General features: G+C 33.6%; 15 protein-coding genes, 1 long non-coding RNA gene and 1 pseudogene across 21 annotated transcripts; 5 read left to right on the plus strand and 12 right to left on the minus strand.

Annotated features, from left to right (window-relative positions):
* Window positions 1-2,132: 2,132 nt before the first annotated feature.
* On the plus strand, window positions 2,133-5,595 carry LOC133696240 (fruit protein pKIWI502-like). Its single transcript, XM_062118362.1, has 5 exons — window positions 2,133-2,808; window positions 3,289-3,388; window positions 3,487-3,582; window positions 3,667-3,747; window positions 5,175-5,595. The coding sequence occupies exons 1-5, from the start codon at window positions 2,237-2,239 to the stop codon at window positions 5,235-5,237; spliced, it is 912 nt and encodes a 303-aa protein (XP_061974346.1). The 5' UTR covers window positions 2,133-2,236; the 3' UTR covers window positions 5,238-5,595.
* Window positions 5,596-6,430: 835 nt separating this feature from the next.
* LOC133696241 (uncharacterized) lies at window positions 6,431-7,686 on the minus strand. Its single transcript, XR_009842644.1, has 2 exons — window positions 7,488-7,686; window positions 6,431-6,623 (listed from the first exon to the last, which is right to left on the minus strand). It is a non-coding gene; the product is annotated as an uncharacterized LOC133696241 (long non-coding RNA).
* LOC133696238 (vacuolar-sorting protein BRO1-like) lies at window positions 6,506-14,636 on the plus strand (annotated as a pseudogene).
* Window positions 14,637-18,749: 4,113 nt separating this feature from the next.
* On the minus strand, window positions 18,750-19,920 carry LOC133695875 (cytochrome P450 714C2-like). The gene is made up of 2 exons (XM_062117842.1): window positions 19,454-19,920; window positions 18,750-19,376 (listed from the first exon to the last, which is right to left on the minus strand). The coding sequence occupies exons 1-2, from the start codon at window positions 19,748-19,750 to the stop codon at window positions 18,951-18,953; spliced, it is 723 nt and encodes a 240-aa protein (XP_061973826.1). The 5' UTR covers window positions 19,751-19,920; the 3' UTR covers window positions 18,750-18,950.
* Window positions 19,856-21,053, minus strand: LOC133696729 (cytochrome P450 714C2-like). Its single transcript, XM_062118999.1, has 3 exons — window positions 20,602-21,053; window positions 20,231-20,451; window positions 19,856-20,161 (listed from the first exon to the last, which is right to left on the minus strand). Exons 1-3 carry the CDS (start codon window positions 20,870-20,872, stop codon window positions 19,856-19,858), a joined length of 798 nt encoding a protein of 265 aa, XP_061974983.1. The 5' UTR covers window positions 20,873-21,053.
* A 20,949-nt stretch (window positions 21,054-42,002) lies between these two features.
* LOC133697859 (uncharacterized) lies at window positions 42,003-50,320 on the minus strand. 2 transcript variants are annotated; one of them, XM_062120669.1, is made up of 13 exons: window positions 49,858-50,320; window positions 49,248-49,357; window positions 49,058-49,168; window positions 48,890-48,947; window positions 47,599-47,688; window positions 47,181-47,275; window positions 46,564-46,617; window positions 45,862-45,999; window positions 45,417-45,474; window positions 45,179-45,293; window positions 44,980-45,049; window positions 43,984-44,055; window positions 42,003-42,156 (listed from the first exon to the last, which is right to left on the minus strand). In XM_062120669.1, the coding sequence occupies exons 1-13, from the start codon at window positions 50,069-50,071 to the stop codon at window positions 42,145-42,147; spliced, it is 1,197 nt and encodes a 398-aa protein (XP_061976653.1). In that variant the 5' UTR covers window positions 50,072-50,320; the 3' UTR covers window positions 42,003-42,144. The 2 variants fall into 2 exon arrangements, with proteins under 2 accessions (XP_061976653.1, XP_061976652.1); XM_062120668.1 differs by having other exon boundaries at window positions 42,003-42,366; window positions 49,858-50,317.
* A 6,443-nt stretch (window positions 50,321-56,763) lies between these two features.
* On the plus strand, window positions 56,764-57,703 carry LOC133696366 (uncharacterized). The gene has a single exon (XM_062118539.1). It carries the CDS (start codon window positions 57,006-57,008, stop codon window positions 57,540-57,542), a length of 537 nt encoding a protein of 178 aa, XP_061974523.1. The 5' UTR covers window positions 56,764-57,005; the 3' UTR covers window positions 57,543-57,703.
* A 3,579-nt stretch (window positions 57,704-61,282) lies between these two features.
* Window positions 61,283-62,133, minus strand: LOC133696023 (uncharacterized). The gene is made up of 2 exons (XM_062118034.1): window positions 62,008-62,133; window positions 61,283-61,777 (listed from the first exon to the last, which is right to left on the minus strand). Exons 1-2 carry the CDS (start codon window positions 62,120-62,122, stop codon window positions 61,509-61,511), a joined length of 384 nt encoding a protein of 127 aa, XP_061974018.1. The 5' UTR covers window positions 62,123-62,133; the 3' UTR covers window positions 61,283-61,508.
* Window positions 62,134-66,640: 4,507 nt separating this feature from the next.
* Window positions 66,641-69,488, minus strand: LOC133696135 (uncharacterized). The gene is made up of 11 exons (XM_062118195.1): window positions 69,310-69,488; window positions 69,128-69,170; window positions 68,959-69,029; window positions 68,814-68,863; window positions 68,347-68,420; window positions 68,192-68,254; window positions 67,607-67,694; window positions 67,436-67,498; window positions 67,275-67,354; window positions 67,104-67,175; window positions 66,641-66,995 (listed from the first exon to the last, which is right to left on the minus strand). Exons 2-11 carry the CDS (start codon window positions 69,157-69,159, stop codon window positions 66,914-66,916), a joined length of 675 nt encoding a protein of 224 aa, XP_061974179.1. The 5' UTR covers window positions 69,160-69,170; window positions 69,310-69,488; the 3' UTR covers window positions 66,641-66,913.
* A 4,798-nt stretch (window positions 69,489-74,286) lies between these two features.
* Window positions 74,287-81,905, plus strand: LOC133697800 (sulfhydryl oxidase 2-like). Its single transcript, XM_062120581.1, has 12 exons — window positions 74,287-74,745; window positions 76,740-76,764; window positions 76,836-76,928; window positions 77,755-77,936; window positions 78,528-78,597; window positions 78,696-78,764; window positions 78,859-78,932; window positions 79,017-79,170; window positions 80,000-80,040; window positions 80,866-81,012; window positions 81,089-81,532; window positions 81,677-81,905. The coding sequence occupies exons 1-12, from the start codon at window positions 74,519-74,521 to the stop codon at window positions 81,696-81,698; spliced, it is 1,548 nt and encodes a 515-aa protein (XP_061976565.1). The 5' UTR covers window positions 74,287-74,518; the 3' UTR covers window positions 81,699-81,905.
* A 1,187-nt stretch (window positions 81,906-83,092) lies between these two features.
* On the minus strand, window positions 83,093-86,805 carry LOC133696454 (uncharacterized). Of its 5 annotated transcripts, none has more exons than XM_062118640.1 (8): window positions 86,668-86,805; window positions 85,744-86,104; window positions 84,582-84,653; window positions 84,374-84,438; window positions 84,127-84,277; window positions 83,829-83,909; window positions 83,644-83,733; window positions 83,093-83,513 (listed from the first exon to the last, which is right to left on the minus strand). In XM_062118640.1, the coding sequence occupies exons 2-8, from the start codon at window positions 85,987-85,989 to the stop codon at window positions 83,424-83,426; spliced, it is 795 nt and encodes a 264-aa protein (XP_061974624.1). In that variant the 5' UTR covers window positions 85,990-86,104; window positions 86,668-86,805; the 3' UTR covers window positions 83,093-83,423. The 5 variants fall into 5 exon arrangements, with proteins under 5 accessions (XP_061974624.1, XP_061974623.1, XP_061974626.1 ...); XM_062118639.1 differs by having other exon boundaries at window positions 86,673-86,803; XM_062118642.1 differs by having other exon boundaries at window positions 86,562-86,757.
* Window positions 86,806-91,216: 4,411 nt separating this feature from the next.
* Window positions 91,217-96,813, minus strand: LOC133697569 (uncharacterized). The gene is made up of 9 exons (XM_062120209.1): window positions 96,296-96,813; window positions 95,660-95,847; window positions 94,839-95,017; window positions 93,922-94,206; window positions 93,773-93,831; window positions 93,635-93,671; window positions 93,452-93,523; window positions 92,639-92,960; window positions 91,217-91,810 (listed from the first exon to the last, which is right to left on the minus strand). The coding sequence occupies exons 1-9, from the start codon at window positions 96,411-96,413 to the stop codon at window positions 91,376-91,378; spliced, it is 1,695 nt and encodes a 564-aa protein (XP_061976193.1). The 5' UTR covers window positions 96,414-96,813; the 3' UTR covers window positions 91,217-91,375.
* Window positions 96,814-103,232: 6,419 nt separating this feature from the next.
* Window positions 103,233-104,608, minus strand: LOC133697630 (probable ribose-5-phosphate isomerase 2). The gene has a single exon (XM_062120320.1). It carries the CDS (start codon window positions 104,315-104,317, stop codon window positions 103,520-103,522), a length of 798 nt encoding a protein of 265 aa, XP_061976304.1. The 5' UTR covers window positions 104,318-104,608; the 3' UTR covers window positions 103,233-103,519.
* Window positions 104,609-112,471: 7,863 nt separating this feature from the next.
* Window positions 112,472-114,614, minus strand: LOC133697439 (protein PIN-LIKES 2). The gene is made up of 2 exons (XM_062119981.1): window positions 114,368-114,614; window positions 112,472-113,957 (listed from the first exon to the last, which is right to left on the minus strand). Exon 2 carries the CDS (start codon window positions 113,933-113,935, stop codon window positions 112,586-112,588), a length of 1,350 nt encoding a protein of 449 aa, XP_061975965.1. The 5' UTR covers window positions 113,936-113,957; window positions 114,368-114,614; the 3' UTR covers window positions 112,472-112,585.
* A 10,058-nt stretch (window positions 114,615-124,672) lies between these two features.
* On the minus strand, window positions 124,673-125,134 carry LOC133696732 (uncharacterized). The gene has a single exon (XM_062119003.1). It carries the CDS (start codon window positions 125,132-125,134, stop codon window positions 124,673-124,675), a length of 462 nt encoding a protein of 153 aa, XP_061974987.1.
* Window positions 125,135-126,844: 1,710 nt separating this feature from the next.
* On the minus strand, window positions 126,845-134,479 carry LOC133697202 (ABC transporter G family member 7). Its single transcript, XM_062119615.1, has 12 exons — window positions 133,875-134,479; window positions 133,438-133,628; window positions 133,203-133,353; window positions 132,774-132,906; window positions 131,973-132,174; window positions 130,824-131,097; window positions 130,299-130,430; window positions 129,070-129,290; window positions 128,523-128,735; window positions 128,324-128,408; window positions 127,300-127,597; window positions 126,845-127,197 (listed from the first exon to the last, which is right to left on the minus strand). The coding sequence occupies exons 1-12, from the start codon at window positions 134,139-134,141 to the stop codon at window positions 127,187-127,189; spliced, it is 2,178 nt and encodes a 725-aa protein (XP_061975599.1). The 5' UTR covers window positions 134,142-134,479; the 3' UTR covers window positions 126,845-127,186.
* Window positions 134,480-136,585: 2,106 nt separating this feature from the next.
* On the plus strand, window positions 136,586-139,542 carry LOC133697684 (uncharacterized). The gene is made up of 3 exons (XM_062120408.1): window positions 136,586-137,266; window positions 137,502-137,544; window positions 138,789-139,542. Exons 1-3 carry the CDS (start codon window positions 136,787-136,789, stop codon window positions 139,217-139,219), a joined length of 954 nt encoding a protein of 317 aa, XP_061976392.1. The 5' UTR covers window positions 136,586-136,786; the 3' UTR covers window positions 139,220-139,542.
* Window positions 139,543-143,150: the final 3,608 nt, after the last annotated feature.

Raw genomic sequence — 143,150 nt, forward strand, 5'->3', positions numbered from 1 at the left:
GTTATTTGCTTAATAAAGTGAAAAGGATCGATTTATGGCCGATCAATCTGACAACAATGAATGAGCAATGTGTAAAGACCATATTACCATTATTAGTTTATGTTTGGATGAAATTGTTATAAAAAATTGTTATATTTTTTTGGTTACAGAGGATACGAAATCACAAAAACTAACACCTCAAAAATTCTACTCCAGCTACATCTTCAAGAGTAATAAACTGGATAAGAGGAGTTAGCAGCTGCAAGAGCAGAAACCAACAGCACCATGAGTACCCCATCTTTGTCAAAAAAATCAGCCGCTGAGTTTCCTTCACGCAGCACCTGTTGAAACAGACACTGCCATTCTCGATTGACTAGGGATTGGATATCAAGTACCACAAAACAACGATGAGCACGGGAGCGCAAGCTTCACAGATGGCACGAATTAATGGCCTCCTTAGTTCTCAGGCTTTAAAGCCAGAACCCTGTTGCCTAAACCCCAAGCTAGAGAAAACCCGGCGCGAATGGCTTTAAGCTCAGCTACTGCAAATAGTTGTAACACCCAGAAAACCAGAAAATCATGAAGATCACGTAAAACACCACTCATACCAGCCTTACCTGGATTTTCCTTGGAGCTTCCATCTGTGTTGATCTTTACAGCACCAGGCGCCTGCCAAAACACCACACCAGGTTGTGGCTGATTGTTGAGATCAGGCATCAAAATAATATTTCAATATTTGCATTATACATGTTAAGCAATCTCCTTTATTTTTTTTTCTATTAATTTTCATTTCTAGGAAATTTTCTTCCAAGGCTACGTAAAATATTTTTCTCATTCTCTTATATTTAGTTTACTTGGAAAAACTTGATCAATGAAAATTATTCAAAAGAAAAAATTAAACCTTGAGAAACAAGCTGGGAAAACAACTAAAGAGATGAAAATATCTTTATAATTAATTCATGTCCTTTCTTTTTAACACTTCATTTTTTTATATATATAAACCAAACACCTAATAATTATTTTAAAATAATTTTTATTAACATAACCGAGCGATGAAACATGAAACATTTCTTAAAAACAAGTTATTATATATATATATATATATGAAACAAGCATAGCCTAAATTGCAATTGTGACCAGAAGAACACAATCCGATTAATTGAGTTCCTTACAAAGAAAGAGTTTTAATTTAACGCTGAACATATATATTATACTATTATTAATGAAATCTTAAATCTTTTGATTTATCAATTTTGTTTAAATATAGTCGATGTTAGAAAATGTAACTTCTCCATCTATCAATTATTAGAGATAGTTGAAATATTTGATTCAATATTAGTGTGTTTGTTTTTGAGGTAGCTTTTGTGGTTATGGATTAAAAAAATAAGTTTTTAAAAAATATGATTAGATATGATTAGTTAGAATTAGATATGTATTTGGTAAAAATTGTGGTTGAGGTTTAATGTGCAGCAAAAAAATATGTATAAAATATTTGATAATTATATTTGAAAGTGTGGTTGTGGTTGTTTTTCAAAGTATTTTTTTATTTGAAATTGCATCAAAATATTCTTTTTTAATTTTTAAAAATTATTTTTGATATCAGCGCATCAAAATGATTTAAAAATAAAAAAATATTAATTTGAAAAAAAATAAAAAAAATTCAAATATTTTCAAAAGCATTTTTGAAATATAAAAACAAATAGGGTATAACGAAACTCATATAAAAAAGCATATAAAATTCACTTTTTAAAAACTGTATTTCAAACTTAATTTTTTAGTGACTCCATAAAACCAAATACAATTTAATTTGTTATCAAATACATTACTATGTTTATTGCATCGCAAAAGCAAAAACATTTTCAAAACAAACTCAGCCTAATTAATCTACACCATCAGTGACTTTGGATGGATAGAGGGATGGGATTGCCTATTATTGATTCTATTTAAGCAATATTGATAAAGTTAAAAGGCTTTGGACTCAATTGATAATAGGGTAGTCCTTCAGGGACTAAATTGATACTTCCCCTTTCAGAAACAATACTGCAGTAAAAATAGATAACAAGTTCATGGGCCCGCTACTTATCCTACCTATTTACAGGATCACTCGAGGAAATGCCACGTGGCATATTACTAAAAAACAATTCATCGACTGCGCATTTTATCAAACGCCACCTCTGCCCACCTTTAGAGCCGCCAACCTCTAGAGATCCAACATACCGCTTCTCTCATATACCTCCGTCAACTAAAAAATCAAACCATGTCAGTTAAACTCTCTCCGTCTACTCTTCTCTCTTTATCACCGCCTCTCCTCCATGCGCACCATAGCCCTCCCCTCATTTCCATGTCTATCCTACGCCGCCTAGCTCCAAACCACCTAACCACACACCTCAGGCACCACCACAGGCGGCGTCTAGCCACAGTTGCAGCTGCAGTACGGCAAGACACAACGATCTGGACACAAGCGCCTCTGTCCGAGATCGAACCAGCAGCCGAGTCACTCTTCCACGTGAGCATCGACGTCTCTGACTATCCGGACCTCGCAGCTTCTCACACACGTGCTGGGCAATACTTACAGCTGCGCGTCCCCGACGTGGAGAAACCTTCGTTCCTGGCCATCGCCTCGCCGCCGTCTTACGCAGCGGAAAAAGGTGCGTTTGAATTTCTGGTGAAGAGCGTAGCGGGATCGACGGCAGAGCTGTTGTGCGGACTTAAAAAAGGGGACGTGGTGGAATTGAGCCAAGCTACGGGGAGAGGTTTCGAGATTGATCAAATTGAGCCTGCAGGGAAGTATCCTACGGTTCTGATTTTCGCCACTGGATCTGGCATCAGGTGCGATTTAATGGTCACTTGATAAGAAATGAACCTCTGAATCTTGCTAGTTTGGTATGCTATTCACTCATTTCTGCTAGAATTTATCAGAAACTCTTATGTTTAATATCAATCCGTTGAGAAAATGCAGCATGGGCACCAGTCTTATTCAGCTTCTTGAACATTTTTGCGTTCCCTTCGATGATTTCTAAGACCAGATGATGCAATTAGAACCTACCACTTGCACGCTAATGAATATAACATATTGCATTTTGATATGATTTACCATAAAAAAAGTTACTGGAACCTTGCTTATAGTAAACCTGAACTAGAGAGCATGCCATTTAGCCACCATTAGATGTTTCTTGTTTGGTATTTAGCAACCTCGCTTTAGAAAATGATCCTGGTTATTGCCATTGATTTCTGTGTACTTTATATATGCATTTAAATTGTGCACTTGTTTCCTGATTCGTACTATTTTCTATCCGTTTTCTCCTGCAGTCCAATTCGATCTCTTATAGAGTCTGGGTTTAGTGCCGATAAAAGATCTGATGTGAGGCTGTATTATGGGGCTAGAAACATTAAGAGAATGGCTTACCAGGTTTGCTTGCATCTTATTACTTTTTATGGTATATACTACCATGGAATTACCATTTCTTGTCTGTTTGGGTTTGAACCTGGTGCTTCTTCCTCTTATAGGATAGGTTTAAAGATTGGGAATCTTCTGGTGTTAAAATTGTGCCAGTGCTATCAAAACCAGATGGCAGGTGGACTGGTGAAACTGGCTATGTACAGGTGGAGCGTCCATACATGCTATCTAAGGTTTTTGATGTGTGAAACCCTTAAATTAACATCTCTTCATATCATTGTTTTTTTCAGGCTGCTTTTGCCAAGGCCAAGCAAATTTATAGCCCTACAGGCACTGGTGCTGTTCTCTGTGGGCAGAAACAGATGACTGAGGTTTGTTACTTCATTTATTTGTCAACAGTCATGTTTTCACATAATCTTTCTGAGCACATATTCTTCGTGCAGTTGTAATTCCTAAAAATAAGTTGCTCATTCATTGCCATTTTACTCGCAATCTGACATTTGGCATAATTTACAAATAATAAATTAGGAAAGTTGTCTTGATTATTAAGTGCATCCTTTACAATTGCATTGGCATGGATTTTTTCTCAGTTGCTCAAATCTTGAAAAATTAATGCAGACGATATGAATTTATGGAAAAAATCTTCAATATATGCCAGAACATACTGAAACTTCTTTTGTGTTTATTTCTTGATAGGATATCTCATACTATTAGCCATGTAATCCTGCATCTCACCCTCTTTCTCCAACCCCTTATTCTTTCTCCTGAAGCGTTCACACTTGACACTTGATACAATTGATGCCCCTAGCTAACCAATTACATGCATAATAAATTGTTGAGACCGAGGAAAAGAAAACTAAAGTGTAGATCTTAATAAGCAAATATGATGGTTGTTATTTTTAGGGGCTTGATTTCTTATCGGGGAGACTCTCTCTCCAAACTGAGAACCACCTTGCAAGAAACACTTTTAAGTTTGTTAAGTAGTAGTTCTCCATTCCTCATACAAAGGCTTTGGGGTCTTCCCCTTAACAAGCTGACATTTACTTAGAGCAGTGTGTCCCTTCTGCTAGAGAGCAGTTGCATAAAACAGCAATCATTTGGACAACATTTTGCAACGTTTTAGCTACTGGCTTGGCTGTGTCAGAGAGTAAAACAGGTGTTCATGGTGAGGATATTGGTTGAGTGGAATGGCCAGAAAGCATCTGTAGTTATGAACTGAAAGAGCAAGGTTACTAATATAATGGTGAGGATATTGATTGAGTGGAATGGCCAGAAAGCATCTGTAGTTATGAACTGAAAGAGCAAGGTTCTAATATAACACACGTTTTTGAAGGCAGCAAAAACATTGTTGATAAATGTAGTAATAGCTGTTGAAGAATGAGTGATAATTTGCAGGCCCAGCTTGGCCTAGTAGGATAGCAGGTACATCAGGGAGCTGCGTAGTTTACTTTTTTAAAGTTACTCTGTTACAATAGTAAGATATGGGGCATATCAATTTGCACAAATTACTATTGGTTGATGATGCCTTGGATAATTGCCACTGGAATACTACTCTTGCAAAACTTGTAATTGTTGGGGGTGAACAGGAAGATTTTACTACTATTATTCCAAGCAAACTGTTCTGTTGCGGACATATCCATGCCACAGTGATTCGAATGACATAGATAATGCTGTTGATTTGCATGATTTGATGTTATCTAGTGGTTTGTTAATCTGGTGAATGAATAGTAATCCCACTCTTACTGTCATTGTTGTCTACATTTATATGAGTAACATTAATGTTGATTGCACTTTGCAGGAAATAACGTCAATTCTTGTGTCAGATGGAGTCTCGAGTGAGAAAATACTAAAGAACTTCTGAGAATTAGAAACGAGGTTTATCCTGTTGTATTGTTTGTGGAGCAACAGTTAGTTGATAGTGATTCTTTATTCCCGCTGCTGAAGATGAAATGTGCCGCTCAGCAAATAAAACCACTTTTTGGATATTTGGGGATCTTCGTTGTATGTTGAAATTGACAGATCAGAACTGCAAGCAGATAAGTTATAGGATCCATAACTCAGTTTAAACCCTTAATTTATCACAGAATTCTGTGTGATCTAAGAGGAGGACATGTTGATGTGAATCAGTGTAAGCGACGCCTGTTAAGCTTTTCAAACGCCTAGGATGGATGATATAATTACCGAATATAATCCAGACAGGAGCCTGCAGAAATTCTCTCTTTCTGTTTGTATGTTTGTAATTTTTTTTTTTTAACTTTTGACTCAAATAAAAGTTACAAGCATGTTGAGTTATAAACAACTTTCGGTTTAAATAATAAAAAATTATAAAATTGAGTCAAGAATTTAGACTCTTTAACTATTAATTTATGGATTGTAATCTATATTATTATTTTTTAAAAAGTTGTTTTTTATCGAACATGTTTTAAACTTAGGCATTTTAACTTATTTTTGTCATATTTATAAAAATAACTTCTACATTATAATCTAAAATTAAAAGTGATAATTCAAAAACGAAATCAATGATATCATGGTTTTAATGCTAATTGCCAGTTACATGTTCCCGTATTTCACTATTATCTAATAGATTGGTTCCTAAGCATTGATCTTGGTTTTTCTCAGGTCTGGTCTATCTCAGGTCTATTTCTATGTCAAGCAAATGAACCTCATTTTTGTTTCGTGGCTGAAGGCATGTCATCAAGGACTAGGTTTTGGCATTCTTGTGTTGGTGATCACAAACCGTACAAATGCATCTTGCGCTGATTGCTGAACGGTTTTCCAAGCATGAACCCTTTCTAGGCTTCACCTTCTGGTTGTGTTCCATGATGTATTTGTAGGGTTTGTGCGATGCAGAAATGGATCTCAGGGAAAGGAAAGGGACCAAGTTATCTGGAACTAATTTTATAAGCAATTGGCAGTGTGTGATGTGGCTAGCGTGCCATCTTTCACAGCCTAAAAGATGGCATACAACTGCCTCGAGAACCATTAATCACAAGACCTGAAAAATGAAGCGACTAGTAGACAAGTGCAAAAGCAAAGATTTACGAACAGAAAGAATGAAGCAACAAAATAACAAGCTGGTGGTTTGATAGTATGAATTAAGTTCAGCACAAAATGGCAGTTCCAGGCGTCCAACAAATTTCAGTACAAATCACAGTAAGCATCATCCACTACTAAGTTTTGTGCAGAAAAGGAATGCCCCCTCAATGCCCACAGCTGCTAGCTTTCCACAAAAGTAACAGAAGCAAGTCTACACAGATACCAAAAAACAGGTAAATCAGATACTTCAATTGCTGAAAAGGAAAAAAGTGAATCTCAAATTTCAAAATATCCAAAGTAATCGCAAATAATAATGTTTAGCAATAGAGTTACTTCTTTTTTTAATGCACAGATATTTCCTCAGCACATGCACGCACAATTGAATATAGGGAGCTTTAGATACATTTCTGCCTAAATCCACAAAATCAAAGCAAAATAACCAGTTATTTTATATTGTAGGTATACGGCTCTTATTAGTTGAAGGGATCTCCTGATGTGCAGATCAAGAGTTCAAAAAGGATGTCTAAAACTGAAAATGCAATTGCTATAGTCATTACAAATGAAAGAAAAAAAGGCTATCATCATAACGTACTTAAACTAAATGCTGAAGCTGGAATGGTAAATTCCTAGGCCAACTTGAAACAGCCATCGATAGTTTCTTTCCCATATATCCAGTTTTTCCCGTTTTACATGCATTTAGTCACTTTTATAAATTAGAAATGACTGTTAAACAGAGGTCTAAAATAATTATAATTATAATTATTATTCATTGTTAACATACAGGGATCTTTAGAAACTAAAAGAATTTAAGCTTGAAAGCTCTAATCAGTTTAAAAAAAAAAAAAGAGCTAACATTTCATCAACGAAAAAAACCCTAGATCACAGAAATTCGACAAAATGAACAGATAATGCTATATTTCGATAAACAAACTCATGCAAAGACGAAAGATTGACGATAAGAGAAAATCATAACCTAAGCCCTGAACCCTAAATTACACAACCGATCAATATAAAGGGAAAAAAACAGAGAGTAAATCGCCGAATTGAAGAAGAAAAGAAACCTAGTGAAGATAACCTCGAAGATAGGTTGAAAAGAGAGAACAGATCACAGAGAAAAAGAAGAACTTTCTGTTTGGCAGTTGCCAACCTGCCTCTTCTCTCCTCCTCCCTCACCTGTGGCAGCTAGTTTAGGGGTTGTTTTGACCTTTTTTAGGCTTTGACATTTCGACTGAGGAGGCGTAACGATATACTAGCTTTTTGACCACGCTATGCTGTGAATCATTTTAAAAAAAATAAAAATTAGATATGATATTTTTTTCCGACGCTTTTTTACCCAATATGTTTCATTGTTTTGAAATATAAATAAAGACTTATAAAAGTATTTAATTTAATAAATTAATAATTATTTGTATAAATAAATAATTATTAATAAAAATTAAAAATGAAATTAAAAAAATTAAAAGATAGATCAATGTATTTGATGTTTCCGTAATATAATATATTTATCTGATAATATTTATTTAAATTATTTTTTATTTAAATAATAAAAAAAATAAAAATATACATAATTTAATAAATTTATATTTTTTATTATATAATAATAAAAAGTAACTCAATTTAGTGAAGTTTATATTTTAGATCACAAATTTAATGAATTGATTATGAATAACCTAATTTTTTTTCTTGAATTTATTCCATTGATAAGATTACTTCAAATTAATTTTTATATTATTTAATTTAAAATAATTAGGTTAAGTGTTTTTATATTTGAATTATTATATTAAATTTAATAATAATATAAAAAATTATTCAATCTTAATTTTTTCTTTTTTACATTACAAATTTGTTGGGTACAAACAACAGTAAGTAAAAGCACGGGAGACAAACCAGTAAAAACCAAAATAGAAAGTTTAATTCGAATACCAAAATCAATAAAAAAAAAATAACCGTAACTATAATAATTTATAATCCTACATATCCTAATATAATTTTAACGGAAACATGCTTGAAGAGGATTACCACGCTATCAAACTTTAACAATATATTTTACCTGGACATAACAGGAAGATGCTCAGACCAGTTATGAAGCACAACTGTTGAGTTCATCTACGCTTTCTGCTTTATTTTATTTACGAAGAAGAAGGCTGAAGATTTTACAAAGCGGTCCTAATTGCTATAATTTAGTTTGCTTGACTAAGAAGAAACAAAAAGAAAAGATCAGCAGACTCAATGGATTAGACTCCTCGCCTCTGTCTTGAACACTCTTTCTCCACTGTACCAAACAAAATCCCCAATTTTCCAATTCCGCCCAATCCCCCTCCACATCAACCCCCACAAACATCATGCTAGCAATTTACGAGAAAAAAACAACCTCCCTCGACCTCTACCGTCCTCTCCGCAACTACATTGCCATGCTCTACTCCGAACGCGAAGCCCAAAACCTCGAAGATGATCTCCAAACCGTCAAACAATACCGTTCCGATCTCGAGCGCCAACCCGACCCGTCACCTACTTCCCGTCGCGACCTCCTCCAAAAATACTTCAAAGCCCTCTGCTTGATCGAAACCCGATTCCCAATCTCCCCCGACAATGACCACATCAATTCGGTCACTTTTGTCTGGTACGACGCGTTTAAGCAAAAACAGAAAGCGTCGCAGCAGAATATTCATTTAGAGAAGGCTGCTGCCCTTTTTAATTTGGGTGCCGTTTATAGTCAGATTGGATTGTCGTTTGATCGGGCCACGGTGGAGGGGAGGAGACAGGCGATTCATGCCTTTATTGCTGCCGCCGGTGCGTTTGCTTATTTGAGAGATAATGCGGCCGTGAAAGCCTCTGTGGGTACCAGTACTACGGTTGATGTGTCGGTTGAGTGTGTTGGGATGTTAGAGAGATTGATGCTCGCACAAGCGCAAGAGTGTGTCTTCGAGAATACTATTTCTAAAGGGAGCACCCCGGGTGTTTGTGCCAAGATTTCTCGGCAGGTCAGTCTGTTTTTTTATAGGTTAGATCGAATGAATGTGTGATTACTGCAAGTAAGTTTCTGTGCTAAGATTTTTTTTTGTTTGTGTCTTGGCGATCAATTTATACGAAAAAAACTCCAAGAAGTAACTCATGATGTCTTGTGAGTTGTGATCACTGGAAAGTTCTTAAATTTAGCTGATTTCTTGTGAATTGATGATGAATGTGTATGTTTTTCATGGTTTGGGTTGTTGTACTTTGTCATGATTTGGAAATGTGGATGCCATTGAGTTGAAAAATGAACATTTATGGGATTTTGGCGGGTTGTTTGTATTGTCCTCACAAACGGTGTGGATTTTTGTTTAAGCTATTCCAGTTCTTTTTTGGTGATTGTATGAATTTGTTTTGATAATTAGTTTGATATAGGTTGGGTTGTACTATGAGGAAGCTTTAGCAGCACTGAATGTTGCACCTCTAAAAGATCATTTTGACAGGGGTTGGACTGCTCATGTCCAACTAAAAGCAGCTCTGTTCTACGCAGAAGCTTGTTATTGGTATAGTTTGGAGCTTCATGAGAAAGAAGAAATTGCAGAGGAAATTGCACGGTTGAAGAGTGGGGCTAGTACATTAGCAGAGGCAAAGAAAAGTTCAAAGGGGGCTGCAGTACAGCTTCTGGATGCAATTAGCAAGCTGGAAGCCAATATCAACCGCAACCTGGACAGGGCTGTCAAGGAAAATGATAGAGTTTACCTCATGAGGGTTCCTTCCCCAAGTTTCTTACCCCCTCTACCAGCATTTTCCATGGTAAAGACCATGCCAATGAATGAGGTACTTGATGCCAGCAAGGAGAAGATGTTTGCTAGTCTTGTTCCAGACAGCAGCGCAAAAGCTCTTTCAAGGTACACTGAAATGGTTGACAATATTATCCGGACACAGGCTGAAAAATTGCAACAAGGGAGTGAGCTAACTCGAGTGAGGCTCAAAGAAATGGACCTGCCAGATTCTATTCTTTCTTTGGAAGGAAATTTTTCACTTCCAACAGATCTTAAAGAAGATGTAGAAGCAGTGCAGATTAGTCAGGGCCCAGCTGGCCTTGAAGCTGAGTTACAGCAACTTATGGATTTGAGGAGGGTTAACCAAGAATTGCTGGTCCAGACTGAAGAGCTTTTGCAAAAGGAAGCAACAGAGGATTCCCAGTTTAGAAGCCAATTTGGGACACAGTGTACTAGGCCTCAATCCAGCACTTTGACAAAGAACTTGCAGGATAGATTTGCATAGGTTTGCAGCCAACTTAAAGCAAGCCACGGATAGCGATGCCAGAATTGAGCACTCAGTGAGGGATCATTCTGCACTCCTGTCAATTCTTGATTGCCAACCGGTATGTCTTTTGAACTGCATCTGTTATTTGTCTGTGTATCATAGAAAATTTAACATGTTATCTGTTTTGCCTTTGCTATATATCCTGGGGTTTCTTGGGCATCAATATTGTGCCCGTTGTTATTTATGCAAATAGTTGCATTCATGCACTTGATGTGATGGGAGATCAATCATTTGAATAATAGAGTCATATGCATCTAAAATCATCACTGCTTGTCATCTTTCTTGATTTTTCTTGTGTTGAAAAACTGGTCATGATCTTGGAAGATATACAAATACTCTATTCTGTGGAATAATAATTTTGTAGCAATCTCATTTCCATTTTACTCTTATCAGATAGAATCTGCACTTCCAAGTTTAGCTAGGCCAATAATGTCTTTGGATGCTAATGAAGATGCTATAGTAGGGGCCTTGAAGCAGAGCTTGGTATGTATCTTCTTTCTAAACTCTAATTTTCAACTGTGTTGTTGGGTGGTTGTATTACTTTTCCTTTTTCCTTATGAAATCAACCTTGTTCCTTTAACAGTGAAAAGAAAAAGGAAAAATGAACTGAATGTGTTTCTGTTGCTGCTTCTTCTTGCCCTAACTATTTTTCATTTATTCTCCTCAATGGAAGGTTTCCCTTGATATTTCATGGAGTAGGTCCTAGTAATCTGATATATATTTCATTTTTCTTGGGATGCTCTTTACAGTTAGTTTTGTAAGGACATGTTATTTTGTGTTGTCATCAACAGTATCAAGCTTTGACAGAATGGAATGCTTTAGGCATGGCTAGTTTATAGCTGGCATGGATAATTTACATTTATAACTCCATATAGTTAGCTTTACATACCCTTGCCCTTATGGATATATTATTGCTAGTATTAGAGTTTTGAAAGACCCTGACCAAATTTTGAGGTCATTGCTGACAATGTAATTCGGACCCTATATAAAGAAAGGCAGCTGGATGGGAATAACCTAATCATTGTCATTGGCAAGTGGAGCAAAAATTTCTTAGTATTTTGGCATGTGAAATCCTAGCCGTTGTATTTAAAAGAAATGTTAAATGTGATTTAAACCATAGATGGATGATGGTCAAAACTTTGGCATACAAGCAAAATATTGCAAGAAAGAGTTTTAGACCATGAATTATTGGTAAAGCAAGCTAAAGAATATTTTAATTTGGTCCTTGATGAATTTCATTTTTGTAGTTTCAACAGGTATTGCTTTCATCTAAAAAACTGTGAGCGTATTTTCTTCTCATCTATGCAGAGGCAATTGGAGACTCTTGGTGCTCAGCGAGCTGGTCTCGAGGACATGCTCAAAGAGATGAAATGGAAGGTGAGATTAAATATTTTCTGGTCCTTGACAACTTCTATACACATGCTAACCTTTTACTTTTTGTAAGAATTTGAGAAACCAGCATAAGTTTTGATGCATGAGGATGCATGGACCTCACTTTCTTGCACTCCATACTTCTTTTTTTGTATGTTTTTTTTTTCCTCTTCTTTTCGTGACTTGCTTTATTGGGCTATATTACATGTATGGTTTCAGGATGATGTACTACCAAAGTTGATGACATCTGCTGGGTCCTACAAAGATCTTTTCAGGAAAGAGATAGCAAAATATGATCCCATCTGTGAAGACATTGCTCAAAATATTGAGGGACAAGAACAGTTGCTGCTGCAAATTCAGGTATATTTCTTTTACTCATTGATCTTTGGAATTGATTTGCTATCCCTCGTTGAGAACCAGGATATCTGCTTTCATCTTTCTTCATGTTCTTAAGATGATAGTAGCCTACCTGCTTAAAAAAAATTACAATAACTAGAAGAATATGTATCCTCTGTCGAGACTGGTCTTGCCCAAGCTTTGTTGTGTAAGCTTGTAACTGGAGTTGTTGAAAGGTTTGCCAATTGTGGCCAATACAGATTGCAATTTGAGGGGCAACATATTTTGCTGTTAATTTGAACAAATGAGGTGGCTAAATTAGCTGGCAATGGCTGTGTCCCTTTTGCAGCCCAAAAATTGACAATAAAGAGGAGTCTCTACAATTACATTGGTAGGACTCCGTTTAAATCAGCATGGATAGATAAATTCATTTTGTTATTATTGAAGCTTAGTTGATGAGTTATTCTTTTTGTGCGTTAGATTTCAATGGTCGTAGAAAGCAATTCAGCAATCATTTACTAAGCTCGTTTCTGAATTGTTAGCTTGTTATGAAGTCAATTTCTTCTCCTAAAATTATAGGCTGTCCTTGTTTACAGGCTCGGAATGAAGAGTTTTCTGCTGTCTTTAACCTTCAAGATTACAAAGGTAGGTTTTTTCTTGTATAATTGTTGTTTCAATACTGTCTGAATGGGTTTCTTGAATGGAAATGTTAATTATGCATGTATTTGATCTACATGTTGCTGTCCCTTTTGTTTAAATACTGCAGAGTTTATAATTCCACTATGTTGCTTATTTTGCTCTCTCTAGAAATTGGAACACGATCATTCTATCAAACCATTGTTACAAATAAATAAAAAAATGTGTGTGTGTGTGTGTGTGTGTGTGTGTGTGTATTCTAGACTTCTATGAAAATGACATGAAGAATTTAATTTCTTTATAATACTTGATTAGTTTCCATCCCTAGGCTTTCTGATGACATGTTTTTCTTGAAGGTGGCTAGTTTATCTCAAAATGAGAGATCATATTCTTGTTTCAGTGCTGCGCTTGACCTTCACATTCATAGGGTAAATGAAACGCATGCACCTTTGACACAAATCTCCCTCACAATTTGTTTCAGTATCTCGTGAGAAGTGTTATAAGCAAATACAGGCTGCCATAGCCAAGTATCGAGAAATAAAGGAGAACATCAACGAGGGATTGAAGTTTTATGTTAGTCTTCAGGTAAACACTTCTCTGTTGCTTATATCTGTGCTGTTCAGGATGTGAACTCCTGAACTTATGATCAAGTAGAACATGCTCACTTCGTTAAAGTGCCTACTACAATTATTTTATTTTCTTCCTGTATGCTTTTAAATTTTACATCCCATGTCCATGCCTTTCCTTTGTCTCAGGCACTATGAATTCTTTTTTTATGGGTTTTAAATTAGTTTAGCTGGGTTACTTTCCGAAGGGTTGATATAAGAAATATATTTGTGAAACAGGATGCCATCACCAATATCAAACAGCAGTGCAGTGATTTTGTGATGACCAGAAATATCCAGTGTCAAGAAATGATTGAAGATGTACAAAGACAAATGGCTGGACTAAGTTTTCAAGACCATAAGAATACAGGCTCATACAGCTATCCTGCAGTAAACCAGCCCCATCAAACTCAAAGATCCAGTTCGCATCCTCCATCAGATCCTCAAAATGTTCCGCATCCGCATCCTCAGCCCCAGACACGGTACTTTCAGCCTCCTGGGCAGTCTACAATGCCTGGTTATGCTCACCCTCCCCCACCTTATACAACACCACAGCAGCCACCTCCTTATCATATGCGCCCTGCTCCTGGTGCTCCTTACCCACCTCGACAGGTTCAGCAACCACCAACAAACCAGGAGTATGGTCAACCTGCCTATCCAGGGTGGCGGGGCCCATACTACAATGCCCATGGACAACAATCTGGATCTCTTGCTCGGCCTACTTACACTATTCGAGGTCCATACCCTCGTCCTCACCAAGGCTATTATAAACAGTAGTTTTCTTTTGACTTAATAATTTGATCTATCGTGTGTTATTTTTGTTGCTTGATCTCATCCTTGGTGGGATAGATTGGATTTAGCTAGAGCATTTGGTTGCAAAGTGTAATTATCATGAATAACCATTGGCTTTGAATAATCTCTGTACATGTTATGCATGTGTATATCTTGTTAATTCAAACATAGAGAGGTGATGCAGTATAAAGATAAATTTCCATTAATTTATTTGTAATTTTATTACTTCATTGCTTTTATGCACCTGAGAACTTGATGTATTGTTTGGGTTTGGTTGGTGTGAACGTGCTTCTAAGCCATTCGATCAATATTCCACAACCAAGAGTTTAGATTGAAAATTACAAGGGGTTTGGGATATAGAAGTACAATCAATTGCTAAAACATTCCATCACATGTAAGAAATGTGATTACTGGCCTTCCCTCTATTGTTTAGTTAGTTACTAACCATTTAACCGCTATTCTGGTTATAATTTTTATTTTTTTAAATACTGGATATACAAATTGTTTTAATGTGGTTTTTTATATAAAAAAATTTAAAATTTAAATTAAAAAGTTTATACAAGCAAGATCAAGATATTGTATAAAATACAATGAGATATGTATTTGTTTATGTTTATTGAATTTATTTATTTAAATAAATAAAAAATAAATCTACACTCTAAAAAATAAATGACTTAAAAAGATAAACAAACTAATTGAATAAATTCACGCTATAAAAATTATTATGCAAAGCCAAACATATCAATAATATAATTTAAAAATAAATATTTTTTATTTTAAAAAATAAAATTTATTTGTATAAAAAAACATTATTGATGAATTAGAATAATAACTTGAAAAATAAAATATAAACAAAGATTATACTCTTTTTTTAAAAAAAGTAAAAATTGAAAAATATTTTATTAAATAAAATCCAAAAAACATTTTAATTAATTTCAAATAAAACTAAATATCTGCTAGGCCGTGCATCCCAAACATATTTTTAACCAATCTATTTTAATTAATTTAAATTTAAACTAAAAAAGTTAAGGTGAAAAATTGTCAGCACGCCTTGAGACGGCCAAAACACAAGGGCTTCTTATTTTATTTCGTTTTAACTTATTTAAGTCTTCCTATATTTTTGGTTCAAGGGGCGGACGTCGTTTGGCCCTTATTATCTTTTTTTTTTTTTTAAAATAATAATAATTCGTAGTTGCTTTTTCAAATCTTGACTATCAAATAGATAATAAAAAAATATTAAAATGAGGTTTTTTAATTTTAAAAATATTTTTAAACTTAATTTAGCTTAAAAATATTTAGAAAACACTTTTATAATCTCAATAAATTAATTTCTCAATCCAAAACACCTCTAAAGCCCTGTTTATTTAATGAAAAATGATTTTTTAAAAACTATTTTTTAAAAATTTTCTATATTTGTTTGTTATTAGAAAGTTGGTCAACAAAAAATACTTTTTAGTTAAAAGAAAATTTGATTTGGTTTTCAGAAAAATAATTTATTTTGAGTGGAAAACACCTTTCAGAAGCTGTGAAAAATTTAGAAATGTCATGTTATTTGTTGATTATATCAAATTTGGTCCTCAAACTTTTAATTGCTATATATTTTGTTTTGAATTTTTTTTCCTTCAATTTTATTTCTTAGAATTTGATTTAATTTGATTTTTATATCAATTTTAGTTCTTATTTTTATGATTGTTATTTGCTTTTCTCTTAACATTTTCATAATTGAATTTTTTTTATCTATCAGATTTGGTATTTATTCTTTTGATTGTTATTTATTTTATTTGAAATGATTTATGAAATTAGATTTTTTTTTAATTTTATTCTCATTCAACTTTTTAATTTGTAAGATTTGTTCCTCAATATTTTAATAAACTTGAAAAAAAATATTAACAATTTATTTTTCAGCTCATTTTCCATAACATAGTTAAACACTGGAAAATATTTTCCAACTTATTTTCTATGATATTATCAAATATCAAAAAATAATTTACATTTCAGGAACCTATTTTTCAAGTAAATTATTTTTTTTTAAAAAAAACTACTTTCTAGTAAACAAACGAAATCTAAATTGATCCAAAAATACAAATAAAATTGAAAGACTTTTCTTGCTTAACCTTAATTTACTTATTTTTTAGTCAGCAAAATAAAGGGAAAAACTCAATGGAACTTCTATTATAAAATAAAACTCATTAACATAAAGAATAATTTTTTTTTGTCGTGATGCAGATGAGAAATGAATTTATTTCTCCTCTTTTATTTTCTGACACCTTTAATTTTATCTCTCAAATTTAGAGAGGGAAACATAAATAAAATGGAATTTTGTACAAAAAAAAAAACCCAAAAACATGAGAACTAAATATAACTTTATCATGCGAATTTGAGATAGTCCATCATGGTATTTTTTTTTTCTCAGTTTAGTTCTTAGTATTTTAATTGTATCTTAATCCTACAAACTAAAACCATATCTTATTAAATAGACCCATAATTAAACTTTAAAATCTTATGAAAACTTTCATATCTTAAAAAACACAAATAGATATGTTCAGTACTGATAAAAAACAAATAATATAACATAAAAAGAATAATAATAAAAAAATCACAATTCTAAACTCACAATAAACTGTAAGATAATGAGCTGGCATTTTAGTTTTTAGTTTTTAATTATAATATAGTTATAACTTGTCGTAACCCAATAGCTTTGTATTATTAGGATTTTGTTTTCTTTCCCATTTCTTTTGGAATTCCTATTTTGTACGGCACACAGGGGCGCCCCATGTATGTATCTATGTAAGACCCATGATATACATGTTAGACATGAATTCTAGAGATTTTAATTTTTTTTAGACACATAATAATACTTTAATTTTATAAAAAATTATAGTCAGAAAAAAATAAAAAACTAGAACTTTTTGTTCATATGCCATATTTTTTTAATCCAAAAACCTGGAAAATATACTAAATTTGAAAAATATATTATAAAAGTTTTTCATAATTTGTTTTCTTTCCCATTTCTTTTGGAATTCCTATTTTGTACGGCACACAGAGGCGCCCCATGTATGTATCTATGTAAGACCCATGATATACATGTTAGACATGAATTCTAGAGATTTTAATTTTTTTTAGAAACATAATAATACTTTAATTTTATAAAAAATTATAGTCAGAAAAAAATAAAAAACTAGAACTTTTTGTTCATATGCCATATTTTTTTAATCCAAAAAACTGGAAAATATACTAAATTTGAAAAATATATTATAAAAGTTTTTCATAATTTTTCTTTACAAAGTTTCTCATTTTTTCTAAATAAAGAAAAGACAGACAATATTTTTTTTATATACAAGCATTTTTAAAAAAATTATAAAAGATTATTGTTTCTTACATTTTTATATTTAGTTAGTGTCATAAATTTAGTTTTTATTATAAATATAATATAAATATTTTTGAGCTAACAATATAATTTTTCATGGTAGTTCTTAATTTGAATGAAAAAAATATATAATTAGATTATTTCAATTACAAAATATTAAGGTGATTGTTATAAAATATGGTTTTGATTTTTTAAAAAAATAGTTGTAATCTTGATATATTTCTTATTTTTCTGGTGTAAAATTTATATTCATTTTTAATAAATATTGAATATATTTTTAAACTTTTTTATTGAAAAAGAAAAACCAGAAAAGAAAAGGAAAACTAAAACTAAAAATTGAAAAGAAAAAGGGTTTTAACGAACCTCTAGTTTTCTTGTGTACTCAAAGAACACCCCCTTCCCTGGATGAGTTAAGGGACTATCCCTTTCTATTGTTTCTGCTTGTTCTATACCTGATATTGAACACGTGCAATTTCAGACGCTAGCTCACTTCCTCGGAAGTTTTCATTGGTGTTTAGAGCCTCCCATCACGGGAAAGGCTGGTGTTCCAGCTACTATATGTGGGTTCTTGAACGGGATTATGCGGTCAGCGGCTATAAGCGTATTAATTTAAGAGAGCATGACACCCATATCCATCACGTAAGAGTGTTTAATATGTATCCTGCGGAACCAGTGGATTGATGATCAGACACCTGCACATCCTATGATAAGAAAACGGCAGGCTACCAAAATCAGAAGGGGGGGGGGGGGATCTTTAAGTACACAAAGAGGAAAAATCTGCCAGTTTAGTTCAAGTTCCCTGTTTTTTCAGGGGTTTTTACCGTTATTGCATTAGAGATTCGCAGAATTGCTCAAATTGCTTTCAAGAAAAAAGATGTTTGCAGTGCATGATCTCCAGTGCATTGGCGTTTGGTTTCACTAGTTTTGTTGTCTTGTACTTAGGTTACTCGAGTTTTCATTTTTATCTTATTATTAATTATAATATTATCATCTTGTACATTGGAGGACGATACACATTGAAGAAGTGGCTTTCATCTCTAGCTATTTGTCTGTTTGCCTTAGTTGGCAAAGCTTTACAAGTTCAGGCCACCAGTTTATTCATTTTAATTTACTATTTTATTCTAAGCATCCTTGAGCTGTCCACCCTCAGGACTCATATCTTCTGAATGACAAGATTAACACCGTGCTCGGGCTCCAAAAGCAAACCCAAGGTAGGGGAGTGACGATAGTTTGGGGAGATGCTAAGATTGAAACTGGATAAGATCATAGCAAGCAAGACTTTCAATTGTATCATCCCTAATTTATTGCCGGGACACAGCCGAGCCCCAACTCCGAAAGGTATATAGGCATGTGAAGACTTGCATGCACCTGAAACTCCGTCAATGAACCTTTCAGGATTGAACTTGTCCGCGTCAGGCCCCCAAAGGTCAGGGTCGCGGTGCAATGCTGGTGCCCATATCCAAATGTTTACACCTTTTGGAACCTGCATATTACAAAGCTTCACATCTTGCAGGGCTCGCCTTGATACCAACGCCACTGGCGGGTAAAGCCTGAGCACCTCTAATATCACCATCTTTAACTGCAGTTAATTAAGGGCATATTGAAGTTAAAATAACTAGTTATATGTGCTTTTTAATGGACCAATCAGCTACCTACCACTTTCATCTTGCCAAGCATATTGAAATTCGGGAGATGACCACCACAGACTTGCTTAACTTCGGACCGGGCACGAGCTTGCCATTCAGGATTTGAAGCTAATAGCATTAAACCCCACATTGCAGAAATAGCAGTCCCCTCAGAGGCAGCAAGCAACATATCCTTGCAGTTATCAACTATGAACTCATGAGCACTTGATGGACCAGGCCCACCATTTTCGGAACCTTCCAAGAGCACTTGCAATATGTCCTTAGTTGTGCTAGATCCACAGCGGTCCTTCGCTATGTCCAAAATCATCGAATGGATCTCCTTTGCCAATCTCCAAGCATTTCTATTTGCTTTAGTAGGAAGATATCTGATTCAAGGAAAAAAAATGGAGTGCAATTGACAACTCACCATTGCTTAATTACACATATATATGTATATACAAGGAGATCGAGGAGAGGAGAGGACTTGCCTCAAGAATGGAATCCCAATTGTCGTTGGTGTTCCCATTGCCCTAAAAAGAGTGTGACACCTTGCAGTTACGTTCATTCCTCTACAATGATCATGCCCGAACACAAGCTTTGAGATTATGCAGGAGGTGAAGCTTCTCATGTGGCTATCCACCATGATATCTGCATCTAATCCATCCTTGGATTCCATTAATATTCTTTCCCATGATTTAATCACAGTGCTACCAGATTCAACAATTATGTTCAAAGTATCCTGCATAACACAAGGTCCCCACATCATAAACTGAGAATTAATTAAGCTGTAAATTCAATTTAAGCCGACCTTGTCCACATAGAGCTGGGGGCTTAAAATCTTTCTCTGGTGAGACCAAGCCGGTCCATTTGATGTAATAACGCCTTTGCCTAACAGAACTCCCCTGTCCTTCTGTAGATAAGCAGGTTTTCCCAGGTCCAACGATCTAAAGAGTTTTATTTCCTTCACCATGAACGGATTAGTGGCATACAAGAAGTGCAACGCCCCAAGTTTAAACATGAACGTGTTACCTATCATTTTTTGAAAAGTAATTAACCACACCATAATGTTGAAATAATTAATATCCCTAAATAATTTTATGATAAAAGGAGCACCCATGCACACCAGATGAAAAGAAATGTGATACAGCAAAAGAATTGTATAATTATGCAAGAAAATACCATATTTCTTGCACCAATGCTTGAAACTTGGGAAACCTGAAAAACTGTCGCTTTCCATGCTTGGAGTACTTTCACTTCTATTCTGAACTATAGCTTGCTTAATTTCTGGAATGTTTCCCAGTAGAAAATTAGGCTGGGGACCTCTGATTCCTTGCTTTCTAAGCCTTGGCTCGGGCCTCCACCAGAAAGAGTAGTAGAGATAAACGATCAAGCTCCATGTCAGAAGCAAAACAAGACAAGTGAAATTGTAGGAGATGGGGAACCCTTCCATTGCTAGCTCTTACAGGTCGTATAAACCAAAGGAGCTTGGATGCAAGTTTAACGAAGAGCAAGGCTAATATTTATACTTGGCAGCCAGTTTATGAACACACGGAATGCTATTTTAAACACGAGATAAAGAATGCAAGAGCATATAAAAGCATCAAATCAATCAGAAAAAAGAAAGAAAAAGAAATAAATTGAAGGGAGACAAAAGAAAAAATAAAGGAATTTAGGGTTTTATTCTTCCCAGAGTAACAGCTCAATCCCCGATCTTCTTGATTTTGATAATAAACACCTTTACTCTTTCTTACTTCACAATTTTTGCTTGAATGAATTAGTTGATCATGAAGGTAAGTACTATTTTCTTATTATTATATAGTACGTATATATTATTATGATTGTCTGGTTTTTTTGGGTTGATTGATTGACACGTGTATCACGAAATAACCAAATTGATACATTTGATTTTGTAATGATTGAATTGTTATTGGGTTATTGAAGTGTTTTTATTTAGATTGTCATTTTGTTTTCTAGTATTATTATATATAGAAAGAATTATTTTACACACTTGCTCTAGTGTGCAAATAAAAATATCAACAAAAAATATCAAATAATTATCATTATATTTCATTTAATAACTAAAGAATCTTTATATTAAATATTACAATTTTACCATAAAACAATTAGCCACCTCCCCCGCCCCTTTCCTTTTATTCTAGCAGGTTGCAATTAATTAATGAAACCAAGTTTTTATGCAGAAAAGACCAATAAAGCTACTCTGTTTACACTATGCGTATAATAATCGCTAGTCCTGCGGTAGATATTGCATATTCCATCATACGACTTCTCCTCTCACTATCGACGTACGTGCTTGCTACGACCCCATATATATACACGGAAGAATCCTAAATTATTAAATAACGAATTTAATCTAAAAATTTAAATTTTTAAATAAAGTTATAGAATATAATTTATATAATTTTTAAATATACTCTCTTAAATGAAAATTCTTTGGACATGAAACTTACACAGACCTACATTATCTTGTACTTAATTTTTATCAAATAAATAAGGATGGTGAGATTCGAAATTTAGACCACTCAATCAGCAAAGTTCTGATACCATATCAAAGAATCAATTCAATCTAAAAATTTAAACTTTTAAATAAAATCTCGGAATATAATTTATATTATTCTCTAATATAAATAACTCAATCACTCAAAACTCTTACTTTTCCGACCATCAACACCGAAAAAACAATACCCAAAACACTGGAATGAAACTAAGAAAAAAAAACTTGATTATCTGTTAGACAAAATCTATTACAAAGAGATAATTCCAACCACTCTAATCCTTTCTCCATCAAAACCTGCCTTAACATGCAGTAACCCTCTTTCCCTTTCTACCACTTAGGTTTTTACTTTGATTTGGTTAGGTTTCAAAAAAAAATTTTAAAGAGAGAGAAAATGATGTCCGAAAAGAGAAGAATTATACCAGAGAGAATTTTCAATACATTTTTTGTTTGTGTTTCTGATGTATTATATATAAAAGTAATTTAATTTTTCAGTTCAATTTAAAAATTTGTGCTAACTCAATATCTAAAGTTGTAATTTTCAAAAGAATAGAGAGAAAAAAAATAAAAAATGATATAATTACAGAGTGGTTATGGTAATTTTTCCTTAAACATATTTCAATAAAAGATTTTTGCTTCTCGATCTATTGTCAATTTTTAATTTCCTATTTTAGAATAAAATTCAGTTTGTTTAGAATTAATTGTCAAATCTGATGATTTTAGTCCATGATCTACCAATATAAGGACATGGCATTGATAGATGATAGAAAATATTATGATGAATACTTAAAAAATCTACTACAAAGAATAATTGAAGTTAATTTGATAAGATTTGGAGAGTAGATTATAGATTTCACATGCATGCATCTGTTTATAAATTTTTCACACACACACGTATTAAATTTGTTTTCTGATTGCAAAGAAAACAAATGCATATTAAGTTTATTAATTTTGTAATTGGTTTCAAAATTACAACACACTGCACATATCAAATCTATATTCTGATATATAATATATTACGTACATTTATTTTATTGTTAATTTCAAAATTAAAATACTAATCCATACCCTGAAACAGATGATGTATTCATGAATGTCTATATATATTCTGACATTAATTAAAAAAAACAGCATTAATTCCTCTGGAAATCGCCCTAGAATTTACAAAACTGCACGTTATTTTCACAAGTCAGAACTGCACTTGTTATTCTCTTCTGGGTAGCTGATTGGTTCACACTGTATGTGGAACCCTAGAACCCTACGCAAAGTTAGACTTTGCCCAGCACAATTTATACGAGTCAATCGTACAAAAACTATGCTATATATAAGAGATAACGTAGCTCCCTGCAGATTTATTAAGCTGACCCACAATGTCATCCAGCCAACCGACCATGTCAACTTAGCTGCCCCGTTATTTTTCGTTGCTTTTCAGATATATCCTAGGGTTTCTTGGGCATCAATATTGTGCCTGTTGTTATTTATGCAAATAGTTGTATTCATGCACTTGATGTGATGGAAGATCAATCATTTGAATAATATTAGAGCCATTTGCATCTAAAATCATTCATTGCTTGTCATCTTTTCTGATTTTTCTTGTCTTGAAAACCTTGATCATGATCTCCTTTTCATTTTACTCTTATAAGATAGGATCGGCACTTCCAATTTTAGCTAGGACAATAATGTCTTTGGACACTAATGAAGATGCTATATAGGAGGGGCCTTGAAGCAGAGCTTGGTTTGTATCTTCTTTCTAAACTCTAATTTTCGACGGTATATATTGTTGTGCGGTAGTTGTGTTACCTTTTCTTGATTTTCCCTTATGAAAGCAACCTTGTTTTCTTTAACAGTGAAAAGAAAAAGGAAAAATGAAATGAATGTGTTTATGTAGAATTTATATTTTTATGTTTTTAACTAAATTTCTTTTATAAATGTTGCATATTGATAAATCCAAATAAAATGGACCCAAAAATTCCTTTAATATAGATCCAAAAAACCTTCTAAAAAAATCGAAAAAACACCCAAAAAACATGAGCTCGGGTGAGGATCTCGAGCTCACGTACCAGGAACATGGGCTCAAACAAGTATCAATATTGTGCCTGTTGTTATTTATGCAAATAGTTGCATTCATGCGCTCACTTGATGTGATGGAAGATCAATCATTTAAATAATATTAGGGCCATTTGCATCTAAAATCATTCATTGCTTGTCATCTTTCTTGATTTTTCTTGTCTTGAAAACCTTGGTCATGATCTCCTTTTCATTTTACTCTTATAAGATAGGATCGGCACTTCCAATTTTAGCTAGGCCAATAATGTCTTTGGACGCTAATGAAGATGCTATATAGGGGGGGCCTTGAAGCAGAGCTTGGTTTGTATCTTCTTTCTAAACTCTAATTTTCGACGGTATATATTGTTGGGTGGTGGTTGTGTTACCTTTCCTTATTTTTCCCTTATGAAATCAACTTTGTTTCCTTTAATAGTGAAAAGAAAAAGGAAAAATGAACTGAATGTGTTTCTGTAAAATTTATATTTTTATGTTTTTACCTAAATTTCTTTTATAAATGTTGCATATTGATAAATCCAAATAAAATGGATCCAAAAATTCCTTTAATATAGATCCAAAAAACCCTCTAAAAAAGAAAAAAAATAAAAAAAAACACCTAAAAAACATGAGCTCGGGTAAGGATCTCGAGCCCACGTACCAGGAACATGGGCTCAAGCAAGTATCCCGAGCCCATGCTCCCATGGGCACTGTGCAGTGCACTAGGCGTCCACTCAGTGCATATACGCCCAACTAGTGATGGGCATGCACACCGACACGCTTGTGAGCTCAGATTGTCCTAAGCCCAGCATGTTTGGGTCTATACAGTACACATGAACCCACTTTTCATCTTTAATGGGATCAGGTACCTTGCCCGAACCCAACACTCGTTATAAAAAGTTTTTTAGACCCTCTACGAGTCCCTTGGTATATATTTTGCACTAGTACAATACGTATTATTTTGAGTAGAATACAATTTAAAATATCATAAAAATAAAATTATATTTCAGCCTCCCCTCTCTATAAAAGAACAAGATTCATGGGATAAATATATCATGAATCTTTTAAGTCAAAGGTTCTTAATTTCTTCTTTCTCAACATTTTTAGCATACATATTTTCAGAGTTCATCTCTCTAAAATATCATTGCATCTTCTCTCTTTACAAAATTATTGACTTTACTATCAGAGAGTTATCATGTCTTTATTTTTTACAAGTATCAGCTACCAGTCACCTGATTTACCCACTTGTTATTACTACATTTACTAATTATCTGCTTTACCAGATATCACCTACTTCCACTTACAAACTCTCTGGACTTTTCATATCAAGTCACTAAATATTTTAATTATGGATAATGGATCAAATTGCTTGAACTAAAAAATTAGTTAATTATCCAACACATCAGTCTTATTCCTAGGTATCTTGGATTTAAGGACTCATCACACATGGTAAATTATATTCATTATTACAAAAGACATGTTGCATGAAATGAAATTAATGTAGATATTAAAACCATTTTTTTCATGAAAATATCAATATTTTGCATAATAGTAATAGTAATAGTAAGAAGAAAAAGAAGAAGAAATTACACAATCATATTTATTTTATTGAAAATATATACATGACATCAAAATATTAATAAAAAATTAAAGTGAGAAGAAGAAGAAAACAATATAATCAAATTTACCTTTCTACCTTCATTAATCCATTCTTATAAAGGTTATCGCACCCAATATCACGGCAGTCCTAAAAATAATCTTGATTATAGAAAAAGAACAGATTTTTAGCATCTTGTTCTTTTAGAAAAAATGTCTTGTTTAAGGAGTCGCCACCTAGTATTATGATCACTAGGAACCCTAACTGGTCAACAGAGATTCTATAGTTCGGGACTGGTTACGTAAAAGGAAAGATATTATCACCCCTTAAACATTCTGCCTGAGGCAGGCTGCATTGCTATTTTTGTCTTAAATTTCTAAATGTTTATTAGTTTATTCTATGATAGTTTGCTTATAATATTTCTGACTCTGGCGCCAGTGAATATTCAACTATGGATAATTCTAACTCTGGCGTTAGTAAATATTACGTAGCTATAAAATAAATTTAGATCAATTTTTTTATTCCCGACTCTAACGCTAGTGAATAAACAAATAAAATAAATTTATTTTATTACGCATTCACTTATTTTTTTTATTTTTTATGTAGCTAAATAAAAACAAAAAAAAATCAATTAAATCAGTATTTTTATTCCTGACTCTGGCGTCAGTGAATAAACTAACAAAATAAATTTTATTTTTCATGCATGCACACATTTTTTATTTTTTTCTACTTTTTTATTTTTTATTTTTTTTAGGTCGGGCCCAACTCAGCTCATGTGGGCTAGGTTAGACCTAACCAGCCCGGCCCGGCCTAAGCCAGTGATCTGTAGGTAATTATTTTACCTTTGCACAACAAATGAAGCTTAATTTACAAAGCGGGGAGAAGGAAGAACTTACCCGGTTTTGCAGAGACTTTGCTAGAATGGATGGGCGAAACTCCTCTCTTCAAGCTTCCTTTCTGCTCTTTGCTCTTTCTTTTTCTGTTGTTCTGTTTCTCTTCCCTTTGATGTGTTTTGTTCTCTCTGCTCTCTTGACTCTCTCATTGTCTCTCTCTGTCCGTTCTCTTCTCCCTCTGCTGGTCCTCTGTTTTTTTTCTTTGTATGTGTTTGTTCACCTTTCATTTTCTTTGTGTTCATCTGTTCGGAGGGTGAAGGGGGTGGCGTACCCGGGGACGAGGTTGGCGCTCATGCATTAGCTGGCCAATGCCTCTCACTGTTTTCGTGTCTCCCTTGCTCTCCACTCTGTTTTCTTCTTTTTTCACCAGCCAGTTCCTCTGTGTTTTCGTTCTTCTCTCTGTCTTCCCTCCCCTCGGTTCTGCTCCTCCTTTTCCTTCTCCTAGTTCTGTGATTCCTCTGTCTCTCCCCGGCATTTTTTTTCTTCTCTGGTTTTTTTCGTCCCTCTCTCTCTGTTTTCCTAGTTTTTTTTAGTTTTTTCTCCTTGGTTCTGTGATTCCTTTTCACCTTTCAGTCCCCTCAGTTCTGCCCTTTTTTCCTTTTTTCACGAGGTCGCCTTTGCCCAGCTTTTATAAAGCCAGCGACAACCTCGATGGTGGTAACAGTCGGCCTCCTAAATGTTCTGTAACCGACGCCTTCAATGAAGAAACGTAGGTGTTGGCTGCCAACGGACGAAACGTCTCTGCCTTTAATGGCAGAGCCGTTGCAAAGGAAGAAGATGGTGAACAGTTGCTGCAAAACGACTTCGTTTTCTAGTTCTAAAGGTTGCTTTCAATTTGGTCCTTGTAATTCTTATAATTTTGCAATCAAGCCCCTGGTTAAAATGTAATTGGATCCTTGCATTTCCGCGCTATTTTGAAGCTGATCCTTAGATTTTAATTTTTGCAATTTGAACCCCAATTAAACCCCAAAGTTTGATATTTCTTTAATTAAGTCCCTGATTTCATTAATTAAATTAATTCCAAGTTTAATTTAGTCTCAAAACTTATCAATTCTCCAATTAAACCCTTGATTGAATTAATTAAATTAATTTCAAGCTTAATTAAGTCTCAAAACTTATTAATTCTCCAATTAAAACCTTGATTGGATTAATTAAATTAATTCCAAGCTTAATTAAGTCTCAAAACTTATCAATTATCCAATTAAACCCTTGATTTGATTAATTAAACTAGTCAAAAGTTTAATGAAATCTTTAAACTTCTAATCATGTCGCCCTTAACCCAAATTTTAATTCATTCTTCATTTTATTTTTCACTTGTTTTTCATCATCATTTTTTTCAGTAAATAAAATAATTAAAATAAAAGGGTAAAAAATTGGGTTATGACAAAGGTTTAATGACATTTTGCTCCTAAACTAGGGTTGTGGCACAACAAGGAATATACTATCAATTTAAGCAATTTTATCATTAAACTATTATATTTTAAGCAAATATTGTCCCTATGCTTGATTTAATAATTTGTAGAAATAAAACGAAAACCCCCATTAATCTATATAAATTCATTTTAACTCAAAAACTCATATTGATCAAAAACAAAAAAAAGAGACTGAATAAGAAAAATTGAGCTTCATTCTATTTTTTCTAGGAAGATGAAAACTCCAAACTACTTCCATGAAGCTGCACTCTCGAAAGACGAACCCAATTGATCTTTTTTTACCAAATTAATATTGCCGACCAACCCCTTTCTCTCTTCTTTTATTCTTTCAATGACTTTCTCTCCTCTTAAACAACATTGTGGGGCTAAAACATGATAAAAATGAAATGTAGGATCAAAATATAAAATTAAGAAACAATATGGATAAAAAAATGCTTAAACTAAAACTTTATGGATCAAACTAAATTTTTCCACATAATTTAACAGTGGGATATGTGTTTTTTTTTAGGTTTATTTTGGTCCTTTTTTTTTTAACAATCATTTTAAATTTTGTCTTGTAAAATTATTCTTTAATTTGAATTCATAATTTTTAAATATACCATGTGTGTACATCAAATTATATAAAAGAAAGTATCATTTTAAATTATTTATCATAAAATTATTCTTTAATTTGATTTCATAATTTTTAAATATACCATGTGTGTACATCAAATTATATAAAAGAAAGTATCATTTTAAATTATTTATCATAAAATTATTCTTTAATTTGATTTCATAATTTTTAAAGACATTGTGTGTACGTCAAAGTGTGTAAAAAGAAGTATTTAAATTCTTTCTTATAAAATTATTTTTTAATGAGTTCATAATTTTTTAAGACATCGAGTGTACATCAAATTATATAAAAAGAAGTAGATGTCAACACATAAAATGGTCATGTAAGAAGATCGATGAAATTGAAAAAAAAAATAATGCTAAAAAAACTTTGTTTCTTGAACTGCACTTCTGTTTATATATAATAAACCATGATTATTATTGCTACAGTAGGCTACATGGGAAAAAAAAGAGAGAGTAAAAAGACATTGTGTTTTAGGTTTTAATTTACTTGTAATATGAGCTACTCAATGACCTGAAACAACAGGAGGTTTAATAACTAGTTACAGTATAAGATTGCATGCAGTGTGTCCATATTTTATACATTGATTGTAATAAAGTTAGTTTTGCTTTCCTCGAGTGTACAAAGTGTTAAATATTAAAAAAAGCATAAAGAACACACGTTTGGAAGCCATGTGTTTAATCACAATTTAATATTACTACTTTTATAGATGTTGAAACACGAAAACGTTTGTTTTTTTAATAAATAAAATACATGCAATAGCTAGATTAATTTAGCTATTGCATGTATTTTATTTATTAAAAAAACAAACGTTTTCGTGTTTCAACATCTATTAAAGTAGTAATATTAAATTGTTAGACGATAACAAAGATTGACATGCATACGTGTGAGTATATTAGTTTTGGAGTCCGTGCTTCACAACCAATATTAAATATTATTGTATATTAATGCAAATATGGTGTTTTATTAGTGTATTATATATGTTCTTTAATTTAATTGTATTATATATGAAAGTATGTTTGATGTTATTTGCAAGTGTAGATTGTAAATAATATTTATAATTAAGCTGATGCAAAAGAAAATGAATTGAAAGAAAAAAAAAATATACAAAAATATTTATAAACTTATACAAAAATATTAGATGTTAGCATATGATCGTGATAGGATCTGCCAAGCAAAAAGAGATGTTGCAGTTAAAAAAATAAAAGTTATGACAAGATTGTTAAAAATATATTTTTAATATGGCATGAAAAATACAAAATAAATTCGGATCGTGAAATCGTAAAAAGTTATTTTTGTATTTTAAAAATGTATTTTAAAAAAACTATAGATTGTTTTATTTTTTTCTTTAAATTATTTTTTGATGATTTGAGATCATTTTCATATGTTTATATGAAAAATAAATTTTTTTAAAAAAAATATTTCCACGTACATAGCAATATTTGATTAACAGTAACCTGACTTGTATTGTTTAAAAATTGAAGTTCATAATGAGCTTGTCCAATTATATACAGACAAAAGATGGAATGTTTTCTCATTCTCTTCAGTCGCAAAGAAATTTTACCCAATTCCATCAGCGAGGTTCAGCAGGGGTATCTGTTCCCGGACACGCACAAAGAGAGTGCAAAAAGATTAACAGTTGGCCTATTTATGCAAAATGGACCCAGGAACTCAAAAGGAGTAAAATGTCCAGAAAATCAAAGAAATCACTTACCAGATGTTGTGAAGGAATATCAGAAGTTCTTTAACATCTGCACACATTGTGTTCCTTAAACAACAATAAAATGAATTCAAAACTCATTCTCGTGTATTGTAAGAAAAGAAAAATTGAACGCAACATGTGGAAAAGGCAGAAATATTCAAAGGAAGCTGGTAGCTTCGTAGATTAATCATGCAGGGAAAAGAAACACCTTCGAGACAACAGCTAACAACAGCCTGCACTGCAACCCCACCTAACCTATGCATTCAACTAAAATCAGCCGAATCAGGTGATTAAATATTATAATTTTACCATAAAAAAAAAAAAGCCACCTCGATCCCTCGCCCCTTTCCTTTTATTCTAGCAGGTTGCAATTAATGAAACCAAGTTTTTATGCAGAAAAGACCAATAAAGCAACTCTGCTTACACTGTGCGTATATATATACAACTTATGATCGCTAGTCCTGCGGTAGATATTGCATATTCCATCATACGACTTCTCTTCTCACTATCGACGTGCTTGCTACAACCCGATATATATACACTGAACAATAAGAGAAATTAAGGTCCTGCCAAATATTGCACGAATCCTATTTATTTCAAGCCTTCTAGTTTCTTTTGTTCCCCTGGCCTCGGATCAACTTGTATAATTAGTAACAAATCAATCACTGCTCTAACGCCTAAGCACCATTGTGCTAAGAACTCAGCCACCCGAAACTCCTACTTTTCCAGCCATCAACACCGAAAAAACAATACCGAAAACACTGGACTGAAACTAAGAAAAAAAAAACTTGATTACCCGTTAGAAAAAAATCTATCACGAAGAGATAATTCCAACCACTCTAATCCTCTCTCCATCTACCAATATAAGGACATGACAATGATAGATGATAGAAAATATTATGATGAATACTTAAAAAATCTACTGCAAAGAATAATTGAAGTTTGATAAGATTTGGAGAGTAGATTATAGATTTCACAAGCATGCATCTGTTTATAATTATTCACACACACACGTAATTAAATTTGTTTTCTGATTGCAAAGAAAAAAAATGCATATTAAGTTTATTAATTTTGTAATTGGTTTCAAAATTACAACACACTGCACATATCAAATCTATATTCTGATATATAATATATTACGTACATTTATTTTATTGTTAATTTCAAAATTAAAATACTAATCCATACCCTGCAACAGATGATGTATTCGTGAATGTCTATATATATTCTGACGTTAATTAGAAAAAAACAGCATTAATTCCTCTGGAAATCGCCCTAGAATTTACAAAAGTACTGCACATTATTTTCACAAGTCAGAACTGCACTTGTTATTCTCTTCTGGGTAGCTGATTGGTTCACACTGCATGTGGAACCCTAAGCAAATTTAGACTTTGCCCAGCACAATTTATACGAGTCAATCGTACAAAAACTATGCTATATATAAGAGATAACGTAGCTCCCTGCAGATTTATTAAGCTGACCCACAATGTCATCCAGCCAACCGACCATGTCAACTTAGCTGCCCCGTGATTTTTCGTCGCTTTTCAGATATATCCTAGGGTTTCTTGGGCATCAATATTGTGCCTGTTGTTATTTATGCAAATAGTTGCATTCATGCGCGTACTTGATGTGATGAAAGATCCATCATTTGAATAATATAAGGGTCATTTTCATTTAAAATCATTCATTGCTTGTCATCTTTCGTGATTTTTCTTGTGTTGAAAATCTTTTTCATGATCTCATTTTCATTGTACTCTTATCAGATAGGATCTGCATTTCTAATTTTAGCTAGGCTAATAATGCCTTTGGACGCTAATGAAGATGCTATATAGGAGGGCCTTGAAGTAAAGCTTGGTATGTATCTTCTTTTTAAACTCTAATTTTTGACGGTATTGTTAATTAGACGATGATTCTGTTAACTTTCTTTAATTTTTTATTATGAAAGCAATCTTGTTTTCTTTAACGGTGAAAAAAAAAAGGAAAAATGAATTAAATGTGTTTTTGTAGAATTTATATTTTTATGTTTTTAACTAAATTTCTTTTATAAATGTTACTTTCACAAATAATCTTCAAATATTTTGAAGGTGGAAAATAATTTTTATTTTCTAGAAAATACAGATTTAAATCGAAATCATCTCAAAACAAAATTTTGAAATCCCTAAGAAGGTCAGTATAGTTATCAAAATCTTTGTATACGTGAATCTAAAATTAACATTTTTTAAGCTTGGTAATTAGGTGTTATGCATTTCAACCATGTAAATATTTTAAGAATCATATATACTAAGGTCAGGTAGATAAATTATATAATTTTTAGGGCCCCAAAAAAACTTGGGACAGTTCCAAGTTAGCTAGTTTTTATTTTTGTTAATATTCAATGTTTAAGAAAAATTTTAAAAATCCTTCTTGACTTCCAAAATTTTGATTTTAAATTAGATTCATTTTTTATCAGCACATATAAAAACTCACAGCTCAAAATACCAAAATTAAATATTTTTAAAGGGATTTTAGTCAATGATCGAGTTACGAATTTTACTTCTTTTTTTTTCTTATTGAACTTGCTTTTTAAATCGTGATAAGTTTCTTTTTAAAGAGCAATAATTATCATAAAAAAAACATATTTTTTTCAAAACAAAATAATAATAAATGAACAAGTTTCTTTTCTCTCCTTAATTCAAATGATTGAAATTTTTATTAATTTTTATAATAGCCTTTATTATTTTTATTCAAAACAAAATGTTACAAATAAAAAAGATAGGTTTTTATAAAAATGAGTAAAAATTAAATTAATAAAAAATATTAATTCTCCTAATAGAAGATATTTACTTTTAAGAATTTTAATTGTTTGTTTTTTTACAAATATATACATTTTAACTGCAATAGCACTAAATAAAAACTGATTTTGAAATTATCATGCGACATCGCATGAGAGAAAATTAATAAAATATATATAAAACCCCATATTTTCATGAGTTATTGAGTTTAATATTTCTAATGTCCCTTTGTAGTCATAATGTAGATTGTGGAGGGTAGTGCCACTAAAAATAGAGTTTAAGGTATGTTTATCAAAGATGACTAAGATTAGTACGAGTTAATTTTATAGTTAACAAAATAAAATCGAAATGGTTTTGCGTTGCATTTTATCATACACAATACATATGGTTGACTTATATATATATATATATATAAAGTTGCATATTGATAAATCTAAATAATTAAAATGGAACCAAAAATTCCTTTAATATAGATCTAAAAAACCCTTTAAAAAAAATAAAAAAAAACACTCAAGAAACATGAACTTGGATAAGGATCTCTAGCCCACACACCAGGAACATGGGCTCAAGCAAGTATCCCGAGCCCATGCTCCTATGGGCACTGTGCAGTGCACTGGGTGTCCACCCAGTGCATAAACACCCAACTAATGATGAGCATGCACACGGACACGCTTGTGAGCTCAGATTGTCACACCCAAGCCCAAAATGTTTGGGTCTATACAGCACACATGAACCCACTTTTCATCTCTAATGGGCTTGGCATCTTGCCCGAGCCCAACACTTGCTGTGAAATTTTTTTAGACCTCATGCAAGTCCTTCGGTATGTATTTTGTACCGATACAATACGTATTATTTTGAGTAGAATATAACTTAAAATATTATAAAAATAAAATTACATTTCAGCTTCTTCTCTCCATAAAAAAACAAGATTCATGAAATATAAATATATCATGAATTCTTAAATCAAAGATTCTTAATTTTTTCTTTCTTAATATTTTTAATATACATATTTTAAAAATTTATTTTTTTAAAATATCATTATATCTTTTCTCTCTATAAAATTATTTACTTTACTGTCGAAGAATTATAATGTACCCATCTTTTACAAGTATCAGCTGGTTATAGTGTCCCCGAGTTGAATTTTGTCGGTGAAGCAGAGATTCAAAGCAATATTTTTAATGTAGTTGTATGTCTAAATCAAAGGTCACGTGGAGTAAAAAAGAGCAAGTCATCTAGTTGAGAGTGAATAATAACGAAAAAAACGATGTGAAATTATTAGTAATGCCTCTGAATAAAAGTTGTCATGGTGGTTCAAGAGGGATAACAGAGCGGCAATTAAACATATGCATGCGATCATTTGATTAGTGACAGTGGTTAGAACATTTATGATCATCATTGTATATATTTAATCCCCTTTTCAATTTAGTGTCATGGGTACTGTAATTAATGGTGTTAAATTTGTCGGGGTACAAACAACACAGTGGGCAATGACAGTTTGTAGGACAGTATCGAAATCAACAGTGTAGAAAGAATCGACAGTAGAGGTTGATGATGAGCCTAGACAATGGATAGTCCAAGGCTCGGCGAAAACACTACTTGCACGCATGACAAGATGCATAGGCAATGACAGCGTGTATCGAGAATGACAAATTCAGCAATAATGCATGTCTAACAATTTAGCAGGATATAAGTTGATGTTAAACATAAATTTTGATTTAAACGACAAACAGTCCAAGGCATGCAAGCACGCCTATTCTGGCAGCAAGTAAGTTGGCAGAGTAGTTGGTTTGTTGAGTGATAGACCATGAAAGATGCGACAGTTGGGGCAGTTATTGGTAGTTTACTGTTTTGGACAAAACTAACCATATATGTTCCTAGTCTTTAGGGATAGTTTTTGTTGTAATCTTTCATGTATGTAGTTTTTACATAGGTTGTATACAAGTGTGTAGTATGCAAGTTATATGAGTAGGCAGAATCATTGTGTCATAACACACACAAACGAATTTATGTATTTTTTTTGTTGAGATTAATAAAAGATTAGGATTTCTTCATGTAATTCAATCAGTGTGTTAAACTGTGCGTATCTTTTGTACTTGTCTTGCAACATGGGATAGTGTAAGGGAAATCTCTTAAGGATAAATATTTAGTTGTTAGACAAATACAGGTGAGTTAACAGAGAGAAGGTTGAGTTTGGCAGGGCTGGACGACCGCATAAAGGCTGAAATTTTGACAAGAAAATCGGCCTTGTTTTCAATCTTGAATAGTGCATGTAAGCCAACAATAAAGGTATGAAGAAATTTCTTTATAACCATGAAGCTATTTTTGCATAAAAATACCTCATAGCGTAGGTCTGTTCAAAGAACAATACCAAACAAATGATAGGCTTGGAAGACAACCTGTGTGCTTACACACTTTTGTTTTAGGTTGATTATAATAGGTAATTAGAACTACTAGGGAATCACCTGGAAAAACCACTCCTTGATCCTCCACCAAGCAAGGAAGTGTCAACTAATTAACATTGCTTGTCATTAGAATTTGGATTTTATTAAAGTAAACTACAAAGAGAAGGAAGAACCCAAAACCCACTTGTCAACGCCTATATATAGTGCCATCAAAAAGGAAAAAAAAGTTCCATCACTATTGATCTGTCCTTCGGTGTGCCCAGATATGAAATTAAGGTATGTAACTCGTAGTGGATAGTCTTTGTAAATCTTGAATTAACCAACAAGCCTCAAAGTATTTATTCTTCCTTAATTTTGTAGAATCAAAAGGCAGAATTAAAGCATATAAGAAAATCTAGCTTGGCCTCTAAGTTGTTATAAAATATGCTCGTTGATCATAGAAAAAAAATGCATAAGATCCAAGAAGAGAATAAGATGTTTTAAAATTTGTCTTGGAAAAAAATGTCAAATAACATAACAAATCATATATATATATATGGTTTGATCCCATGTCTCCCTTTTAATTGATGTTATGATGCAATTTGCGTACATATATTAATTTAGAGAATTCTCATAATAAAAAAAAAGGTAAACAATATTTGATGCTATTTGTATGCCAACAAGAGACTATATAAGAGAAAATAAAAATTCTAATATACAGAAACTTACACGTCAAATAAGATCTATTGCTCGCTACAAAGTGCTCTACTCAAAATTCACACATATTTCCAAAATGCTATCTAATTTCATTTATTTATTTTTTGTTCTTTCATTTTGTAGACACTGAGCAAGGAAGAAAATGGACCTTTACTATGTCCAATAGCTGTATTTATCTCACGTTTCTCCCCATGAAAATGTTGAACCACAACACGTAAATCCTAAGCTTCTCTGTGGTAGTTACCATGCTGAAATAAGCCTTCACTTTCCCTGGGGTGTAGAGAACATAAACATCCATAGCAATATTTGATTAACAGTAACCTGACTTGTATTGTTTAAAAATTGAAGTTCATAATGAGCTTGTCCAATTATATAAAGACCAAAGATAGAATGTTTTCTCATTCTCTTCAGTCGCAAAGAAATTTTACCCATTTCCATCAGCGAGGTTCAGCAGGTGTGTATCTGTTCCCGGACACGCACAAAGAGAGTGCAAAAAGATTAACAGTTGGCCTATTTATGCAAAATGGACCCAGGAACTCAAAAAGAGTAAAATGTCCAGAAAATCAAAGAAATCACTTACCAGTTGTTGTGAAGGAATATCAGAAGTTCTTTAACATCTGCACACATTGTGTTCCTTAAACAACAATAAAATGAATTCAATCTCTTTCTCGTGTATTGGAAAAAGAGAAGGAAAAAAGAAAAATTGAATGCAACATATGGAAAAAACAAAATTCAAAGGAAGGTAACTTCGTGGATTAATCATGCAGGGAAAAGAAACACCTTCGAGACAACAGCTAACAGCACCCAACACTGCAACCCCACCAAACCCATGCGTCCAACTAATATCAGCAACAACGACACTTCTCACATCGACACATCACAGTCATGGCAGAGCTTTAAGATCAATGGTGAAACGAAAACCACCCATCAACCAGTGTTTTATTTGCCAACGTCGCCTCACAATTTATATGTAATCGCTTGTCCCTTCCACACCCGAACAGAGCTGGCTTAGAAACCTTCATGGCCGCCATAAAAATTGAAAGAACATCTGCAAACAAACTTCCCATTAATATCCAATTACAACTCTATCTTCATAAGCAGGCTTCCTGAAATGTGAGGGCTTCAGGCCATCCCTCGAATCCTAGCCCAACCCACCACCCTATACCATTGGAAGAGGCAGTTATTAGGCCACGTAAACAACAACAATACAGAGGGCGTCAGAAATTAACCTGAAAACCCCGTTCGCAACCCCACACCTAATCACCGACAAACTTCTCCATGAACCACGGAGCGGACAAACTGCAACAAGTCGAAGGGAAACAAGATAGCAACTTGGAAAGGAGTTGTTTGTTTGTACGATAGGGTATTTTTTAAAAAAATAATTTTGGTTTTGAAATATGTTAAAATAATATTTTTTTATTTTTAAAAATTTATTTTTAATATCATCATATTAAAATGATTTTAAAATATTAAATAAAAATTAATTTAAAATAAAAAATTAAAAAATATAATATTTTTTTAAATACTTTTCAAACATAAAAACAAATAATGATAGTTAAGCACGCTGCCAACTAGGGAAGGAGATTCATTGTTAGAATGAACCGACCCAATTGATTAGATTGAGATTTTTTTTGTAAAATTAACACAATAAACATAAAAATTTAATAAAATAATATTGATAGAAAAAGATATAATAAAACAACACAGTTTTATCATATTCCTAATTTTTAAACATAATAAAATAATTATAACACTTTAAAATAACAATATTTAATAAACATGTCACTTCGTAAACACAAAATAATCAAACGATGCGCTTTTTTTCCCCCTCAATCAATCCACCGTTTGAATACATGCATGAGCTGAAATGAACCATTGCAGGTCACAGTAAACGGTTGCGTCACCTGATTGGGCCGATTTTTTTTCCTGAGCGAGACATTAATTATTATAAATATTGACCTCGGAGCCTAAACGGAATGTTATCAGGATTTTCACATATATTAAATATGATGTCAACTCATTTATTTTTACTATGTTAGCTGTAGTCTTTTTATTTCAAAAAATGTAAAAACAATTTAAAAAGGATAAAGTAGTAAATTTTGATTCTAAATTATTTGACCTCTTAATAAAAAAATAACAACTTTCTTTGAGAGACTGGGGGGGTAATAAATAATAGTAAAACCTAGGTAGTAAATGTGGATTTCTCTTTTGCCTTAAGTGCATGACAGCATTGTTGGGTGATTAATGTTGCTAAATGCGAATTTGATGTTGAAAAAAGTGCTAAGGGCACATCCTGGTTGTCTATTTCACAGCTTTTTTTTATTTTATTTTTTATTTTTTTGCATGTGTTATATATCCTTAAATTCCAAAACCCTCAAAAGGTAAGGAAAACCCACATCACCAGCAACTTCTAACTCCCTCGGACACCTCATCTTCTTGATCTCCTCGCACCCCTAAATCCTTCCCTGTTGCTTACCAGTTACCAGCACCTGCTGCACATAGAACCAAACGACACAGTTTCAAAACCCACTCCTAAAAGCCTCTTTTTTCACTCAGACATGTATAATAACAGTACTCTGATAAGGTTTTTCACTTTTGGGATTGAAAAGCTAACACCAAGAAACCAGAAACTCAGGAGTCAGAATCAGCAAGCATGCCAATTGGGTCACATAGCAACAAGAATCCATAACCACCGCGCGTTGAATTATTAGCCTTGCAAGTTCCAACTCTACATCCACTTCATAAGAAGAAGAAAAGAAAACGACCCGACAAGATTCGAAACGATCCGTGGTGGCCCGGTATTATTGAATATTGATGGTGGGGCGGAGCTCCTTATTTTTCATCAGATTTCTTTTCGAACCGAGCTTTTAATCAGATGACTATGATGTTTGCTTGATGGTCAAAAGGTTGGGGGGGGATTCGAAATCCGTGGTGGCCCGTTATTATTGAATATTGATGGTGGGGCAGAGCTCCTTCCTTTTCATCAGATTTCTTTTCGAACCGAGCTTTTAATCAGATGACTATGATGTTTACTTGATGGTCAAAAGGTTTTTTTTTTTTTTTTTTTTTTTTTTTGGGGGGGGGGGGGCTCTTTTGTATTAAAAAACAATAGAAGGAGAGTAATATTCTGTTATTTAGAAAGGCGATGAAACCGTGTTTAAAGAAATTTTAAAATTTTTTTATTTAAAATAAAAAAAAATTATATTTTTAAATTGTTTTGATGTACTGATGTCAAAAATAATTTTTAAAAAATAAAAAAAATTATATTTTTAAATTGTTTTAATGTGCTGATGTCAAAAATAATTTTTAAAAAATAAAAACAATTTATTTTGATACATTTCAAAAGGAAAAGCACTTTGAACAACTACTAGTACCACAATTCCAAACATGTCCTAAGTTAAACACCGAGCTCATGGTAACATGCTAGGTTCTATTCTTGAGTTTAGCCAATCACTAAACTTAATCATAAATGAGTTTTTTTATTATTTTTTTCATTCTTTAATATATATTTATTGAGAGTCCTTTAAAATATAATTATTTTTTAAAAAAAAATATTTATTTAAACATTAGAAAGTTTTCAAATTCATCAAATGGAACCTTTTGTTAGTATCAAGCATCAATTATCAATCATATTGGCTAAAAAAATTAATCAGATCGCCGGAATCAAGAAATTAACCGATCAAATCACTAAAATAAAAAAATTAACTGATTATTCAAGAAATATATCTTGTGATGCCTCATCATTTTTGTTTGTCTGAAATTTGCTTTCTTGCCTTCTACAAGAAATGGATAGTTTTGATATTTCATATACAGGAAAAGAAAACGAAGGAGGAAAAAAAAGAGGGGGGGAAGCCGTGTCAATATCCCATGATATTATATGTTAGAGCCTTGATGACAGAGGAAGAAAAGGAAAAAAGAAAACACCAATCATTTCAAAAAAGAAGTGGTTGATTGAATCTCTTATTTATCAATACATTAAAATATTTAATTTTATACCTGGAATATATATCAAGGAACAGATTAGCACTTTGGAAGAAAAAAACAACTAGAAAATCAAACATACAAACACGCTGCATTCATTCGTACTTAACCTACAAATAAGACTTGGTACTACTGCAGACAAAACCCTCAAAAGAAACATGAAGGCTTGCAACCATACAAAATGCAAGTTCCAAAACAAAGTGATGATAAATGAGAGAGGTCGCAGAGGAGATTTCTTTACCGACGTAGACATTAAACCATTAGAGATTCATCTCCTCGATGGAATAATAATTTGTACGAATATCGATTGATTAAAGAAAGAAACCTGTGTTTGTGTTGCGGTAGATAGTCAAAGAATCCGAATGGAAGGCCGAAAGTGGAAACCCACCTGATCATATTCCATGATGATTAAGGCTGTTGTGAGAAGCTTTTGTTCGTGTGTTTTAAAAAAAATTAAAATTTTTTTATATTTTTTTATTTTAAATTAATATTATTTTATATTTTCATATCATTTTAATATATTAATCTCATAAAAAAATATTATTTTGATGTTATTTCATAATTCAATACTTATGTAACTTACGCCACACTTATCAATAACTCAGTTAATGGCCTGCACTATGCTTTACAGGAAAGAGGAAACACAAGGTTTCAGAGTTCCATTCATATCCCTTCCAGCTGGTCATCATAAGCTAAAATGGAGGTCAGGAGACTTGATAATGGAGCTGCCACGCATGAGGTTAAAGGCGAAGATGATGAATGTGGACGTCCTTCGTAGTCATGAGGACTATTTCACGTAAGATTTAAGAGCCATATACAAATATGACTCTTTTATGCATCGAATATTTGACAGTGAACAAATTGACTATGCCTACCAAGAGCAAGAAGATTAGAATGCTTCTTCCAAATAATAATCCAAACCCAGTTGAGAAAATTCATAGTTATGCAGCACTCCCAAACATCAAATATATCAACGATGGCCTCAGGCTTTGGCAATTTTACCCGTGTTTCAATTAAGCATTTAAGATATTTTTTTTAGATTTTTATTATTATTTTTTATATCAGCACATTAAAATTATTAAAAACACTAAAATAAAATTCATTTGATATTTTTCAAAAAAATATACTTTTAAAAAATACTTAAAAACAAAAATTACCTAAACGATACTCCCCTAATGTTCCAGGTGAGGAGAACGTTGAGGAGAAGAAACTGTACTCTCATCTGTCTTTGAGAGACTGACAGCCTGGGCTGATCATTCCTGCTATTCTTCTAACCCTTCCTTCCCTGCTTCCTTTATCGATTGTTGCAAGATGGCATTCACTCCACTAGCAGCCAATGGCATCTTCAGTCACAACTACTGTAGTTTTTTCCGCTTTTAACAGCATAGAAGATGATGTTCGTTCTACTTATCATGAGAGAAATCAGCTGCAACAGTTCTGCAATCGATCCCATTCTTGTTACTAACTTCAGCATTCCCACTATTTTCCAATTGATCAGGCAGTGAAAGAACCTCAAATGAATTAACCAGTTGAATTTCCCTACCCTTAAATTTGGCTTCTCAAGAATCACTTTCGAATTTTTCCCAGGAACCCACTCCTGCTTATGCTCCTTATGAGGGCCTCCTCTAATACAGTGTTGATCATTATTACCAGGGACCGAGATTAGAAATGTTTATAGAATCCCAAAAATAAAAATAAAAAGGTGTGGGTTTCTGCCTTCCAAACAGACCAATCAAGAAGTGAAAATATAAGCTTCCAAAGTGACCTGTTGGAGGTTTTGGATTCATGCAGACCAGGGTTTGACTTGTTCTTTTATAATTTAATGCACACAACAAGTAGCTAATTTGAACAACCTAGCACCTTTTAAAATTTCTATAATGTTCGCCCTTGCAACCTGATTGAGCAAGAAACAATCACTCGCAACCTCAATACAAAAGGGCAAGCAGAAAGATCCATCAATTATATCAAACACATGAAGATCCAATACAATGTAAATTGTACATTTTCTGTTTTAATTGGCCGGCATGGCTTTGACTTTTGACTTGACCAGGAATCCATGCTCATGTAATTCTCTTTCTTTCTCTAACACCTAATCTATTTACAGCCACACAGGAAACAAATCAATGAGAAAACAACAAAACCTCATCAAGTACACAACTCACAAAATCTACTACTTGAAACAACAGTTCATGGTTTATGTTGAGCATAAATTGATGAACGAACAGCATGATGAGAAGAGAGAACTTTTCCATTCACAAGAACTTGCTCTGTGAAATCCACACGAACTGATTTGAAATTGTAATGCTGTTTAAATAGACACAGAAGCAAAATCAGGAATCAGATCATCATTCATCATCATCAGTATTGTCATTAGAAGGAAAGAGCAAAATATTCCAAGGGATGGAAATGTGTCGTCAAAGTAGAGCAACTGGTTTCAAAATGACGTTTTACTACCAAAGGGTGATGTATGGTGTTGCACCCACCCAACACGTTCATGGTTTCACTATTCCAACCAAATGCCTATTTTTGTTCTACTTGATCCTTCGTCTCTTCCCTGACAAACTTCCCTTGCCTTGTTGTCAAACACCCATCTAAATGCTAACACTGCTACCATGATGTACCACATATTGGTCAATGCATGAATATCATCTAAATTCTTTAGGCTCGCATCAATTTTTTTAGCCAATTCAAAAGACTAGCTAATGTAAGCCACAACCTGTTACTTGTAAAAGATATTGTGAGGAGATGCCTTTTTCCCTAGAGCACAGTAAGATTTTGAGTAAGAGAAATAAATCTAATTTGATGGAAACTTCATCAGAGCTAATAACTGGAGAGGCTGGGTCAAATATATAACAGGGTGGCAGTAATGACAGGGCTTGCCTAGTGGACGTGGGATTTTGAGCAGCCAAAACAAGACTGAATCAGAACATCAGAGCAGTAAACAGAGAGGCTGAGTCTGATATCTAATAGGTCAGCAGACATGAATCAAGAGTAGCTATCAAACCTCAACCTCAAAGCTTGTGGTGACTGGGTTGATCCTGCATCCTTGTTATTCCCACGTGGATCATCTCAACTCTCCACAGGACTAAAGCCCCAAAATATACCCATTTTCGAGTCTAAATCAGAGTGTCAAAGCAGCATACAGTGAGGCTGGGTCTAGATCAGCTGAAATCAATCAAGAGTAGCTATCAAACCTCAATCTCAAAGCTTGTGGCGACAGGGTTCATCCTGTGTCCTTGTTAATTCCACTTGGATCATCTCAACTCTCCTCAGAACTAAAGCCTCCAAATATACCCATTTTCAAGTCTTTCACCATCACCACCACCTCGAGCAAAAACCTTAACCTTAAACCTTTGAAAGAACATAACAATCATATGCTTAACCATTTACACCTAGATTTGGTAAATTGTATTGCTGCAGTGTTTGTCTATTGGAGAATGAGACTGGGAGAGATTCATGCAATTGGTCATTGATGCCTGCATCATTTATTTGCTAAACCTGGTATTTAACATGCAAATACACCATGGAGTTTAAAAAAGGGGTTGAGAGAAATTTTAAGAAACTGGGTCAAGACAGAATACTAGAAAGAGGAGAGAGATTTGCGCCCTGATAATGATGGGAAGACCAGCTAGGGGACTAAGGCAAAATCAACGTAAGAAGGAAAGAAATTATGCAAGTGACTCTAAATTGTAAAATTATGATCATGAAAGTCATGGGTGCCAACATCTGCATCGAGTTAATAAAGGAAGATACAGAAGCGTTATTTTTTATGCTATAAAAATCTAACTTTTCTCTTTCCATATTCAGATGGTTATTAAAAAAACAGGCAGTGGAACAATATGCTTTCAAGGCATGCGCGATTCTGGATTGATGTCTGTACCAAAATGAAGAAAAATGCTCTAAATATGAGAGATAATATACCTTTCCCTTCCAAGAAAAATCAACATAATGGTAATAAGGCTCCAAAAGTGTTAGCTGATCTCCTTCTTTTATCTGTGAGCAGAAAGAATTATCATCAGCAGTAATATATTTCCGAACAGGTTCTAAAGACAACAGCAGAGTTTTTGTTTGCTTAGTGCAAGATTGAGCTCAATCGGCTTATCAAGTCTCATGATTTTGAGATTTACAGGAGTGTGAATTGTTACTGATGTAAGGGGGACCTCTAGAATACATTGGAGAATGCTTACCAGCCCAAACACCCCTTCCTTTTCTTTACTCATTCAACACATACACAGATGATCTGATGACAATAGCTACCTACTTTTCAGTTATGGCTTCCTCCAAAACTGAGTACAACTTGCTAGAGCAAGTTGTCACAAAGAAATGATGCTCTTCTAAGAAGAAGACGAGGAGATGGATTTGATCAAATTTTTGAAATTTTTCCAGAACAAGCAACAGCTTGAAAGCATTGATTAGATGTCAAATAATTAACTGAAAAAACAATTTCTTGGGAATGAACCATCAGGATGTGGATGGCCTGCTTAATACTAAACCAGGGAGAGACTTTGTCTCAGTGGGGGAAAGCAGTTCAGAGGATACTCTCAACTGTTAGAAATGGGGGGAAATGATCATCTAGAGAAGGGTATCATAATGGAATCATCCCTTAAAAAACATGTTGCCCCAGAAAAAAAAATCAGCTGCATTTCTTCTATTATTGGCATTTTCACAAGTAATGAAGAACAGATGATTTAAAGAGTGTTGCTATCTGTCTCATCCTCCATGCTTTGCCTGAAGTTTTGAAGGCAAGTTTGGTAGTTCCTGTTTTTCCGTGACTGTCCAACCAAAGAATATTCCTCATACTATACTGTATTCCACTATTCATATGAAACCTAAACTCTCTGAGGATTATTAAAACAGTAGAGAAGAAGACTAGAAAGATAAGATGGAAACACATCGAATGAAACAGGTAACTCTTACTGCATCATTGCGCATCCCATACACTGATAGAACAAAGCATATTTGATTAGAATCACACACCAAATAGTATCTGCAGAGAGAAAGAGAGAGAACTATGAAACACTGAAAAGCAAAACTAATAATGTTTCACTGATAAAATAACACAAGTTGAATCCAAGAGTAGCATGGATTTACATAGGTGGTTATGGAAGAGGCTTACAGGGGAGTGGCATTCTCTTGCTTGACAAAGAAAAGCACTTTTCCCACTATTGCTACTGCTCTGTTCAGGCCCTCTGACAACTGATCTACAGAGGCTCTTTTATACGAAGAATTCACTTACAGGTGAAAAGGCATGCAACAATGATTAGTACATTCCATTTGAGAAAGGAAAAAATGCATGATCACTCGGAACTGAAGTGTACCATCAAGAAAAAACACAAAAGAGTCAGGTAACTTACAATTAACAGCAGCTAGAGATGATGCCAAAGAAGGAAGTCGTTTAGTTCTAGCCTGGCCCTATAAATTCAAACCTCAAAAGAATCAGCTGAATCTCAGAAGAAAGGGAGAGAGCGCGCGCGCGCGCGCACACTTTAAGTGAGATCTGACATAAAGGAAAGGTTAACACAACTTGCAAAGTTAAACTATGATTTTTGAGATTAAATTGTTACATAAAATCTTCTTAGCTTCTTGGTTTAAGCAAAGCACTCACAAACGTAACTAACATTCATGGATTCCCTAATCCTCTTTCTGTTTCTTATCCCTTATCATTATTTTTACTAACACAAATACTTTAAAATGACAGGCGAAATCATGCTATTAAGAAAGAGCATATTAAAATTGCAATGAAGCGGCAACTAAGAGTGCCATGTTTCCATAACAACTAACATAAAAAAAATGCAATACCCTCAACAGATTCTCCAACTTATCAAGAAGATTAACCATCTTTTGAACCTCCTCAGTAGCATTGAGACTAGGATCCTTCAAGGCAGCAGCTTCAAACCCACTAAGGGCCCTTTCATAATTCTCTAGATAGTGGTTTACCTGCAAAGAGGAATTCCTTAGATGGTATTATGGTATAAATAGCTGAGCAGCACTTGTCACCTGAATAAAAATTTGGAAGCTCTACCTAAGCAATGGAATTGTTAAGTCAAATTCACCATTACGCAAGTGAATTTATTGCTCTTGTTAAGTCTTCATGAAGTGAATTTATTGTTCCCTTGAATTTTCAAGCAGAGCCTACAGTACTTGTACATTACCAAATATTCTAGGAGCATCCTCTTCAATCTCTCAGTTTCTTGCATACCAAAAGGAAAATGCTCATGGAGAGTTTTTGGTCACCAATTCAAAATAAGTTTCATTCCGCCTACTAAATTTATTAATTCATCTTTCTTATCCTTTCACCTAACCATTAGAAGCCTAAAATTAAAAGAGCTTTTGTTGCAGTTTATCACCAATGTTGATCAGTGATGCAGATGGAGATTGGTATATGCATTTCAAAGAAAGATTACACATTCATCCCATGAATTTCTAGAAACTTCAAGACAATTTCATCATTTGAGAAAGTTGTTTCTGATCAATCAATTAAGTGAGGAATTTTTAACTTACAGTGGCACAGTTGAAACATAGGTCTGGATTGGACTTCATCCTCTCATCTTTCTCCTGAGATATATTATTAACTGACTTAGTAGAGGACAAAATTCACAGTAGCTGATCTGAAACAAATTAAGAATCTACTCAACAGAGACTTGTAGAAAATACAAAATGCTTGTAAGCAATGCAGAACAAATCATGATTCACAAATAATCACTTCGTATAATCAACTCCTATTTAAAAAGGGGTTAATTGGTCCAAACATCCCTTCAACAGGAACTTAGTCATTAACTTCTAAATTTGATTTTGGTCACAATACTATTTATTTTTTTGGAATTAACAAACTAAAATCAACATGTGATAGCCATGTGATTTGTCCTTTTAAAGGACAAGGTACAAGATCATATGGAACAATGAGTAAGATTCTGTTTGTTAATGAATGGAAGCCTCATAGAGCATTCCAGAAAAAATAGTGCAAGGATCAAAATCAAGAATTTAAAGAGTTAGGGAACAAGTTCCTTCTGAAAAAAAGTTCAGCGGAGGTTTCAATCAACGTTCAATTAATCTTTAAGAGATCCATCATTGATCATCAAATGGTTTAAAAAAGGAGACTTCAGAGTCTCCACACTTACAGCATTTTGGTATGCTTTTAAAGACTGTAGGAGCTTGCTGTGATCCCATGCCCCAGTCACAAAAAAACTTGTCAAGCATGCATTTCCAAGGTTGTCTGTAAGAAGATGAAACGATGTCACAGGAAAATGGTACAGAGGCTAACATAATCACTAAAAAAGAATTAATTTACAAGCATGTGTGGCCAGGGGCAAGCAGCATAGTCATCATACAAGAAGAAATGCTCGAAATCAGTAACTACCCTTCAAGATTCAGCTAGTGATACAGATGGCAAGCAAACACCAGACATATACCTTCGATTTTCATGCCATTACAAAATGTTGAATATGTTGTAAGAACTGGTAGATTATAAACAAATATAAAAAATTTTGGAAAAAAAGCTAATGATATGAGTTGATTTGATTTGATGTAAAATCTTACACCAAGAGTTTCCATCCTTGACATCCAAAGTGATCGCATCCTTGGCATGTTGAATGCTTTCCTCAACAATTTGTGCCTGATTTTCAGAACCTACATCAGGGGAAGAAAACTATAGTAAATGTCTGTATTCAAGCACGCTAAAGTCAGATTACAAACCTTTTCCTTGCAAGTTTTCGGGCTCTGAATTTAATTCATTAATTTAGGGCTGTTGCTCAAGTCCTGAAGGCTGGCAATTAACAGAATTTCATGGTCTTTGACAAGAAAATACATGTTACACAAAGTGTTTTTAACTCAAAATTGTCTCAAAATACATCCACTGCAGGGACATTAATTTGTGAAAGGATTTGACTTTTCAGCCACATTAGCACTTCCAACCTATAACCAGCTGACAGTATGATGATAGAAAATGAAACTTCAAAATCATTGAAGACATTTTGATTGCCAAGAAATTTTGTCCACCGCTAAGGCTTAGATAAAGTGTTATAACTATTCGGCAGCTACATGTGTCAGATACACCTCATGATGTGTGGGTCAGAACTACCAGCTTAATGAATTAGGTTTTTGGAGGTTAATACAGTTAGAAGACACGAGGAAAAAAGTGAAATGCGGAATTAAACTAATTGCAATAGAATTTACCATTCAACTCATCTATTTGGGCCCAAAACTAAATATGCACGTATTATAAGTGGTTATAATGATGTACTATAATAATAATAATAATAATAGTGCAACTAAATCGTACAATAAACATTCATGTCTTTTACAGTTTACTTGTACCTAATGATGAAGATGCATTCTATCTTTCAAAATAGTTAAACAAGGTAACTTAAAGAGATACAAAATCATTATTCTAGCTTTGGACTACAAGAATAACTATGAAACATATCAATAAGACCCTTCAATTACTTTTGATCATGCTGTGATGATATTTTTTATGCAATTTTCTTTGTAACATAATCTTCAATAAGATCATTTAACTATGCAATCGCCATTAAAATAACTAGGAAAACAGGTATCACTTTAGCAGCCAACCCATCTCATTCTATCAAAAGTAAGGTAATTAGAATCATGATGTTATCATGAGTGCATTATATTTTTTATCAAAGCATACCAAAGATGCAGGGTTTGTCTTGATAAATTATGAAGATTGAAAAATTGCACCATCAAAGCTCTGGAACATATAAATGAGCAAACCAATAACAAATCCTATGTATGCTTTTACAAAACGCCAGAGAGGGTAAAGGTTTAAAGAGGGTAAAAAGAAGGAAATAAAAAAACTTGAAATCCTTGCCTTGGGCCATTCTTCTTTCAAGCATTGATAACAGACAAAGTATCTTCTTGTTTGCCCCCTGCACAGCAGCCAGCAAAAATATCCATCAGTATCCTAACATCAAGCATGATAAAAGGATTAAATGTTTGTTAAAACTTATAAAACCTAGCAATTGAAATCACAACTAACCTTACTTAGTGCAAGATTGAAGCAATTTTTTGCTGAAGGTAAATCTCCCTTCTTCCAGATGCAGTTTCCCAAACACAGCCAAGCATCTGCAAGTGATGGATTCAACTTAACCTGGGAAATGAATTAAGTCAGTTCCCAACAATGGACCTCAAACTAAGCATTATTACACTCAAAACTAAATGGAACTCACAGCTTTAGAGAGGTGGTCCTCAGCTTCTTTATTGTATTCAGGTACTACATCCAACAACTTGCCTCTCAGATATTCATATGTCGCTCGTTGCACAGGTGATTTCCTATATTCTATGAAAAAAACAGTTTTTTCGCCAAACATATCAATGAAAAAATTATGATACACTTTGCAGAATGAAGGCCAACAACAACTAATTAAACATGCATCAATTCCACAGGAACTGAAAAATTTAAGAGTCAGAAGGTCTTAAAAGAAGTGGAAACTGCAGGCACATTCATCAAACTAGGAGACATTATTTAAGCAAGCAAAAGAACAGTCTTTATCATCACTAACCAGTACTTGTTTCCTATTTGTTAGTTCATTAAATTGAGAAAGAAAAGGAACATTTTCCAACAAGCACTGTTCCATGAGAGGGGGGGAAGCCTCCTCAGTACCCATATCAAAAGATACGAAGAGATTTAATGATCAAGAACAAGAGGGTCATTGAAATTATCACAACCCTTTTCAAATTTCCGATCAACAAGCACAAAATCCCAAGTTCCCAACATTCGATTGAACAGGTATATTTTTTTTATTATCAAGATTAACGCGAGAGAGAAAGAGAACCCACCAAGAGGAATGGAATCGAGGAGGTTGAGAGAGAGATCGGATTGGGATTGTAATTTGGAGATTTTGTCAAGTGGGTTTGGTGGGAAATATGTGTCCCTCAGAATGTAGAGATCATCTGCTGCTTTTGTGGCTTTCGCCCATATATCTTCTCCTTCTCCTTCTCCTTCTCCTTCTCTCACTAGCCTGCTGCCGCTGCTCATCTTTCTCTCTCCCATGTCTACTACTACAACAGATCAGTGTAAGAAGGAAGAAACAGTGGGACAACACACCAAAGTGTCCTTGAATAATACTCTTGTATATCCACGACGTCGTATCCCTAAGCTCAAGAACTATTTTTCCTTTCACATCACAGCAAACCTATATCAAGGATCGAACATGAGACTCATTGATAGTATTAAAAATCCTAATCCAAACACTATAAATTGTTTTTAGTTGGGCACCGTACTATTTATTTAGATTGGATTCATAAATTGAACATGTTATTACTTATTTTCAATCTCTTAAAGTCCCGATGTTATCAATGAAACGTTATTCGTAAAATTAAGAAGATTTTTTAAATTCAGACGCGTGGATGGTTTGATTAAAATCCAATTGATGAAGAAAAGATTTATAATTTTGATTGGTAAAGATTAAAAGCTAATTTAAGAGTATTTTTATTTAAAATTGTACACACACGTATATGTGTTTGTATATATATAATAGTTTTTTTTTATCTGTTTATTTTAGTATCATAAAAATATTTTTAAAAAAAAATTATTATAAATTAATATTTTTTGATGTTTTTAAATTATTTTTATTTATTAATATCAAAAATTATTTTTAAAAACTAACAAAATATTATTTTAATATATTTAAAAAATATATTTAAAAAAACAACCTCTGAATTATAAAGAATGACTCGTTTTCTTGGTTTTTTCTTGCGTTATAATTGGTAATTTTATGTGGAAAAAAGTTTATATGGTACTGATTTTTTCCTGCCCTCTGCGTGATTTTAAATAACAAAATCTCCTAACACAAAAATAAAAAATGATGTCGAAGATCTCCGAGAGAAAGGCTTTTTATACTGTAATGGAACATGTTGAGTTAATTAAACAAAGAAAAACTATATAATGTTAGGCAAATGTTCTTTCATACATTAGTGGAATCTTAGGATTCAAACTAGCCCAACAACATGCAGAGCCCATATATACAATTATTTTACTGATCATCTGCAGGGATGATTTCTATCGATTTATTTCTTTTTCTTTAAATATATTTTTCATTACATGTTTCTTCCTTGAGGCCCAGCTTGCAGTTACGAGTGGTAGCAGGAAGGATTATCCATCTAATGGCATCGACATTGCAAGTGCTGGCAGAGGTGTTTAGCAGGAAACAAGCCCAGACTGGGTAAGAAATTTTATTTTAAATAAAAAACAGAAAAAAAACTACTCTAATGAATAGTATTAATGAATAATGTTTTACTAGAGAGTTAAAATTCCATCTTTTTAGTTTTTTTTTTTCCCTTATCAATGAACTGTAATGGTGACGCGACATGAAGCTCTGGAAATTTTTTTCATAGATTCAGTACCTCATTACCTTAGCCCACGGAAAAAAAAAAAAAAAAAAAAAAACAGGAATAAAACAATTAAATGACATAAGAAAATTGCATATAACCCCACGTTTCATGACTTGGAATCGACACGCGTATGTAGTCACGTGATTAGACCAAGTTCTTGTCATTTCACTTTTAGGTCTAAACACACATTTTCGAAAGCAATCTCTGTAACAAACATCAAACACCAAGTAAAGCAGAATCTCATCGACAAAAACCTGGTCCAAAAATGTTGGTTCTTTGTGGAATCAGGATGCAGTGACATTTTCAACTGCTTCCTGCATTATGGCACCCCAACACTTGATCCTGATGCCTAGGTGCAAGCCATGTTAGCACAAGCTGGGAATTTGATCGATCAAATTTACAAGCTTGGTGTCGCCGGATCGCTCTATTTTCACTAGGCCGGCCTGTTGGGTGTAATCCAGCAAGGGCCCTCTTGCCAGGTGCACCGGTTGACAAATGTTCCGGAAAGATGAATTTGATGGTCATAATATAGCAAGGGATTGGAAAGCTTGGTCAGTGATATGCCCATTAAATTGCCTGGTGCGGTTGGTGTCTTTGGTTGGTGGCTTGGTGCTGTTTATGACACTGTACAGAGATCTCGAGCTATTCCAGCACGCTATCGTAATTCACAGCTGTCTCTCAAAACCACAAACAAAAGATCAAAAATATAATTAACACGTTTTTGTTAACGGATTGCTGGAGTGTAGTATTAAAATATAATATAAATTATATTTTAAAATTTTAATTAATAATTTAAATTATTGGGTTGGATTGATTTTTTATATAGTATCAGAGTAAACATCCAGTTATAAGTTTGAATCTTATTATTTTTATTTATTTAATAAAAATTAAATATAAAATAATATAAATCCATACAAGTTTTAAATTTTAAATTTAAAATACGTTCATTTAAAAAAATATATTAAAAAATAATATAAATTATATTTTAAACCTTATTTAATCCATTACGTTACCGGATTGAATCATTACGTTACCGGATTGAATTAGTTTTTCCTCGTGGCAGGGAAGGCTACAAGATTTGTCCAAATCCTAACACGTTTTTGTTCCGGGATTATTTCCATCCGAGCGAACATACTTGCAAGCTCATCTCCAAGGCGTTCCGGGGTGGAAAGAAGTCGGTAATTAGGCCAGTCAATCTGAGGACTCTAGCCAGCACGGCTTGTTCGGTAATTTTTGAGAAAAAGCAGTGTAGAGAGATTCTGCGTCTGGTTTGTGTGATCTTTGAACACTATACAGCTTTTGCAATGCACGATTTAAATTTTGAAAGATCCCTATTATATTAATATTTTAATATAAAAAAATACTTAAAAAAAAATGAAGGCAATTGCCTCCTTTGCCCTCCACAACCGCTTAAAAAAGTTGTTTTTACGAAAAATATATTTTTAATTAAAATTGGTTTGGAAAAATATATGTTTGGTTGAAATTAAAATTAAATAAAAAATAATTTGATGTGTTTGGTTAAAAAAATACTTTTCAAATTGAGATTATAAAATAATTATAATATATATATATATATTAATGATTTTTAATTTAAATATTGTAAATTTAACTACTGTTATTACATCATAAAATAAATAATATCGATATCAAATATTTTTTATTATTCCATTAAACTATGTGCAATGTCATCACATGTGAAATCTATCCAACAAGAACTATATTTTTCATAGTTTCTTAAGTGCGCAACAACAAAAACTGAATTTTTTATTTCGTCATCAAGCGATCTCCTTTTAATTTTTTGAATAAAACACAATTAAAATAAAAATAAAAACTAAATTTCTTTTTAACTGGGTCAGCCCCGGCAAGAACATAATTGGAATTGCAATCAAATTCCACAAATGTTACGTCATCATGCGATGTTTTTTTAATTTATGTAGTGTTATTAAATAATATTAAATATTAGTTTTTTTAGTAAAACATAATTTTTTAAAAATAAAAAAAAATTACTGAGTCGGACGCGGTCTAATGAATTAGAATAGTGCAAAAAAAATTACAGTGTCAGGTGAATACTTCTCGCATTACAGGTGAATTTAATTCACCTGGCATCACCTGGTATGGACACTATTATGAATAGTATCCGGGTAAATAAAGAGAAGCAGCTGAAGAGAAGCAGCTATCAGTTGTTAAATTATGGGATCTATTAAATAAAAAACTATTTTTTTATATTATCAAACGCTTAATTTATATTATTTGTTTTAAAAGCTAAAGTTACTGTGTAAACAAGTAGTTTGCTTGGACTTGTCTGTATATTATCCCTGATTCCATGTACTATAATGGGTTTACAGAGGATTAAGAAATATTCATTTCTACCCTCGAATGCCACGAGGTTATCTTCCAGGGTGTCGTTGGATTTTTTAAATCAAAGAAATCGTTGTAGTTTGAATACATCGAATGTACGCATGTGCGCGTGACCTGCAGTCAGTTATAATTCAACAGCCGACCTGTGAAATTCAAAAATAACAGATCTGTTTTCCCCGAAAAGTACTTAAAAACTGTTTTGATAAGAAAGTGACAGTTTCCAAAGGCATGTTAAAAACTGACGTCCCACAATGATGACACCTGTTTCTGCTACAGTAACTCTTATCCCATGCGATAATATCGCAAAATATCAAAGCGGCTTCGACGGAAGGCTTGGATATTAATAATCTGTTAATTTTTTAATTCTGGTAATTTATCTATTATCTTTGGCTAATATAGGTGATAGCTTGAGCCTGGTGTTTAATAAATTAAAATATCAAGAAATTGATACAGGTAAAATATTTTTCTGTTTCCGAGAACTCTACCGTGTTTAAGTATTTAAAATATATATATATATAATATTCTTAAAAAACCTCTTAAAATATATATTAAGAGTAAACAAACGAAGTTACGTGGTCCAATGAGAGATCTAAAAAGATTATTAGCTATGTATTCGTTTGAAGTCGGCACATAACCGAGCCAGGACATGTTGGGTTGCCGACTGTTTTTGCCCTTTCAGTCATGGGTTTCTTGAGCAAATGGATATTTTAAAATACGATGATTCATCATTAAGTGACAACAAATCATATAATATCCTTTGAAAAGAGTTTTATAATATTATTATTAACAAAGAAACTAAAAGATTTAGGATGTGCACTTATTTGCGATTCATTATTCAAACATGGAGCTATAAATTACAACATGGTCCCTTGATTTGATAGTTTTATATTCATTTTCGGTCCCTGTGATTTTAGATATTCACATTTTAATCCTGCATTTTATTTTTATTACATTTGAGTTCTTATATAAGTTGAAGAATAGGAGAAAAACTTGCCAACAAAGAGAGAGGGAAGAGAAAGGTTACATTCGATTAAAAAAAACAATATTAATGTTAATGAGCTTGTTTTGAATAAAAAGGTTAAATGGATGTGATTTTGTTACTTAACCATGATGAAAAAAGTTTATTAGGGCTTCGAAAAAAAATTAATTGTTTTTATCTTAAGTTTTTAGACTGATTAAATAGTGTTTTGAGGTTTAATTTTTTTTTTAAGTTCTTATAATTTTTTTAGGTGAAAATGATTGATTTTTCGATCATAAAAAATGGTTGGAATTTTTGACAATGAATGACATGTTGGCTACTCACGTGGATGACTTGTCATCTTATCTGTTTTTTTCTATATAGTAATAGCTCAAGTGGACGGCATATCATTTGCGCGAGTTTAAAAACTTTGTTTTAAGACCTTTCACCTTTTTTTATTTAATTGTTTGATTCTTTTTTTTATTTAATGGTTATTTCATGAATGATTAATATGAATTAATGTGCAGATTTTTTAAAAAAATTACTCATGAATATTGAATGAGAATAAAATATTTGTTTTTATTTTTTATTGTGAATACTTTATATATATTTCTAATAAATTATTCTTTTGTTGCTTTTCACACAATCACATAAAAATAGTCGAAATATCATGCATTTGATAAAAAAAAATACATACTCCTACAAAAAATTTAATGTATAACGAGAGGGATTTTTTACTAAAAGAACATTGTTTCCATTGAATTTAAAATATTTAAATTTTTATAATTATTTATTCTACCTGCATTAAATTTTTACTCAAATAATAACGATGATAATTAAAAAACTATTTTTTCATTAAGATAAAATAAATTCCATGAATAAAAATTTTTAAATTTTGGATAAATAAATATATATTTTTACTTTATAAAATTTTGATTTAAGATTTCTAAAAGTATTTACTTTAATAACTATAAAAATAAAATCTTAAGATGGAATGGCCCGAGAAAAAACTAGCCGAAGACATTGTTATCAGGGATTCGGGCCACCACCTTCCTTGCGTGGCCTTCCAAGGAGGCCGAAGACATGCCACGTGTTTTGTTATTTCTCAGGGCAAACAATAAATTGTGGGGTTCGAAAAACTGGTTTGGTGGCGACGAATTTTCAGTAATAAGCCATAAAGAATGAAACATTAATTTGGTGGGTCTAATTTTGCTTTCCTTTTAATTAATTATTGATGATAGGTTACTTTCGAGTTTCGTGTGCATAAAATGTATATTGTCCCTTGTCATTGGGTGTGCCCTGTGTTCTTGCGTCCGTATATTTCTGTACCATTTCTGGCATGTATGCCTTGCATTCCTTCCGTGCCCGTGTCAGCATGTTTCTTGCACCGACGAGTTTCAAAACCTGATGCGGCGAAAATTAAATTAAATCCACTTATTTTAATTATTTTAAATTATTTTGATGTGTTGAGGTTAAAAATAAAAGTAAATAATTAATTAAAATCAATCTTATTAAAGTAACTTAAACTGAGCACGTACAATAGTTAAATAGCGCAGGCTTCGGAGATTTGAACCGTAACATCCACACGTCACGGGCAGTTCATGTGTCAATTATTTTCGCACAAAATTATGGAAGTGGAAAATCAACTAAACCTATTCAAAAGTCAGGGATTGGAATCAATATAGTAACAGAAATTCAATCCATAAAAGAAGTAAGTTACTCTGCAGAAAGGAAAAAAAATATATATTTCTTATAATGTGAACACAAGGCTATAAAAGAGAAAGGAAAGGCTCAGGACAGGGACAACCCGGTTCCCATAATAGACCGGCTTCACCATTGTTGATAAGGAAGGCAGCAAGCCACCAATGGAAAATATTTTTTGCTCTCTTGGATGCAAGATTCTGACCTTCTAGGACGTCGCGACAACACCACAACATCCTTAACAGCTTGCAAGTTTGATTGTATCTGGGACCCACGCGCACTTAACAGCCAAGCAGATAAAGCATAAGCATCTTCTATCCTTTTTCCTAACATTTTCTCCCATCAGAACCTAACGCGTTTTTCTCATACAAAACAATCACCCTTCCACACTTTATTTTTTTCCAGATTAGCCTGCCTTTGACTCTCTCATTCCCTGAAAAAAAACCTGGAATTTCACCCAACATCTTTTCTCATCAGACCCACAACCAGTTTCTTTTCTTTCTTCTCCTCTCTAAAACCAGAGGATAAGTCTGTTCTGTTCTCTATCTCGTATAACCTCGACCACCTCTCTCTCAATATGGGCAACTACATTTCGTGCACTTTAGCCACGCCTTTGATGAAGAAGTCCAAGGTTGCGAGGGTTGTCTTCCCAACAGGGGAGGTTAGGCAATTCAGGGAGCCCGTGAAAGCAGCAGAGCTCATGTTGGAGTGTCCAAACTTCTTCTTAGCGAACTCGCAATCTCTACGCATTGGCAGGAGGTTTTCTGCCCTGAGTGCTGATGAGGAGCTGGAATCTGGCAACGTTTACCTCATGTTCCCAATGAAAAGAGTTAGTTCTATTGTTACTGCCGCTGATATGGCTGTTTTCTTCATCGCTGCTAACTCAGCGGCCAAGAGAATTTCTGGAGGAAATAGCAACAGGGTCTTGCCGGAATCCGGTGGAGATCAGAATGTTCAAGAAAGTCTAGAGGGAAGGGACAATGGAGCAGCAAGATTGAGTCTGGAAGGAGTTGAGGACTTTCCAGCGCCAGAATACAAGTACAGGCTATCTTGTTGTAGATCAAGGAAGCCTATGTTGGAAACTATAAAAGAAGAACCTGTTCGCTTAAGATGAGTTATAGGCGGGTAAATAAATTAATTGTTTCAGTTTGCTTGGAGAGATTACTCTAATTCCTGTCTCTTTGTGTTTGCTCTCTGAGTTTTTAGCCAACTCAGAGGGACGATAATTAGCTTAATTTGGTGATTATAAAATAATATAATCTCTTTTTTTTTTAATTTCTTGTGAGGAGTGGTGGTGTAAAATCACTATTCCAATTCAAAAACTTAATCGTTGTTTAGATAATACTTCAAAAAATATTTATATAATTGTTCTTGGTTATATTATTTTATATTTAATTTTTATAAAATAATAAGATTCAAATCATAATCGTCTTTTTAATAAAATTTTAATTTAATTTTAATCTAAAAAATTGAGTTCTTTAATGAAATTTTAAAATATAATTTATATAATTCTAATAATAAAGAAGGAGAGTTTAATTTTTCTATCTTGGTGAGTAGTTTATATTATGTGAATAGAATCATTTATAGCTAGGTTATATTTTGATCTGATTAATGCAAAATCAGGTTGAAAAATTTGTTACATGCTTCTGTTTAATGAGCATAATAATTATATATTTGGTTTATACTGGCTGTTTATTTCGCTGTCCTCAAATGTATCAAATATATAATATATATTACTCATTAGGTAAAAGGCCAGGCTAATTATAATAAATTTATGTGCTGGTAAAAATTCTAATTGCAAGGAATTGGAATTCTTCTAGCTTGGATGGCAAGGAGTGTGGGGGTACGCAAGTTTAGTTCTCGATGTTATAAGCCATGAGTTCGGATATAAATCTTAATTAATTTTATAAATTTTAAAATTAATAATAATATAAATTTTTAGTAATTTTTTATTTAATTTTATGAGACTCAAATTGATAATTTTTAGAAAACAAACCTAAAACCTGAATAGTTGAGTTATACCCCATAAAATTTATGAATGTTTTTCTTTTTAATTTCATGGTAATGGTGTAAATAAAAATATTTATTTTAAAAAAATATTTTTAATAAATATAATTTTTCTTGTTTATTTTATTTTATTTTATTAATTTTATATTTATATTCATTTTTAATATTGTACTCGCGGCAAAGAGCGTATAAAATAGCTATTTCATGTCAAAGGGTGTGAGATAGTCTACCTATCTTTTTAGAAATGTCTCTGGTACTTCAGGAGTACCCACCAACCGTTACTTTATTTATTAATTTATCAATTGAGTATCCCATTAAATTTATATGTAATTTAAAGAAATGGAAATAAAAAATAAAAATAAAAATTACATCATTTTTAATTGTCAAATGGTGTGAGAGAGTCTACCTATCTTTTTAGAAATGTCTCTGGTACTTTAGGAGTACCCACCAACCGTTACTTCATTTATTAATTTATTAATTGAGTATCCCATTAAATTTATATGTTTTATGTAATTTAAAGAAATGGAAATAAAAAATAAAAATAAAAATTACAACAATTTTAATATGTGGTTGTTAATATCAATATTATGAGTGACTGGATATAAATAATGTAGATCAAAGTAGTCTGTTACATTCCCATCGTAATCTTTCATCGCTTCGTCAATAGGAGCGAGCAAATATTGATACCAAACTTTTCCTTGAATTTATTGGAGCTGCAGATAGGCCACAGCATGGCGCATCCTCTCGGCTCGAATAACAACTGGCCTTATCTAATCAGTAATAACCACTTACAACTTTGCCGGAAAACCCAGGTGACCACCAGCCCTTTGATTTGAGCCCAGAACTCAAAACCAAGTTAAAAAGAACCTGTCAAGTGTCAATCCTCAGGATCACCCAAGACCCTTCATCATATTCAGCAAGACTTTGATCTTAAGCTCGTCCAGTGAACGGGTGATTAATAATTGACTAAAAGAGTCCGTAACTTGATGCCTCGAGGGAAGGGATTTAGGGAATTAAGGGAGAGAAGTGAAATTGGAGGATAAAAGGAGAGCTTGGCCTAATTCATTAAGTGAAGCCCCAGTATGAATGTACACTATATTTATATCCCTGGATTCTCAATGGCAAAGAAAACAGAAACTTTGAAGAGTAGAAATTGCACGAGAGGACATCTCAAAATGCTCCGAATGACTTCATAAATCAGTACCATGTTACATTTACACGCGCAATAATCTGGTTTAGGTCCTCTGATTATCGGCAAGATCCAAAGATATTAAAGAGACTTTGGAGTGATTTGATATGGAATTTGGATTTGAAGAGAAAGAAGCGGTCTTCCGTAGGCTTGATGCTTGACTTGACTTGATCTGATTTGTAAATCGTCTGAAGAGAAAGAAGCGGTCTTCCATAGGAGGAGACATGGCTTGATTTATGGAGATTTAAAGATTAATTACTTTGCATGGATATGAAGTTAATTGGTTTGATTTGACTTTATCTATAAAGATTTGGGTATTTGAAGATTTTATTGCAGAATCGATTTGAAGTTACTTTTAGGAATTTGGAGTGCTTAGAAGATTATTGAACAACTTTAAAGCCTTCTGCTTTTTTCTCTCTTTGCAAAATAAATGACTTAATGCCTATTTATAACGATGCGAAGAACAATTCACACCCTTATATCTCCTACTCTCAAGTTTATGTCTCGAGTAGAATCAGATTCTGGCTTGGTAAGAGCTAAATATATTTATTCTCTGTCGAAAATCTCTGGATAAAAGACAACGTCTTTAGCTGGGATGAACACTCTTGGTGGCTTGATGCCACTGATTGAATGTTTTGACTGCCCCCTAACGTGATATGTGTCAGTTGATAGTTACGGCCAGTTACATTTCTACACTCTTCCAACCAGATAACTGTTCCTTTCCCTAATTGTTTATTATAATATTGCTGAATAAATATGTAAAGTACACTGTGTGAACAAAAGTTTTATTTAAGATCTTACTTTTAGTACTATAATATAGCCTTAGAATGAATCATTTAAAAGAGTTATTTTAGATTATTTTAAATTATATGTGGTGCGAGTAGAAGTTAGAACCAGTATAGAAATTAAATGAATAAAATTTTTATGAACCTTTATTTTAATAATTTTTTTATATAAATTAACATGATTTATCAAAAGGAAAAATACAAGTTTTGCTGTTATTTTTTTTTCAAATGAGCAAAAAGCAATGTAAGACAACATGCAAAAATTTCCCCAACCTAATAATTTGATAAATTTTGATGTAGTTTTATTATTTTTAGGTTTTAATATTATAATATGCAAAAAGTTAATTTCTATTTATTAGTTCAGTACTTTTGTTATTTTAATTATTCTAACCCTAAAAACCTTTAAAAATGTAGACATGATGCCTTCAGAAGAATTTAAACCTCTTTAACCATATTTAGATGAATCTCTTGAGATTGCTCTTTTATTGTCTAATACTAGTAGATAATTAATTAGTTATTTTATGTATTTAAAGATAGGAAAAGAAAGTATTTACAATCATATAAAATAGCAAATGTATTTCCAAAATCTTTATTTAAAAAAAAAACTAATTTATTTGTTGCCTTGTGAAAAATCAGTATCCAAAATTGAAAAAATCAGACAGATGGGAGGGTTAGCATTAAATAAAGTATTAGCATGAAGTGATTCAATCAACTATTAAATTAATAAAGAAACGATTAATTAAACAACTCATCATAGTACGAATGAGCTCATTTATGCCCTAATTAAGCCCTAATTGTAGAGAGGAGAACATTAATGTTATACTTATACATTAAAGGATGGGCATCTCTTGCGTCACATATTATATTCTTTTCATGAACTTGCGTCGTATCGTATATCACTAATAATAAATCTCTGGTGCTTTTTCTTTAATTTGTTTCTTTTTTTTTCCCCTTTCTTGTCCTCCTAAGGATAGAAAAAAGAAACACTCGGTGGAGCAAAGTCTTGCCTTATGGAGCTGAACAGATCTAAACAAAAGCTACATCGATCCACAATATATATGTCGATAAAAATATACTTACAAGATTTCTTCACTCCCTTTCATCGAGTGAAATGAACTAGAAGAGAAACAAGCCAGATGCAAAGAGAGCCGGAAAGAAAGACGAACCCAAGTGCACCGCTGGCAAACCCCATAATTTCTAAAGACTCGGATAACGTAGCATCTCTCTTGTATTTGTGATCATAACCAGAGTGATAATTCCAGCCATTTTTGAGTCTGCACCATGCGTCCAACTTCTCCTTCATCTTTACTTCTGCTATTCTGCCTCTTAGAATGCCCAGATTTGCATCCACGATATTTGCAGATGTTCCTGCCAACCACGGTTTCAAAACTGCATGAGGATTTCATACAAAAGCACCCAACATAAATTCTTTGGTAAAGCTAAAGTATTTAGCATCACTGATAAGAAAGGAGGCAACAGTCATTCTTGTGTGTATATATAACACACAGAAATGGGAGAGGTCTCATAAGTAGGAGGATAGGTATTCATTTTGTCTAAACCATCCCAATTTAGAAGGACAAAAGGAGGTAAATATATACCATCTTCTGGAAAGCTTTGGCATCTAATTACTCGGGGATGCTTGGAAGTGATCAGTTCTTTGTGCCTGCGAAAGGGAGGACTCGAGCAACTGGTTGGTGGGTGAGAGGAAGCCATGTAAAGGTGAAGTACTTCCTCCTCGAAACTATTGGTATATGAAGATGTGGAGCTCTGATGAATTTACGGCTAGTAAGGGAATCATGTAGCTTCTTCAACTTGCAGAGATGTGGACACCTGTGCTCTTTTACCCAATTAATTTTTCGGTGGTGTTTCTCGTATGTAGATTTTCAATTATAATAGAGCTATCACTTTTATTTCGGGAAAATGAGTTGCAATTAAATAAGTAATGTTAGGGCTTATCTTATCGTTTTGCTCTTTTTTTTTCTCAATTATAAAAACAATTGTTCAAATGGAATATTTTGTGTTATTATTTCGTTAGATAAAACCCTATATTTGTAAAATTGAATAAAAAAATTAATAGTTAATTGTTATCCAATTACTATATCATTTAAACAAACAATCTTCACGACATAAGATGCAAATTGTATCCAGATACATGTTATTACTTGATTAGCACATGATCAACAAAGAAAATCATCACCTGGGCCTTAATTAGTTTATGAGTTAATCACATGATCAGTCTTCTTTATTGAAGTGTAAGGCACGATCGATCATCTTAATTTATCCTAAAATCCAAACCTTTATTTCTCTCTTAAACCAATTACAAATCCTTCTAAACTTTTATCAAACTAGATACTGTTCATATTCATCTATATTTTGTGTTTATTTATTAAAAACACAAAATGTTAGTTAGCAAATTATAATTAATACAGGAGCAATTTTAAATAATTGAAATGGGCAGATTAAGCTATGGATCAAACTTGAAGAAAATAAACTTAATAACTATCGAATATTTATGAATTTTTTATATAATTTGTTTATTTGGAGATATGATGTGAATGTAACGTAAAAGAACCAGTTGAATCCAAAAAACTTAAGCTATTAGGTAAGGTCTCAAAACATGATTTATATTATTCTTCAATATACTCACACCCCCTCAAATGATAGCCTTTTAGTTTTGAAACTTGCACAGACTATCTTGTGCTTAATTTTTATCAAATAATAGGGATGGTGAGATTTGAACTCATGACTGCTTGATCATTAAGACTCTGATTCCAAGTTAAAGAATAATCACAACCTAATAGCTTAAACTGTTAGGTGAGGTTTCAGGATATAATTTATATTATTTTTCAATAATATACCTTCCTACTTTCTTTCTTTTTTTTCACGAGAAAAAGATGGTGTTAAACTTATCAAGGACGTCCATTAACTATATTTCTTACCCCGCATGTATCCTTTGAATAATTATCAGTTGGAAACACACTTCGTCTCCGTCTTGTTTATGACTTGGCACGCCTCCATCAATTTGGCCTTTAAATTAATAGCTAGTTCCACAGGTTTAGGTCTCCCGTCACTAGAGAAACCACTCAGCTTTTCTAGTTTCATTTTATTTTTTTAATTGCTAGCTAGTTTCAAATTTGAAGGCAAGCTAGCAGGCTTGTGAAGTGGAAATATTATCTCTAAATAATCCATGATAAATAAAGGGATGACTGCCAAATTATGCTAAGCATGAACCAAGAAAATAGAGGGCACGCAGCTCTAGCAATAACAGAGAAGCCCTTTGGTAAATTACCTTCTGTCTTAATTTATCATTTATTTTTCTTAGGTTATAATTCTTCAGGGATCAGGATCATGGTATCTCTCTCTCTTTTTTTTTCTTAGGTTTGTTAAAACATAATATATATCTCATCTTTTCAACTAATTCCGATGCCGATGAATATTTAACCACTGAAGATTACGAATAAAATGATATAGAAAATACATGCTATGCCACCTGTATATATTTCATATTGCTTTCATTAATTTAAAACTCCTTCAGTAATTACGTATGTCAACTGGGGAGTGGGAGATGCACCATTTCTTTTTAAGGGAGAGCTTTTGCATTTATTTTTAGGTTTTTTTAAAAAATATATTTTTGATTTTAAAAAACATCGAATTAATTTTTTAAAATATATTTTTGCTGATTTTAATATATTGATGTCAAAAATAAAAATAAAAACCTAAAAAAACTATTTAAAAAAATACATTACAACACAATCTCAAACACACAATTATTCTATAGCTGACTAGAAGAAAATAAGATTATCTGCATTTTTTCTGTGAGTATATTTATAAAAAGAAGGATAAATTTCTGCGATTATATTCATTACTTTGAAGTAAAATATATTTTGAAACCCACAAGTTTAACCATTACGTACTTAGCCATAACTCAGCAATTTTCAAGTAGTTGTTGCATGTATCGAAAGCAATTTATGAAATCCCTGCTTGTGTGTGTGTGTGTGTAAATTATAAAAACTACGAAAAAGATTGTAAAAGAGAAAGACACGGTATAAATACACTTAAAAAGAGCAGCATTAAAGAAGGAGCACAGTGAATAAGGTTTGGTTATATATAATTACTAGAAATCATGATCATAAACAAAGTGGTTAGGTCAGGTGCGATGATTTGAAGATCCGATCATGGTGCTCAAAATCAAACAGCTAAAAAAGAGGCCAGTGCAAGAAGACCCGTCGGGGCCTGCTTTGAACAAGTGTCACGTTTATGAATCCTGCCTTAATATTTTTATGTTCGGATTCTAGTTTCCCACCACGTAGCACTTTGACAAGAATCCCTTCCTCGTCTGCCTGTCACCGTGTCACGTATTACGATAAACATTGAAGTTCTTATATTAATTATTTCTAAGATTCTATTCAATCATGCAATTCAAGGAATTAAGACAGATTTTGTTTACTCATGGTTGTATGGATTCTCTGCACATTTGAGCTAAGCTGCTAACAGCTATCCTTCGATTACCTGTTAAAATTATTCAATATGGCCGATCAATCTGTACTTTGATTTTTTGTGATACAATTATTCTAAACACTTAATAAAATTAAAATATGTAGTTATAGTAGCACTTATTTAATTCATTGATATTTATTAAAATATTGGATTTTTATTATTTGCTCAACTGGGTTTAAAAAATAAAGTGGCATTTAGATACTGTGTAAGAGATGTTGTGAGACATTCATTAGCTTTTACTGTATTAAGCAGATCCAACTATAGTGGCAGGCATGGATACAAAAATGAAAATAAAATAAAATAAAAATAAATACAGGGAAAATCCAGTTCGCAATAGAAAATGTATTTACAATCTGATGGATTTTATTTACATAAACTCAGAGTGATTTAGTAGCACGTATATGTAGTGCAAACTCAGACCAAAATATAATTGCTAATGATTTCTAAAAATAGTTCACACACGTGAAAGCTTTGTATTTCAAGGCATATTAGCTGTAGGGGTGATTGCCACAACTTCTTTTTTTGTTTTTTTTTTAGTATTTTTTATTTTAAAAAATATTAAATTAGTTTTTTAATATTTTTTTATTGTTTTAATGTGTTGATATCAAAAATAAAATAAAAAACTATTTTAAAAAATACTATATCACAATCTCAAACAAAACACACCATAATTTTTCTTTATTCAGGTGCCTGGAAACATATATCATTAGCTTGCTTGCTTTTATATACCAGATATGATCTCACCATCCCAACATCAAAAATATTGAAAATTAAGGTTCGCAGACCTCATACATCTTGCCCACTTTTCTTTTCATTTGGCTGTGATGCGTAACGCTCTTCTCGTCTTATTCGTATGATTTAATCTCGAGAAAGACAAAACCCTACCAATAAGTGATTCAGTTGTGTTTTCTATTAGTACTGAAAATACAATCACCTAATTTCTTGGTAAAAGTGGTTACCTATAACCAACATGGTATTCTTACCGGAGGATAGAGCTGCCATAAAAATACCATGAGATGATGTATAATCATATATTTATGTTTGGTTGGAATGCAAGGGGACGAAAGCAATGGAGGTTTTTGTCAAAAGAAAGAAATGAAGAGCGATTGCAGCACACTTGTTATTTTGATGATGGAGAAGGTTGAAGGTAAATTATATATGCTGTTCCTTCTCATAATCACTGCCAAATGAACAAGTGTACATCCCCTATGCACTTTTAGTTAGGCCGAAAAAGAGTAAAGTGCATTGCGAAGACAAGATTGGTCGGTCGGTCGGTCGATCAGAGCAAGATACCTGTAAGCACTGATACGCCACTTAGTAGCCAAGACAGAAGAAGGGACGACGTTAGCTTTGTAAGAAGTGATACTCCACTTCATAGGGAGGCCAATAGTTTTGTCACAAGTGAAATCAAAAGATGACAATATCTCCACCTTCCCGGGATGGATGGACAAAATAAATAGTGTGACTCTTATTTACGCTCAAAGCTAGCTACTTTCATAGAACGCACATCCCTGGAAAGTGGAAGCTCAGGTTGCAAACAATGCCACGGCATATTTGACGGAGGCTTCAAAATTCCCATTGCAAACAGCTACGAGGTTGTAGATGGCTGTCACATTTTTTTTTTCCCTGTTTCTCACTCTTGGTGTCTGAAATGTTCATTTCTCCACACATAATTTCCTTTTCGAAAGAAAAAATACACATCCAGGACACCCATCCAATACTCAGTAGAGGATATTTATCATAAGTCCTTGGAATATGACAAGGAATTGAATATACTCCAGCAAGGTTTTACTCACATGCCTAGCATTAGATTTCAGTTACATTTATTTTACAGGTAGCATTTTCTCAAGTACAGAGAACAGCAACTATATGCATACACAAGTTGGAACACAAATCCTACCCACTTAAGTGCCATGAGTCTATGGCACTGTTTTTTACACAACTACAGACGGATGTCAAGGATCTTCACATATAAACATCAAACAGACAGTCCATGCCTATCTGCGCTTACATGTCCATGTCATCAAATATTTCTCCATCCTCCTCATAACTTGAGTCATCCATGAGAAATCCTTCAGCAACCAAGTTACTGCCACAAACAGAAATAGCAAAACCAAAAAAAAAAAAAAAGCCATTAGCTTTGATGTCCAAAAGCTTAAAAAGACAACATAAAATAAAGCAAAACGTATCAACCCACCTAAAACAGCAGAAACGGAAGCTAACAACCCTCTTTAGTTTTCTGTTGTAGAAAAAGAAATTGAAAGACCAGCTGTTGAAAAAAAAAGAATCCATCTCAAAACTCTTGCTTTAAGGGAATCCATAGCAGAACTAATTTTCATTTGAAAGCTAGAAGGTGACAGAAACTTACATGGCTCCTTTCTCTAATGATGGGTCTGCGTCAGAATCAGGATCATAACTGTAGATTTCACACTCTGATAGTTTTACAACCTGCACCACAATATTATCACAACACTGCCCATTATATACACTCTTGGTACAACATGCCTTTGGTTTTTTGAGTAAGCTCACCTCATCCAGAGCCTTGTATAATGTTTCCAGCAAGGAGCTGCCCTCATTTTCCTCAATCCATGCCTGCACAGATCATTGAATCAATGAAATAAGGCTCAGAGTATTTAGCACGATAAAGCTACTCATAATATCACAATAGCCATCCAAGAATCTGAAGCAGTTAGCTAGTACCCTTGATGCTTCAAACATGTAGCTATCAAAAATCTGCTTAAAAGAATCCCAGCTTTCCTCTGTGAAGAACTGGTGAGCATTCACAGCACTGAAAACCGCAATGGAGGGGAATATTGTAAATTAAAGAAACCAGAAGGAATAATACTAATGTGTCCAAGTAGAATCTGGCTATGAAACAAAACTGATATTAAACAGAAACCGGGGCAACCATACAAATGATCAGCATCAGATTTGGGAAATGGAGAGACTTGAACTCTCAGCTCCTACTAGAGCAACAGTATGTGAACTGTCTGTCAAACCTTTTGACAACACTCCCAATGTAGTTGAGAAAGGATTATATAGTGGGTTGCCATGTCGCCCGAAAAGCTGACAGTAGCATTACCCATAATCCTCCTTTGAGAAATAAATACATTATATAAACAAACCTTTTGACAACACTCCCAGTGTAGTTAAAGAAGGATTGTATAGTGGGTTGCCACGTCACAGGAAAAGCTGACAGTAGCATCACCCATAATCCCCCTTTGACCATCTGTGAAAAATACAAACACATAAAACAATGAGATACAATGAAAGGTACAGTGTTACCTGAAATCATAATCCGGATACATGCGATATAGCGTAAGAACCAGGTAAATCAACGTCTTTCGGCTGGAATGAGCATAAAGAAAAACCAGTCAAACAAACATAAGGGACTAACCAGTATTTCCAAAGCTACCTCGATAAGATATAAGATTCACCACCTGGATCTGCTCAATAAAAATTCAGCTGGTGACGATGAGTCTGTATCTGAAGACTTCCCAAGATAATCAAGCATCTAAAGTGGAAGCAGTTATGGAAACCACCACCACCCAAAAAGAAGGAACTAAAATTTAGATCTAAGGTGTACCAAAACTCCACCATCACAAACAATATTTTGCAATTTTGCACCTTCTACGGGACTGCATAACAATCTTAGGGGAAATATAATTAAAGCATCTAAAGTGGAAGCGGTTATGGAAACCACCACCACCCAAAAAGAAAGAACTAAAATCTAGATCTAAGGTACCAAAACTCCACCATCGCAAATAATATTTTGCAATTTTTCACCTTCTACGGGACTGCATAACAATCTTAGGGGAAATATAATTAGACAACTCGACCAAGAAATAAGAACAAAAATACAAAGGACGCATGCAATGCTTTATTAAATTAAATATTCCAGAATCACCTCATTCTCCAAACTGAGGGAGAGCTTTTTGTCCGTTCCAGTGTGTTTACCTTGAGAAAACACAACACGCATATACATATATTAAAAAAAAAACAGATTTCAAAATCAAATTCCAGTTAGTCACAGATTTCAATTTCGGACTTACAAGAGTAAGGTTCAAGATATCCCTTAATTGTTCGTTCTCCGAGATTTAAATGACTTAAGAATTCATTCATTCTGGACCCAAAAAAAAAGCACAAAATCAAATTCAAAATGACAGATTATGAAAAGGAAACTAAGGGGAAAAAACAAACAAAACTAGGAAAGATTTTTACCGTTCCAGCGGTGTATATTCTAAGAACTTCATGCTGACTGTTTCTGGAAAAAGAATAAACAAAAACAACAAGGACAGCATGGAGACAGATCAGTTAGGTTAAAGGAGATAGAAATTGGTCACAAACAACTCAATTCGGTGCTAATTGAGAAATAAACAAAGGGAGATGATTGATTAGTGTACCTGAATTGAAGTCGAGATCTGAAACAATTTACCGTGATATTTTGCTAGAATTTAGGCGGTTTGCTGTCGGAGAATCGATGAGGTCCGAACCCTGAATTCGATTGTAATTGGTTGTCGGTTTGGTCTTTATTTTTAGATAAGTTTCGTGCGTTGACTCGACATTGTTGGGCTGGATTAGACTCTGACCCAATAGCCCTCCAAGAACGACCTGTGAAAGTCCAGTTGGTTTGCTATGGCCTTGGGTTTCTTCGACGAAAACGTTTTTGATCATATGAGATAATTTTTCTATTTTTTAAGTGGGAGTAATTTTCAAGACAAGGAAAAAAAAAGGAAGATAAAAGGTGTAATCATTGTTGTTTTTTTATGATTATTCTTTTCTGGGTTATTTAAAAAGTTTTTGTTTATAATCTTGTGTGTTCTTTTGTCAAACACGTGACCCATTTTTCATAAAAGCTTTCACAAGGTCAGAAGAATTTCAATTGTTGAGCTCAAGTTTGCATCAAACTCTGACTTTAAATTTATCAAATATTATCAATAAATAATTTAGTATTTTAAAATATTAATTTATTGACTCGCATCCATGTGCTTTCAACAGATGAGTTCTGTATGTGCACACAGCGATCTACGTAGCTTAAATAAAGTTCGATATATTTTATTTTTTAAAACATAAAAAAATAGATTTTTAAAAAAAATCACACGTGTTCTAGATCATTTAAGATTTTTCAAACTCTTGGTGCGTACACAAATTGCCAGGAATTATTAGCTGTTAGGTGAACTGACTTTGCATGTTGAGTGAAGAACTGTTTTATATCATGTCCGGTCAAGATGAATGCATTTGTATTTTTAGTTTAAGGTTTTAAAAAATAATATTAATCATATCTTGAAATATTATCTAACAACTTAAGCTATTTGGTTGAAATAATTTTTTAATATGATATCAGAGTTTTAATGACCAAGTGGTCACGAGTTTGAATTTTATCATCCCCGTTTATTTGATAAAAATTAAGCACAAGATAACATGAACCTGTGCAAGTTTCAAGCCCGAAGAACTTTTACTTGATGGGGTGTATTAGAGAATAATATAAATCATATCATAAAATATCACCTAACAGCTTAAGCTATTGATTTGAAATGATTCTTTAACATAAAGTTCTAAGTTTATTGCCTGCGTTTTTGTTGCAATTAGATATAAATTTTTTTGAAACCTAAGAAAATAATATCTAGACTATCATAAATATTTTGTTATTATCATTGAACCCAATACAACATTATAACTTGAAAGATCTCGATCTAGTTCTTTAATTAACCGGTATTTTAGATCAACTCTTATGTGAATTATTTCAATGCGAGATTGTTATTGGGTAAATAAAATGAAATATTAAAAACAAAAACAAAAGGCTATATTCATCTTGTTAGCTTGTTAAATCTGTAATCCGAATTACGAACTTCACTCATTTTTGTTTTTTATTTTATTTTATTATATGATAAAAAATAACACAGATTTAGAATTAATTCAATACTAGATACTAAAATTAATAAAAACTAACAGGTAAACAAGAGAGATGAAAAAAACAAATGGCGCTATAAGAAAAGGATCACATACTTAGGCTTTTATTTATTTTTTATTTTATAAAAGGATGGACAACTTATTGTCAATTATTTAAAAAATAACTCTAATAATCTAAAGTCTAATCCTAGCGGGGTCAATGAAAAACTCGATTATTTTTAAAATAATATTGATAGATTAATTAGAGACAACTCATATGACCCATAACTTAAATCTTGAACCATATCAATCAATCAAGGTAACCAGATCAATACCTTGATCGAGTCTTGTAACCACGAAACCAGCAATAATTTGAAAATCTAAAAAAATACTTTAAATGCAAAGTGGCCATCACCAATGACAAGATAGCTGGTAATTCAACCCTGTGAGATTTGCAAAACTGGAGCTACGGGCATGACTTGTCCGTTACAACTACTCTCGAAGAGAATAACAGTCGTATCCTGTGACGATGCCACTGAGATAACGAACAATCAACTACCAAGTATCTCCGGGTTTTTTTAATGTAATAGTGATTATAATTTAAAATATTTTTTTATAATTATTTTAAAATTAAAAATTATTTTTTTATAAAATACGGTTTCAAAACATTACCTGTTAAAAATCATTTTCGACAAGCTCCCTTGATTATTACTGATTTATTTTTCATGTGTTTAGCTGTGTATTAAATCCAAGTTATATGAAATATAAAAAAAAATATTGGATCATCAAAAACTTTTTAGATCATTATTAAACTAGGTACAATGAATTAAATTCAAGAAATTTTGACTTGATTGTTTAATTAACCCGAGTTTTAAATCAACATCTGTGATAGTTATTCTAACATGATCTTATCGACTAAACAGATTTAAAAAAAGAAAAAATCAAAAGAAAAAAAATATATTTATTTTAATCAACTTGCTAAACATATGATTTAATTATGAATCCTATTTTATTGAATTAATTAATTAATTATTTATTATTATAATATAAAATATAAAAATTAATTTATAATCAGTTAAATATTAAATAATAAAATTTAATAAAAACTTAACAAAATAAAAAAAAAACCAAACAAATAAACAAATGACCACCAAACAAAGCCATGTGCCTGTATAAGAAAGTCCAGGGCTAGAGGCGGCCGACGAGTTCGAGCCTCTACTTTTATTTTCATTTCATGAAGGGGTTGTCCTCTCTCTTATTTATTTATTTTTTTAAAAAAAATAAGTTATTCATATAAATAGTTAAACGGGTCCCAGTTTACGTTGAAGTTGTATTGATAATTACCTTCTTGATCCATATAAAAGACTAACTTTTGTCTAGTTATCCGTGGCAAATATTTATCTTATCCCTTGTTTTCCAAATTTAATTGATTGGCGGGGAAAAAAAACATAAAATTCTGGTCATTGACAACCGGACTCGGATAAATCATTCAAAATTGATGAACTTACAACTTTTTAAATACAAGAACTTAAAATCAGACCCTTTGGAAACCCCCCCCCCCTCCCCTCCATGCATCAATATTGTTTACGATTAATCCAATTATTACTACTTAAATGACATGATGTTTAGAAACGCGGTTCAACCTGCGTTTTTAAAAATTTTAAATTTTTTTATTTTTATTAAAATGTAATATAATTTGTACTTTTTGATCGTTTTGATATGCTGATATCAAAAATAATTTTTAAAAAATAAAAAAACATCATTGACATGTATTTTGACACGAAAAATTATTTAAAAAACACCTGTAACCACACTGTCAAACAAGCTCTTACTATGATTATTGAATCCATTATTTTCGCTGTGAGATCTCCCGATGTTAATGCTTTTATGAATTTTTAGAAAAATAATATTTCATTCGTTATATTTAAAAAATGCAATTCATAACCTTTTTAATTTAATTCTGATAGTATAAACTATGGCAATCATTGATAAAGGTAAGCTAGGCAGGTATTTTATCACTTTTGAAGTCAACTGACCAAATATAAAACAAGGGCGAGCAAGAACTAGTTTAAAGGATCCGATATGTTGTTGGAGGGATTACTTTTTTTTTTACAACAATAATTTTTTTTTTAGAATATCAAACTTGTAGGGAAATTCTGGAATCTCTTTATTTAACTTTTTATTTAGCTTAAATTTAAAATTAAACCATTTAATAATTAATTTAGTTGACCAAGTTGTTATGGCTGATCTAAAAACAACCCAATCGGTTATTAAAAAAAATTTAAGGATAAAACTGATAGAAAAGCACCTTTTAACCTAACTCCTTGTCTGGTCTAAGTTTAAAATTAAATCATGTGATAGTTTTTTGATGCGACTCAATTGACTTGGCTAATCCAGAAGCAACCTTGCTAACAAGTAAAAAAAGTACAGAGGTAATCTAAATGGTCATTGAAAAAAAGTATGGGTAAAAAATTAAGAAAAAAAAATTACACTGTTTTTTTAGTGTAAAGTAGTTTTCTTATTGAAGTGGTATTTCTGAAAAGTTTATTATTTTTCAATATTTAGCAATGTCATAAAAAATGAGTTGAAAAATATTTTTCAGTGTTAATTCATGCCATAAAAAATAAGTTGGAAAATAACTTATTAATGTTTTAATTTTATTTTTCAAGTTTATTGACCAAATCTGACATGTAAAAAAATTAAAGCATGATGAAATTGAAGAAAATAATAATTCAATTTTTATATTTCAAATAAACAAATAGCAAATGAAAGAACGATAATCAAATTTAACAGATAAAAAAATTAAAAGATGATAAAAAAAGAGTTTTTAATCTCATAAATTATTTCAAATAAAACAAATAATAATTAAAATAATAAGAATCAAATCTAATAGATAAAAAAAATTAATTAAGAAAAGAACAATAAAAAGACAAATAATAATAAAAAGAATGAGAATGAGAATAAAAATTGATATAAAAATCAAATCAAATTAAATTATAATGGACGAAATAAAAAAATCACAAAAAAATTAAAAATAAAATATATATCAATAAAAATAAATAAAATTTGATATAATTAATAAATAATATGATATTTTTTTATGAAAAGAGAATAATAATCTTAGAAAATATTTTTCTTTCATAGGAAATATATATTTAGAGATTTATATGAAATAAATGCAGAAGTGAAATGAAAAAAAAACTGAATTGAAAATTAAAAAAATCTCTGTGGTTCATCAATTTCCAACTTTTGTAGTGATGTTTGGGAGTGTCGTGATAATTGTTTTTTAAAGTGTGTTTTGTTTGAAAATATATCAAAATAATTTTTTTAAAATATTTATTAAAGTAATTTGAAAATACTAAAAAAATATTAATTTTAAAAAATAATTTTTTTAATTTTTTTTAAATATTTTTGAAACATACAAATAATCAGCTTAGCATAGTAATGAAATTTTACACATGTAATTTGCATATCCAGCAAGCTGTTTGGCTTTTGGGTTTTGGCCGGAAATTGACCCGCGGTTCTCGAAATACGCCCACCACCCTGTTGCTGCCCACTTCGTGAATTCTTACATACATGACGCATACACAATAAAAACGAAAAACAGATCTCGAACTCCCTCTTCCTTCTCTAAACCCCAGGGGGGGAAATCACTGAAAGGGTTTCCATACATATCGAAACAACCAAAGCTTCTTCTTCCTGTTTTACAATAATAATTTTATCATGTCCATGTCAGAAGCATGCGTGATTCTTTTTGCGATCATGCTTTTGCTAATCAGCTCTAAAGAAGCGGCGTCGTTTCAGTCGGGATCCCGTTCGATCCTCCGAGCTGTAAGCGGCGAAAACAAAGCGGTGGCTGATTACGCTATCGATTTGAATAGCACGAATTTCGATTCTGTTCTTCGTGACACCCCCGCCACTCACGCCATCGTTGAGTTCTTCGCCAACTGGTCAGTTACTCTCCATCCCAAATCACCTAACTGTTACATTTATTTATTTATTAAATGAAGTGGTTTAATTTTCAAAATTTTTAGTTTTGAAATAGGAAATTGTTTATGTATTAATCAATAAAGCAGTGATTTTCAGCACAGAACTATAGATGAATTTCCTAGAGGGACAATCAAGAACTGAATTGTGATAAGCTTCTAGAGAGTAGTGCAAGGATTAAAATTTCTTTTAATACAAACTGTACCTTTTCTGCTCAACAATTTTTTAGGAGCAATGTGTTCGTTAGTTTGATCATACCACAAGATTCCATCATTTACTGAGTTATATCCCATCGAGGAAATAGAAAGACAGTTATAGCAGAAAAGGCTGTTACTTTGAGGTGTTGGTTATGTCTTCTTTGTTTTTTCATACTGGCTTCTACAATTCAGTTTGCAGAATTCAATGTACTGAATTCAGTGAAGATTTTGCAAAAAAAAAAAAAAAAAAAAGACACTGAATACTGCTAAAATAAAAAATTTGTAATGCCTTCCCTTTTATGGAAGCACTGTAGAATTTCCCCTATCTGAACCAATATAGTATTTAGTTTGGAATCCAGCTGTTTGACAAAACATGAAATGTGAGATTTTTCAATTGGATCTGTTTTAATCACATATTAATCAGTTCCTTGTGCCAATTCGTATTGTGTCTGTTAGACTTTCCATAAAACATCTTGGTTATATTTGATGGATTAACTGTTGAATATCATATATAGAGTAGCTTAAAGAAAGGTATCGAAACTGAGAAAATGATTGAAAGAATACAGCAGTGGTGCAATGAATATAATTAACGTTTTATGTCTGTTACAATTATTAATTTTGATACTTGCTGCTGCATTGGAGTCAACTTACTATTCATCACTTTGTGTATTTAGCAACAGTTCCAAGAGAATCGAGTTCTCATAACCTCATATAAAATTTGATATCTTCTCTTGCGTCACTGTTTCAAAGCTCCCCCCTAAATATTTTCTCCGCATGATCCACAGTCTATCGTAAGGTATAATAGAGTAATGTTGCTTATGCTGGTTGCTAATGTAGCCTGTACCATGTCATCAATTCGTGTTGATTTTCCAGAACTGAAGAAGAACTTAACAATATTTAAGCTTTATTTGTTTTGGCTATCATTCCTAAGACTAGAACCACTTCTAGATTGTTTTTTTGAGCTAGTCAGCTCTCACAGGCCACCTTGGGCCCCTCTGTTATAAGCTTAAAGGGGATATAAAATTCCTTCTTCAGTTCATGGTTTAAAGTGGAGACAGCCATTTGGTGCACTGATGTTTTAAGCTGAGAGGGACAAAAGTATCTTCCTTTCAGTTTACTGTTACTTCCCTGATGATCACTACCCAGTGGTTCATGTGAGTCAATTTGGCTCTGTGTTGGTTTTTCCTGATTTCTCCTTCATGTCAATTTGGCTTTGTTGAAATTTTGATATTTCATGGGACGATTAAACAATTAAAGATTCTAATCGCTTAAACTATACTAATAACAAATTGGTAAGCTGATTAAGTAATCTTTGGCATAGTTATGAGATTTTCTTCATTTATCCAATTCATTTTACACACACACACATATAGAATCATGTATCTGCTGGCCAAATTTTCGTTTGTTCTCTTCTTTGTTGTCTACTACTGGATGTGTTGGATTCTCAAAACCAGGTTACTCTGTTTGTATGCGTAACAATAAATTGAATATCTACTTTACTCAACCAACAAAAAATTATTAAATTGTCAAATCATCAAATAATACAGCACCATATTCTCATGCAGATTATTTTTTAATCATATCTTGTTAATTGCAAAACCCCTTCTCTCTACATGAAAAGAAAGCATCTCTGCATGCGTGGTGAAATGCCAGTTATTACATTTTCTATATGATTGGTGTATTGCTCATGTCTTCATTTATACAATATCATTAAGTTATATGACTCTGTTTCCTCTATGTGCAATCACTGTCTTTTTCAGGTGCCCTGCTTGCAGAAATTATAAGGTATTGTATCTTACTTTTTTGAATTAGCAGTTTTTTTTTCCTTTCTTATTCTGTGAGCTTCAAATGTGCAGCCCCATTACGAGAAGGTTGCAAGGCTTTTTAATGGGCCTGATGCTGTGCATCCTGGCATTGTATTGATGACAAGGGTGGATTGTGCTTTGAAGGTATATATATACTGTCTTCTTGATTTTTTTTTTATACATGCTGTGGTCTTATTCTACTCCTTTCAAATTATTTTGCAGTGCACAGAAAATTACTTGTTTCCATAAATACTTAAATTGGGCTTTCTTTGGAAAACTTTACATCTGCACAAATTTAAAAGAGAAAAAGGACGAAGGCTGTATGTGTATTTTATTGTATGGAATAATTATAAGAGTGTCATTTGTTACAGCACGTCTGGATAATGTATTTGAAGGCAATACTTTAATTGGTTTTCCAATTCTTGTTTTCATGTCCTTGGGATGTCGTGTATCCCTTCTCACAGTGTCCTTTACCATAACCCTAGTTACATGTCGAAAGTTGGAATGCTGTGTACTAAGCTTTTTTTTTTACTTTTCTAAAGAAATTTTTTTTTCTAATCTTGAATGGACTATCGCTATGGTCTGGGAAGACCATTTCATCAAGTGTCTCTTGAAACTCCATGTTTTTCTAATTGACAAATATATGTTCATTTGTCTTCGAAAACTTTTATTGTTAGTCATTTGCAGTTTTATGGAATTTCTAAAGGTGGCGAAAGGATGAAATTAGTAAGGACCCAGGCTTGATAAAATAGTGTTTCAACTATATCAAATGATTGGTGATTTGCGCAAAAGATTGTAGTTGATCATATTGGCACAAATGTCTTCTGACCCCATCACACTATTGGTTTAGCTTTCTCCTATCAGTGATTCTGTTTGTAAAGTTTCTGATCTCTTAGCTCTATTGCAGTCTCAATTGATATACATGGGATACTTGGTGATTAGTCCTTCTTTAACTTGTTTGGCAGCACAGATAAACAATAAACTCTGTGATAAATTTTCTGTGAGTCATTATCCTATGTTATTTTGGGGTCCACCTTCTAAATTTGCATCTCACGGTGTGGAACCTAAAGAAGAGAAGAGTGAAATACGCATGATTGATGATGGACGGACAGCTGAACGTTTGGTTAGTTGGATCAATAAGCATCTGGGCAGGTATGGGATACTCCTAACTATCACTTGTTTAAGTGAAATCTTCATATTGTAATTTACATACCTTTACTTCAAATATGTGTGATGTTAAAATATATCAATATCGTGCCTATTAAACACGGTCATGTATCAAATTTCTCTGTAAGTAGAAAAAAAATTGGATAAAAATTGTATTTTCCATGTAGTCCCTTTAGTCAGTTGATTTTTTTTTTCTGTGGTATTGCTAGTAGGAAAATGTTTCTATGTCATATTTTTATTGCATTATGTTTGCTACATATGCACGTGATAAATTCTTTTGTTAATTTTGTGATATAAGTGCTTAACTACAGTTTAGGTTTATCTTGAATATGTAAAATCAGAAGATGCTGTATGTGCTAGAGTCACCCACAGCTTGTGCCTTGTGCCTTTTATTTTTTATTCAGAGAAATGGGCTGTTATAGTGCATTGACATATGTTTTCTTATCATCTTTTTGTTTTAATTGAAATCTGTTGTTAAAAGTTTCTGATTTTGGCAATGTATGCTTTATTGTTTCTGTAATACTGGATGTTGGCTTTATCCCTTTGCCCTGGTACGACCTTCATGATTGTTTGCAGCTCATATGGCTTGGACGATAAGAAATTTGAAAATGAGCATCTTCATTCAAACACATCAGACCCTGGACAGGTTTCTGTTTGCATAGTTCAGATTTGCTTTGTTATTTTTAATAACAATAATTTCATTAATTTAATATATTAACTTCTATGCTGCACAACTTGTGAAAGATTGCACGTGCTGTGTATGATGTTGAGGAGGCTACAGCCTTTGCCATGGAGATCATACTCGAACACAAGGTAGACATTTCCCCTCTGGTTATGTTTCATGGGGGCGCATGCTCGTTTGCACTGTCTCCTTTCTCCACTCATGATTTAAATGCTTGTTCTGCAGATGATCAAACAACACACTCGGGTTTCACTCATTAAATTTCTTCAACTTTTAGCGGTTCATCATCCTTCAAAGAGGTAAAGACCATCTTCTTTGAATGAAACTTTCCATGCTCAATCCAGTAATTACTTCGTTCATCTACTCTAGATTATTTGTATTAGGTGCCGGAAGGGAAGTGCAGAAGTGCTTGTGAACTTTGATGATTTGTGCCCACCAGATATGTGGTCACCTGACAAACAAGAAGTAGTCAGTAATGGCAAGGGCATGCTAGGGAATTTCCAGATTTGTGGGAAAGAAGTTCCTCGAGGATATTGGGTAGGTGCTTTTCTCTTTTGATAATATTAAGCATTAGCCTACCATAGCCAATTTAGGATTGAAGTGTAGTGTAATCGAATTGAACTATTTAGGCATGTTTTGACATGAACTGACAGTGGTAGCATGTATATAGTTTTGGCTGATGTATTTTGATATTTTGGATAGTGTTTAAATGTATGTAGTTTTTGCTGATGGATTATGATGTCAAATCTACAATTATGTTTCATGGGGGTGCATACTCATCTGCATAAATGAGTTTGGAAATGGTATCATTTCAGTTAATTTCAGTGAGATAGCTGACAATTTTTGAACTAGGACTTGCTCTGTTAAATCACCATATCTTTAAAAATTATTGTCTATGTTTGTGCTTTGTTTGGGCTGTTTTTTTTACCTCCCTCTAGCCATCGCTTCAAATAAGTGAAACTTGGTGGAACATAGTATCATTTTATTCATTGCTTTCAATATTGTGGACAGCATCATAACATTTCTGTAGCTTTTCAGTAATTTTAGTGTTTGCAAGGCACTCATTCATCTATACAATAAGAGCTAGTTCGTGAATCTTCAAAAAATCCATTCTAATGCAGCTTCCATCATTTAGTTTTTGTGTAGTCCTTGTAGTTTTAGATTTTTTTTTTTGAGAAACTGAAGATTTGTTTGTGAGATCAAACAATGATGTATGTCTAAATTTTGTTGAAGATATTTGTTACTGCCTTTTCTTTCTATGGTTAGCTTATACCGGTTTGTGCCATATGTTTAACCATGTCTTGTTTCTTGTTACTTCGCAAATTGCTAGATTGATTTTAAAATGGCCTTGTGTGTTCTTTCTCAGATGTTTTGCCGTGGCAGCAAGAATGATACCAGGGGCTTCAGGTAACAACCTATTCTCCTTCATTCAATTATTTACAGGACCAATACTTTGTTTAGTATGTTTTAAGTTTTGATATAGCAACTTATTCGGTTATGCATACACTTGAGACAGCGAGTTCATGTGTAATAGTGCTACATTACTTGATATGGCAAGGCGCATCCAACCTAAGCCTAACCTATTCTTTTGCTAGTCTTGTATCTGTTCTTGTTGGATTATTCCTCATAGCGAGTTCTTCAGCTTGCTTGGAAAGGCTATGTATAGTTCATAAATGTGAATCATATATTGTCATGTTCTGAGGCCAATCATCTCCATTGTACCATCACTTGTTAGTTGTTATGGCCGAAATGGAGGACTGATCCACTGCTTCAGTTTTCTGAACATTTTCCAAGATCATAGGCAAAAAAAAGCAGATTTGCCATCAGATGCAAGAATCATTCCCTTCTACTGATAAGCATTAGCTCGCTCTCACCTCTGAAATAGCAAATTTAAAGTGCATGGCAGTTTAATTTTTTGGATTGGAAAAGAGCATAAATTGCTTTAACTTTTTGTGTGCCATTAAATATGCGTATGAGTGTGGATTCTTATGATGGCTTCTATCAACATGTTTATGAGATGGTATTTAGTATTTGTTGCTGCTTGAGGCATATCTTCTCTTACAAAACAAGGCATATCTGTTGTCAGTAATATAAAACTTGGCATCTTAAGTAGTGTTTTCTCATACCATGGAAACCAAACCCCTGTTCTTTTGGAACAACTATAACCGTTATAAAATTCCTCTACAGTTGAATTGTTTAACAAATTATCTTCCTTGATTGCTTCATTTGCAGCTGTGGTTTATGGGTTCTACTGCATTCACTCTCTGTGAGGATTGAGGATGGAGAGAGCCAGTTTGCATTCAGAGCTGTATGTGATTTTATCCACAACTTCTTTATTTGCGAGGATTGTCGTCAACATTTTTATCAAATGTGTTCAAGGTAAAAACAACTCAGAATAAGTTAGCTTTAGGCTCTCAAGCTCCTTCCAACTTATATAGGCTGTTTCAATTTGCAGTGTCACCGTCCCTTTCAACACATCCCGTGACTTTGCCCTTTGGTTGTGGAGTACCCATAATAAAGTCAACAAGAGATTAATGAAAAAAGAAGCTTCTCTAGGAACCGGTGACCCCAAGTTCCCAAAGGTTATTTGGCCTCCAAAACAGCTCTGCTCTTTATGTTACCTCTCTCATAACCGGAGAGAAAATGGAACCATTCAAATAGATTGGGACATGAATGAAGTTTACAAGTTCTTGACTGGTTATTATGGCAAAACACTTGCATCTTTGTACAAGGAGAAGGGTCATCTTGGGGATGAAGTGACTGATGGGGCTATTGTAGATCTGGTGGCCTCAACAAATGCAGTTGTGGTTCCTGTGGGGGCTGCGTTGGCAATCGCTCTTGCTAGCTGTGCATTTGGAGCGCTTGCTTGCTGCTGGCGTTCACAGCAAAAAACCCGGAAGTATGACCACCAACTACACTCTTTAAAGAACATTTGATATTAATTGGGACGATAAGTTTTTTCAAATTTGATAAAAAGTATTAACCGCAAGTTTAAAATGTTCAGGTGATTTCTCTTATTTGTTTTCCTTCCCCAATATTTCAGGCCAAGGAGAAGCTGGAACTAAGATAGTTAAAAGGACAAAACTATACACGGTCATTAAGGTGCCCAGTCGGGTTCAATCAGGCTCTGAATAGGAATCCAGATTACAATCTCACTGACCTGCTTTGAGGTCCTGCTCTGTACCATATTTTGAAAATTTCCCTCTGAGCACGCTTTTGGATTGTACAGATTAATATTATAATTTCAGTCTTACAAGCGATCATTATCTCTCTCTCTCTTTTTTTTATTCTTTTTGTCTTACTTTAAAAAACTGCAATGATCCACGGTTTAGGATGGATTTTTTTTTTCTCCTGAGGAAAAGGATGGATCTTATTAAGAGATTGAATCTGCTGTTTTAAAAGGGTATGACCGTTCCCTATATCCGCAGGATTTTACATTTGGCATGAGAGATTAGTTCAGTGTCAAGTTTTTGAACACAAGTACGATGTGTTAGCTCAGAGTCTGCGTTTGCTGGTGTGAATCTTTTCTATCGAACTTATTTTTTCCCTGTGAATTATGTGGTTGAATTATATTTCTTTACAGTGGATTAGGCCTCTTCTATCCATGGGACTCTTGGACTGTTACTAGTTTAGCTGATGGACAACTTTGTCTCAAATCATGCGGTGTTATTGCGAAGAGATTGGATATCAAATTCTAGTTGCTACGTATAAAAAGAGAGGCTTGCCCTCGTTAGGTAAGCAAAAATTAATGGAAAAGAAAAAACTGATTTTGGAGTTTTAAGAGGAAGAGGAAAGCAAAAATAACAGATTAACAGAACAAACTAGTTTTTATTTCCAGCGGCAATTTAAGACGTGTAAGAATCTTTCCCATTCAATTTAAATCCTTGCATTATGCTTCGCGTGCCTGAAATAATCATATATTATCAGCATATTTATAGACATTCTTCACTGAAACTTGGGCTCCATCATCACAACTAAGGTCCCTTGTTATTATGATTATTTCAGGCACGCGAAGCATAATGCAAGGATTTAAGTTCTTTGCTTTCTCCTTTATTAAAAGTTTGGAAGAAACTACCCAAGATTGGTGATATGGGGGGTTTTTGTCCGGTTATGTGGGCTTCGCAATCCTCATCTTATAAAATCATCATGATTTTTAGTGATGAGCATAACCAACTGCAGAAGTTCTTTCCTAAAAGACAGAATTGTAGGAAAAAATGAGTGTCCATAATTCGGACTGCTCCCATTTGGGAAGCTTTCAAGTCCCCCAAGAACAACTAATTTGGTTTCCCCTGTTACAGATATGAATCCAGAGATTCCGCAATCAAACTGAACGAAAATAACAGAACCAATTTATATTTGAAGTAGAAGTGCTATGTCAGCTTCTTCTTTCTCTCGTTGATATGTATATGCTAAACTACTAGAAAACCAAACGGCAAGCCTTCAAACATGAGCAAGTATATTTTAGTTGTTGATAATTTGACTTCCAATTTCTTCATATATATGTTTGTATATACAGTGGAACTTATTTGGCTGTACAGGGTATTTAAATGATGGAGCAGCAAAGAAAATGCATATCTAAGAATCTAAATCACAGTTGTTTTCCAGGGAACCATTGTTTGTTTATCTCCCGGACAACAATAAGACGTTCTTTCAGAATCCAGAACCCATTGAACTTTTCCCAGTGAGAAAGCACCTTGGAAATTTGATCTTTCTTTCTTTTTTTTACAGTTGACAATGAAACTATCTCCATCTATCTTGAAACAAAATAGTAACTTGACAATTGGCGGAGTCTAATGAACATTTATTATATGTGGCCGAGGCTGCAGGGTTGAATGCTCAGCATCTTCATCATATGAATGAATTGATGAATTTGGAGGCGCCTAATGATCAACAACATAACCAAAAAATAGGAGAACCAAACTTGATGAGCATTGAGTCTATAGTCAGCTCAACATCTTATCTTAAATGTAGAAAAGAAGCAAGGGTTTGTATACTGTGGCCAGAACTCACCTGATGGAGGCGGCGACGCTGGAGAGCAGTTAGTGCTTTTAACATGACATAGATTGGAAGAATAATCCCAGCAATTCGTAGAAATAACAACTGTCAAACAGAGCAAGAAAGTGTAAGCCTATGCTTAGCACACATGATTTTCATCAACGTTTTTTCCAAATAAAATAGTAATCAACTTGTTTTACCATAAACACTGGGAATGAGAAATTGTTGGTTCCATTAAGAATGAGAGGAAGAGTGTGCCTTAGAATTAAAAGAACCATGAACTGCAAAAGAACAAGACGAGTAATCAGATTATAGAACAACACCATGACGCAACAAGATTTCTCTTAAAAAAATATTTAAGAACATTGTCTGATAAAATAGAAACATAAACTTCTGAGAAATGAATGTCCATAACATGTTGTTGTGTCTCTTTCATATGTCAAAGTTCGCCAGGAAAATATCCTCTATAATTTGATCAAAGAAAGCAGAGAGACTTACAATCACAGCAATCAAGCGACAGTAGATTGTGTTTCTTGTAGTTGAAGCTGAATACTCATAATAGTCAGTATTCAGGAAGTTATGTTCAGATGAGACCACTGCTATGAAGCGAGGACCATTTAACTCCCTTCTAGACGTCTCCCAATTTCCCCTGATAAAAATGTTGGAGCACATTGTTGAGGTTCTAGTGAAATGGAAAAACAATTAGACAAATGTCATACAAAAACCAAGAAGCACTCCAGATTACCTAAAGTTCATTGGAAACCCAATTTGGAACAGGGGTGGTGGTGCTGTATAACCAGGCTTGAACTCCTGAAACCAATCCAATTTATTATCATTAAAATTATGGTTCAATTTGTTGATGGCAAAGACTAGAGCCTCTTGTAAACTATGAAGATTCCCTACAACCAAAGAATAGTAACTAGATTGAAGCTATATGAAAGAACGGAACACACCTGGAGGCATATCTCACATATAGTGTTACCCTTCTCATTACACCACCTCTGTATACACCTGCGATGAGCATACTGCAATATGAAGAACCAGTCAGACATGGCAAGCTACAAGTGATCACTACTGAAGGCCAAGTCAAATGACTGTAAAAGAGACATGTTAAACTGGAACAGTTGGCAAAAATCATATATAGACCGATGCATACTCTATCTATATGACATTCTGATATTGCAAGCTGGTTTAATGACAAGACAAACATCAACTCAACTTTTTATATTTAGTATACTGATCTTTGTTTACTGGAAACAGGAAAATACCTTCAAGTTTTCTTGTCTGCTAAACAGTAAAGGGAAAAAAAAAAGCAATGTGACAACATAAGGGAGGAATACGATCAAAATACTAAATCAACACCTTCTAGAATACGCCAACAAACAAATCCCTGGGGGTAGATTATTTAGGTATACTTTTCAACTATAAACAAGAAAACTCAGGTCACCTGGCCCAAGTTAGGCACGTCTCAGTATGTTTTTCAACACCAAACATGCAAATTCAGATCAACCAACCCAACTTAAGAACTTTCAGCCTCAGCTATAAGCTATCTACCAAACTTTCCATTTTCCACCAGGAAAATAAGGAGCGTGTCAATGTTGATGGGATGGCATGTCTATAATGATCATGATATTGACTGTTTTTGTGGCTTGATGTTGCATCAAATAAGATGTGACCTGCTGTAAATGCCAGTTAAGCACGAACAATGATATGGGCTTTTCAGACACATCTCACCATTACCGGAAGCCTATATGAATCAAATTATCAGTAAACCAAATAATCAAACAGTCCACTTACACGAGGAAAGAAAATATTTGGTTTGGTCTTTTGGGATGAAAGAAGGTAAACCTTCTGGCGGATAATTATCTCCCCAAAAGGCGAAACAATTATCCAGAAAGGCCTAAGCATCAAGTTTCAAACTTAATGACTTCCACTCCGAACTAGTTGGAAACTTGCCTTCAATTCCAAAGTTGATAAAAAAAAAAGTATCAAAAATATATTTAGCAGTTAACTAACACTCGTTCTCATGTGCGTCAAAAGAACATATAATTCTCCAAAATCACTAATATGAATGATTTTTTTTTGGATTGATAAAAAAATAAAAGCTTAACCAACCTTCAAACTACCACAACAAGAACATGGTGTCTCCATATTAGAATCTTCATCCTCATCCTGGCATATCCTGCACTCCACCAATTTCCTCGGAGTTGATATATCCCCAAAATCCAGTTTCTGGAAAGATTTATCAATTTTTGTGTCAGACGCTGTGGCTTGCATCGACAGGTTTCTGCTCTCAATTGCAGCTTCTAAGGTGGATTCAGTTATCAAACGATTCACCAGCAATACAAAGTGATCCCCCATCCTCCAATTCTCAAAGACAGCCAACAATTGATGAAATCTCAATCAATGTTCAGGAACTCCAAGCCCAAAACCAAGCTGTTCTTCTCCACTATAGTCCCCTTAAAATAAAAAATCACTGTAGTTGGAATAAAACAAGGAAAATTTGAAGGTAAGTACTATAACAAAACAACCAAAAAATCGTTACAGAAAAAGAGGATGCAAACATAAAGAAGGAAGGAAAGGGGGCCGAGAGCGAGAAGTGAGAGACAACTTCGTGAAGTAAGGCTTTAACAAAACTGGCAAACAAATAGGATCACGCAAAGAGACCAATAATCACAAGAAATGGCAAAGACCCAGTTGAGGAAAACACAACTATAAGCATTAAAAACGCACAAAAAAAAAAGAGAGAGAACCCAGAAAGGAAAAGCGCAAAGACAAAAGAGCAAAAGAAAGAACCCTCTCAGATGCAACAAAAAGGACAGGACTTTACCAATTCAAGGACTAAAAGGAATAAGCATCAGCAGAAGAAAAGGTGATGGAACGAAAAAGATGACAGAAAAAGTAAGTGTTTAAGAAAGGAGAAACTTGCGTACAAGAAGGGGATCGTGATTTCTTGAAGCTAAGAATAGGTCTTACAATGAAGCAAGAGATTGAGTGAAGGGAGTAGAAAATTTAAAGAGAGAATCCATTCAATCTTACTGTACATTAAAAAAGCTCCTTCCTTTCAGCAGACAAGGAAGACCACCTCCCTCTTTTCTCGCAGTCCCAGACGGGTGAGTTTGTTTGTTTATAGTTTAACATGTTCATGACTCTGGTATTTATATACTACACCACCAAAGGTCCATTAAGTTCAGTGAATTACAATACATGCAGATGTAACTAGTTAAGTACTTTCTGACTAGCTGAAAGAGATTCCTCCCTTTTTTTTTTTTCTTTTTCTTTTTTTCCTTCAGTAATCGATAAAGCTTTCCAGACTTCGATTATTTTTAATGAGTATGCCTACATTTTAGATTTTGAATTGTACAGAACTGTTTTGTGGATGTTTTCATAAGTAATATCACATTAAAATATGAGTATTTGGGATGTAAATTTTCAATATTCATTTTCTGAAATTGTCATGAACTTTCCTGTTTTATTTCTAGCTATCTTTATTTATAATATCTTAATGATCTAAAATTAACTTAATTTGATGGAAAGAGTCCCTGTTTTATGTTGGGAAGAAAAGGGTTCGAGTCAAAAGGTAAATATATATATATACACACACTCATCTCTAAATCCCATTCCATCTCTAGATTTTATCTTTTTATATCTAACGTAAATGTAAAATAGGTAATATTATTATCAGCTAAATGATTAGCCTTTACATTTACTAATTTTTTTTACCAATAAAAATATCCTGATATTTCTTAAAATTATAAAATCTAGCTTCAATTCTAAGCATAGATAATAATTGGATAGATTAATCGAGTTAATTCAAAATAATATTATTTTAAATTTTTATTTAAAGCAAATCAACATTGTTTAAATATTATATTAATCAACTTTAATTTAATTTAATTTAAAATCTAACCTAAATCTAAAGTTTAATGAACAGATCACAAATTTAAATTACAACGTCCCGTTAAATAACACTAATATTTTTGAAGGTTTTAGTTTTTATATTTTAATGAAAGTAGGGAAATTAAAAAGTTGTTTGAAAACATGTTTAGAATGATGTTTTTTAAACATTTAAAAATATTTTTACTTAATTCTTAATTTTTTTAATATATTAATATCAAAAAATAATTTTCTTTTTAAATAAATTATTTTAATAAAATTATTTTAAAAAATAATCACTATAATATTCACACAGCATTTTTATTCTTAGTCATGGTCGAATAAGAAGAAAAGGAAAAGTATTATCGCGTTAAGACCACGTTGATGATTCTCTATTATATCTCCCTTTGACTTTTTAAACCGTTTTTGCCGTTAACATAACGACACGGCCCCACGAGATATTCAAATTCTCCTCCTCTTACCTCTTCCTCTCTTATGGGGTTATTTTGCTATGCTTATTTATTTATTTATTTTCTCGAGCTCGGTTTTTTTTTTTTTTTTTCATTTGTAGGTTTTTAACTGTAGATGGTATTTAATTAAAAAAAATAGAATGCCATGCAATCCTCCTGTGTTATTTTTGGCAGTGCCATTGAAAGGCATATTCATAAATTCAAGGTATGCATGCTGCCCCATGTCCAAAACGATAAAATTAATGCCGTATGAAACGAAACAAGACATATATAATACCTAATTCTTTGAATTTCTTTCAACCCAATATTCATTAATTACAAGCTATTCAATTTGGGTTTCTTAGGCCTGGTTATCCATATTAGACCATTGACTTGCTGCTGCTTTTTGACCCTCTAGCAGCTTCCCCTGTTGTGCGTTTAGATTGTATTCCATAATTTCTCGTGATATGTCGTGGATATATCAGATTAATTTTTTTATTGAAAGTTAAAAAAATATTCCATTATTGTTAACATATTTTTTTAAATAAAAAATAAAATTATATAGAGATTGATACGAGATAACATGGTTTAAATTTAACTTTTCAAGTTAAAAAATAATTTGAATGATTAATAAAAATATAATTTGATTTAAAAAATTAAAACATATCCTTCTTAAATATTGAGATGACAAAAAATCCTAGCTAATCTAGCTCATTAGCCAAATTTATTATCCGAATTATAAAACCATGATAAGTCCATGAAAATCATATAAAAAATATTAAATTAAAATCTTAATCAACTTAATATTAAAGGATAAAATTGGAAAAAAAAATCAATAAAAAAAAGATAAAAAATTGATTCAAACAAATTCCAATTAACTTATCAAAACCAGGTTTTAAAATTGAGATAAATTTTAAAAAAAATAAATCAAAATAAATTATAAAATTTAATAATTCTAAATTCTAAAGAATGAAATTAAAAAAAAAAGAAAAAAAAAGTTGATGACCAAATTCTAAAAGGACAAATAAAATACCAAGATGTGTTAACACGAGACACGGAGCTTGGGAGCCCGCAATTCATGACCATATGTATCTCTATTGGTTGGGTTGACAAATGACATTAGAACTTAGTTGGCAGCCGTTCCATCGAAAAACAAAAAGAAAAAGAAAGAAAGAGAGAGCAAAGAATCATCCAATACCCAAGCATGAGGTCAAGTCATGACCCACCCCCATTTTTCTTACAGGACTCTGTGACATAGTCTATTATCTTTCGTCCTTTAATTTCCAGGCTTGATTAGCATCCAAGTTGAACGGTATTGGTGCTCGTGTGCATAGTTTCTTCACGATACCTCTTTTTTTATAGCCTGGAGCAATAAACAATAGGAAAGTAATGCATGCATCGGTTGACAGTATAATCACTCATTTTTCGTCGGAAAACTTAAAATCAGTTATACCCAAAGTAGATGAGACTTGGTTGAACAACCCTGTTAAACCTCTACTGGGTATGACGAGCGCTTCAAGTATTTCTATCGTGATTATGGACTTCAGTTGACTTGTCCTGTTATGATTTTATTAGTTTCGTTAAGGATCGACACCAACAAGTTTTTAGATTAATGGGATATGATTCACATGCTTGACCGATGATACGGCAAGCTGACTCCATAAAGGCAGAGTGGGTGAGCTGATCATCCACCGTTTGCCTAAACTGGAGAAGTAGTTTGGCGTAAATAATATATCAGTATATTTAGTCGTTTGATGTCTTAATTACTGCAGATAGTGGGGCTCCAAAATCCATTTCAATCGTCATCTGTTCTTTCTCTTAAGCTAACGGTGCCGACATTCATAAGTTCAAACCCAGAAATCCACAGCCCGTTTTGCAGGAGATAGAATTGCTGAGATGAACTCCCAGAGGCCACTCCAAGCTGGATGATAATTACTGAAGAAATTAGTATAGAAGAAAAGAAAAAAGAGTACCTTAACAACTGGAAAATCCAAGTGGAGAGACTAGTGTTCTAATTGACTTGTGAAATGATCAATTTCAAGCCTATTGTTCTTAAATCACTACTTGAAGTTTGGATCTATATTTTTCACGGCCCTTCTGCCACTATTAAGCATGATCTTGCAAAATCGTGATGCAAAGGATGATATAATTGCAAGTGTAAACCCAGTTCACATGATATCACCGATTCATAAATCACGCTAATCATCATGGGCAATTCGTCGACAATATGATGATTTAAAGTTTAATAATTATTGCTCATTATATTGCTCCCGCTCCTCGTAAAATATAATTGTGCACACATTGAGGTTTAATATAAGCAATTCAGAATAAATAATTAGTATCAATTAAAAAACAAAATTTGGTTATTATTACGATAGTGTGAGGAATTCCCTTCAAAACAAGCGCCAAACCATAAAAACCATTAGGGGCATCCCGCCACTCTTCCTAACTTGTCATCCCGTGTTCTTACTGTAACTAACTTCAACACCTCAGCAAATCCCATTTCTCCACGTGTCAACTATTTCCCGCCAACTCCTTCCTTCCCAATCCATACGCGCTTCTCTCCCCCTCTCCCGGAACCATAACAAATTAAGACCATGAAAACACAAATCTCCAACACCTCTATCAATGGCAGTGACCAAATTCTCCTCCTCTCTCCCCACCGAAACTCTCCGTGAAGCCGCTGTAATCCTCTCAACTCCGGCAACCTATCAATGTCACTAATCCTCCCATTATTCTCCGATTCTTTAATTCTACACTCCTCTCTCCCTATGATACTGCGTTCGCTCTATCAGGCCGCCAAACCCTCTCTCTCTCTCCTCCAACTACATCTATCTTTCTTAAACACGTTGTTCCTTGCAAGATTAAGCTGGGTAAGTTTCCCAGACATGCATCACAATGACTAGCTTGTCATTCAAGGCCTCCAAGGGATTCTATTGGAACCAGAGAATGTATAGTTTCTTGGATGATGATGTTGAATTTTAAATGAGAACCATCCTTGGGGATTATGCTTCCACGATTGCCTATATGGTAGTTATAATAGAGTTAATTTGTATTAAAAAAATAGAAGGTAGCATACTATAAGCTATCACCTCGCAGAAACTACCTTGCACTTGAGAGCCCAAAGCATATTGGGACTCTGTTAGCCAAAGAAATTTAAGCAGCGCCCAAAGGATGGGAAGTGTCATACGGATCATGAGGAATGACCATCATGGAGGTTGATTTGGACTGTAACCTGCAGAACAAACCACTAAGTACAGAGATTAAACAAAAATATTTTTAGCACTATACAAGAGTAACAAAGTACATTTCAATGGCTATGATCTCCAACTCAAAATGGAACTTCGCCCCATCTTGGTTTCTTCCCCTAATAGGGGATACAACAAACTGGAAAAAAGAACCTAATCTTACACTGATTTCTACTACACTACACTTGTAATCGACAACGATGCATCATTCTTGCCACTACTTGTAGAACCTATCTTAACACCTGTACAGCCACTGCTGCATTTTATTGGCGAGGATATCTTCGCAAACACTTCCTCCCTTAGGGGGCAGTTTGCATATAGTATCCAGAGAACGAGACACAGCAAAACTCCTACTGAGATCAAGCCCAGCCCCGCATTTACAATCTTCAGATAATGCTCCAATGGAGGGCAATGACTCGAGGTGATTTCTAGGAATGTGTCCCTGACAAACTTGCAATCCTGGAGGCTGAGCAAAACCGGGGTGTAGTACTCAAGAGCATAGCTTTCGTTAACTGCTGCCACCAATTGTCTATAGATGTCAGGGATCACCCTACCAACAGTTGTGCACAGCCCAGATGATGAAACCATGCAGGTGTAGTTCTGCCAAACCTGAAAATTTAAACAAATAAATGGATTTCAAATTTGTTCCATGAATACACAATAGGCGATCAAGTAGTTTGCCATGAACTTAGTGTCTAGACTTATTCTTAAAATAATCAAGGCCAGAAAAGCATAAAAAACTCTACATGGCATCAAAAGGCAACAATCATTGTCCCACTTCTTTTCTCCTCCCAACATCCCGAGTGTCCAGTCTGACAATTATGTAAAGTTCATAATTTTCTAACTCTGAGTGAAGTAAAGGACTGTGACCAAGCATCAAATCAGTTAGAAGCTCATACTTCAGATAAACCAAGCAAAAGCCTTGAAGATATTGATGCAATGTTTTGTCAATTCATATGAGATTTCACCTGTTCATGTGATATTATAACAAAGAGGCTTGAAAAGTGATCCATAAGTTTAATCAAAATGTAAAAGCTCTGAGACACCCCCACGCCCTCTTCCACTTTTGTTCTCTCCTGATTTAATGGTTAGACTCACGTGTCCAGTTATAGATTGAAAGTAGCAAATTCTAACGAGGTACTGTACAAAGTTAAAACTAAATATCAGCTACTTCATTTTTTATGTGAAAACTCCTTACCCGATACTGATAAAATGAAGTGACTGAATTTAATTTTACTCATCAACCACGACCACATCTGGTACAAAAAGTATTAAGTGAAAATCTCATGAGCTATGATGACAAAATTCCAAGTCATCCCATTCTGTATGTTGAACTTATCCTCCAAGCAGAACTTATTGGTTAATAAGGATCAAGAAGCCACTACTTCAATTTTAGGCAAGTCCAAATTAAGATGTAGACAGAGATGATAGACATACCACAGATGCATTTGCCATAGACACCTCTCGGGGCTCGCATTGACGATCTTGATAAAGCGAGTCAAATGGGTAGCACAAAGGAGGCATGGAAGGTCCAGATTGGTTATAATAATTAAACTCAGTCTGGGATGGATTTGCATTTGCAAATGTGTATATATAGGTATTGACAACATTTACAATATCAGTGATGACTTCTTTACTCTGGACGAGTGTGTTGTTTGTTGTTCTTTGGTCAACACAAGGAAGAATGCTGCTAAGAGCAGATGCTGCATGGGGATTTTCCACCCATTCTTCCATGGCCAAACAGGTGTCAGAAATCGCACTGTTGCAAAAGCACAAAATACTATATTTTAGTAGTTGAAATAAGATTTGATTGTTCGATACACAATTCCTTTTTAACTGAATAAAAATTCCATATGCAAGTATTCAAAAGCAGCAGCAACAAAGCCTCAAGTAATCAAAATGCATTTCACAAAAATCAACATCATATTTATCGTGGCACAATATTGAAGGGTGCCTCAGGCATCATTCAACTAGAATAACTTCAGAAGACAAGCAAAAAGGAAAAGCAATCATAAAATCATACTGCACAAGAAAGAACTCGATCATCATTGTAAATATAGCAGACTACACAAGTAACAAATAATTTCATAAGCTATACAGCAGGTATTTGTTTATGATTACATGTGAAAGGGGTTTATAGTAAACATGATGCAAAGCATAGTAAATTTCAAATTATGCACACAAGCAAACACAGCATAACGTTATTGATGGACATCTCTCCATGTAAGATCCAGATTATCAGTATCTTACTTGTTGAGAAGAATAAAAACTCCACAAAGAATGAAGGTAACCGCCACTAACAACCACCCACTCACTACAAATCTGCAGCAATATGCTTGTGATCAGATACAAAAATGAAAAGCATCCAGTGAGTAGATGTTAATATTATTGCTAGAATACATTATGCATCCAACAAAGACAAAGGTAACTTACATATGAATTGCATGTTGATGTCCAAGGATAGACAACACTGAAATAAAAACATGTCCATCAGTTACAAGCAGGAAAGAACTGAACAGATGAGAAGTAAAATGAGTTGTCAGTCAACAAGGCTCCATTGGAAATACTTACAAAAACCAAGCAGAGCCAGGATAAGCATCACTGCAGCCACAGTAATCAATGCTGACCGCCTGCAACAATAAATTCAGAACCAGCCCATTAACATCATGAATATTAACAAAATACCTGGTTGGTAATTTATCAAGGATTCAGATACATACACAGCATTGAATACTTTCACTATTTTTCCAGCATTTTCACTAGTCTTCTCTGTCAGTGTATCAGCGGCAGCATTGAGATCCACATTCAACTTGTCAATATCATCCATGACGTTAGAAGGAAGGACAAGCTGGGCTATATTGATGGTCTTCGCAAGGGATAGATACTCCGTAACATTTTTCAGGGTTTGCACAGTGTAGTCTGACTGGTTTACAACATATTTCAGAGTATTCATAGCTTCACCGTGAAAGTCATCCTGCCCAACACAGAGAAGGATACATCCAATCCTGGAAAACATCAAAATAAGGCATCAGGAAGAGACACAGAGAAAAGGTCAATGCATTGGTTCAGAAATAGGAGAGACCTGATTTACTTTATGACATTGAAAATCAGTCATGAATGACATGGTAGATATTTTAGAAATAGAGTATTACAGATACACACACACATATCTGCTTGAAATATGGTTCAACTCTAATCATTTATGCAATTGCCCAAAAAAATTACAAACTCTAGAAACTACAGTTTAGAACAGACAATTAACCACCCAAGTTTCAGAAACACTTAAGTCTGCACATTAAACTTCACATATAAAATGGATTCATTTGAATGATGGATTAGAAACTTCAAATAATGATGGTAAAGCGTCAGATGGTGGAAATTTGACATTTCTCTCTCCCATAACAAGCCAATTAATTCACATCAAATGTGATTCTAAATCAACATAGTATCATAATTTTTCAAATATAATATTGACAAATGATGACAAAAATAAGCATACAATATACTTCTCCATACTTTTATATATGCAATAAAGCAAACATAAAAACCATCAAGTGGTAATATAACAAACAAAAGGCCAGAAAAAATTGAAGAAAGGCTATAACGGTAGAGGTAAGTTGGCAGTTAAGATTATTACGCTGCGGCACAAGTGAACAGTATAAGCATTATAAGAGAAATCCTTTGAGATCGGCTTGATCCTTTGTCTTTAATGTTAATTCTCCATTTGAAGCAATGATGTGCTACAAGGGCAAAGCCAAACAAAAAAAACCAAAGGAAAGCCAGAATAAAACCAGCAGCACCTGTGAAGCCAACAGACTGCAGAAAGTAGGGTCAGAACCGAGAACACTGAAGAATAAAGAACAACTTTTCCAAATTTAAGTACAGCACATAAATATGGACATTAAGAGATGAAAATAGTCAAGAAAAGGTGCTATACTAGCACTAGTAACCAAAGACATTAGGACTAAAGTGAAAGCACACAAGCACGCTGATAATTTTCATTCAACAATTCTAATTGTCACAGTTACTTATATCTGATCTTTAATATATGAGCAAATAACACAGCTTGCCTCCCACAAGAGCTGTACTGAAAACAAAGACAGGTACTAACACGCTAATAGCCTTGTTCCACGGATAAATTTTAACCATTCACTCTTAGAAAGTTGTAGAACCAACATTGCCAAGTTAATTCGACACTGTTGATAAACAATAGGTGAAGAAAAGTTCGAAGATTTTCTTCCCATGGATCTAAATAATATACTGATGCTTTCCGATTCAGAACACAACGGCAATTCTAACATGCCAATTAACAGATCAAGGTAACACCTTTTCGTTAATTCTCATGGTACTCATTTTCTTTTAACCACGATCTCAAAGGGTGACGTGATCGATCTTATCGTAGTTGTATATAAACTGCAACATTGATATAACGTAAAATAGAACAGAAACAAGACTTACAGCCCAGTAATGGGGATCGGTGATGTTCCAACCTCCTCGATAATGCTTAAATCCGTGAAGAATGTCCGGTCGATCTGTCCTCTTCGCCGCCAACACAAGTGTGTTATTAGACCCGTAATCAGAAGGCCCAGGTGCTTGTGCAGCAGTCTCCGAGATTCCATTTCTAAATGGCCCTAAATTATTCTGCCCTGCAAGCACGACAGCATAGCCGGGGAAAAAAAAACCATTACATGATAATTCATGCCAAAATGCTTAATCTAGTCTATTGCACATGCTCACGGTCATTTGCACAAGAAGTAAAATCTCGTCCCTTTCCTTATAAGTAAATAGCAAAGAGGGCTATTAAATTAGTAAAACAAAACCATTGATACCCCATTTGGCTGGCAAGAAAATTCGGCATCTTTAGAAAAGAGTGCACGCCTTGCACAGAAAGCTCAGTACTTACTGGCAAGCTCAAATTTCAGCCGAAAATGTGCATATCTGGTATGCAAATAACAACTTTGTTTTAGAGTAACAGGATCGTACACATTATTGAAAATCAACAAAACCCAGATAACAAATGTGGAGAAAGGACAGCAATATCGTTAATTTCCCAAATGAACCAAGACACCAGATTGCACATTACTGAAAACATACCTAAGATATACTTGAGAGGATCTTTAGCAGGCCCATTTTCAGGCAGAGCTAAAACAGAGCAGCTCAAAGAAACAACAAGAAACAACAAACCAAATCTTGGAACCAGGAACATCTTCATGCTTTGCAGCGAAACCAAACTCTCTCTAACACCAAAAGAAATCAAGAAAACCCATTCCCAAATATCTTGGCCTCTCTCTCACTCTCCAAGTCTAGAGAACTCAAGAAAAGAATCCAAGAAAATAGAGACAAAAAAAAAAGAGTGGCGTGTTTATTCTAGTATGTGACTTATCATTCATAAGAGGAAAACAAAATAGAGGGAGGGGGCGAGAGAGTAAAAAAGATGTTCCTGGTTTGCAGCTAAAAAAAGCTGATCCTCACATGGGTAGAGGAAACTGAAAAAGCGGGTGTGATTGATAACTTAACAGAGTCGTCCTTCTCAACCCCTCCATTATAAAGCTTACCTAAGCTTGCTTAGTGCATTAACTAAAAGCACAGTGCTGCTTCTTTTTTTATTATGCACATTAAGTTATTTATTAAACTACTTTCCATGATTTAGTATCAGTTGCTTATTTATAATATCTACTTTTTGGAGTTTTTGCATCCTTGACTCACCTCCTCAGATTATTATTAATGACATACACATCCTTGCTACAGCATCCAAAACATTTCTTTGAAAAAAAAAAACAGCGTTTACCAAACCACTTATAAGGGCTGCCATGTCTTAAACCACTTATAAGGGCTGCCATGTCTTGACAAGATTATTATTATTTATTAAAGGATATATATATATATATATATACATTTTAATTAGTTTTGCATACAAGTACATGAAGAGTGCACGTAGAGAGAGCCGATTTTAGGCAAGTAAAATCCAGTGTGTATTTGTTTAAGATGGTCCTTTTCTTTCGGTAGTTAATAATTAATGACAACGTTTAGTTGTCATGGAGATTTTATTGAGTGGGTTAGGTGTAGCGTAGCATCATGTTGCTCTCCATTTTGTTAAGACTAAAGACCAACTACTTCGTTGAGAGATGGGGCCCGTACAGAACCTTTGTTTTGATGGGATCTAATTGCAGATCAGATCAAATCACATGGCCTCTGTTTTGTCACGTGTAATTATATGTGATATATGTATCTGGAAAAGCATTTTATTATATCTTTGCCCTCTCTCTCTCTCTGTTTTTCCATTTTTTCTGCTTGTCTGAGAAGTGAAATCTTAGTTTTGGGACTTGAAGCGACGCGTGGCAAGAGACACGCTGGGCCCATCTAAACCCCAGAGTCTAATATCTACGCGCGGATTTGTGGGGCCAGCAATTCCTCTGCAATCAATCACATTGCATGAAAAGGAGCGCCCCTTTTGCGCATCACCGCCACCTGATTACGCGGTTCCTCCGCGCTTATTCAATCTGTCTTTTATAAGGTGCAGATTGCGCCACGTTTTCTGCTTTTTTCTCATCCCGTGGAAGAGATATTCTTTGAAATTATGGGGCAAGGAGAACATTGTCACGTACAAGACTCGAGGATTAATTTATAATTGCATTTAAAACTCAGGGACTAGATTTACCTTATTAGAGAATACCTTTCCAAGTTATTCCTATCTTCAGATGAAAATACTACGTGGTCCAAATATCCTGTTCCGTGACCATGTTGATATTCATAGCTTATAATCAAGAACATTACTGGTTAGTATATTATTAAAGGGCAAATCCAGATCCCGACGTACGTAGTCATCGGTGTCGGGTCTGGCTTTCGCCTTGCTTGGCCGTTTTAAATGGAATGGTTCAAGGTCCCCATCGGAAGGGATGGCTGGCAATTGCTAGTCCTGGTCTTGAATGGCGGTAAGAAATAAACCAAAATAACGCTAGAGAGATGTACGACTTCTGGCGGGGCACGGCGACAATAATGCATTATCTGATGCGGTAAAGAAAGCAAAACTAGCACGGAACGTCATTTTGATGTGATCCTACCTTTCGGCTGAGTGATTTTTAGAATTAATTGTTTTTTAAAATATTTTTTAAAAAATTATTAAAATATATTTTATATTTTAAAAAAATATTTTTAACATCATCATATCAAAACAATATAAAAATATTATTTTAACTAAAAATTAGTTTTTTTTTCAAAAATACGAAGTCACAATAAAAACAAATACTACTTACTAAGAGAAAATAGCTAGAAAAGAGATGTATTCCAAGAAAGTATTTATTTTTGTTATAAAAAATATATCTAGATGTGTTTTAAAAGTGTGTTTTATATGAAAAAATATTAGATTAATATTTTTATTTAGTGTTTATCAATATTTTTAATGTATTAATGTCAAAAAAATTAAAAAAATATATTTCAAACAAAATACATTTTTAAAATGTAACTTAAACTAGAATATCTAACACGCTTAAGGTCAAATCATGATCGAAGTCTTGTCATTTTAAGTCATATTGTATTTATCTAAGCATTATCACTCAGTCACATGTTAACAGAAATTTGGTGGTTTGATTTTCAAAATATTTTTTTATAACAAAATAATATTTTTATTTTATTTATTTTTTTAAAAAAGATATTTTTAACATTAACATATTAAAACAATAAAAAATATAAAAAAATAATTTAAGAAAAAAATTAAGTTTTAAAAACACCATTTCAACAACGTTTCTAAACTCAGCATTGTGAATTTACTATTCAATTTTTTTTTTATTTTGGTTTTTAAATTATTAATTTTTTGGGGTTTAATTAAAGGATAAATGATTTAAATTTATGGACAAAAAAGCAAGATTGAAAGAAGGTGAATCAACATGGAAAAGATGCTTCAAATGGATGGCGGGTTCAAATTTCTTGTGAAATGTTCAATTTGTTGACAAAGACGCTTTTATTTAGTGTTCTATTTGCGGGTTTAAATTACTGGTATTTTCATACTTGGCCTCCTATTCTTAAAATCCTAACTACGCCCAGAGTGAATTAAACAGATAATAAGAGAAAAAGGCTTCTAAAAATATTTCCCCCTCTATACTGAAAAGAATTATTTTTTTGTCTTCATTATCGTTCCTCAGATTACTCTAAAAACCACCCAAATATCCATGATATAGTACGGAAATAAAGCAATTTGCGCATTTTTGTTTGATCCTATAGATATAGTTAAGAAAATTGGTTTGATTTTTATTAGAGAATATAATGTAAAAAAAATGAAATAATTAGAACTAATCAATAATATTCAAATAAGATCATTAAAAGATACGAACTAACCAGAAGAGATTAAAAGATCAATTTAGTTTAATCTGTTACCATAATCTCTTATTATATTTACCATATAAACTGTGGTAATTCCATACCAATCAATCATGACGTTCTCCCATTTTAATTTTCTGCAATTTTGGTTGGGAGGTGAGATCATTTCGTGGGCACTTCGTAGCAGCGTGAATAACAGCCAATAATACCCAAGATACATGCTGGTCTAGAGGGAGGCCATCCTATTTATACGTCCACATCCCCAGCCTGAGAGGCTGAGCTGTGCGCATCTTTTGTCATCATTTCTGCCTCGTCTGAATCCGGGTCTCTTCTGGAGCCATGGACATGTGACTTGGTGCTGAGTGTGTTGATGACAAGTTAGCAGGTACACATGTAGCAAAACTGCAAAACAATTAACCACCGGTTCCTGTATACAAATCTTCATCATCAAAATAAATTAAGGAAAGTAACTAGCTAGTATATAGGATTATGTCTGTTCAGTCACTGTTCTTAATTTGGAGCGCCTCTTGTTGCTGTCAAAGGAAATTAACGTTTACCGACATGTAAGAACATGACCTAGTAGTCTAGTAGAAGCTAAAGTACAGGGAGAATACGCTGACTATATATATATATATATATATATATATATATATATATATATATATATTATGCTGTCTAAACCAAACTACGCAACGTATAAAGGTGCATGTCTACGGGGCATTGCAATTTGCAAACCTAACAAAGGGCCTTTCGGTGCTCCCTGAAGGAGCAAGAGAGGCAAGTTGTGTGTGAGAATGTACGTCGTCTTGCAGAGCTTGCATGACCTAAATATTACTTTCCGCCGAATATTGGTGTTTATTATTTTCCATTTTAACTTTTGGTCCACTAAGGATTGCATGGTGGAGGAAACCCCTCTTCCTCCTTTTTTTTCTTACCATTTGCAACGCCCTTTTCTTCTCTTATTTTACGAAAGTACCGAGTGACGAACCCATCAACACAGCACCGAGCGGAGTGATCATAAGATTTGAAGGTCTGGATGGATTTTGACTGCAACTTATAAATCATGCATGGAGGTTCAAGTTCCAACCTCAACTCCAAAATTAAATCCATGTTGTATTATTACCAAGAGATGAGGCTATCCTAAAGTCAATGCAAGGATAGAACGATCGATGATAAATAATGAAGGATGAAATCATATCTCCTTTTGCCTGTGCAGCAAGTGGGCTGAATTCCTGAATTCACATTTAAGGTGTTTATTAACAGTTCAAGGGGTCCTTAATGCATTTTTTTTTCTCCCTTCTTGTCCTTGCTTTTCTTTACCTTCACTGATTCCCATTAATTAACATGCATATATACATCGGACGTGGACCTAATGTAATAATAAATTTTCTATATGCATCCTTAAGCACACATTTTTGCTCTTTCTTCTGCCCAAAATACTGTCTTCAATGCTGCTTCCTTCATTTCTCTTTCGTGCCGCAAAGGACCAATAAGAGGCTTACTATCTGCGAAGTTCCTTTATTATCTTTTCTGCCAAAATTGAGAGAAGTTAAAAAGAAAAGGAAAGTTAAAAAGCATTTCCCTACCTTTATCAAACTCTACACTAAACTTTATCATTCCATCAATGTCATTATCAAGATTTGCTTTTGGCTCAACCTGTGTCTTTTTCAACAGATGAACAGTAAAATTATAAGCACTGATAATTGGAAGGTGGTCCTTTCTCTTTTCTTACGCACAAAGGAAGCGAGTTCAGTGATTGTTAGTAGAAATTTGCTTCCAGGACTTGAGGCTCATAAACGCGTCAGATCCTAATAATCAGTGAATCCCTTTCCCCCCACCTACCAACCCACCAGCATTGGTACGTCGACATGGTCATGAAACCACTATGTCTGGACCCTCAAACAGGCCTGAATATGACTTGGAAACAGAATGGCCATTAACTTTATGAACCCAAGCCCAGTTACTCCATAAGGTCATATCCACTCTCTTGTGGATGTTTTTGTGCGCACTGCTCTCTTCCATTAGTGGGCCCTTGAAAGTAACTACAGTACAATGACTAAGCTCGAGGACCTTTCAAAGTGATATAATCCCATGTATATAATCTCAGTAATCTTTCAGAGTGGCAGAAATTGTAGTGCAAGAGCATCCACATCCATACTATCAGGAGCCCAGGTATGTTAATACGAGCTCCATCACCAACTAGAGAATCACCGTTGATCATCCAATATGCAAAAAAACACAATATAGGCAAAATGTATCTCCAGTTTTGTATTGGTAAGCAGGGACGATGAACTGAAGCACTATCCTCACTTTTCATATCTAATACACAATTTGAGGTCCATCCATACCTGGGTAGTTCTGGAACAAATCAGAAAAAATCGACAAGGCCCGGGCTCTTTTCTCCACCAAAATTGCCTGTTTAGTCTAATGCCTGGTCTGCAGGAAGTTCTAGTCCCTTGAGCTATAAAGTTGGGAAGGAAAGCAATTCAAATTGCACCTGTTAGCCAATTAGTCTCCAAAATAGCCCCCTCTGATAGCCAATTAGTCTCAACAAACCAACCCGACATGTGTTTCCATTCAGAAATCTTTTACTTTTGGATTTCAAGTCTAGAACTCAATATACTGATGTTATGTTTTAATTAATCCACCCCCGCCATTATTTTGTAAGCCTGTGGGACAAACTGCTCTTTAATTATAAGCATCGGCCTTGCAACTCCTTTTTCGAACTGACATTAACAATTAACAAACACTACCGGAACATGAGAATATAGTTCAACTCGCAGAGTTCATGATGTTTCTCTATGAACACCACCAATCAAATAAGCATCTCAAGAAGGATGCATATCTTGCTAGAAATTATTGACACACTGATGATCCTCAACAGCATAGTGTAACCCCATCAAGTAGCAATGTATCAGAGCTATTGCATAAAGTAACGTCCATGAACATAACTCCATAACCAAAATCATTTTTCCGTGAGAACCAGACCAAAATCCAATCCAGAATACCAAATTCCTTCAAGTCCACAACTTACAAAGTGATAACCAGCACTTCTAAAGAAATATAACAAGAAGTTGGTTAACTTATAGACAGGATTTATGAGGCCAGGAACAGGGTCAGCGAACCTTACCTGAATTTACCATGTTTACTAAACCAGCCATTTATATTCATAACAGAAAAAAAAAAAAAAAACGGCCAACAGATTCAACTATGGAGGAACAAAGATGTGAGCTTATATCGGTTCGAGTAACATCGCAACATGCATGAAATCCATGTAACAAACTAGCTAACGAGAGTGAACAGCTTGCAACCTTAAAAAATGGGGCTTCTGCCTCTCAAGATATGCACTAAAATAGCTCTTTCAAACAGCTCAGCGCAACCATTAACTAGAAAAAGAAAAACACACAAAAAGCACTGCACTCCAACAGCAGAAGTATATACTCCTCATCCTTCAACCTATGCGGGCTTGACAAGAATTAGCCAAACAAATGCTTGCTGAATGAAAAAACAAGTACGTTTTGACCCTTCAATCACTACAGTAACGACACAGACTAGACATCCTGTATTACATATTGTTGCCAAGTTGCAATCACAGAGCAACAGTTATGCATATTCAACAGCACAGAGCAGAAACCCTTTGTTTTAACAACAAGCCTAATGACTCTAATCCAGTCAATTAAAACATATTAAAATACATAGAATATGAAAACTAAAACAATCAACAGGAAAGGAGGCCAATTTTATATTGAAAAGAACATGATATGACAGCTGACGTTCAATAAGCTTAGATTATTCAACTGCAAAAGTAATCCTAAAACCCTAAACCCTAAACCATCTCCCCTAGTAAAATTCTGACAAAAAATTACGGAGGGATCCCTCAACCTCCCCCCAAAGCACAATTTCTATTAATACTGTTACAATAACAAAGCAGTCAAATTTTCCAACTTGATTAGTACCCCATCAAAAATTTCAAATTTGTGAAACGCCCATCTTCTAAATCTCAATCTACTTATTCTTGATAGTGATTCCAAGCTCGCCTGCAACTATAACAGTAGTTGCCATATCAAGAAACATTCCATGCTCCACAACCCCAGCTAGCCTCAGAATAGCATCACTAGCAATCTTTAAATCCCCGACATCCTTCTTGAAAAACAAATCCACGATATAGTTCCCATTATCAGTAACAAAAATCTCACCATCTTCACCCCCATTATTAGACCTCAATTTCGCAACACACCCCGCGTAATCAAACAAACTTTGTAGCCTATCTTGAGTAAATTTCCAACAAAATGGCACAACTTCAACAGGCATGGCACCACTAGCACCAACATGAGGCACCAATTTAGACTCGTCAACAATAACAATAAACTTCTTGCAAGCACTCTCGATCATTTTCTCTCTAAGCAAAGACCCACCACGCCCTTTAACCAAATTGAGATTCGAGTCCACCTCATCAGCACCGTCGATTGCAAGATCAACGATGGGATGCGAATCGAGATCGGATAAAGGGATGCCAAGGGACACGGCTTGCTGGTGGGTTTTTTTAGAGGTGGGTATGCCTATAATGTTCTTCAATTTGCCTTGGTGTAAGAGATCGGCGATACGGTCGACGGCGTGTTTGGCAGTGGAGCCGGTGCCTAGGCCGAGGACCATACCGGATTGGACAAACTCGACGGCTTTGTAGGCGGCGATTTTTTTGAGCTCGTCTTGGGTTAGAATTAATGGGGAAGGAGGAGGAGACATGGCTCCTGACTCAACGGGTAGCATTTCTGATCCAAAAATAGATGGACAGGGGATAGCCATTTGGAAAGAAAAAAAAATAAAAACTGTTTATGCCAGAAGGAAAACAGAGATGATAAGGAGAGAGGATTATAAGATCATTGTTGAAGGAGGTGAGGAGAGGAGAAGTTGAGTTAAATGTGGCTGAGGGAGAGATAGGATGGGCTTGGAGATTGGTGTGTATGTGTTTGTGGAAAAGAAGGGTTGGCTTGTGGTGATTTTTATAGAGGGAGGAAAGAAGGGTGGTGGTGGTGGTGGTCCTATCCCTATCCTTTTCCTGGATGGAGGAGGAAAAGGAAGGGTTTGTTTAGATTTAGAATTAGGGTTTTTTAGTGGAATGGGAATTGTTTTAATTGCGCAGAGAAGGAAAAGAGCAGATTCTTCTTTATTTTACTTCCTTCCTCCAAGACTTGCCATGTTTGCAGTCCCACCCAAGGTTGTCAATTCCGTTCCGTTCCGCCCGGAATGGCCGAAACATTCCATACCAATTCAAAAAACGGAACAAAACGGAACAAATTTCATCTCATTTTAAATCTCGGTCCGTTCCGAATTTTTCGGCTAAATTCCGCCCGAAACGTTCCGGTTCCATTCCACATGTTCCGTTCCGCTCTTGAAAAGCCATTGAATCAAATTGAACCTTATTCAATTTAATTAATTAAATCACCCAATTATAAAAAGCTTTTTTTTATTACTATTTTCTATAACAATGATATTAATAATAACATTGAAAATTATTATTACTATTTTCATTAACAATGATATTAATTTTTTAAAATTAGATTTATCACTAATATATATGGTTTATATTCATGTTGTTTTTTTTCATGTTTATACTTTGTAGGAATTTGAGCAATACAAGGGATGCTTTAGATTTCATTAGCCTTAATAACATTGACCTAACTTTATATTTAAAATATTTGTGTTAAAACATTTTACTTTTATAATATTTTGATATTTTGTTTAAGTTGAATTACTTTAAGTTAAAGATCTATTTAATCTTGACTATTTAGAAATTTTTTAAATTTTGAAATTATATTTGTTTGGCATTGTGTTTGTATTGCATAATTTATAATTAATTTATCTTGAATTTGAATTATGTTTGTTATATATATATGAACAGTACAACCCCGAAACGGCACGCCGAAACACTCCGAAACTGAAACATTCCGTTCCAATTGAAAAAACGAAACACCTACCGAAACGGAATTGACAACCTTGGTCCCACCCCACCCCTACTTATTGCGTGTCGCGCCCTACCCCTGCCACCTGTGATGTAATGCGTGTTTTAAGGTTTTTTCTTAAAAAAAAAACCTGTGTCTGTCAAATTTCAATGAAAACATTTTTCAAATGAGGATACTTGGCGCTCCTCGAGAGATTATGTATTTAATTATTTTTCATTGTGCAATAATTAATTAGTTAAATATCTAGGTTATAATCAAAATTTATGATCAAATATATATATATATATAAAGTTATAATTTATTATCGATTAAAAATAAAATTAACATGCCTCAGTTATTTACTATGCACTAATACCCAGTTTACTAGAATTATAGTAAAATATATTATTTTACCCTTGTTTAAAAAACTTAAATAACATGGTATTGGGGTGTGAATGTATTCTCAATGAGATTTTTCATTATTATTTTAGTTGGGATTAAATAAGTCCATTTACATTTTAAATGAACAGTACAATGATTTATATATCCTTGAAAGTTAAAATTAAAAATAAAGCTGGGTATAAGAGATTTTTTATATTTTTAAGCTTCAAATACACTGCAAGATAACCATAAGACTCTTACATTTTTAAAAAATATAATTGATGTTAACACGAGTTGCTTGAGTTTTTATTTTTAATGTATTTTTTTTTAATTTTGTTATTTGAGATTAAGTTATCGTACTTTAAGCTTTGTAATTTTTTGTTGTTTTCTTTAAAGTGGGGCTATCATGAGTCGTGATTTCATTAAGCTAACTCGAGTTTTTTTCGCAATTTTTTTTTATTGATATATTTTTAGTTTTTTTTCAGGTTATTTTTAAACCGTTTAATTTTATATTTTTTAAATTATTATTTTTTAATTTTATTATTTTACATTAAATTATTGAATCTTGAATTTTATGATTTTTTAAGTTTTTTTATACGAAGTTATTTTAATGAGGTTATATATCAGTAAAGTTAACCTGAATTAAATAAGTTATTATTATTTAAATATTTGTTTACATTAAAAAAAAAACCGTCTCGCGCCACCGGGGTCATGAGAAATCACTCTTCTCGAGAACACATATGGTTCTCAGCATCCGTAATCGATGGCATACATAGCCAATGTACCAAAAAAGTTTAGTATAAGAATTCAATGAATGGCTGGTTGGTTCATTTTGTCCGCATCACTCTTCTCGGGAATACACACACGCTTTTTCGTTACCGTCTTCAGTTTTTTTTTTTCAAGTATTTTTTTATTTAAAGATATATTAAAATATATAATTTTTTAATATTAATATATCAAAAAAACATTAAAAATTAAATTTAATATTTTTTAATACTAATTTTAATATTTTTTAAACATTATATTTAATGTTTTTTCATAGTACCATTGAAATAGAGGCTACACCGCAAGATTTCTTTATCTTCTAGGATAAGGGCGGTAGGAAAAGAATCAATAAAACTATACTTATTTGAAGACAAAAGTGGCAAACAAGGCATGGCCCTAGCTCTTATTACGATTCTCCGCATATTCGCAACCACTGGATACAATTTGTATGCCAACCACGATTTCCTTCCTTTTAGAGCATATAATATTACCTTTTTATTTTTTTTAATTAACATGGATATCCGATTCAGTTTATACACATCTTAACTAATTTTATAAATTCTAAAATTAATAATCATATAAATCTCTAATAATTATTATATAATCAATCACAAAACTCAAATATAAAATTACTAAAAAATTAAATATTTTGACAGAAAGCTTGCTGCTTTTGTCATTCTCTTTTGGCTCAAAGGAGAAAAAGAAAGGTAGAGCTGGTCTTTTTATTATAATGACGTGTCATTGCTTGAGAATATTAAAAAGAAAAAGACGTTTTTGTTTCTGTTATTGATCTCATTGGGAAAGGATATTGCCTGGGTCCACAAATCTGGTCATATTCGAAGGTCAATCTTGCCTGAGATGCGGTCCGATTAGCTGAACCGTTTGGTTGGACTGAAAATATGGATGGACTTTTTTTTCCCCCTGTCTTCGTTCAGAAGACGATTGTGAAAGACAAACCAGTCACACGATCTCGATTAATTTGTGACGTGTTTTTTGGAACACGATTCTTTCAATGGAAAAAACGAAAAGAACAGTGATAAGAACAACAAATTAAACAGCTCAATATGTTTTTATACCTCATAAATACATGTTTAATTGTGATCATAATGTTCTTAGTTTCAAAGTCAATCTCCAACAAGTCCCTTTTCCTATAGGATTGCATCGAAAATCAACTGCATTTGTCCAGACGAATCCAACGTGACTCATAAGTTTATGTCTTTGGACTAGACTAGTCTATCTTCCAAAGTACCTGGTAAAACAAGTTTTGTTAGGACAGAGGGTAGCTTAGATTATTCAATCAAGCTCGTGGTTTTATTTTGGAGCTGCTAGTTAAATATCGAAGAGGTACAGGAGAATTCCGTGTCTGCCGACAGTTTCTCTTTCTATCTGGGATTCAGGTCCATCATATACGTAACAAAAGAAAACACAGGAAAAATTGAATAAATCACATGTTCATGCATTGTTCAATTGTACAGTTTATGCTAGCTGGAGTGGAATACTATGATAGAAGGATTTCTCAGGAAAATTATAAAGTAATAACACGATATATATATATATATATATATATATATATATATATAATTGCAATAAATGCACAAATATTTAGAGACAACCTTTAAGGTGTAACGATGAAACTTTGGACTCAAATTCACTTGTATTAAGTTACGTATATGTGCTTTATTTATATTAGTTTTAAGCATGGTAAACATATATCAATGGCTTTGTATTCATAAATTGTATTCAAGATATTAAAAAAAAATAACATTCATAATTTAAAATATTTTAAAAATAAAACACAAGCTTTAAAAAATATTAAATAAAACAAATAAATCCTAAATAAAACTCTTAAAGTTAGATTAATTTTTAAAATTTGCAACTCTTGAAATTCTAAATAAATTTAAAAAAAACAATGAAAAAAAAATTGATTTGAAAATTTAAAGGGCACGTGAAATGATAGAGAAAGAGAAAGGAAATAGAAAAGAAAATAAAAAAGAAATGGCCATCGACGACAAACCTGCAAACTTATCCATGCACGCACCATTTTTTCATGGAAAGCACGCCGAGATGCATATAAAGCAACCCTGAAACGATAATTTTAACCTTCTGAATTAGTTGCACACGCCATCTTAAGGGGACAGAGAGGCTGACAACATGTGTTGACGTATTTTTTTTAAAAAAATATTTTTTATTTATTAAAATACTTAAATGACTTCACCCCAACTCTTTAATTAAACAAAAATACAACAAAATAACACAAATACCCTTTAACCCAAGGGTTAGATTATTTGACATCAAGGGTGCCAAGGTCTTTTCACCATGTAACAAAAAGGCCCCTGTCAACAGTTTATTTTTTTTTATTTCAAAGGTAAATATGTTATTTTATGGTGTATTTTTCCTATAAAAATAAAAAAGTAACTCTCGGTAGAAGTCAAAAAATTTATTTATTTTAAGGGTAGTGATATAAATTTCATAGTTTTGAAACCCGACCCGGTGATCGACCCGGTCAAGAGATCGGGTCACGGGTCAGATGGGTTAACCCGGGTTGACCCGGGTCAACCACAAAAAAAAACACAATACAACACCTTATAAATTAAATGCATTACCTGTGCAATTGAGGCAGAACCAAGAGATTCCACATCAAATCTTTCAAAAATGTCCTCAATGCTTCGGCCAAACTCTGTCTCCAACACAAGCTTAATAGCTTCAAATGGAGTTGCTGGAGCTCTATCGTATAAAGTAACAAGCCTTCTCACCCATGCTGCTGGAGCCAGGTCAGGCTTCCCAATGATTTGAGCAACCTAATTTAAATCCAGTAAAATTAATTACAAAAAATATATAGTAAAATGTAACTCTCTCTCAAACCAAAACAGCATAAACATCATTACCAACCAATAATCAAAATGGACAGCAAAAGGCAAAAAAAAAAGAGGGGGGGGGGGCAAAGACAAAGCTTACTAACAAGAAAAAGATGAAGAAGAACATAACGGATTGAAAAGATGAGGAATCAAATAGTTCCTAATACAATTTCTAAAGCAGAAAAACGAACACCCTTCAGACCCCTAGGCAAAAAATAACCAAAATCTTTAAATTAATAAAAAAACAAGAAGAAACATGAAGATTAGACAATTGAAAAGATAATTGCATAGAAAGAAAGCAAAAAGATCAAAACTCAATGGAATTAGACTCCTTTCAGTACATAATTCAACTTCAAAAATCTCTCAAGATCAAAGGACCGTACACAGTAAAGATATAAGAATGAAAATTACCTTGAGAAAGAACCCACCAAGATCATAGCACATAGTATAAATCTTTTCGGCAGCCAACTCGTGCTGTCCTTCCTAGTCCCTACATTGCCTCCTGCTTTTCCTCATCCTTCACCAAACTCACTCTGAGTTGAAACACCTACACAAAACCCATTAGCCGAATCCTGTTAAACATGCAAATGAACATACTTATATTCACATGCATTAATACTCACGCATATCAAAACAAAGAAAAAAGAAAAGAAAAGATGCAAATTAACACACTTATATGATATAAACCCCATTAATAGAAATGAACATAAACCTCCTTTTGATGCCACTGTTTTGAAGAATGGAAGACTAATATTTTCTCATCTCTCTCCCTATATCTCCCTCTCCCTCACAGAGATTATGTCCAGAACCAAGAAAAGAAAGAGTGAAATAAGGAGATTTGTGAAGAGAAACAAAAGTCTAACCTTATTAAAATCACTTTTTCTTTATTGATGAAGAGTCTTCTGCTTATCTATTCTTCGCGATTGAAATCGTATTTTCTTTAATTAAGTTTTCTCTCTGTCTGCTCTGCATTTCTGTTCTTTGTCTTTGTTGTTTTGGCCTTTTAAAAGGCCAAAACAACGTCGTTCCATGTCTCTATATATATAAAAAAAACACGCCGGGTTTCAGCCGGGTTTACCCGGGTCGCCCGGGTTCCGGGTCGACCGGGTTTCACCGGGCCAACTCCCGAGCGGGTTTTTGCCTCCACCCGGACCGGTCCCAGGCCCGGGTCGGCCGGGTCCCGGGTTGACCCGCCGGGCCGGTCCGGGTTTTAAAACACTGATAAATTTACTATATAGCTAAAACACAAAATACCCATCTTGTCCCTGATAAATTTTAGAATACTAAAATTGTCCTCATGCAAAAACTAATTTACCTTTTATATATTTGGCTAAGAGTTTTTTTTAAAAAAGGTCAGGAATGAGAAAACACTATTCTCATTCATACTGAACCATGTTTAAATGAACAATGTTTTCTCCTTTTCTTTTAGTTTTTTTTTTTGTAATTTTATTCTTTCTTTAAAGATGTCTACAACTCATAAAGGATGAATGTCTAATTTTATTATTTTAACCTTCTTTTTTACGAGATGTGAACAAGTTTAACACTTATAGTTTTGTTAGGAATTGGATCCTTAAAATGAAACAAGAGACCACCGACAATTGAACTAAAAAGCCATCAAGATAAACAACTGAGAAACAAATATTACAGAATAAAAAATGTGTTCAGTAAATAACTTCAGCCATATTTATCTATGTAGGACCTTCCTAATCTTGGATCGAGGAATCATCATGCTTCATGGATCTCAAATCAATCTGACCAGATGTATAGCGAGGCAGGCACGGTTTAAATGCGAACCATGCTAAAGGCAAACAAGAGAAGAGACAGACCATCTCGGATTTGGATTGCATGGGATGGAAAGAAGCTTTTACATTATCCGCAAGACAGTAATTGCAAGTTCTAACAAAGCCATTTATATTCTTTTTAACAAGTATGAATTGTCCAATTTTGAAAGGTTCTTCACACCAGATTCAAGTACTTAGTTTGACCTGACATGCTGCGCAGAAGAGGGTGAGTTGATTTTCGAAATCATTTGGGCTATGGGGCAATACTTCAATCCTATCTACAGATAACAGCCCGCTTTCTAGAAAAGGTCGAGACCCATATTTGCATGTCATCATGGGTCTTTAGGCCCTTGTTTTCCCATATATCTTTGATATCTAGAAAACGCGACACTACATGAAGAGAAGAAAAAATCGATAGCGGTGAAGTAAGGCATCATATTTTCAGTTCAAGAAAGTCACGACTCATAACAAATGTAGAATGCTGCCGGATAAGGAATTCATTGAAAATCCGGCGCAGTTGTTCTTGCATGTGTGGAGGAACTCCCACTCCAAAGCTTAAGGAACGCACACATACCACCTTTTTAAAAACTAATGATGGAAGTTGAACCTGGGATCTCAATTTGATTGAGTCACCACCTAAACCCACCACGGGGGCAATCCTCTATCACTGTACAGTGGCATCCCATTCCCTTTGGGACTTTTAGAATAGCAAGACAGATGTATGATGCAAACGGTAATGTCAATATAACCTGAAAACTATCCGGTGCAAATGGAGAAATGGAACAGTTAGCCCTTCTCTTTTCTCAAAACATCATCACAGAAGTGAAAAGCTCATCATGTATGGGATAACAAATGAATCACCAGCAATGTATCCTATGAAAAAGCGTAGCATTTTTCCAGTGCTCCAATTCAATTTCAGTATCCATTCCCGTGCAACTTGAAGCGGAATGCTGGCCGTCTGGGTGAAACCGCTAGTTCTAACTTGTATTAGTTGGAAATTGGGACTGAAATTTTCTAATATCTAATGAAAAAAAAAAAAACTTCTGAATACAATCCATCATTTTGTCATTACACATGGCTGTCTGTATCTATCTACACCATACCTGACTGCTAAATATGCTCTCAGAAATATTTTACAGAATAAGAACCTTATTTAATCTTTCAACAAAACCAAATTTGAGGAAGCACGCACCTTTCATTACCACCACCAGTAACCAGCAAAGTAAAGAAAGCAAATGAACAGAATTCCATCTTATTAAAAGCAAAGCACTCCAATGAAATGGACAGCAGCAATCTGCAGAACTTGGATGAAAACAATACAATACTCCGAGGCTGTAAGATACCACAAACTCATATATAAGTGAGTAATTTGAAGTAGATAATGATGTACAATGAAAGGGAGAACAGGGCGAAGACATGCTGCCAGAAGAGAAGAGCAGAGGCCTCCTTAACTGCATAACCCCTCAGGCTGGCAATTGCTCCCAATAGAATGGCACTTGGTGTTGTGTACTGTAATAATAGCACAAATCTGTACATTGCATCACCCTGGACAAGAAGATGCAGTTTATCAGCCAATGCTACCACACCAATTCCCAACAGAGGAAGCACCAAAAGCCTTGCAACTGTTATGCCAATTGTAGTTCGAAGCCCAAGGGTAGAATCTTTTGGCCCCTCCGCAAGCATACCCCCAAGAATTAGCATCACAGAAGGCACCATAGCTCCAGCTAAAATTTCTAAGCTGTCTGTAACAAAAGATAGAGGAGCATCATATCCAAAGAAAAAAGCTTTTAGTTGAGGCACCATTCCAATGATGATAGCAAATAGAGAAGCAATTGTTGGAGGTTGAAGTATGTGCTGCACGGGAGTTTGTTCAACTACAATTCTGATCCTTCTCACAACTCTCGGCTCAGCCAAACACTGAATGGACCTGGGACTGCTCAAACTGCGTTCACCCAGGTCAATGTCCGGAAAAGTAGTTTGTGAAAGACTTGAGATGCTATGAAAGATCCTAGCAATAAAAGGCGTCTTTGAATGTTCAGTTTCTTTTTCCTCAATGCCTGGCCATTCAGCTTCTACCAGGAGAGGTCTACTGACATTACTAACTGGTTGTTCCTCAATCTCGGCTCCTTCCTCGACAATCTCATAGTACTGCATTGGAGGCTCCATCATGTGATAAACTAGGGTGTAAACAAGAATCACTGCAACCCATTGGGCAAAAGAGACATATGCCACTCCCTTCGAGTGGCAATGGGGTCCAAATGGGCTATCTTTAGTGTGACAGACAGATCCAACAATAGCGAGAGGGAGATTTCCAGTATTGCCAAAGGCAGTCATGATAATGGTGAATCTGTTAAACTGTGGAGGCGGACGACATATAAGCACCACTGCCACCCCGAGAAAGCAACCAATGACTGTGCTAACCAACACATTGACAGGGATAAACCACCAAAGGGCAATGTTCTGAAGCGTGATGCTTTCACCAAGCTCGGTGAAAATCAGGCAGGGCAAGAACAGAGCAAAAACTAGTTTGCTTAGGAGCCTAAATGTTTCTCTTGGGATCATTTGGGCTTTTGGGTGTGCAAGAACCAATCCTATAACAATAAGGGAGAGAAGTTTCATCAAAGGCACTATGGCAGTCAGCAGATTTTCGCCGCTTGACATCATCTTGTTTTCATATAACGCAGCCATATAACCAGACATCTTTCCTCAAAACACTTCCTTCCTGCAATAAGTAGCGAAACAATAGTTACAAAACATTCGTTCCAAACGAAACACAATTAACCTTAAGAACATATTTAGAAATTTGAAATTCTACAACATGGGTTAAATCAATCACCAGGAAATATATCAGAGTCGCGGAGATTACAACATGGATTTTATACAATAATTACAATCTAATTAACGACAAAAACAATTCGCCCAGCAGATTTCAAGGAAATGCAGCGCACTTGTCTAACAGATTACGAGCGATAATTGATAGCAGAAATCATGAAAAACATAATCAAGATGCAAAACCAATGAAGTGCCAACATGGGGTTTTGATAATTGACGAAATAAAGCAATCCATGAACCACAGTTACAGATCAGTTAATTAAGGGAAATCTAGAAAATTAAGGGAAAAGGAGCACTTACAGATTAGGCAATTGAGGGAAGTCTAGCATGTAAGATTAGGAGACTATAAAGAATTGCAGAGAGGAAGAAGTAGAAGATTGACTATATTCTTGACACTCTGCATCAGGGATAAGCACGGAAGCACCTCTATGTCTATGATTAGACCTCGATGATAAAAATCTGTTTAAGAAACGGTGGGTGGGGGCAATGGCTATCAGTCGCCTTGCCTTGTAAAAAAAGGTTTCTAAAATATTTCAGAGCTAGATTTATCCTCATTTGTTACTTTATTTTTTACTTTAATTGGTCAGGTATAATTGTATATTATGGAATATGGTCATGAATCTCTTGCTATTTTATTTATCACTAATCAACGAGACGCGGGATATGACTTAGGATCCGGGGATATTCAAGCAGGATTTTAAAAAAAAAAATTTGTATTTGTTTTAGAAAAAAAAGATTCGAATATAATTTAAAGAAGTAAAAGTTAAGCAAAAATAAATATTTAACTATGCATAGCCCTACTTCAATTTTTTAATTAGTTATTTATAAATTTTTAAAACCGTAGAAACTAATGTAGTATTATGATTGATGATGTGATTATGTGAGAGTTAATTGAAGGAAAAATATAAACACTGCAAATTATTTTATGTAAATATTATAACAAGAGATGACAGCGTTATCTTTAGATTAAAAAAAATTGGCTTTTCTCTTAAATTACTAGATAGAGAAAGGCGAGTAGAACTGATTAAATTTGAAAATAAAAAATAAAATATTATTATCCTATCTGTATTATGCACCATGTATATATTTTAGATTGTACTGTCTCGGGGATAAAAAAGAAGAAGTAGAAGATAGATCTGCTTAGATAAGACAATATAAAATAAAGATGAATGCATAATTATGTTTAATAATAATGTTTATGATATATAATTGTATTTGTATCCTATTTAATTATAGTAAATATGACAATAAAAAATATATATTTATGCGCTGCTCTTAACTTTCATGCTTTAATATATATATATATATATATATATATATATATATATATATATATATATATATATATATATATATATATATATATATATATATTACGTTAGTTTATCCTAGGTATTGAAAATAATAATATTATACTAATCTTAGTTATAAAATTAAAATAGACTTGATTGATTAACCCTTGATCCAGTTAATTTGGGGTCTGAATCAATTTAAATTTTTTAAAAAATAAAATAAAAATTAACTTGATCCAAATTAATAAAAAAAAACATGGGCTGACTCATAATCCGATCTACTTGAGATAAAATACTAGTTAAAACTCATTTGTTATTTTTTTAATAAAAAAATGGTTACAACAAGGTTGGGGTTTGATTCTTTAAAGAAAATTGTGTCAACTTAGAGTGATTCTCCTAGCCTGTAACTCAAGTTTTTTTTTTTATTGACTATTAAGTTAGATTTTAAAATTATAATAATAATTATTTTTTACATTGACTCGCAACCTCAACCTTACCCCTACCCCAAATCATTTCGACTCGCGACCTCAATCTTACCCCAAATCAAAACTAGAGTAAGGTTTTAAAGTATAATACTAACTATTTTTATTTTTACGTTGACTCGGGTTGACCCACAAATTAGGTTTTAAAACCACAACAATAACCACTCTATTTTTATATCGATCCTCTTAACTCATGACTAAAACCTTACCCCAATCAACTCACAAGTTAAATTTTAAAACTATAATAATAATATTTTCTATTCATATATGTTTTAGTTGGATAATCTTAAAATTAAGAGTTTTTATAAAGGTATTTCATGAATAAAAAATAAAAAATACTATTCATAATGACATGTTCTATCTAAAAATTAAAAAAAGTAATCTATAAATATATTTATTTTTATAATTATATTTCTATCTATTTAATCAAATATATTTTTATCTCACCGTAACTAAATGCTGCCTCCTTAATCTATCAAAATGACTAAAAATGCAATAAAAAATTCCTATGGCCGCTGGGCGCTAGTTCATTTGCGTGAGCTGGCTTGTTAAATAGTAATTTAAACAAGCTCGAGGCAAACAGGCAATCAGACATCACATGGCTCGTGCGTTCTTCTCCAACATGCATGTATTCGAATCCAAAGACAGCAGCGCTCATCAATCATCATCCTGCGATGACTTTTTTTGTTTGTTTTTTTATTAAACATGCATCGTATCTCCTCCTCCTCCTCCGTCCATGGACAATACACAGAAGAAAACGGAAGATTCATGCTTTGTGGAATGAAATTAGAATCAAATGATGACCTGTGTTTGTGGTTTAATGGAAAATCTTCTAAAATAGTTCTCAGGAGAAGTAGCATAAGTAATTTGCAGATAATTCTCCTTCTTTCAGACCCTCAAATCACAAAAGTATCAATCCATTGCTTATTATATTTTGATGACAAGTTCCCCGGCTTTCCCTTTTCCGATAAGGTTTTAACCTGTATCAAGTTTTTGTTCTTCTCGGCTTTCTACCGTTCTAAATTCCAAATACATGCATGGTTTCTTCTTGGATTTTGGCCCAATAGACTTGTTTCTCTTGGGCTTTTAATTAGCTGATGATCGAGCTATAAGTCTCTTCACGAACGGGTTTTGCCTGCCTTCTAAATCCAAAATTTACGTCAACAAGAAAATTTAATTCTTGCCATAAGATTTGAGATTTTCACTGACAAATCTTAAATTCAAATCCTGTGAGGGATGTGCATCGCCCCTGTTGTGTTAGCCAAAACCCGTCGACTATGCATATATCCTAGAGTCTGACAAAACTAAGTAGTCCGTTTGGTTTCATATATTATTATCATAACATTAAAATTAAAAGATTTGAGGTAGAATCACTATTTATATAAACAGTGAACCACCTTCACACGGACAAAGCTGGGATAACTTTTTAAGGGTGCCAATAAATGTGGTGTGTATGGAATTATTGTAATTTTTGTGGTTGTAATTTGAAAAAAATTATTTTTAATTAAGGTTAGTTTGGTAAAATATATATTTGGTTAAAACTGTGGTTAAAATTAAAGTTGAATAAAGAGTAGTTTAATGTGTTTGATTAAGAATGTTTTTTAAATTAAGAAAATAACTAAAAAAGACATATATTAATATTGATAATTTTTAATTGAAATATTGTAGATTTAACTACTGTTATTACATTATGAAATAAACAATACTTTATATAAAATATTTTTTATTGTTCTATTAAACTATCTGCAATTTCATCACGTGTGAAATCCATGTGACAATGACTACAGTTTCTATGACTTCCTAAGCGTGCAACAATATCAGGTAAAATATCATCAAGATTAAAATTGAGATTGCGATCAAGTTTTGCAAATGCTATGTCATCATGTGATTTTCTTCTAATGTAATTATGTAGTGTCATTGAATAATATTAAACACTAGTTTTTCGAATAAAACATAATATTTGAGAAAATTTGTCGGATTTTTTTTATTTTATTGGGTTGAACCTGGTTCAATGCATTTAGGTTTAGGCCGAACCCGGTTTAACACATCAACAATGGAGACGCTCTCCATTGTTCACGTTGCATGTGACTGTGTGAGATGAATAGTGGAGCGTGAATTAATTCACTCTCCACTGTTCACGTTGCATGTGACCATGTGAGATAAACAGTGGAGAGTCTCCACTGTTCACGTTGCATGGAGCATTGTTTTGAAACCCGGACTGGCCCGGCGAGTCGACCCGGGAACCGGCCGACCCGGGCATGGGACCAGTCCGGGTCTAAGCAAAAACCCGCCTGGCAGTTGGCCCGGCGAAACCCGGTCGACCCAGCGGGTCGACCCGGGACCCGGCTGACCCGAGCAAACCCGACTGCGACCCGACCTATTTTTTTTATATGCATAGAGGTTAAACAACGTCGTTTTGGCTGACGAAGATGAACAATGCACTGAAGATGCAAGCCTGCAATTGCAAACAGAGAAAACCTAATAAAGAAAAACAACTTCAATCCCGAATTGCAGAGGAGCAGAACACTCTTGATCCCTTTAATAAGGTTAGACTTTTGCTTCTCTTCACGAATCTCCTTCTTTCACTCTCTCTTTTCTTTGTTCTTTGCCTTTTTTGAAACCCGCAGTTCTTGATTGAGCATCGATTAGCAATTCTTGATTCAATCATCAAAATTCAAAACTCCCTTCATCTCCCACCGATCAGCTTAAATAGCGATTCACTATGAAATACCTGCTGATCTTTGGCTATTGTTGTGTCACCTCTGAGTTCACTCGTGAGCCACCATGAATCTCTGCCAGGGGATTCACAATCAAGCCACCACCACCCTGAAGCCGTAACCTTTGGTTCCCCAAATTAATTGTTTAAGAATGGCCATTCCTATCAGCTCTATGGCGCACAGCAGCCGATAATGGAGTACCCCTGGATGAATAAATCCTTGAGTTTGAATACCGGCCTTCTGTTTTCTTCAAAAACCTGGAGCTCAAAAGTTCGCACCAGGTAGTAAACAACATGTGGTTTTGTTGGAATCTGTGTTAGTCATCCTTCCACTAGATACAGCCAAATCATATGATATCTCATCCAGTGCCAACTGTAGGCCACGCACTAGATGAATAAATATTATAATTATATAAGAATGAATTAAAAATATTTTTTTAGGTTGACCCGGGTTAACCCGGGTCAACCCATCTGACCCGTGACCCGATCACTGGACCGGGTCAATGACCGGGTCGGGTTTCAAAACCATGGCATGGAGACTCTCCACTGTTCATCTCACACGGTCACATGCAACGTGAACAGTGGAGAGTGAATTAATTCACTCTCTACTGTTCACTTTGCAAAACAATGAAGACGAGAAAATGCAGCTAAAGAAGAAGAGGGAGAAAGAGAAGAAGAAGGGAAAGAGCAAGTTACCCTAAGTGATTTTCTCTCATTTGATGGTGGTGGTGCTGTTGTTGACAGTGACTCAAGGCGGTTCTTGTGGCAGCGACGAGGAAGGTAAGCGATGATGCCCTTTTTTCTTCTTGCGTTGATCTTTGTTAAACCTTTCTTTTTTGTTTCTGTTTCGCCTCCCCATGTTACTCTCTGTTATGGAAAAACTGAGGTAAGCTGCTATTTACAAAGCTTAATTTTTTTGCTTTTGTTAAACCTCAGGTGCAACCTCAATTTATGATGGGTCCCATCAAAACAAAATTATATTTTACCTTAACCAGATATATATTTTTGTGACTCTTACATGCAGCTGCATTATTAAATAGCCATTTATATATCATCTTCAAGCCCGAGCCCTCGCTTGAAATTTTTTTTTGTAAGGTATAAAATACATATACAAACCTAGGAAAATTGAACTTTTTTGTTGGAGCCCGAGCCCTCACTTGGGTCTCCCCCCTGCATCTCAAATATTTTTCTTTTTACACGGAGGTTTGTTTTTTTCATCATTTGCATCTTTTTTTAACTAGCTTTTTTTGCATCCCATTTAATCGATGCTCTATAAATTATAAAATAATATTTGGATTATGACAACTAAACCATCTTGATTTTTTTTTCATTCACATACTTTTTTATTATCAAGTCATTTTAATTTTCATTTAGTAATTGTAATTTGATGTCTCAAAATTGATGCTCAATGAATAATGAAAAAATATATTTGAAAGAAAACTTATAAAAAAATATTATTTTATATAAAATGATCGATTAATTTGGGATATTAATAAGACAATATTGATGATGATAGATGATCTAGTGATATGTTTAAAAGAACGAGAATGGGGTCTATTAAGAAGGGAAAATATAGTATTTTACTTGGCACTTCAATTGATTAGGATTTTTTTTGTTGCTGTAAATATTCTTCTTGATAGAATTTGTGGGTTTAAAAGGAAATTCAATTATCCAGATGGATTTTAAAACAAATCATCTATATTGAAAATAATATATCTATAAAAAAATGTTTTTCTTGTCAATTCTAGAATCCACACTCTTGATGATGAACCTGGAAAATATATATTAAGTTGCTAACCAACAAGTTAAGAGTCTATTTAAAATTATAACAATGGTTATTTTTTAAAATATTTCTTACTTAAAAATACATTAAAATAATAATTTATTTTTTTAAATTTATTTTTAATATCTAACATCAAGATGATTTAAAAAAATAATAAAAATTAAAGTATTTTTTTTCCTTTCAAAAAATCCTTCCAACCATGAGAACAAACATGATACAAGCCTCGAAGGTGGCTCCTCCTGTAATTGATCGTGGCAGAATTTGTTCTAGCGTTGATTAATCTCCCAGAGGAAGCTAATCTCTTACTAGAAATTCGAAATCAAGTGGGAAGCAGAGGGAACTTCATGGGAGCCGTGCGTTCTTAATTATTGAATGATAGATTAAGATACCATATAACAAAGGTTTGAACGACAATGAACTCCTAAGGTTTGTGCTCCACCTTCCTTGTGCTGCTATTCCGACATCAGGTCAGAGCACCAGCTCTTCGTCTTCATCTAATTATGAATCGAAAATCTCTCTCGTCTTTTGTGGTATTTGACACCGTTATTGATTCATTTCCTGAAAACCTTCTTGTAACAAGCTCCTTCTTGTAACAAGCTATTGTCTATTGGCTCCATCACACTTTTTCCCTGAATCTTCCTTGGAGTTTTGTTGAGCCAACCAAGATCGGACTCATCCGTCTGAAGCTAGACTAGCCTAAAAGAGCTGGTGCAATATGTTGTAGTAGAAAAACTTTGTCAAAAATAAAGTTTTAAAAAAAAACAATGTAATACCTCCGAAACTGAACTCGCTTGGGCTGCAAACTCTATTAGGCTCGGAACTAGACTGGTCTGGATGTTATTAAAAAACTGGTAGAACGTCTTAAATTATATAAGGTGGTCTGCTAATTAATTAGTTTTTTTTTTAAATTCCAAATTTAAATTTTGAGATTAACATCCAAGGAAACTATCACTTTATATACACCAGTGCGATACGAGGAATGCACCCAAGCCCCCTCGATGATCTTTTACTATCGAAAAAATAACTAATTATGATGCTTTAAGGAGTCGTAAATATTCCATATCACTCGTGAATATATATATATATATATAAACTCTTCAAAAAACAATGCTTCAGCTACTGGCGAGATTGACCTGCCAGACTCATATAGGCTACAGGCTACAGGTACAGCAATCAAATATGCAGTTGAGCATTTGATAGGCACACGAGTCATGAAAAGCATGGAGTTGAGGCGTCACGTTTGACTAAAAAACCAATGGGATGGCCCCGATAATCAATGCTAGACAGTATTTAAAAATAAAATATCGGCGGTTTTTATTTTAAGAATATTAAAATAATATATTTTTTTTAAAAAAATTATTTATAAGATCAAGATATTAAAATAATTTTAAAATATATAAAAAGTAATTTTAAATAATTCTTTTAAAAAAACATGGTTTCAACTATATTCCTAATATTATCTAATAATTAATAAGAACAAATTCGCTAATTATTGTTGAGAACCGAAATTTGAATATTGCAATGCTACTGCATTCAACGGAACCCCTTTTCTGTATGATTTATTAGCAGCATAACAGTATTATTCTCATAATAATGACAGAGAAAAATTCATAATCTTGTAGATGATCATGATATCAGAGTTGTTTTCACTCGTACGTCCAAGTTAAAATTGAACGGCTAAGATCTTAATTAGTAACCAATGTTTAGTTATCTAAACACTCAAAATTAGCTATTTTGAATTAACACTTACATTTCTTACAAGATATTGACTTTATGGTGAAAGCTTTATTAAAGGAAGGAGAAATTTAAAGAGATCTTATCAGGCAATAGGCTTAAAATTCTCCAAAAAAACAAAATTTCCCACTAATTTATGGCAATTTGGAACGTTTACTAAGACTTTCACTGACTAGGAGAAAGAATTCCCAACTCTTTTGTCTTGTTTTTCCTTTTATAAGACCAGAAATATATTAGCGTTGCGTTATGTCAGCACATGAACAAGACTGTAAGAATATTTCTAAACATTTTTTTAATTTGGATAGAAGGAAACGCATCTCCAGAAAGCATACTTTGTAAATCCAAGTAAGCGAGTAAAACCTCGACTGTCCCATATTCTTATAAAAAATACACGTCCTGACTCGAACTTGAGACCTGTTGGGCAGATCTCAAACCTTTTACCATTACACTATATTTATTGGGACAATATTTCTAAACAAGACAGTAAGAATATTTCTAAGCATTGCTCCTGACCTATCTAATAATTTATATTGCTGGCAACTTTTTTTAATTGATGCAACTTGTTCTTTTATATATATATATATATAAAATGTGTGCGTCTCCTCACATTCGTTGAATGTGGCAGTTTGCTGCTTAGTATATTATTATAGAGTTGGGTAGTAAATTGTTTTTTAAATTATTTTTTATTTAAAATTAAACTAGAATGATATTTTTTATTTATTTTTATATCGGTGCATATCCAAAACATTAAAAAAATAAAAAATAAAAATAAATTCTGACAGAAACACGAGAAAAACACTCGACATACAGTGATTTAGCTGGGTGTATTAAAATGTAATATCCAAGTTTGGATGCCATGTGGTGCCATCTACTATTAGTTTGCTTGTTTTTATCCGGAAAAGGGAAGAAAGTCAATAAACAGAAAAGTAGCATATTCTAGAAGCTACGAAATTCTTAAAATAATAAAGCGATAAATCTTCAGCAAGGCTTTCCATGCCCTTGTCCATCCTCCGCCTTTTAAAAATATTTATAAAAAAATTATTATTTTTTATTTTAAATTATTATTTTTTTTGCTAATATCAAAAATATTTTTCAAATAAAAAATACTTTTAAAAAATATTCACCAAACTTAAAAAAATAAAAAAATCACCCCGTAATCAGTGACATGATCAGGCTGAATTTCGTTTAGAAATTTGGCTTCTAACTTGTTGTTAAAGATTGAACTCGGAAGATGCCTTGCCAGCCATTTGAATAGGAATAGCAAGCAAAGCCACTTGAACTGATCAATAATGCCGTTTGAATTAGCATTAAATGCTTCCGTTGAGCGCCCAAGAAGCAGCTTTGGTCAAACTATCTTGTCATCGTCATCGTCATCGGCATCGCCCTCCTTCAACATCTTCCCAGACATTAAAACAACTTATTTTGGAGGGAGCGTAGAAAAAATTATTCACATATCAAATTCCGCCCATGTATTATTTTTATTCTATATCTACAGGAATAAAATAAAAAAATAAATTGATCTTTATATATATTTCTTGATTGAAGATGAAATATTTAAAATATCTCATTACAAATATAAAATTATATTAATAAAAATTAACTAATAAAATAATACCACGTGACATCATCGAAAAAAAACTTGAAAATCTCTACAAACCTTTATAAACTAAGAGTTCCCTCGTAGAAAAAAAAAATTAAAGATACAAAATCTTCTTCATGATAAGCATCACAAACGAGAAATATACATTAAAAGTTTTTAAGTATTTTTCATTTATATTTAAAATCTAAAAAGAACAAAACTCTGTTAAATTAAACTTAAATACTTCACAAGAATTCTTTAATAACACTTCAAAAATAAATTAAATGTACTTTTTAAAGCATCAAATGATCATCAAATCTCGCTTAGCAATATACATTTAAATTTATACTATAAATCACAAATTTTAACTTGAGTTAATAGATAAATCAAGTCACTAGATATTAATTTTTTTTAAAAAAATCATATGATTAATTAGTATTCACACAGATATTTTAAATAAAAATTACATACAATCATGATTTTAATAAAAACAAATATTTCGAGGGAGTCAAGAGTTTTTTCCCCTTGAATTTGACACATTGTTGGCTGCAATAGGAGACCTGGCTTTTAATTATTATTATTTTTTCAAAGATATGTAGTCCTGTACGTACTTTACACTCTTTGATTTTTTTTCAATCTCTTCTCCTTTGAATCATGGATCCATCTCTGGATTGTACTATTATTGTTACGATCATCTTTAGACGTAGTTCTCACAGCTTAATTTATAAAATGTTATTTAATCTTTATTGCTCGCAGTGATACCTGACAACCTAGTACAGTGCATCATCGCCGACAACGAGAGCACTGCGTATGTCGGAAATCACCACCATATTTTTACGAGGTTCCACCCTCGATCTTGAATCTAACCACAGAGGCACATCAAGTGAAAAAAACCATATGCACGTATAAAACAAGAGAAACCATCTCAAGATTTATTATAAAGAGGGGGAAAAAACCCATACACTTCTAAATCGAGCTAGCTAGACATTAATTTTACTATAGGAATCTAGCTAAATTAATCAGAGATGAATAATATTCCCAGCAACGAGCCATTCTACCAAATGGAACGTAGCCAACCCCATTGACGTTGGTATACTCAGAGCAACAAGACCAGCCATGCCCAACGCCAAGCTTGGCCTGGTTCTAATCAACACTGATTGCAAGTACCCAACTGCCTCGCAAATGTCTGAATTGTAACTGCCACGGTAATATCTCTTCTCCCATTCCATCCAGTCAGATGAGACCTCGTAAATCCTCTCGGCTATCTTCATCTCCTGAACGCGCATCCTAAGAACAATCATGTCTTCGTCGATCAATTTATCACTATAATCATCCCTTCTCAGTGCTGAGATCTTGGCAGAACGTCTCTTATTTGTGCCAAGACATGTTTTTGAAGGTGCTGCTTGGTGGAAGGATCTGTCACAAAATGGTTGTGAAGCTAGGAGAGGTGATGAAGGAGATTTTAGCATGGCTGTTATCATTGTTTTGGAAGTGAATACTTGATTTTCCAAGTTTTCTGAAAATGGGTTATATCAAAAAGGAAATTTTTGAAAAGAATGAATCTTGAAGCGTGATGCCCTGCATCGGCAGGGCACATATATATAGAAGTGTGCACGAAACGTGAAATTAATGAAAACGTGATTTTACTCAAATGGCAATTGGCCACTTGGACGGCCGATGTATGTGCACCTCCAAATTCCAGGAAAGAAGAAAGTCTCTCTCAAGATTTTGCGATGTCTGTATGCTACGTGGCGGCGGCCTATTACACTAGTTATTTTTTCTTTCTTTCCAGAGAATGAAGCAAAGCGTGTGCGTGTGTGTGTGTGTGTGTGTGTGATCCTCTAATAATAATAATAAAAATAATAATAGAAGGCTGCGACGATGACATCATCAAGTGGAATTTGCTTGCATGTTTCTAGAAATTTAACTTCATTTTTCTTTGAATTTATGTAAGCACGTGCAAAAAGCGAAAAAGATCGGATTAAATCAATTGACTGAGCTATGAATATTTATCAAGAGAAGAGAATTTTTTCAGAGGTAAGAATTAAGAAAACTGTGGGTGCAATTAATGTATTTGTTCCGGATTATAATGACAAATTGAAAAGGTATAAGGACTAAAGTAGAAAGAATGACAAATCAAGGAGGGAAATGAAATTATCTTCATAGTTAAGAAAGAGTCTTCTAACCCGCGTTGTGCCTCCATCATGTCTCCGACTTATTTTTTAAAGTGAAAAAAAGGTATTAGTTAGTGTTATGCATGTATTCTTGGACATCATATTTTTTTTAAGTGAGAAATAAATTGCTTTGTTAGATAAAATAATTTTTAATAAAATATACAAGCAGGTAAATAAAAAAAAGTTTGTAACGCTAATTAAATATTAAAGTGTAAAGCCAATCTTTCTGGCATATGCAAATATTTAACCCTCATTGTCCCTTTTATTTTATATATTTTTTCTTAGAATAAAATATTTTTATAAATTAATTAAAATGTCACATGAATATAATTTATTTATATAATCTATTTGAAGCACTATAAACTAAAAAAATATCAAAAATATCAATTAGTACTTTTAAAAAGGTGAACCAAATAATTTTAAAAAATAAATATAAAAGAGGGTATTGATTACCATTCAAATAAAAAATGAATATAATGTAAAAAACAATAAAAAAAGAGAGACGAATCTAATTATAAAAAACAATTATAATGGGAATTGTAAAATATAAAGACTAAAATGGAAATTATGACAAATGCCTCCCTTCCCTAACATGTAGCCTCGCCCCTGGCAGTTGAAACGGTCTAGTAACAAGCTACCGTCCACATGCATGAATGGTTCTGTCGAAATCACGAATCTAGTTCGGCGTCTGATTAGACTTGCTTTCTTCTAAACTTCATGCTTCTAGGTGCTTAATTACTTAATTAAATTTTCTGACACCCAAAATGCTCTAATCAGTATCTAGGCAGCAAAGTCAAATTCCAGTACTGGAAACATCATCATTTTTTTGTCCGAAGGGGAAGACTGCCGCAATTATTTAATTCAAAAATAGCCACCTCCACCTGTTCTGATACTCCCATTCACAGAAAATGACGTCGCATTGGAACGGGCCGAACGGCCACAAGGGCAGAGACAAGAGGGAGGGGTCGTTGCCATGTACCATCTGACATAAGACTCACCCGAGTAAACACCGCATAATTTTGCACGATCTACTACTAGGTTTTTCCAATTAATCACCAAAGCAACATTCAAATTTACAAGACAGTCTTGATCTCCTAAGGTTTTAGTCATCGGCATATGCACCGATCAAAGCAAATGCCAAACGCTCATTTTCCACCACTGGTCATTGAAAGAAGGGAGGAAGAAGAAGGCCTATTTGGATGCCATTGAAATAAAACCATTACATTTACTAATGACATTGCACGTGAGATTTTAGCCGTTTCAGTTTCAGACATGGACTTAATTGTTGTCAGGTTCTACGGAAGCAGCTTGTTAGCTCAGTGAAGGCATGGGACCCTCCTTATTGCACTGGCATCTTCTTTACTTGATACCTGTATCAGATAGATCAATAAATCGTGTTTTATAACATGCTATTATTATTAACCCCAAACAATTACAAATCCTTTTCTTTTACCATCCAAACAATTACAAACCTTCTAAGATAAATGGTCGGATTTCAACAGGTGGTGATTCAAGCTGCTGGTTTGATTCATCTTTTTTGGGTGGAGGAGGATCAAGTTGCTGGAGTTGTTTTACCTCGTCAGGGTCCACAGGTTCAAGTTGTACCTGTGACTGGATTTGTTCACGACACGGTGGCTCAAGCATTTGGTAACTGGGCTTGTTTTTCTCAAGGAGAAGGTACGTGGTGCAATACAAAAACAACAAAATTCTACTTTGAGCTACCACAGTATCCTTAATATGTCTTCCACCGAACGAGAGCCGCTCAAGTGCCTGAGAAACAAGAAGAGGAAGAAAGGGTAAATGCTGGGTGCACAAGACGGAAAAAAATGTCAGGCACAGGCACATCCAAATTAGCCATTTTGTCAATTTCATCACTATATTTCAAGTCATTGGCACAGAAAAATACAATTCATAGCAATCCTTAAAATTTGATTTAAAACAGCTAAAACACTCGAGAAAAGCACAACTTTGGTGGCTTAGTGGATCATTTAAGGTGACAAGTTATAGCTAATAAGGGCTATAGGCACATTTGCTCCAATGCATATCAATGCAGACCTTTCATCAAATTGTGGGCTGAAAGCATAAATGAAGAAAATATTATAAAATAACTACCAAATTCAAGAGAAGAGAAAGAATATAGATAAGAAGCTGATGCCAATTCAATTGGGTCCAACCTGTTTTCCTCGGGAGAACTTGTCAATATACACGACTTCTCATAGAACAAAATAAAGTTGTGATGAAGTTTAAGAGCTTAGATAATGTGCATTACATTAAAGAAGAAATGTATTATAGTGCAAAATATTATATCATTGCTGTATTACCTTCCACCATGACCTGAGCAGCTTAGCTTTTGTTGAAAATCAAGTTCATCTTAATATGTTTTAAGGTTCTAGATTAAACAGGTCATCCTTTTTCAAGATTTTTCTCTTTTCTCAACTACGATAGAGAACTCTCCTATGTTACAAGCAGGAAGACAGAATCAGGGCATCACATTACCTGTTCACCAGTTTCTACATCAATTGAACTTTGATGATCAAACTGAAGACCTCTAAATTCATTGATGCAAAGTCCTTGAAAGGCCCTGACACCATGTGCAGAAACAGTCATACAACAAGGCCAAAATCAACTCGTCCAGTATAAAGGGAGCTAATATAAGAGGACGACTTTCCGTATAAGCATGACATGATTGATTTACCATCTTATCAGGGAAACATTAGGAATCCATCGAAAGATGATTGGTGTATTATCTGCATTGACATAATAACCTCCGAATACTATAAAAACAGTCATAAGAGAGGGTCCGACAGCCATTGCTGCTTCAGTGGTTGGAACCATAGCTCCCACAGTCAGACCCATTGCAGATGCAGCAAATGACTCTGCTGTCACGATTCCACAGAATTTTCCAAACCTGGAATGCACCAGTCCAAATTCAGTAACTTCAAGCATTGTGACTGCAATAAATATAGCATTTCCAAACCTAAACAAGGTTTTCTCCGTGTTTTATTTCCACTGACTAGGGATTGTTCTTCTCCGAAGAACAGCTCATCTGGGTTCTTTTCTTTTCAGTTTTATATGCATGCATGTCAGCCAGTTACTTCAATACTACAAAAACTTTTACAAATTTCAGTTACTGATCCATGTACTTTCTGAATCTGTATAAATTTAATTGCATTCATTCAATATACAAATTGCAGAAACCCAGGTGGTGTCAGAAATCAAAATGGTAAAATATGGAAGCACACCTTGAAAAGGTAGGGTGAAGACGAGACATGGGATACAGTACAGCACCAAACATTAATGGAAATGCTGCTCCAACAGGAATCTCAGCTATCAATTTGGAAAGTAGATAGGGTCCTAATGCATAAGAGCCCTTAGCGCGCTCTCTATCTACAATTGCACGTTCTTTTGGAAACACACCCACTGTTTTTGTGAGAGCAGCCATTGCCGTGTTTATTGCTGCAACCTGGGAAAGACCAATTGTCATGCACAGAATTTTTTTAAAAAATATCTTAAAACAGTTGGGATTTTCATTGAATTTCAAAATTGCCACCACGCTGATCAGCTAATCTGGGAGCTTATTATTAATGATCATGTTGTGTCCGTGCATCAAAGGGCATCCAAGCTAAAACATCTGTTCTAAAATTTTGACCTATCTGAATTAACTAGTTGGGTGCCAATGGTATCTTTTACTGGTTGTGCCCGCCTAATACATGTTAAATGTAAGGTAGCTTCAGCTCCCTGCACTCCACGTGAACCATGTCTATCTCTTTTCTGTTTTATTTATTTATTATTATGTTTATGAATGGCAGTAATTTGGGACATAAGTGATCAGGAAATTCATATCTGAACTCATAACGAACATTAAAAGGTCTTCCATTACCTTAACTGGTCATAGTTAAGATGCAGTCTAGGATAGTGCATGACAGACTACAGCTATCACATAAGCTTACAAGAAAAGGAAAAAAAAGAACTCAGGTCATAGATTCATAGCTGGTGGATTAGAAGATTGCAAGCCAGGCCTTGAGTGTATGTCATCAATCAAGCTGGCAGTTTTTTAGTGACATAGGTTTGTATTCTTAGCAAGGAAACTGAACGTGAATGTGGCAGAAATCGTAAAAGTGGGAAACAATGCAGAAGATGCAGAATACAGGTCAGTAGCAGAAAGCATATATATTGGCACTAACAAATTAGGTTGGAGTCAAGATCATGACCCAGGTCCTTTGGTCAATCACTGGTGAAAATAATCAGCGCAGTTAATGAATAGCTGATACTTTCAAACTAGAATCTTGTGTCACATATTCAAGCAAATATAAAAAACACGTAGAAATTAAAACCACTATTTGACAACACGAAAGAACCAAAATCTGCACATTTTCAGTTATTTTATGATGTTTGAGATCTTCCAATTCTATTCTGTATTGATCCTTAAAAAGAGCATGGATTTGAAGGAGGAAAAAATAAGGTAACATACCTGAAGCAATCCCATCCTATCTTGTATTGATGTTTGAGATTTTCCCATTCTCCAAAAAACCGATCCAAATATTATAGCTGATGCAATTGACATTTTTGCCCGAACTTTATTTGTTGGCCCATCACGAGAAGCCTAGTCATAAAAGGTGCAATAAGGGAAAAGCAGGAGCTAGAATTACAATTATCTGAAATTTATTTTTCCGTGAATTTGTCAATTAATACAATGCATATCTCTATGCCAGTCATCCCCTTCCTAGGGGTTTATTTTGTCATCTAGAATTGAGTAGAGATGATTTGCTATGTTCCATTTCTTAGTTTAGTTAATTAAAATGAAGACGCTGGGATTGAAGACATAAAAAGCAAAATAAAGCAAAGTCATAATTCAAGTCCAAGTCAATGCAATCCAGCCCTTCCCTTTGAGAGGAACTTGTTTCAGGGGTTGGAGAATTGTCTGCACTAAACCAGGTCATGGTGAGAGACTAATGAAATGACTGTTTATTAATGGAGTGACAATTAAAAAACCAACCTGCATCCATGCACGTCTAAGGAGCAACCAGAATTCCCTCCACCAAGACCCTTTGCCTTTCCCCTTTACACCAGTTTTCCTGCTCAATTTCTTGGAGTCCTCCTTTCTGGTAAGTGGAGTTGCATAAAGAATTGTTGATGATTGTTGTGAAAACGATTCAACTAGACCATCTATCCTTTTCCGCGAAGAGTAGACACTTTCTGCAGAACTGTAGTCAATGGATATGAGATCAGCCAAAAATTCAGCAGGATTGACATGGTCTGGGCAAAGATACCTGTTGAAGGAATCAACAGACAATTCAGTAATTTTGGAAAACTGAGACAACAGCTCTACTTTTTTAATGATTAATCAAATGCACCGCCAACAACATATTTTCCTCAGAGAGAGAGAGAGAGAGAGAGATAGTCAAGACAGTAAGCCAGAGCACAGATTAATATTTGTATAGGAGAAAGGAAAATACAGACCCAAAAAAACAGGAAACACAAAAACCTAAATAAAAAGGAATTGCTCTAAATGAGAAAGAAAGAACTTAAAATCAAATGGACATTCTATCAAAAATCCAACTAACAGATAGTAGTTCCAGTTATTCAAAGTTGAAGCATATACATGACAAACATAAGCTCTCAATTATGAAATCACTAGTATTGCATTTAAAGAATAGTAAATGGCCATACACCATAGAAATGAGAGGCAAAATGTTCAACGTAAACAGTTATATATTTCTACTACCTTACCCAGTAAGTTGTCTTGTCATGCACAAATGTATTTAATTGAGTATGAAGTGCCATTACAATTCCGAAAGCATATTAGTTAACATAATATACACGGTCCCAGGTCAAAATGCAATTCACCATTGAAAATATTAGAAAAAAAGTCATTAAAAATCAAATCTGTCTATAGTCTAAAAATGTAAAACAGCATTGCCAGAGGGCAAAAATTAGTTCCACTGGCAACACAAAAACATCACCTACTCCCCCTTTTTTCCTTCCATCCAGCTATTATTCTACATGTACTTTGGACCTCTATATCCATCCCAAGATAATTGTTTAAAGAGAATATAAATTGTTGAAGTTGAGAATAATGAGCAAAATCAACAGTAAGCAGCAGATATAGAAATGAGAAAAAAGATAGGAAAGCTAGGCTAATAACCCGAATTTTGAGAAATATGTCAGTGGCACATCATGTGCTGAGCCAGCATAGACAAGTGCACCCCCTGCTAGTAACACAATGTCATCAAATTTACCATACACTGAGCCTCTAGGCTGGTGTATGGAACAAATTACAGTATGTCCATCCTGCGCCAGTTGTCGGAGAGTTTCCATTACTTTCTCTGCCTGAAAAGCATCAAGCCCTGGAAACAACATGCATGACCTTGTTAAAATTGGAAAGAAGACTTACTTCAGCAGTGAACCATATGGGTTACATGATCAATAGTTTATAGATTTTTATTTTCACTTCAAATTGATAGTCTTGCTAATACCTATCCAAGATTAAGGAGTCAAATAAAATCTATTCATTGATGTTAGCACGACACAGCCCAAAAGTTGAGAAACCTTAGTTTCAAATACTATTGAGTTCACTCTGCATTACAAAATGCTGGGAATCAATGCAAAGCCAAATTCAGCACATTCAGATTCAGTAGAGCAGGTATTTATCCATATCTACCAGGTCAACCCTCACATTTGAAGAAGAATTTACTCCATCAGTATCATAGCATTGTTAAACACTGGTCTTAACTCTTAAACATGCCTTGTGCACAATGAATTTTAGTAAAACACAAGGTCATTTTGCCTCCCTGAAATGCAGTAATAGCAAAGTCGATGCACATGTATCCTGTGCATGCTGCATTATGATCGTATACATTAATCATATCAAAGCTTAATGCCTCCACAATTCAGATCAAATCCAGACTAGCAAAAGTTCAGGATGCAAGCAAGCAAGCACGCATACCTGTTGTAGGTTCATCAGAAAATATTACAGATGGGCTAGCAATGAGTTCGCATGCTAGTGACAAACGTTTCTTTTCACCGCCACTTATCCCACGAACTTTTGCATCACCAACATTGGTATCAGCACAGCTGGCCTTTGGAGAAAGAGAATAAAAGCAAATCCCCAGAAAAGAAATCAAATCAGAGAAAAAATGCATAATATAAATGATAAGTAAAGAATTGAAAGACAGATGATAGTTACATGACTTCATTGTATAAACCATTAATTGTTTGCGAAGTAGAAGGGACATTAGCTTGAAGTGTGAAAGTAAAAGTGAGGGAAACCCCTCTTGGCATCTAATTTTAGAAGTTAATAATATTGTGTCTGCAAAGGGGATCAATCAGTTTAATTTATGCATTTAAATTAAACTTCAGAAGAAGTTTTCCTTACCAAACCGAGCTTGAACAACAAATTATTCACGTATTCATCTCTCTCTTCTACCGAAGCTATCTCTGGAAGTTGAAGTTCAGCAGCAAGAGACAGTGTTTCCCGCACCGTAAGCTGCGAGAAAAAAAGATCTTCCTGTCTCACATAAGCAAGCCTGTAACAACAATTGACCTCATAAACACAATCGAAAGCTTATACATTGAGCTCAGAATCACAGGTCTACAACAAAGCACCATACTTGTAAGCTCTATTTGAACTAGGCCTCCCATTGACTTCCAAAAGACCTGACAAATGCAGTCGCGGTGATGCCATCAGCTGTCCTGCCAAAACATTGAGCAATGTTGTCTTTCCTGAACCTGATGGTCCCATTATTGCAAGCAATCTTCCAGGCTTTGCTTCTCCACTCACATTATTAAGCAGAAATCTCACCTATAAGTTAAATTTCAGTCAAGCATACAAGTGACCCAAAATTCCACGCTATATTTGATAAAGCAGGGAAATTAAATTAAGCAAGGATGAACATCACGTAGTTACAGAAATAATAATAATAATCAGCACACGAGAGTGAATCATCTAGATTCGATCAATTTTCTTTTTCTTCATTTTCTCAACAACCAAACAGAACTTGAAAGAAACGTGAAACTCCCAGAGAGGGGAAATAAAATTCCCACTCACTGATTTGGAGGATTTATCAGAGAGCGAGCATGTGATGCTGCTCCACCGGATAGTAACCGGAAAAACTTTCCCGACATCTGGACTATCGTCGTCGGCTGCGTCGTTTTTTTCGTCGTCAGGAGACTCGTCCTCCGGCATCAGAGCGGGGCCGGGACCGGAAAACAGTCGGAGGAGGAGAGCGACTGCGGCAGCAGCCAGAAACTGGCCAGCACCGTTCCCACCCAAACTCACTAGCTGACCCGCCATTTTCCCGCCAAAACGCACCATCTCGCTCTCTTTGTGCTTCTCCTTGGAGCAGACTCCGTTGGAGCAGGGGACTAAAGATCAAGCTAAGCTACTGCTCTATTCTGTGACTATGATAGTGATCAAGGTCCGTAGATAGGATAAACGGCGACGTCTGGGGCAAAAAACTGCCGCTGCTGCTTTTGTAAGACTTGTCGTGGTAAAAAGGAAAACGGTGGTTCAGATTTGGCTGGGGTTCTAAGAACACGTGTCCAGTATGAGGATAAGGTAGATTGCTTCCTTCGGTGTGGACAAAGAGTTCACAGCAATGCGTAGGATTATCAGTTTATCATACTAAAAAAAAAAAAAAAGCGGGATGAGCTTAGGGGCATGGTTGGTTTTGTTATTATTAGCTGTTTATAGATGTGGTGATTATTTAAAGTGTTTTTTATTTTAATATGTGTTAAAATAAATTTTTTTATTTTTTAAAATTATTTTTAATATTAGCATATTAAAATAATTTATAAATATAAAAAAATAATTTTTTAAAAATATTATTTAAAATTATGTTCGCCTTGATGACATTAGACTCAATAAATATTATTAGTGTAAACTTTTTCAGAAAGTCTTTCATGTAAATATATAACTATAACACATGAAATAATTTTTTAATACACTTTTCAAAGTCCATGGAAATGAAAATTATAAAAATGAGATTTTATGAACAATGGGTTTGACAGTGATAAATATGCTGCGGGTCACCTGTTATGTCCAGGATAGACAATATATGTGTCTCCTATTATACCCAGCTCTGAATTTATTTATTATTGTGATGGTTGAAAATTAATGAGATGAGATTTTTAAGATTGAAAAATTATTTTTTAATTTATTTTCATCATAAAAAAAATAACAAATATAATATAATTTTTTTAAAATCACCTACTAACTTTAAAATATTTTAAAATTAGCCAAAAAAACCAGAATTATCCTAACTTAGAGAATCAAAACATAACTTGATCATCTTTTTGAAACATGTTTATAGGAAAAATCCATTAACATCATCAAACTTGATTTTTTAAAAATAATTGGACATCAATATTTTAAAATAAAAAAAAATTTATTTAAAATAAAAAATTCTAATTTAAAAAAAACATGATTTCCAATGCATTTTCAAAAGCAAGAAAACTGTTTCTCCAAACAAAAAAAATGGATAGAAAGAAAAGATGGACCTTGCGGTCGTTATTCTCCGTTTTTTAACATTATTATTTCCTAGAAAAAATAATCACAAAAGATCATCAAAATAAGGATTATTACTGGAAGATAAAAGAATCAAGGTGAAACAAATAAATTGTAGATCCTGTATAGGCTACATAATCTATTTATATATCAGATGATTATAAAATATACAAAGATTAATTATAGATAAAAATTTTAAATATTTTTAAGGCTTGTTTGCTGGAAAGTAATTTTTTTTTGGAAAGTAAATTCTAGAAAAGTGAATTACTTTCTTATATTTGGTAGTGTAATGAAAAATAAGTTAGAAAATACTTTTCAGTGTTTGGTTATGTCATGGAAAATGAGCTGGAAAATGACTTATTAATATTTTATTTTTCTAAAGTTTATTAAAACAATGAGGAATAAATCTTACAAATTAAAAGTTGAATGAGAATGAAATTGAAAAAAAAATATAATTTCATAAATTATCTCAAATAAAATAAATAATAATCAAATTAATAGAGATCAAATTTAAAAATTTTAAAAAATTAAAATAATAATAATCAACATTTCATAAATTATTTCAAATAAAATAAGTAACAATCAAAATAATAAGGATCAAATTTGATATATTAAAATTTTCAATAAAAAATGATAAGGAAAAAGCAAATTGCAATTATAAAAATAATGACCAAAATTAATATAAAAATTAAATTTTAAAAGATGAAATTGAAAAATAAATATTCAAAAGAATATATATAGCAATCAAAAGTTTGAGAATCAAATTTAATATAATCAGCAAATAATGACATTTTTAAATTTTTCACAACTTTCAGAAAATGTTTTCCACCCAAATTTTTCAGGAAAACACTTTTCTGAAAACCAAGCTAAATTTTTCATTGATCAATTTTTCTAATGGCAAATAAGTACAAGAAAGTTTGGAAAGTGATTTCCTGTAAACCACTTTTCAGAAAACAAACACAACCAAAATGAAAAACTCTTTTTTGAAAATCAAATTAAATTTTTCTTTGACTGAAAAATATTTTCTGTTAATCAAAAAATATTTTTTGTTGAACAATTTTTCTAATAATAAATAAATACAAAAAAATTTAAAAAGCAATTTTTCAAAAAATATACATGAACTAAAACACTGTTCGTAATACAATTTCAATCTGCACTTGCAACCCATGACCACCACCTCCATTCAATCCACGTTATTTTTAGTCCACGTGTAACAAAACCACTGCCCGCACTGCTCCGACCCCACAAACTCACAACCCAACCGAATATGCACTCTCTCACTCGCAAATATCCGTCGCCCTCCGTCTTCTTCCCAGAAAAGAAAAAGGAAACCCTACAGCTCACAACACAATAACACCCTCTCTTCCTCCATCCCTATGAGGTAGCGTAGGAAGAGCGGTACTGTACTTCTGGTACCCATTACTCAAAGACAGATCTTGCCATGTGAGCAAAACATGGCCAATAATTCCAAAGAAGAGCCAAAAAGTGCTCCACAACCAGATCGGTGGTACAATCTAGCCCTAGGCCCTTCATTTAAAGAGCAATCCTCCAATAAGTTCTGCACTCTGCGATACGAATTTAAGCCAGCTTCGATTGACAAAACCAAGCCTGGATTATTCCACAAGAACAAAGACAATCGAGTTTCGGTTGAGTTTCAGAACAATCAATTAGGCAAATCGAAAGTCACTTTTGAAGGTAGCAGCGAGGATTATAAAGAAAACGATGCCGTTCTGTTTTTCGATGGCCAGACTTTTCGATTGGAGCGCCTTCATCGGTCTGTTAAGCAGCTCAGGCACCTAAGATTGCCTGGTGAATCCGCTGCAGCGGCTTCTGCTCAATCTATGCTGGCTGTGGAGGCTCCCGGCTTGTCTCCTCCTGTTGGGAAGGGTGCGAAGCCTGTTCAGATTGGGCGAAGTGCATTTCCTACTGTGCCTGTAAGTTTCGATTGAATTTTATTTGATGGTAACCTTGATCGCCTGGAATGGCGCAAAAGGATCCATATAATCAGCCTGAACTAGATTGGGATTGAAGATTGGTTGTTGTTAAGTCTTTGTTTGTTAGTTTGCTGTCTCTGCATCCGCTGTTTTAAAAGTGATCATCCAAATCTCTTTGTTACTCCGCTTCCCTGCTGATGCTTTATATTTCTTCCTATGCTTTGTGTTTGAACAGGTTGAGGTGGAACGGATTGATGTCGGCGAGCCACATGCTTTAGGTATTTTGAATACACACACCTGTTTGGATTCAAGTGCATGTTTATCCCTGATTTCACCATGGTTTTGGCCACAAACCAAAAATTATTCGCACAATCCAGTTATGGATAAAATAAAAGTGATCAGAAAAACAAACTAAACTTTAATTCGAGAATGTAACAAATAAATCCCGTCACAAATAGTTAAGTAATTTCTGAATCTTGTTCAGAACCTTTGTTAATTAGTTGTATTTGTTGGTCATTTAACAGGATATTTTCTTTTCATCTATTAGGAGGGATAAACTGTGCATTTATTCTAATTATGGTGACCTTAGTTGGATTATCTGCCCAGTTAAGATTTTTCTGGTTCAGATTCTAGTTATCATATCACAATGGCCATGCGGTGCTGTTTGCTTGTGAATTCGCACATAATTTCCTTGCATCTCTTTTGTATAAGCCAACTAGATGTTTCAATGTAACGTTATGAGGGGGAAAATCATTTTAAATCATGCTCTTACATTGGTAGATAGGATTTCTAAATGAAGATATGGCAGGGCTGGATATGTTTTTTTTGGGGGGGGGGAAACACTCTTAATGAACCCTCTGATTTTTCAGTATTTGAGTTAGGTTTTACCTTCTTTTTTTTCTGCATGAGATTTTTTTTAGAATTTCTAGTGGAAACAATTATGCATTCCTTGTTCTTGTGAAGAACTATACTATCCTCAAGGACTCTTGATCATGGATCAAATCTGTCACTTAGATTCAGACCCTCTTATACTTCCATTTTCAATATCCACAACTTATCCAGTTAGACAACTCTGCTTAAGTTAAAAGGTTTTGTGGTCATGACACTATGTCTGTATGGCAACTTCAACAGTTCCTAACTGGTACTCCTTGATCTGCCTTTTCTGGTCTCAGTTTCTAATATTATTATTTTTTGCTTTGGACCTATTTTAGCCATTTTTGTTCGGTTGTTTTTCTTTCCTCCTGATATCCAAGAATATTTAAAATTGTTTGATTCTTGGTTATATGAAAAACACTTTCTTTTTCATTCTTACTGTTTGTCAACATCATTCAGCCATTTGAAAAGGTCACTTGCAAACGATTGCCAAGCAAAGAACAGGGATATTTCCTGAGTTCCAATGATTATTCCTATGTTATCTTCAACCATTGCTCGTCATCATGATTGATATTTAGTGTTTCAGCTTACTGTTATCTGCCACTTATTGCGTGTTATCATGAATAGTAATGCTCTCATCATATGATAGGTACAAAAGCAGCCAATGAGGGGATTACTGAGCATCCAACCCATGTACCAAATGTATCAACTTCCTCACCAAGCCCTAAGAATGATGAAGCTGAAGAACATCAAGACATAGACATCGAGGACATTTTTGGTGCTGGCTCACCTGATGATGGGAATGCAACTGAAGAAAAAGTTGATGTTGACTTTGATATGCATGCACCACAGCAAAACAACACTGATGATGAGATTGCTGATGTGGATGATAATGGCGATGAAGCAGACAAGGGTCTCAATGCTGCAGAAGCCCTTAGAGCCCAGGAGAATGCAGATGAGAGAGATGAGCAGACTTCCAGTTCTAGTAGTAGCAGTGGAAGTGGAAGCAGCGGTAGCGGGAGCGGGAGCAGCAGCAGTGACAGTGAAGGCAGTGATGAAGATTCTGTCAACTCTATTTGAAAGTTAAAGCAACTCTCAAGAAACATCTAAATACTATCAAGCGGGTACCTGCAAAATTATAACAAAAGCTAAAAGAGTTCACATTTTACTGTCGAAATCCACAGTAAAATTTATTATTTTACCCTTGATTGATAAAATCATCCAGGGAGATCTTGTGTTTTTGTATTTTTATTGCAAAGTGTAATTATTTCATTGCCCTTAAAAGTAAGAAATATTAAACTTGGGTAAACGGGCTTTGACTTACTTTAAAACAATTAAGTTATTTCATTATCTTTAGAATTAAAAAAGGTTGTGCCCTTGATATAGGGTTTTTTTGTCTTTTACATTTGCTTGTTTAGGGGTTATTCGGTGTGGTTAGGGGTAATAAGATAATTTAGTAAATAAATAATTTTTTTTAAGAAAAACTAAAAACATATGAATAATATCCACCGGATTTGAATAGCGACGGCGATGTGTTATTTAGGAGTGTTATTTAGGAGTGTAGTTTTACGTGTAATTGTTTTTTAAAGTATTTTTTATTTTAAAATATATTAAAATATTATTTTTTTATTTTTAAAAATTTATTTTTTATATTAATATATTAAAATAATTTAAAATATAAAAATATATTAATAAATTTATTTAAAAAAAAAAACACGAGCTGGCCTGTTTCCAAACGCTTTCTTAGGCACCGTTTGGGAACGCGGCTGCGGCCGTGTTCCCAAAAAAATTGAAAATTTTTTGTTTTTTTTTTTGTTAAAATTTAATATGGTTTGTACGTTTTGGATCGTTTTGATGTGCTGATGTCAAAAATGATTTTTAAAAAATGAAAAAATATCGTTGACATGCATTTTGACATGAAAAGTTATTTGAAAAGCATCTGCAACCACATTGTCAAACACGCTCTTAGTAAACTTTCCTTTGAGGTAGGTAGCAGTTGAAGTGTCCTGGTATGCTCCCTCTTCGTGTACACGTGTGTAATATAATTGTTACTAATTTAGCATGTGGCCTTTTATTTTCTTCTATCTTTCTCCTACTTGATTTGCATATTAGCTTTTAAAAAAATTAAATAAACCCCCGGGTTTATTATTATTAAGATCTCATTCCTGTTATCTTTATTATAATTTTTTCTATTTAGAATAATTTATGAAGTTAAAGAATCTTTTCAATTTCATTTCTTGTATATTTTTTTTATATGTTAGATTTGATTCTTATTCATTTTAATTAAAATTATTTTTAAAATTATTTTTTTACAATTTTATCTCTCTTGAGTTTTTTCCCTATTAAATTTATTATTATTATTGTTGTTGTTGTTGTTGCTATTTCTTTACCTTGCAAAATTTTTTTAAATTATTTTCTTTTATTATTTCTTCCTACAACGTCTAGCTAACTAGGTAGATGTTTAGCTTTTTAGTTGAATTTAAGTCTGGTAATTAACGGATTGCAAGTTTAAAAGATTAACTTTAATTTAAGAAAATGACCCAAACTTTCTTGGTTTTTTTAAAGTTTTATTTTTTCATCTCGTAACATTTTGTTATTTTTTAGTCATTTTCTATGTGATTTTTTAGCCGTTTTGAAAATAACACGAGTTTTCTTAGTTTTTTCCGGTCTTTGTTAAATTTATTTTTTAAAAAAGGAAATTTGTTTTTAAATTAAATTAAACTAATTGATTTCATTATCTAACATTTAATTATTCGTGTGTTGAGCTTCTAAATTGAATCCAGGTTGAAAATTTAACGAATTGTGGGTTTAAGAGTTTTACTTAGGTTTACAAGGTTTACTCATGCTTGCTTAGTTGTTTTTTTTAAAGCTCATTTTTTTATGATTTCTTCCTCAAACATTCTTTTTATTTGTTTTATATGAGATTTGTCTTTATTTTTAAAATAACAATGGTTGTTTCAATTTTATTTTCCAATCTTTGTTAAATCTAGCTTCTCCAAAATGAATTTTGTTTTTTTAATTAAATTAAATTTATTGATTTCATTCTCCGATATTTAATTGGACGAGTACTGAACTTCTTAGCTGAGCCCAAGTCTATAATTTAACGAGTTATGAGTTTGAGAGACTAACCTAGAATTACGAGGTTCACCTGAGTTTGCTTTGATTTTTTCTTTCTTTTTTAAGTTCTTTTTTTTTCTTGGTTTCATCCACCAACATGTTGTTATTTTTTTTGCATTTCTTTTCTATGAGATTTTTTTTGTGGTTTTGAAAGTAACAAGGATTAACCTTTTTTTTACCCTTTTTAATATAGGTTTTATTTTTTAATTAAATTGAATTAATTGTGTAAGAGTAAGTATTAGATACTCGCTTTATTATTTTTTACTTGTTTTTCAAGTTATTGCTATATCAATACATGCGATATCTTTCAATTATTAAATTCTTAGATTTTTCTTACTTCTCTTGCCACATTGATGCTGCATGAATATTTTTCTTTGCATTGACAAAAAAATTATTACGGCCGCATCATAGCGAAAACCATCTATCTAGATATACATTAAAAGCATTCCTGTTTGAGCGGGAGGGCATTTTGCTTACCTTCTTTCTTTGACGAGATACATTATATTATGCAATAATACCATCGTGTTCTTTCATGTCAAATATCAAGCAAACAGCTCGTATTTTTTCAGAACAAGGCAGGAACAAACACGATAAGATTTGTATTTGAATTATGAAAGAAATTTTGGAAGGTTGGTTTTGGATTTCGCTGTCTTGGTTGGTTGTAATCCTAGTACAGTGTAGTTAAGTTTGACAAGGAATTGCAAAAGTCGAGACTCCCTAAAATCAAAGTGACTGGACGGACGATCTTATCTTACGATGCAGAAGATCATGTCTCCGAGGGGACTGGTCAGCTTCGACGCTGTTGCTGAAGCAATCAGTAACACGGCAGAAACTGCTACGAATTAGCATACGGTAAGGTCAGTGCATCGATCTGTAAAAAAGAGGTAATGAGTCTTTAACTTCAGGCCTGGTCAGGACTCAGGCCCTCTAGAAAGTATAATTCAATTAGTTATGCTCTGGTTTCTTTATCAGTTAGATCGCTAGAAATTTTAAAATAACTGAAGTGTATATCGTTACTTTAGAGTTTTAGAGAATTAATTATAATTTTGTAAATTAGCCCGGACACCGATAATTAAAAAAAGAAGAAGATAGTAATGAGCTGATTGCCACTTGTGAATTCCTGCATTAAAAACGTTTGGCCTTTAATTATGATCGAGTGGAAAACATCCCTTGCTCAAAGGCCGGCGCCTGACTTTGATTTTTCTTTCGGTCACAAAGGAGAGGAGGAGAGCTCAAACCCTGGAGTTGGTGGGCTAATCTACTTACTCGTTTTTCTTTTTTCATTTTGAGATTAAACGAAAAGGATGGATGTGGAACAGTGGGAGCGAAGAAATAAAACATTTGACAGAAGATCACTGCCGTGTGTGTGTGTGCATATATTATTATTTTCTTCATGGGACGGTAGGATTCATGAATCTGAATCTTGTTGAGGGATGCCAGAGAAATTGCAGATTCATTCCAAACATCATGGATCGTTCATCCGAGATGGATGGCAAAGAAATCGACGAATGAAGTGTAAAAATAGGTGACTGCCTGAAGTTGTTTATCACATTACTTAATTTTCTACCTAACATTGTCCACTGCAAGGTATTTGTTTGTTTCTTCTCACTATTAGCTCACCAAACTTCTACATGTAGCAAGGTAGTCGGCCATCAATTCAGCACGACCTTTACTCCATTTTTTTTAAAAAAAGAGAGAGAGGAAGGAAGGTAGCAGCTTAAACCCTCGTTTTCTTTTAATCAGCAATAAATATAATGCTCCCATGGCAAATGATGACAACAGTGATGCCATAATAAGTAGAAGTGGCTGAGAAAATTGTTTTGAGCGAGAGTAGAGTACAGAGGTGCTTCTAGTTAAGATTAGGGATGCAGTGCCACGAAGAGTTTTTATTCAG

Source organism: Populus nigra, chromosome 6 (assembly GCF_951802175.1).
Source record: "Populus nigra chromosome 6, ddPopNigr1.1, whole genome shotgun sequence".
In the NCBI taxonomy this organism is placed as follows: domain Eukaryota; kingdom Viridiplantae; phylum Streptophyta; class Magnoliopsida; order Malpighiales; family Salicaceae; genus Populus; species Populus nigra.

Coding starts and splice junctions, on each gene's coding strand:
- LOC133696240 (XM_062118362.1), top strand. CDS start 2,237: ATGTCAGTTAAACTCTCTCCGTCTACTCTTCTCTCTTTATCACCGCCT. Junction 2,809..3,288: donor GCCACTGGATCTGGCATCAG/GTGCGATTTAAT, acceptor TTTCTCCTGCAG/TCCAATTCGATCTCTTATAG. Junction 3,748..5,174: donor GGCAGAAACAGATGACTGAG/GTTTGTTACTTC, acceptor TGCACTTTGCAG/GAAATAACGTCAATTCTTGT.
- LOC133695875 (XM_062117842.1), bottom strand. CDS start 19,750: ATGATTTTGGACATAGCGAAGGACCGCTGTGGATCTAGCACAACTAAG. Junction 19,377..19,453: donor TGCTTGGCAAGATGAAAGTG/GTAGGTAGCTGA, acceptor AATTAACTGCAG/TTAAAGATGGTGATATTAGA.
- LOC133696729 (XM_062118999.1), bottom strand. CDS start 20,872: ATGGAAGGGTTCCCCATCTCCTACAATTTCACTTGTCTTGTTTTGCTT. Junction 20,452..20,601: donor GCATTGGTGCAAGAAATATG/GTATTTTCTTGC, acceptor AAAAAATGATAG/GTAACACGTTCATGTTTAAA. Junction 20,162..20,230: donor CCCAGCTCTATGTGGACAAG/GTCGGCTTAAAT, acceptor TGTGTTATGCAG/GATACTTTGAACATAATTGT.
- LOC133697859 (XM_062120668.1), bottom strand. CDS start 50,071: ATGGGAGAGAGAAAGATGAGCAGCGGCAGCAGGCTAGTGAGAGAAGGA. Junction 45,475..45,861: donor AGTTGGAGAATCTGTTGAGG/GTATTGCATTTT, acceptor TTGAATTTATAG/GGCCAGGCTAGAACTAAACG. Junction 45,050..45,178: donor CAAGAGAATGCCACTCCCCT/GTAAGCCTCTTC, acceptor TTCTCTCTGCAG/ATACTATTTGGTGTGTGATT.
- LOC133696366 (XM_062118539.1), top strand. CDS start 57,006: ATGGGCAACTACATTTCGTGCACTTTAGCCACGCCTTTGATGAAGAAG.
- LOC133696023 (XM_062118034.1), bottom strand. CDS start 62,122: ATGGCTTCCTCTCACCCACCAACCAGTTGCTCGAGTCCTCCCTTTCGC. Junction 61,778..62,007: donor CCAAAGCTTTCCAGAAGATG/GTATATATTTAC, acceptor CGTGGTTGGCAG/GAACATCTGCAAATATCGTG.
- LOC133696135 (XM_062118195.1), bottom strand. CDS start 69,159: ATGAAGTTCTTAGAATATACACCGCTGGAACG. Junction 67,695..68,191: donor TATCCGGATTATGATTTCAG/GTAACACTGTAC, acceptor TGCGGTTTTCAG/TGCTGTGAATGCTCACCAGT. Junction 67,355..67,435: donor TATACAAGGCTCTGGATGAG/GTGAGCTTACTC, acceptor ATTGTGGTGCAG/GTTGTAAAACTATCAGAGTG.
- LOC133697800 (XM_062120581.1), top strand. CDS start 74,519: ATGTCCATGTCAGAAGCATGCGTGATTCTTTTTGCGATCATGCTTTTG. Junction 74,746..76,739: donor GTTGAGTTCTTCGCCAACTG/GTCAGTTACTCT, acceptor TGTCTTTTTCAG/GTGCCCTGCTTGCAGAAATT. Junction 81,013..81,088: donor TTTTATCAAATGTGTTCAAG/GTAAAAACAACT, acceptor TTCAATTTGCAG/TGTCACCGTCCCTTTCAACA.
- LOC133696454 (XM_062118640.1), bottom strand. CDS start 85,989: ATGGGGGATCACTTTGTATTGCTGGTGAATCGTTTGATAACTGAATCC. Junction 84,439..84,581: donor TATGTGAGATATGCCTCCAG/GTGTGTTCCGTT, acceptor GATTGGTTTCAG/GAGTTCAAGCCTGGTTATAC. Junction 83,734..83,828: donor TCTCATTCCCAGTGTTTATG/GTAAAACAAGTT, acceptor TCTGTTTGACAG/TTGTTATTTCTACGAATTGC.
- LOC133697569 (XM_062120209.1), bottom strand. CDS start 96,413: ATGAAGATGTTCCTGGTTCCAAGATTTGGTTTGTTGTTTCTTGTTGTT. Junction 92,961..93,451: donor GTTTTTATTCTTCTCAACAA/GTAAGATACTGA, acceptor CTTTTGCAACAG/TGCGATTTCTGACACCTGTT. Junction 91,811..92,638: donor CTATGGCAAATGCATCTGTG/GTATGTCTATCA, acceptor TTAAATTTTCAG/GTTTGGCAGAACTACACCTG.
- LOC133697630 (XM_062120320.1), bottom strand. CDS start 104,317: ATGGCTATCCCCTGTCCATCTATTTTTGGATCAGAAATGCTACCCGTT.
- LOC133697439 (XM_062119981.1), bottom strand. CDS start 113,935: ATGTCTGGTTATATGGCTGCGTTATATGAAAACAAGATGATGTCAAGC.
- LOC133696732 (XM_062119003.1), bottom strand. CDS start 125,134: ATGATAACAGCCATGCTAAAATCTCCTTCATCACCTCTCCTAGCTTCA.
- LOC133697202 (XM_062119615.1), bottom strand. CDS start 134,141: ATGGTGCGTTTTGGCGGGAAAATGGCGGGTCAGCTAGTGAGTTTGGGT. Junction 132,175..132,773: donor TTCTGATGAACCTACAACAG/GTATGCGTGCTT, acceptor TGTTGTTTCCAG/GGCTTGATGCTTTTCAGGCA. Junction 129,291..130,298: donor ATAGGATGGGATTGCTTCAG/GTATGTTACCTT, acceptor GGTCTTTCCCAG/GTTGCAGCAATAAACACGGC.
- LOC133697684 (XM_062120408.1), top strand. CDS start 136,787: ATGGCCAATAATTCCAAAGAAGAGCCAAAAAGTGCTCCACAACCAGAT. Junction 137,267..137,501: donor GTGCATTTCCTACTGTGCCT/GTAAGTTTCGAT, acceptor GTGTTTGAACAG/GTTGAGGTGGAACGGATTGA. Junction 137,545..138,788: donor CGGCGAGCCACATGCTTTAG/GTATTTTGAATA, acceptor ATCATATGATAG/GTACAAAAGCAGCCAATGAG.